General features: G+C 44.5%; 13 protein-coding genes across 32 annotated transcripts; 7 read left to right on the top strand and 6 right to left on the bottom strand.

Moving 5' to 3' along the window:
- Positions 1-1,061: 1,061 nt before the first annotated feature.
- LOC127785725 (uncharacterized) lies at positions 1,062-8,906 on the bottom strand. Its single transcript, XM_052313125.1, has 2 exons — positions 8,758-8,906; positions 1,062-3,575 (listed from the first exon to the last, which is right to left on the bottom strand). The coding sequence occupies exons 1-2, from the start codon at positions 8,760-8,762 to the stop codon at positions 1,565-1,567; spliced, it is 2,016 nt and encodes a 671-aa protein (XP_052169085.1). The 5' UTR covers positions 8,763-8,906; the 3' UTR covers positions 1,062-1,564.
- Positions 8,907-15,389: 6,483 nt separating this feature from the next.
- LOC127752759 (ribosomal RNA small subunit methyltransferase) lies at positions 15,390-20,744 on the bottom strand. Its single transcript, XM_052278169.1, has 2 exons — positions 20,313-20,744; positions 15,390-16,308 (listed from the first exon to the last, which is right to left on the bottom strand). Exons 1-2 carry the CDS (start codon positions 20,640-20,642, stop codon positions 15,553-15,555), a joined length of 1,086 nt encoding a protein of 361 aa, XP_052134129.1. The 5' UTR covers positions 20,643-20,744; the 3' UTR covers positions 15,390-15,552.
- Positions 20,745-27,652: 6,908 nt separating this feature from the next.
- Positions 27,653-29,108, top strand: LOC127785585 (uncharacterized). Its single transcript, XM_052312983.1, has one exon. The coding sequence runs from the start codon at positions 27,653-27,655 to the stop codon at positions 28,994-28,996; it is 1,344 nt and encodes a 447-aa protein (XP_052168943.1). The 3' UTR covers positions 28,997-29,108.
- Positions 29,109-30,889: 1,781 nt separating this feature from the next.
- LOC127753285 (uncharacterized) lies at positions 30,890-33,726 on the top strand. Its single transcript, XM_052278764.1, has 2 exons — positions 30,890-32,188; positions 33,424-33,726. The coding sequence occupies exon 1, from the start codon at positions 30,890-30,892 to the stop codon at positions 32,150-32,152; it is 1,263 nt and encodes a 420-aa protein (XP_052134724.1). The 3' UTR covers positions 32,153-32,188; positions 33,424-33,726.
- An 828-nt stretch (positions 33,727-34,554) lies between these two features.
- LOC127753413 (uncharacterized) lies at positions 34,555-37,161 on the top strand. Its single transcript, XM_052278902.1, has 2 exons — positions 34,555-35,915; positions 36,905-37,161. Exon 1 carries the CDS (start codon positions 34,614-34,616, stop codon positions 35,883-35,885), a length of 1,272 nt encoding a protein of 423 aa, XP_052134862.1. The 5' UTR covers positions 34,555-34,613; the 3' UTR covers positions 35,886-35,915; positions 36,905-37,161.
- Positions 37,162-41,767: 4,606 nt separating this feature from the next.
- Positions 41,768-46,623, top strand: LOC127752721 (putative disease resistance RPP13-like protein 3). 6 transcript variants are annotated; one of them, XM_052278121.1, is made up of 3 exons: positions 41,768-41,911; positions 42,391-45,229; positions 45,399-46,623. In XM_052278121.1, exon 2 carries the CDS (start codon positions 42,541-42,543, stop codon positions 45,223-45,225), a length of 2,685 nt encoding a protein of 894 aa, XP_052134081.1. In that variant the 5' UTR covers positions 41,768-41,911; positions 42,391-42,540; the 3' UTR covers positions 45,226-45,229; positions 45,399-46,623. The 6 variants fall into 6 exon arrangements, with proteins under 6 accessions (XP_052134081.1, XP_052134077.1, XP_052134078.1 ...); XM_052278117.1 differs by having other exon boundaries at positions 42,386-45,229; XM_052278118.1 differs by having other exon boundaries at positions 42,008-45,229.
- Positions 46,624-63,828: 17,205 nt separating this feature from the next.
- Positions 63,829-66,327, bottom strand: LOC127752718 (uncharacterized). The gene has a single exon (XM_052278114.1). It carries the CDS (start codon positions 66,325-66,327, stop codon positions 63,829-63,831), a length of 2,499 nt encoding a protein of 832 aa, XP_052134074.1.
- Positions 66,328-68,563: 2,236 nt separating this feature from the next.
- Positions 68,564-69,450, bottom strand: LOC127752717 (uncharacterized). Its single transcript, XM_052278112.1, has 2 exons — positions 68,885-69,450; positions 68,564-68,771 (listed from the first exon to the last, which is right to left on the bottom strand). Exons 1-2 carry the CDS (start codon positions 69,448-69,450, stop codon positions 68,564-68,566), a joined length of 774 nt encoding a protein of 257 aa, XP_052134072.1.
- A 4,864-nt stretch (positions 69,451-74,314) lies between these two features.
- Positions 74,315-75,196, top strand: LOC127752716 (uncharacterized). Its single transcript, XM_052278111.1, has 2 exons — positions 74,315-74,880; positions 74,989-75,196. Exons 1-2 carry the CDS (start codon positions 74,315-74,317, stop codon positions 75,194-75,196), a joined length of 774 nt encoding a protein of 257 aa, XP_052134071.1.
- Positions 75,197-82,336: 7,140 nt separating this feature from the next.
- Positions 82,337-101,267, top strand: LOC127786275 (uncharacterized). 15 transcript variants are annotated; one of them, XR_008019940.1, is made up of 9 exons: positions 82,662-83,753; positions 83,862-83,932; positions 96,060-96,225; positions 96,630-96,728; positions 96,893-97,007; positions 97,083-97,243; positions 97,582-97,678; positions 100,428-100,552; positions 100,991-101,267. XR_008019940.1 is itself a non-coding variant. In XM_052313614.1 (4 exons), exon 4 carries the CDS (start codon positions 92,405-92,407, stop codon positions 93,668-93,670), a length of 1,266 nt encoding a protein of 421 aa, XP_052169574.1. In that variant the 5' UTR covers positions 82,337-82,483; positions 83,562-83,753; positions 83,862-83,932; positions 84,091-92,404; the 3' UTR covers positions 93,671-96,053. The 15 variants fall into 15 exon arrangements, 8 of the variants coding, with proteins under 8 accessions (XP_052169574.1, XP_052169576.1, XP_052169573.1 ...); XR_008019942.1 differs by having other exon boundaries at positions 82,662-83,711; positions 97,582-100,552; XR_008019944.1 differs by having other exon boundaries at positions 82,662-83,735; positions 97,582-100,552.
- A 21-nt stretch (positions 101,268-101,288) lies between these two features.
- Positions 101,289-102,249, bottom strand: LOC127786276 (probable mediator of RNA polymerase II transcription subunit 26c). Its single transcript, XM_052313618.1, has one exon. The coding sequence runs from the start codon at positions 102,247-102,249 to the stop codon at positions 101,446-101,448; it is 804 nt and encodes a 267-aa protein (XP_052169578.1). The 3' UTR covers positions 101,289-101,445.
- Positions 102,250-102,619: 370 nt separating this feature from the next.
- On the top strand, positions 102,620-103,399 carry LOC127786278 (uncharacterized). Its single transcript, XM_052313619.1, has one exon. It carries the CDS (start codon positions 102,620-102,622, stop codon positions 103,397-103,399), a length of 780 nt encoding a protein of 259 aa, XP_052169579.1.
- Positions 103,400-105,487: 2,088 nt separating this feature from the next.
- On the bottom strand, positions 105,488-116,255 carry LOC127786274 (alanine--tRNA ligase). The gene is made up of 22 exons (XM_052313609.1): positions 115,725-116,255; positions 114,645-114,785; positions 114,329-114,475; positions 114,025-114,177; positions 113,759-113,894; positions 111,930-112,026; positions 111,414-111,534; positions 110,879-110,947; positions 110,070-110,120; positions 109,889-109,984; positions 109,181-109,279; positions 108,877-108,999; positions 108,179-108,322; positions 108,015-108,086; positions 107,860-107,935; positions 107,638-107,780; positions 107,427-107,535; positions 107,172-107,359; positions 106,854-106,943; positions 106,550-106,732; positions 105,876-106,049; positions 105,488-105,770 (listed from the first exon to the last, which is right to left on the bottom strand). The coding sequence occupies exons 1-22, from the start codon at positions 116,238-116,240 to the stop codon at positions 105,699-105,701; spliced, it is 3,000 nt and encodes a 999-aa protein (XP_052169569.1). The 5' UTR covers positions 116,241-116,255; the 3' UTR covers positions 105,488-105,698.
- Positions 116,256-142,149: the final 25,894 nt, after the last annotated feature.

The following is a 142,149-nucleotide window of genomic DNA, read 5'->3' as shown; positions in this document are numbered from 1 at the left end:
AATGGGATTAGCTAGGATGAAAGATTAGTGCCAATTGATGGATCTTCCGATTAGATATACCAGTGCTACTGCGTAGTAGCATCTTCCTTCCCTCCTGCTCACGCCTTAACAACCTCCGATCCTTTTGTCCGGCTCACGCCATACTACAAAGCTAATCAAAAAGGTCATTCTGGATCAGAGAACTCTATTACTGCCACCAAAGTACGCCATAAGTACACTCAAGCTTGATTCTCTGGAAAATCAGTTCCTTCTGACAGACTGTCACCAGGTACTGTGCTTATACTCTTGGGCTGCAGGACCGTGATCGATCAATATCTTGTCAACGAATGCCAAGTACACTCTCCATCTCAAAATAAACCAACATCATAATCCCAAAATAAACCAACATCGTACAACATGTGACACATCCTAGTATGGTGAATCTGGACACTCTTCAGATTCACCATACTAGGATATGTCACATCCGATATGACCGTATGAGAGGTTGGTTTTTTTTGAGACGGAGAGAAGGTATGCAACATTCATCCTGATAAGGGCATGTTCAACGGTTGAGCCTGATTTGAGCTCTTAATTAGTACGCATTATCAAACAGCTATCCACAAATATGTCAACAACTCAAGACACACACTTATCTACTCCCTAATTAACTTTTTTTTACTACTATGCAGGACTATATGGCCATCATCTTTTCGCTTATATTTATACTTATCGACTAAAATTTAAATTTTCAACCTTAAATTTGGAGCTGATTTTAAGGTTTTTTCATCGAAGTTTATTTTTCAGCCTTTGCTTTTAAATCACTAAGGACACGTATATAAAAGTTTTATTCACAAATTACTTTTCGTTTGTAAATATGTCGTTTCGCTTATTCCACGAATAAGCCAAACGATGGCTCTGTATATATTTTCTCTCGCATTTCGCGCCAAGAGTCAATGTTTTGGCATACGATCGACTCTTGTCTCTTCCCTCCCTCTATTTGGAGAAGTAGAGGGATTAGTTAAATATAAAAAGGCGAAGAACAGTGAGCCATGCTCCATTCAGTCATATTTCTTTGTTAATCTACAGAATCAGGAAAATCGAATACAGTTTGCAGGTATGAGGTTTGCATATCTATTTCAACATCCTCCAAACTCTAAATAGATCAACCATGAGAAGTTAAACATAGCACTACACACACACACACACAGAGAGAGAGACTCCTAGATGATACAGGATACAAATTAATTTCCATAACTCGAAAAATTATCTATAGATATAACTAAAATTTTGCAGTGAAAATTTTCTACTGCCAGAGTAATCATTCGTACCTTCTAAGACGTATCAGACAGGAGGAAAGCAGCTTTAGCATAAGGAACACAAGATTTGAACTTACAACAAACAACAAATCAACAGAACCAAGTAAATACTTTAGATAATAGAAAATCAGGCATTTTCTGAAACTTAGGTTTATGCAAAGATACATACGACTGGAACAAACAGCCCAAGCTAACATAAATACATAGTGACACACATACAAGGGGGTTTTCTCGAAACAAAGCTACAGGCGCAATCATTAGTTTCTTTCTCAGAATTTCCCTGGTTTCATGTCAGACCTGAGAAAAGGAATGCCAAGAACAACCAGTAGGATCCTGACATGCGTGACGAATTCACCACCAGTGCTCAAATGCTTGGCATGGAACTGAGCCCCGCAATTGGGTCCAAGATAGCACAGCATCTCGATCCACAGCATGGAGATTAGCTCCCAACGCAGAGCTCTGTTGCTTATTTTGAGAAGGTGCTCAGAGATTGCCCGGCCACGACCGAAGCATGGTTCGGTCACCTGGCCGGTTGCCTGTCGTGCATACTTCAGGAGCCCCCTCTCATCACTGATACCCCGGTGTCCTTCAAGGATGCGCTTCACCTGGCGGCGTGCCTTGCCAAGCTCAAAGTGTCCATTGCTGCCACTCATCACATCCCATTTTGCAACGAGGTACATGACATACCTTGACAGCTCCATGCTCGGGGCCCTGCATGGGGAATAGTCATTCTCGTCGGCGAACCAGCACATCTCCGTCGCGATGTGCCAAACAATGACTGTCATTGGAAAATACAAGTCAGTGTCGGTTATGCCATCAGTTAGTATTCCTTGAGCTATGTCAGCTTGGATTCTCCCCTCCTGCAGCCACCACTGCAACCACATGCCACGGTACTTGCTGAAATCCCAGTCCCAGTAATCACTTACACTCCGGGTGCTTGCTACCTCGAACAGTTTGTCCAATACCAATTTCTTCAGTTCAGGAGAGACTGTATTACTCATATTGATGTCAGACACAATGCCTGTCCTCCTCATCACCCAACCGCATATTATGCCACCACGTTCTTCTTGGATGCATGCATCAATCAAGTTATACTGCGCTATCTTCTCTGACCACAGTGGTTTGCTCCCTGCATGAACACACTTGGCAAGACTGAAAGAACAGCCAAACAAGCCACCTCTCCGGTGTAACTGCAGCCAATATGACGAGATAAGCATGAAGATGGAGGATATGTCCAGTGTGATTGCACCGACTAGCAGAACGTAGGACACCATGACATCTTCTCTGCTGTAGTTGAATGGCCCCTTGAGATTGGCACCCACAAACAAGCCTAGGGCTGCCAAAGTTGAGAAAAATGTAATGAGCCGCTCGATTCCGCTGCTGACAAGGCCAAGGCGGAACTGAAGTGCCCCATACTTGGTGTATAAGTAATCATAGATAAGTAAGAGCTGGATCTCCACCAGTTTATAAGCCATCTGCACTTGTGTTTCAGGATTTGAACTACGGAGCTTCTTAATGGCACTATCAATTATAGTGTCTGTATTAGACCATACCAGGAAAGGGGTCATGTCTGTCAGAAAATCAAGGCATAACCGGAAGCCCTTGCCAGCAGCCATCACCAGACCCTCATAGCCATCGTCATCTGTTCTTCTTCCTCCATTGTGACCTTCAATGTCCTGCACATTCTTCCCAGGGAAAATACTATGCAACTCATCAAAATAGGATTTAGCGTCTAAGATAACATCGTCTTGTACCCCCAGCACATGATCTGCCATGGAATCGCTCCCTGGCGACATTGAGCTGCTGGCAGTCATAAGTGCCCATGTTCTCTCCGCATACTTGATTGTTCCAGAAATGAACATAAGCACCAAGGGCCCCAAAAGTTGCTTGTCCGGACGCCATGACTTTGCTACGATATAGATTGCCAGGGCCACCTGGGAGACGAGGCCAAGGAGGTGACGCTTCCACAGCATAGCATCCTCAATGGAGAAGGCCGAAATTGTCTCTTGGCTACCAAGATGCAGCAGCAGGAGCGGTGTCCAGAAGAGCACAAGCTGATGGCGTGGATCATCAACGTGGAGCGTCAGGCGACCCAGCGTGAATGTTGCAACGTAGTCGGCTAACAAGTATGCCAGCCAAAGCAGCAAGCTTAATAACCGGGAGGTGTTACCCTTGCGAATGCTAGAGAAGAAGTGAAGGAACACTTGCAAGCTAAAGCTCGCAAGCACAAGGCACTGGATCTCCCACTCATTCCAGAACTGCTGGGCATTCGCCACTAAACTGGATCAAAGGACCAAAAATCCCATGTTAGTTGCCAATCAAACTACTCCCTCCTTTCCTAAATGTTTGACGTCGTTAACTTTTTTAAACATGTTTGATCGTTTGTCTAAAAATTTTTGTGAAATGTATAAAACTATATGTATAAATAAAAATATATTTAACAATAAATCTAATGATAGGAAAAAAATTAATAATTACTTAAATTTTTTAAATAAGACGAACGGTCAAATATTTTTTAAAAAGTCAACTGTGTCAAACATTTTGGCATGGAGGGAGTAGTTATCAAGCCATGCAACTACCTGGAGAATAATTCCAAAAACGTTTTATGAAAAATTTGAATGCATTTTTACAGTTTGAACTTCAGATCAGTTTTTAGATGTTCCTGTTGAGTTTCCCCCCTCCCCCCCCCCCCCCCCCCAAAAAAAAAAAAATCCCTGCTGAGATTGAACCATAAAATCCCTCTTAGAGATTACTGAGTTTCCTCACACAAATTGTTTCAACAAACACACCAAAACATAAGCTTTTAACACCCACATATTCGTGTGTGATATTTATGCGATACAATGCCTTCTACACAAGAGTCCATACAAGTCTATTGATAGCAGGGGTAACGGGTTAACACTTATTAACACTATCGGTATCGTAAAAAATTTCGGCGGTCACCCGAAATTTCAAAATTCTACAGAAGTTTCGAACAAAATTTTCAAACGCATTTTGGAATCGGAAGAAATTTCTGCAGCAGTCCTGCGACTTCATTGAGCAGCAAAGGGGGAAGGTACCTGGAGTCCTACAGCCGGATCGGGAAGAGCCGCAGCCGCGAGAGGGGTTGGCGAGTCGCGAGCGCCGCCGCGGCGAGCCGAGATTGGTGGGGGAGAGCCGCGGCCATACGCCGGGAGGAGTGGGCTGGCGCTGCCGCCATGCAGTGCAGGGAAGCTCGGGCGAACCATCGAGGGGATTTTTTTTTTTTTTTAGAACTCCTTTCGAGGGGATTGACCGATTGAAATGGGATGTTAGGAAGAACAGAGTTTTTCTCCTTTTTTTATTAAGACCAATTTGACCGACATTTTCACCTGGATGTGACTAACTACCCAGGCCCACTGATATATGCAAAGATAAAAATTCTATGATTAACTTTATATTCTAATTATCCCTCGATGGCTCGAAGGCTATTTAAAATATATGATTGGAACAAATGTAGAAATTTGGCAAATCATATGAGAGGAACAAATGTAGAATTTTGACATAAATGTGAAAAAAATTTAGGGTTAGGAATTTGAGGAGAAATAAAGGCTTGTATGAGTTTTTTTTAATCAGGTTGAACGTCATATTTGGTTCCCTCCAAAACTCATATGGATTAAGGTATTCCATTGGAGTTTATTGTATTCCACCTTTATTAAAAAAACCATTTAAAAAAGAAATCTGGTAGGACTAAAATCTAAAAATTCTGACCCCAAAGTATGAAACAGGTGATGATTTTGTAGGTGGTTTTGGTCACTTGGACTACAGTGAGAATAATAACACGACAATGAATTTGGCTTGTCCTTTGGTCGGAGGAATTGTGTCCTATTATAGGGAAAAAAAAATATAGTCATTTAAAACAAAAGATTGATTCTTACAAATTCCATTGTCTATAGGATTTTTGGAAAAGAATAAACATGAGGTTACTACGTTTTTCCTTGTATATCATCCATATGATAATTTATAACTTACCTAATTTTTAAGTTCTTAATAGAAATCTATTAACTTATTAAAGGAATAGAAAAATGAGCCTCCACGTTCGCTCTCACGGCTTAGAAATTCCCACATTAATCGAAGAAAAAGAAAAACATAGTCCATATAGAAATACAATTTAAAAATAGTGAAAATTCGGAAGTAAAAAAATAAGGAATATTGGAAGAGGAGACTAGAGTCCATATAGAAATACAATTTAGAAATAGTTGAAATTCGGAATTAAAAATAAGCAATATTGGAAGAGGAGACTGGAGTCCATATAGAAATACAATTTATAAATAACTAAAATTCGGAATTAAAAAATAAAGAATATTAAAAGAGGATCATAGAGTCCATATAGAAATACAATTAATAAATAATAGAAATTCAGAATTAAAAATAAAGAATATTAGAAGTAGAGTATAGAGTCCATATAAAAATACAATTAAGAAATAATAGAAATTTGGATTAAAAATAAGGAATATTAAAAGTAGAGTATAGTGTCCATATAGGAATTTAAAACTAACTAAAATTTAAATTAAACATAATAAAATTAAAAGTAGAGTTTAGAGTCCGTATAAAAATATAATTTATAAATAACTAAAATTCGGAATTTAAACAAAACATGAGAAGAACAGTCTAAAGTCAATATAGGAATACAATTTAGAATATAGGAATACAATTTAAAAGTAACTGAAATTTGAAATTAAAACTTAAAAATATTAAAAGATGAGTTTAGAGTCCACATAGAAATACAATTAGAAGTAATACAAATTTCAAAATTAGAAATAAATAATATTAGAAGAAGAGACTAGAGTCTATATGGAAATACAATTTACAGATAACAAAAATTTAGAATTAAAAATATATTGAAAGATGAGTCTAAAGTCCATATAAGAATATAATTTACAAATAACTAAAAGTTGATATTAAAATTAATTAATAACTAACACGAATATAAAATACAATATGAATATTACACATTAGTAGATTCGTAAAATTAGTACAAAATTTAAAATTATATTATCATTTTAATATATTTGAATAATACATTAAGGAAACATATATGCTATTGTATGAGAGAAAATATAATGATGCTAGCCGCACAATCTGCGTGGGCCACCGTGCTAGTTTAATGAACATGATATTCCACTCATACGTTTTTTATTTGTTTCAGTATTTTCACATTTTCTAAAAAGAACAAGTAAGATGCTCTCAGAACCAAAGCACATCAATGTCAACATGTAATTCCGGGTTCATTGATTAGAGAGAAACAAAGATGCTAGATTGGTTTCAGTAAAATACATCAACGCGTTGCTCCCGCAAGCAATACCACTCTATGTGTTATTTGAACCAATTTCTGCAAATTAGGAGGTAGAATACTTGATTATGATTAAGGGGATTAAGTAGAACAATCTGATATTGGTGGTGTTTAAATCTCCTGAAAATGAAGATGAAGATAAAGATAAAAGATTAAGTGTTTCACGTAAAACGAGGTGGTAATAACGGGTGATTAATTGATTTTTAATTATTACAAACTTGAAAAATGGATTAATCTTATAATTTAGAACAATTTTCATATAGAAAGTTTCCGCACGAAACGCACCGTTCAGCAGTTCGAAAAGCGTGCCACTTCTATCCAAAAATTTATCCAGTTTTGGTTGGAGAAAAGAACAAGGCTGGTCCACTAATTTTGAGGTATGGAGCAAACCCAGATTAGAAAACATATTTTTTTTTCAAGGAACATCTCATTTTAGCTGGTCCCTAATAAAACAATAAAACACATGTTAAAGAGTTAAAGTAGTAGAGATTTTCCTATCCAAAATTAATCTCGATATGTAATATGACTATATGAGGGGGAGCTATAAATCAGACGTCCAATCTTTTTCAAAATATCATATGGTAAAATGTTTTAGCTGACCGCAAGTGTAACATTAAGTTATATATAGTGAAACAAAACAATCAACCTCTGAGACATTCAAAAATTTTGTGAAACACGGTAATTCACATGTTGAAACATATTGCTTTCACGTATAAAAAATTAAGTTATCACTGTTTGAAACATATGTTTTCTTTATCAGAATATAATCATGTGATATCTTGTCGTAAAGATTTAATTATTAGGAATTTAATGGTATAATCGAATCATTGATCGGATAAGTAGTTTAGGAAAAAATTTATTTTAAAGATCACTAAATACATGTATGCATCCATGGAATACAGAGAGAGCCACTAGAATGGCATGAGAGAGTAGATGCATGAACATCTGATACTTTGTCGGTTACTAGTGAAACATTAAGTCGTGCTGAAACAAAAAATTCAGTTATTAAAATATTTTTTAAAACACACATTAAAACATATCGCTACCATGTCTAAAACGTTGCATTTTAACGGTTTGAAACATATGTTTTTTCTTTCTTCGGAATATAATAACTTGATATCTTGTTGCAAAGATTTAATTATAATAAATACAATGATGTGATCAGAGCATAGATTGAAAAATTAGTTTAGAAGAAAAATATTTTGAAAATTATTATATGCATACATGGATGGGTATCCACATGCATAGGTGGAGTGGATAGGAAGCTACAAAGGCTGTTAATTCGGAGTTTTGGCCCGTGCGTGGACGGCAGATGCAAAGTATTTTCTGTAATATGAGTCAATTAGGAATGGTGAGATAACTAATTCTTCTTGACCAAGAGCTGTTCGATGAAATTAATTAGCTAATAATTTGCTGGGTCAATATATTCTTCTTCATCCAAAAGGAAATAATTTTAGGCATATGACAGATTATGACCGTGAGAGCTAGCAATTGCAATTTATGTAAGAAAACATATTTTCCATATCCCATTTTGTATGGATATAATATATCAGTAATATGGATAAATCATATATGTGGCAGGCATCTAGTACACTACGAAAGCTGTAAAAGATCTGTTTGAAGAGCTTTTAGCCGCTAGTGGCCTGCAAATTCTGCTAGAATCTCAAACTCTCTCAAACAGATCCATCTATTGTCCACAAAAAGATAGCGATGGTCACAGCAATGCATCACCTACTTCCATTGTAAATTTTACGCGCTACTCTTTGAACTTCTTAATATTAAAAAAGATCAAAACTAAATGAATAGCAATAAAAAATAGATTTAAATACATTTTCGTTTATCCGTAGCAAAGCACAGCCATTTAGCTACTATGCTAAGAATATGTAGTCATATAATCAAGAAAATAAACTAAAAGACAAAAGCTAAGAAATATAACTTTTTCTGTTTCTCAAATTTTGGCTAATAGTCATCTGCTTCTCCAAATCTTGCTTCATAAATAGAACTAAAACCACATTAAAAATAAGAAATAATGCTACAAGACCAAACCAAACCCAACCAAAGCAACATTAAGGCAGGGTGCTAGATACAACCTACCAACGAAAGCTACATTGCAGGGTGCTACATACAAGCTGCAGAAGGATGGTTACTTACCCCATGGCTGATGGCTCAATGGCCGCAAACTGCAGAATCTTTCCGTTTCTCTGGTAGGGGAGAGAGGTTAGAGGAGGAGCTCCATGGCCGCCAGCCGGGGGATCTGGGATCGCTGTGTGTAAGGGCAAGTCGTCGTGCAAGTCGCGATGCCTGTCTTCATGTGCATTTAATTAACCTCAAACCCCACGGGCCAGGGGGAAAATACAAAGACGTCAAGGCCTCTCATCAGTCATCAGTCGCGATTAATATGTTTTCAAGGACAAAAGTATTTTTGCAGGTAGCCAAAAGCAATTTTGTAAGCGGGGGAGAGGACCGCCAGCAAACCAACGACTGTAAAAATTATCCATTTTTGCAAGCGGGGCAATGGGCCGCCTGCGAAAATCCAATAAAAAAACAAAAAAAATCGCCTTGCCGCCGCCGCCCTCTCGCGGCCTCCCTCCGGCCGGATCTGGGAGGGGAGTGGAGGGGAGGGGAGCTGCCCACGTCGTTGCCGCCGCCGACGCCCTCCCCTGTCCACCCTCCGACCGGATCTGGGAGGGGAGACCGGGGAGCCGTCGTCGGAGGGGAGCCGTCCATGTTGCCGCCGCCGCTGCTGCCCTCCCCCGGCCTCCCTCCAGCCGGATCTGGGAGGGGAGGCCGGGGAACCACGTCACCGCCACGCCGCCGACCTCCCCCGGCCTCCCTCCGGCCGGATCTGGGAGGGGATGCCGGGGAGCCGCCGCCGCCGCACCGGGTCGCCGCCGCGTCCGCGCGCCGCCGCCGCCGCACCGGGTCGCCGCCGCCGCCGCTATCGCCGGTGGAGGGAGGGAGGGGAGGGGAGGGGGAGCTGAGAAGCCAGTGGAGGGAGAGAGAGAGTGAGTTGAGAAGATAAGTGCGGGGAAATGAGTGGTGGGGAGGGGTTGGAGGAGTAGATAAGTATTAAAGTTTTTTTATTTTTTTGGGTAGGTACGATTTTTGCAGGCGGACCACATAAGGTGCGCCTGCGAAAATAGATTTTCGCAGGCGCCGCTTAGGTGGTCCGCCTACGAAAATCGCCGCTTAAGTGGTCCGAGCGAACTTCACCCCGATTTATATTTTTGTAGGCGGTCATTTAACTCCAAGGGTCATGTCCGCCTGCGAAAAAAAGACCCCACATCGGGAAAAATGCTTTTTCTAGTAGTGCGTGACTATTTTATCGATCATGGATATCCTCCTTCACTCTCTCCCTATTCTAAGTATAGGGTAAAAGATACAATAGAGCATATTGTAATTTAGCTCAACTTAGTGTGTGTTGGAATGAAGGATGAGAGGTCCTTTTATAGCTTGAGAATGACGGTTGAGGCCATTAATTCTAGTACAACCGCCATTGGAACGTCGGTTACAACCATCATTGGCTTGGGCCTAGGCCAGCGGAGCCAGGCCGAGGTCGGTCAACCCCCGGTAGGCCTCCCCAGGCAGGCCTCCCTGGCCCAGTCCTTCCATTTGGACCTCATTTAATGGATCCTCAGCCCAGTGGCATGATGGTTGGGCCCATTTTCTGGTATTTCGATGAGTTTGTGGGCCTAAGACTGTTGACGACCAAATTTGGTAAGATGTGAACCAGGTTCGACATTGGGATCGAGGCGGATTCGATAAAAAGATCGATTCAAAGAACAGAGTATGCATCGCCTGCGAAGGCATCGGCTGGAGTATGCATCAGCTGAGATGGATCGGACAAAAGACAGCCGATACAGCCGATGGAGGTGATGCAGCCGATTCCGATGAAGATGGTTTCAAAGTTGTTTCCAGAATCGTTCAAAGTGCTTCATGAGGATTTCCACGATGGAGATAAAGCTCTCGGATAAGGCAACTGTATCTATTAATTAGGATATTTCATGTAATTTCCTTATAGATATGTTTGGGCAAAAGTCTGCCGCAAAGACTTATGGTATCTTAGAGTTTGTTAGAGATAAGTGTCGTGTCCGGCAAGGACATATTTTGTATCTCGGGTATAAATATGACCCGAACCCATGTAATCAATTAACAATCGTTCAATACAATCTCAACACATCGCCACCCTTTTACTTTCGTTTATTTCGACGAGTTCTTGCTTTCGGGTTGAGCTGCATCGATTCGATCTTCAACTAGAGGTAAAACTTGTTATGGCGGCTTGCGTTCTCGGGGTTAATGCTTCCATCTTTATGATACTTTCACCCTGTTTACGTAATTCGTCAAGTTATAATATACATGTTGCAATTTCTGTTAGTTATACTATATATAACTTGTTATCGGCTGGTTCTTATTGTTAGGAAGCAATCGGTAGAGTTATATTTTGTTATTAATCTAGATTGCATCGTGTATCTACCATCTCTTGTAGGTTTTCATCATCCTGCCTAGATCTCATACTTATCTTTATGCTTAATGCTGCATCGGTTAGGTTCGATCTATTAAGTAATATTTATAATTGTGATATCTGGCTTGTTTTATGATCATCGAGAGAGATAGTATCGGCGTCTCAGCCGATCTTACCTAATTTAGCTTTATGTTTTATATGCTTAATTGATATGCTAAGTCTGCCCTTTATATTAAGATCTTATCGCAACAAAGTATATTAGGCTTCTGTTTGATATATTCTATCTGTTTTAATATCTTAACATAGAGTGGTATCGGAGTACTAGCCGATACATGCTAGATCTATCTGATCGGCTATGCTATAAGTGTTTATAATCTTTATGTTAATGTATATTCAATCTAAGTGATTTATATTGTCTCGGCATGGCGACCGATCTATTCCAATGTGACATCCCGGACTAGGGCTTAATAGGATTAATAGAATACTCATATCAACAAGTTGCAACTTCTTTTCCAGAAGCCAATCTCTAAAGAACTCCGAGGTTAAGCGTGCTTGGCCTGGAGGAGTCCTCACGAGTGAGGACAAAGTGTGCAGAAAAGACTTGTGTTGGTCCGTAAGGGCAGTCTATGACCTATGAAAGCTGCCAGATGTAAGCAGGCTCGGCCTGTGAGAGGTGGGACGTTACACCCAATCACTTGGTTTAAATATACGTCTCATCGGCGGCTGGCCGATTGGCTATCATTTATGGATTTAACCACAGTTTCTTTTGTCTTTCTTTCTTGTTGATTGCAGGATCAAATTAACTGGCATGCTCATAAACCTAAAAGCAAGATTTTGGACCTGCACTGAAGTTAAGCAGATCTTCCAGGCCAGTGTGTGTTTTTCACATCAACAAAGACTCAATAGGTGAAATTCTCCTCTTTTATGTGTATTTCATATCAACTTTGGTAGTTTGCCACCTGCATACAAATATACACCAACACTCGTGAAAATTGTTAGAATTAAACCCTACCACTATGTTGTGGATGTTTTATATTTTCATATTTCTGCAGATATTGGTGACATAAAATTGGTATAGCCACCAACAGCCGTGTCCTGAACATCAAGGCCGTTGTGCCCATCAACCTGGACATCAACTCTGGGAACTACACCAATTGGCGCAGGCTTCTCCTCGTCACCCTCAGCAAGTACGCCCTCGCCGACCATGTCCTCACCAACATCTACTGGCCGGATCGCTCTGGCTGAATGCGCATGGATTGTGTTGTCCTCTCCTAGTTGTACAGCACGATCTCCACCGACTTGCTGGAGTTCGTCATGATGCACACAACCACGGCTCGACTCATATGGCGTAGCCTCGAACATCAGTTCATCAGCAACCGCGAAACTGGCGCCCTCAACCTCAATGTCGAGTTCTACAACTTCTATCAAAGCGATTTATCCATTACTGACTATTGTCGTCGTCTCAAGTTGTTGATGAGAAAACACGGCGGCCTGGGAGTTCTGCTTAGTTCTAGTGCAGGTCCAAATCTTGCTCTTGGGTTCAGGGCGTGACAGTTGGTTTGATCCTGCAACCAACAAGAATAAACAATAAAATCACGTTAGAATATGATAACCGATCGGCTGGAGGGCCAATAACATATCGCAATGACCTAGCCGATGCAATCTGGTCGAATTGGTTGTGTATAGGATAAATAAAGTAAGCAAGCCTAAAACATGTTACATCGGTTGTAGATGCAATCAATCATGTAATCCATAATTCAATCTTGCTCTAAAATATAAACAAACAGTATAGGTCGAACCTAATCAAGACAGTATGGATTGCTCATAACTTAGATCAGATGAATTAAAGATTACATGTGTTTATATCATAACCAATGATACAATATTTAGGTTAAGAAAGCTAACATATCGGCTATTGCTCCGATACAACCTTATGCAAGAATATTGATCTAAGTAAATATACCATACAAGCACCGATCCCCAAATATGATGATTTGGCCAAGATTAAATACAACATTGATATATTTAAATAAGGTGATATACTTATATAAGGGGCGGATATAACATGAAAAGCAGGATTAAAGATATTAAACAAAGCAAAATAGTTATATCATGTAAGATCGGTTGAAACCCCAATTATATCACTATTGGCAATCAAGAAGCAGGTTAGTTTTAATAACTTTAAACACGACTTAGAGGATCAAACTCAATTAATGCAACACTCAGTATGGAAAGAAACATAAAGTCTAAACAATAAAACTTTTGACTGATTTTCAGGGTGGTGGATACCTTGGCTAATCTAAACTGACAAAATGATTTAGTCAATACCGGCAAAACCCTAGAAAAGGCCTAGCCGATAGGAGTAAATCGAGTCATCAAATTAAATTAACTAAGATATATGATAACTAGCAATGGCAAACGTTAGATTAAGACGTATAAAACAACATATTAAATCGCCGATGCAAACCTCTATGACAAGCCATACCTCTCGCCGGAAGATCGAAGCCAATGCCCCAACTCAAAGCAAGAACTCATCGAAAAAGTTGAAAACGAAATAGGTGGCGATACGCTGAGAGTTATTGAATTGTTGTGGTTTTTCTTACAAGATCCCATCATATATTTATGCCCATGGTACAAAACTTGTCTATATAGGATATGACTCAAATTTTACAAAATAAACACACCAGCCTATTGTGGACTCTAACATAGATTTCTAAAATATAAAAAGGAAAAATTGACTCTTATCTTAATTAATAAATACAATTGTCTTCTTCGGACTCTATATTGAATCCTTAATCCAACCTCGACATGAACTCAAAACCTGTCTGTATTGGCTAACCGAATCTGAATCCGACTCCGTATCGGCCGATACAGACTCCAGCCGATGCGCTGTGCCATTTTGGAAACCGCTTTATCCTCTTCAAATCCGCTTCGGATTTATATGCCTTACAATTTTTGTGCTTCCTATATATGAAAGAAAACTGATTCGCCCATGTGAGCAGGTGTGTGCAGCTTGGGACGACCTAACGGAAATGACACAGGGCATGCACGGCGCCACCCCGAAATAACAATGGATTTAATTTTTAGATTGTAATGGCATGTACAAAGCTAGAGTCTAATATGAGCTCTCTATATTAATTAATGTCACTAGAGACTATCCTCCTATAATAGTAGAGACAATAAGATTTTTAAAACATTAATACATTAAATATTTTTTTATTATACTTCTTTCCTTTTCTATACCCTCATGCAACAAACTTTCCGTTAATAAATGCTAAGAGTTGAATCTGAGCCGTTGTCATGCGTAGCAACGATGTTTCTCATTCCTTCCCTCTCTTTCTTCCACGTCACCAAATTTACTTGCATAACAACGAAACGTCACCAAATTTACTTGCATAACAACGAAGAGAGCCGTTATTAGACACCATTGTATATACCCTAATGTAGTCAGTAGGTGGTTGATGACAGTACAAGCGGTAGTAATCTGTATGCCTATTCCATCTTGGAACGGGGCAGTTTCTTGTACTCATAGGAATTGAGCTGATTCTTGCAAAGGTCACATTTTTTTTTCACGAGCTCGAACCAATAATTTCCTCCAAATTTTGTAGGAATTTAACTGACAAATGATATAAATTCTGCAGGTAAATTTCTTGAAAATTCCTTCATTCCAAACAGTTTCAGATTCCCATGTTCAAAATGGTACTTAAACTTCTATATATAAGTGAGATTTTTTTTAGATAAAAATAACACACACAAAATGTACAATGCTACAAGCAAGTCTAGTAAAGCACCGGAAGCGAGTCTAGTAGCTGGTGCGTGCGCTGCATCTCTTCGTCTCCGTTGTTCTCCTGTTCCATTCAACCTCGTCTGCAACAAACCTCTGCTACAAGGAAGAGAGGGTCCTCTAACTTATTTATTTCTAACTTTGAGTCACTAATATGTGAGCCCGCTGGGTAAAAGACTAAGTTTAAAGAGAAATAAGCTAAAGAGGTCTTTCTTCAAAAGAAATAAGTTAGAGGGACTACTTGCAGCTGGGACGCCTCCAATGCAAAAGGTTCTCAAGGAGAGCCAAACATCCAACTTGGAAGCAAGCAGTAGAAATGATAACAGTAGTTAAAAATACTAACCGCAAAGAATGGCAATTTCTTTGTTTGTGGATCAACAGAAATAAAATCGTGGAAAATCATACTACACAGTTTGCAGATTTGGGGTTTGCAATGTGTGGCCAAAGCAAACAATCATTCAGTTTTAACATCCACAACATTTCAAAATCAACCATGAAAAGCTAAACAAAACATTACAGAGATAGAGGTAGGCAACATTGAATTAAATTACTTTCCATACTAGAAATAAAAAATATATATAGTTAGAACAAAATTCTTCCGGTGAAAATTTTCCACTGCCACGCAGTGCCTTCACACCTTTCAAGACGTACAAAGAAAGAAAGAAACTACTCTTTTCTAGCTAGACCATTACGGGTTTCTTCAGGAAAAATGTATACCAGCTTTGTTGAAGAGCGACAGGAGGTACAAGAAGTCAACCTGGCTGAGCTTCGATGATCTCTTCTCTGCAAAATCTCCTTGCTGTAATATCCCCATAATCTTTTCTTTGAAACATGCACGGCTCTCTGCTACCATATCGGCATCATCCATTTCCATCTCATCATCATCATCATTCTCGTAGCCGCTTTCCATGTTCATGTCATCGACCATACTTGATAGCAATGCAACATCATCTGGTGACATCTTCTCCTCACCTTTTTCTGCATCTGAGGTGAGCTGTAGAGACTGCATTGTCTTGTAGTTCTTCTCTAACAATTCAAGGACACGCTTCTGCTTAAAGATGGCACCCAATGTCTTGTTCTTCCGGTTGAAACAAAGCCTCACAAGTCCATCCCACTCTTTGAAGCTGACAGGAGGTAGGGGCTTTCTGGGCTCGATACGAACAACCGATGAATCAACCTTGGGTGGAGGCCTGAAGTTGTTCCGTCCAACCTTCAGGAGATGTGACACACGTGACAAGAGCTGCACATTCACAGAGAGACGGCAGTAGAGACTATCTCCAGGCTGTGCTACAAGTCTCATGGCAAATTCACGTTGAAACATAATCACCGCACACCTAAAGATTGGGCGGTGTGACAGAAGCTTGAATGTGAGGGGAGATGAAATTTGATATGGGATGTTTGCCACACAGATATCAAAGTATGGAAGATCACATTTAAGGACATCTCCTTGGATAACCTACAGAATGATTGGCCAGGAAATGACATCTTGTTAGGAAATTATTTTTTGTATCAGTGAAATTGCAAAGAATAGGGGAAACAAAAATGTAGTGACAAATACAGTTAAATGGACTGGATACGCCCCACTCTTGTTTTCTTGCTACATTTGCCTTCCAAAACTGTTAAGCCTAACTGATTATAGTCATTGCTGCAATCAAATACTGTCATTAATGTATAGCCACCATAGCCTCAAGTGTCAACAAAGTCCGGTCTTCATATCACACCAACACTCCCTCATTTATGATACAAACTACTTACACTGGAAGATAAATACCGCAATGTACTAAGGCACATGCAAACTCCATTGCACTGGAAGAGAAAGAGCATTGTGCTCCATATATCATGTAAAATAAAATGACCCCACCGTAATACGGCATTCGGCAAATTCCATCCCACCCCTTCTGTGATTGTTCTTTGTCCATTCATGTTGGATGAAGTGCGTATACGCATATCACTGTTGAAAATTTTTATTTGTGGTGATGATAACATGATTTTTTTTATTGGAAAATAGCATCAGTCATTAAACAGTGGTATGTGATACAAAGGCTAACGTGCTGAGTTTCTGACAGGTCAAAGATGTCACCAGTATCAGGCTAAGAAACCCACGCCCATGGGCAGCGGGAAAGGGGTAAACCTCGCAGTACTGTAGCATCAGTTAAGAGTTAGGGACAAGATTTTACATTTAGTCTTACTCAGGGATTAAGTCATACAATCTATACAAGGATGCGAGTGTATCTATTTTTCATTAGGCTGAGTTTCTGACAGGTCAAAGATGTCATCAGTATCGGGCTAAGAAGCCAACGCCCATGGGCAACTAAATACCTGGTGGGAAAGGGGTGAACAGTGCCCTCGTATTACTGTAGCATCAGTTAGAGTCAGGGACAAAGATTACATTTAGTCTTACTTAGGGATCAAGTCGTACAATCTATAAAAGGATGGGAGTTTATCTATTTTCGTTAGGCAGTGAATCAGAATTAATTTAATCCCTCCCTAAATGTTCTTCACCCCCAACCTAAGTGCCTTCTTGGTCGCAAGCTGCCGTGGCCGCCCAACTATCCTCCGGCAATGTTTACCCATCATGGATTTGGACCATGACAGGAGATGCATCGACAGAAACATTGTGCATGTTAGCCTCACATTTGATTTCCAAGGTTCAAGCTTTATCATCTTACTATGGATAATTATTTATTAAAACATCCAAAACTAAACCATCCTAAAAAAGTAAGATCACTACTTTGATGATTATTACTAGCTAAATGATCATGACTTAAGTCTTAACTACAGATATCATGCGACATGCATATTTTGATATTGTCCAAAACAAAATGGTTGTTACTTTTCCATCAAACTTGTCGTTCATTTTTTTCAGTTACAAGGAGCATTTGATAGTGTTTGCAGACTCTACTAACAAAATCAGCTCATACACTTACATATATACATGGCAATATGGTCATCTTGAACCTTTTGGTATGAAATTGGAATTATTCTATAGTGAAATAAGAGAAGATCATGTGAAAGGGACCGTTTCTATATTGAAGAATAGAAGGGACATTCATAAAAATGCACTGTAGAACATGTGAGTTGGCAGATTCACAACCACCACCACCACTACTCTCTTTTAAAGGAGTAAATGTATCAATGTTTGCTGATTATTCTTAGGTATTTTGTTTAGTTCTATTACCTTTCCTCTTAACAAGAAATGGTATGTCTACACAGGGAATGTAGCCGGGAGGATGGCTGGGAGGCATCCGCTGCTAAGGATGGCATTTAGACTTTGTGGAGAAGAACATTGGGAGGGATTAGATTAATTCTTCTTCATTTCTTAATCTAAATGACAATACAGTACATCCTTATATAGACGGAGGGAAGGACCCAGTTTAATCCTATACAACTATCCAACAGACTAGAACTGATAACCGGCTGAGCTATGGTACTGTGTACGAGGTGAGGATAGCGTTCTCTCGACCGGTCCTGGGTTACCCTTGGGCTGACCTGTTGGCCCAATGCCATGACAGAATACAGATTGAAAAAGGGCACTACCATTGTTGGTCTGTCCAAACAATACCATTATATAAACAGTAAAAGAACCAAACACTTGCTTAGTTCTTTAAATGTATTGTACAAACACAACAACAGTACTGCCACTTTGCAGTGTTGGAGCGTAGACAGTTCCATCGTCTAGTTGTACAGTTCTACAGTAGATGCTTGACCAAGGTTTCTTTGTTTTCTATTCATGTTATTCCTTTACTCCTTTAAAAGAAAGTAGTGGTGGTGCTGATTGTGAATTTCCCATCCCACCGCCTAATGACTGACATTTTTATGATCCCCTTCCCCCAACCACACGAAAAAACAACACCCAAAAAAAAATATGAAAAGAAATCCCTTTTACACCCTCAAAACTAACCCTACTGCCAGCACATTCAGTTTATTCTTAACCAAATTCTTTGCCAATCTAGAGATCTTCAAGATTCCCACTGCAATCAATTCAACCAGATACACACCACAAGAGCCTACATTTTTTCTGTCAAAATTTCCTAGGCTATGGGAACTTTGGCCCCAAGTTGTACATGAGGGGGAGCTGCTAACAATGTCTATGGGTGCCTGCTTTTTGAGACCACTGTATACTCAGTCTTGGCACATTATATTTCCTAGAATCTTGAAAAGTATCCATATAAACAGAACTTCAATGAAGCATGCAAAATACAGGCAGCCCCACAACACATGGGACACACCTACTCTTCCAGCACTTACCAATTCAGATCATTGAAAAGGCATCCTCTCACACTGAAGCAAATACCATGCAGCATTTTAACAATCCAAATCATAAAACTCTAACCCGTTACCAAAAACAAGAACCAAATACTGTAAGGTACAATGCGTAAAGAAACTCAGCAGAGGAAACTTCACTAATAGATCTACACTCTAAGCACAAACATTACACCACTCTGAATTCCCCAGCATCCTCAGAAATTCAATCTTTTTCAATCTGAATAATACTAACGCGTGAATTGTGCATTGGGCCACGTACTTTTACCCATGTTGCAGCTTGGACTAGGGCTCAATCTTTTCAATTTGGACAGGTAACTAAACAAAAGTTTCGAATTGGACTAGTTTTTTTCTCCATCTCTCCTCTCCCTTTCTTCCATGTTGAGATGAAGATGCTTCTGTTCAACACCATGAAATCTCTCTAGGTTGCTTGAGTTCTATCCTGATCCTCATTTGTATTCAAGCTTGGTCAGCCCCTGTGTCGACCGGCCAGAGGTCGAGTTTGAGCACTGCTCTCACCCTGAGAAAGGATCTGGAAACTGGAAGGATGTAGAAACAAAAAAGCATTATTCTTATACAGGAAGAGTACTATCCTAGGAAGCAACGGTGCTCATCCATGACTCCAGCATTACGAATTGGATGGGAATAAGAGCAAGGTGACATATATACGACAGCTGTGGTTATGAGAAATGCTGCGACTCTAGCATGGATTTGCATCTAGAGAGCCTGCTAGCGAGGAGTAAATTGGACCTTGCTGACCACTCATGCCTTCGGCTCTATGTAGAAGGAATCACCGGTGACTGGTGCCTTTGGCTCTATGGAGAAGAAAGAACGAAGAGGGGCAGATCAACCGGAACAGATCGATGGACATGGTCCAAAGTGAAACCATTTGCATAGGACAAGCAGTCCAATGTGAAAATATTGTTTCCACCCTGGTCCAAGTTGCAACATTGGTAAAAGTAGGTAGCCCAATGTTGTAATTTACTCTAAATTACAGTGCAACCCACCACCGAATCCCCTGAATCCGCTGTCACCGAACCAGACTACAAGCAAATTCAAGATGCCTAAGCATCCGTATTATTATTAACAGGAAGTAGCACTAGTCCTTGCAAAGTTAACATAATCCAATAGTTCCATCAATCACACAAAACTGGAGAGAAAAAATAAAATGAAGAGAGGAGACCATGAGAATTTTACCTTGAGGCGTGAGGCGAGAGGGTCGCCCTGGAAGCGGCGGTTGAGCTCGAGAACCATGCGGGGGTCGAGCTCGACGGCGACGACGGCCTTGACGCCGGCCTGGAGGAGGCGCTTGGTGAGGTTACCCGTGCCGGGCCCGATCTCGAGGACGGTGTCGGTGGGCTTGAGGCCGGCCTTCTCGACGATGGAGTCCACCAGCGCCGGGTTCCGCAGGATGTGCTGCCCCTTGGACTTCTCGAACGGGATCCCTCCCTGCAGCCGCGCGCCCCCGCCGCCGCCGCCGCCTGCTCCTCCGCCGTGCCGCTTCTTCTGGATCTTCCCGCCCGCCATGGTGATGGGCTCGCGCGTCCCAACGCCGCCGCCGCCGCCGCCGCCGCCGGAGGAGGAATTGGGAGAGGGAGAAGTGGCGGCTAGGGTTTGGGGAAGAATGGAAGGGAGGGGTCTTAGGCTCTTAGCTTTCGCCTTCCTTCTGGGGGCTGGGGCTAACGAGATTACGCCACGTGTAGATGCACGGATCTTGAAGCAACTCTCGTGTCCGCCCAGGCCCAGCATTTAGCACTCAATTTTTTTTCTATTTATTAGACTTTTTTATTATTTTAATTTTATTAATTGAACATTAAAAAGTATTTTCGAAAATTGAACCCTTTTAACCTAAAAGGTTCCATTTTCGGAAATACTTTTTCAATTCTATTAAAAAAATTAAAAAATAAAAAAGTCTAAAAAAAATTCTCCGCACTACGCACTCCGGCCAGTTTCCCCGCGCCTTATTATTTTTACATAGTAATAGATTATTTATTTAATTATAGTGATAAATTAAATATTTTAAGAAATAAACTTACTAAATACTCTCTTCAAATTTTAATATATGACATTCTTGATTTATATAAGTTTAACCATATATCGGTTTCAAAATAATAATTTATTTTGTTAATTTAAGCATGACTTAATTTGCATCTTGACAGAGAGAATTGAATAATATTAAGAAACTTAGGAAACGTATATATATTCTTTAAAACGTGAAACAAATAAATTGTTTCGATAATCCGATCAATAAAGTGAAAATAACAGGGAGCGCAGTGGAGACGCTGAGAAAATGGACATTTAGCCACGTTCAAAACAGGGTTTCTGCCATTCTGAAAACGTGTTTCGCTAAAGGCAAAATTTGCTATAGGACACTCAAAAAACGTGTAATTAGCTGAGAGACACCGCAAAAAGAGACACGGCTGATGGACACTACAAAAAATTGTTTAATTGGCTATAGGACACCGAAGACAATATTTTATAATATCCGGGTGAGAAATTTTTCGAAATGGCAAGATTACCCCTGGCTCCATCTTCCTCCACCTGAAATCACACTAAAAAAATTAGCAGGGAGCAGCCGCCGGCGATGTTGTCCACGGCAAGGGAGCGGGTAGCGGCGACCGTGCACCAGGAGCAGCCGACGGCGCGGAGGCGGACGCGGTCGAGGAGGGAGCGCGAGGTGCACGACTGCGGCGGCGATGGTGGCGCGGAGCGCGAGCAGGATGTGGCCGTGCGTGAGGAGGCGGTTGAACGGTGGCCGGTACTAGGCTTGCTGCGGCCGCCGGTCGCTGGGTTTCACCAGTACACCTACACATCCATGATCCTGGGTCTCGCAATGCACGGCCGCGGCGAGGACGCCCTTTCTCTATTCGCCGGCATGCAACGAGCCGGCGTGACGCCGAACGAGGTGACCCTCCTCGGCGTCCTCACGGCGTGCTGTCACGCCGGACTCGTCGAGGAGGGGCTCCAGCAACTCGACACCATGAGGAGGAACGAAATCGACAAGGTCCCCGGCTGCAGCCTCATCGAGATCGACGGCGTCGTGCACGAATTCAAAGCAATCCCAGCAAATTCCATCCGATAAAAACACAACAAGATTCATCAAAGTAACAGGTTATCCGATTGATCGATTGATCACTGTAGATAACAAGATTCATAGAACCAAGGATGCAAGATTTCCACTGGAAATTTTCTACTTCTAGTTGTACATGAGATTTCAGAAGGCATTATTTGGCTTTATTGGTTATTGCTGCAAGAAGTTGATGCTCATTTGGGCTTGTGATTGGCAGCGGCCATGTCGACGGCCGGCCTCTCGACATCCTCCATGTCCTCCTCGCGGACGAACACAGCCTGGTCAAGCACTGACGGCGAGCCGCCGGCCGCCGCCGCCGCTCCGCAGTGGTCGTGGTTTTCGATGCCGGAGACAGTCGGCCTCGTCGGCGGGGACGAAGACGCCGGTCTCGTGGTCAGGCACCCACGTGTCCTCCAGGCCACCCTCCACCGTCTCGTCCTCCGGGAGCGCCTCCACGTTCTTGCGGTTCAGCGCCGCCTCCACCTGCGCTCCGGCGACGCTGCCGCCGCCGTGGACGCCCTTCTGCTCCTCCTCCGGCTGAGCCAGCGTTCAACAGCCTCCTCGCGCACGGCCACCTCCTGCTCGCGCTCCGCGCCGCCGTCGCCGCCGCCGTCACCGGCCTCGTGCGCAGCCGCCTCCTGCTCGCGCTCCACACCGCCGACCTCGCGTTCCCTCCCCAACTGCGTCCGCCTCCGCGCCGTTGGCCGCTCCTAGCGCGCGGTCGCCGCTACCCACTCCCTTGCCGTGGACAACATCGCCGGCGGCTGCTCCCTGCTAATTTTTTTTTGTGTGATTTCAGGTGGAGGAAGATGGAGCCAGGGGCAATCTTGTCATTTTGAAAAATTTCTCACCTCTTTTGACTCGGATATTATAAAATATTGTCTTTGGTGTCCTATAGCCAATTACACATTTTTTTGTAGTGTCCATCAGTCGTGTCTCGTTTTTGCGGTGTCTCTTAGCCAATTACACGTTTTTTGAGTGTCCTGTAGCAAATTTTGCCTTCGCTAAAATGCCAATATGAAGCGCGTGCTCACTACCACTTTGCCATTTTGGCCCTTTTGTGTATCTTCGAAATCATTTTCGCTCCTCCACCGGGTGATGAGACAAAATTGCCCTTCATGTCCTCCGTCGCCGTCGTTGAGGAAGAGGAGCTCGTCCTCGCTGGCCAATCTCCATGTCCACCACGAGCAGCTCACCGTCTTCCTCCTAGACAGCGAGGTGGCCGGCGAGTCCTCCGACATCATCCCCTCCCTCGACCTCGCCACCTCCACCGACTACCTCGCCGCGGTCGATGACGGTCTCCGACGAGGTCGCTTCGCCGCGGTCGACGACGGCGGCTAGGGTTTCGAGGCGGCCCCATGGCCTCGCCAACGACGGAGGCAAAGAGGGACGCGGTGGAGAGGCAGCAGCAGCTGCTGGCGGGCCTCGCCGGCGACGGAGGGTTCACCGGTGACGGAGGCGAAGGGGGACGTGGTGGAGAGGCAGCAGCAGCAGCTGGCGATCCTTCCAGTGACGGAGGCGGAGGGGGACATGGTGGAGAGGCAGCAGCAGCAACAGCTGGCGATCCTTGCCGGTGACGGAGGCGACGAGGCCTCCTCGACGACCACGCCTCCGCCTTGTCGGTGCCGTCCGACGGCGGCGGGCAGGGGCAGCCGCCGGTGGTTCCGTTGCTCCGCGCACCCAAATTCTCTTGTCGGTAGCGGCGGTGGGCTCATCCGGCGGCGCTGCTGGCCATCCCGCCCTTGTCGATGGCGACTTCGGAAGGGGAAGGATGGTGGATAGAAGGGCATTTTCATCTCATTACCCACTGAAGAAGCGAAAATGATTTCGAAAATACACAAAAGGGCCAAAATGGCAAAGTGGCGGTTAGCACGCGCTTCATATTGGCATTTTAGCGAAACGTGTTTTCGAGATGGCATTATAGCGAAACCCTGTTTTGAACGTGGCTAAATGTCCATTTTCTCGTAGATGCTTGCCTTCTCAGGGCTTGTTTGGTTGAAGGGACTAAATTTTAGTCCTTATCACATCGGATGTTTGACACTAATTAGAAGTATTAAACGTTGACTAATGACAAAACCCATTTTATAATCCTGGACTAATTCGCAAGACGAATCTATTGAGCCTAATTAATCCATGATTTTCCTATGTGATGCTATACTAAATATATACTCCCTCCATTTTTTAATAGATGACGCCGTTGACTTTTTCTCACATGTTTGACCATTCGTCTTATTCAAAAATTTTATGCAAATGTATATGATATAAATCACACTTAAAGTACTATGAGTGATAAAACAACTCATAACAAAATAAATTATAATTACGTAAATTTTTTGAATAAGACGAATGGTCAAACATGTGAGAAAAAGTCAACGGTGTCATCTATTAAAAAACGGAGGTAGTACTAATTATGGATTAATTAGGCTTAAAAATTGGTTTCGCGAATTAGCTCTCATTTATGCAATTAGTTTTATTATTAGTTTACGTTTAATACTTCTAATTAGTGTCCAAACATCTTATGTAACAAGAACTAAAATTTAGTCTCGGAATCCAAACACCACCTCAGCTTTCATGGCCTCACTTAGCCCTTCGGTGGAGGACGGTGAGTTTTCCGAATTCTCTCATCTGATATAGTGTCTAGTGACAACCGTGTTTCAATGGATTAAGTTATAGCTAAACTTTAAATTTTAAACATAATTTTAAATTAATCTATGCGCTTTTTCATCCTTTTCTATTAAGTTGCAAAAAGCAAAAATATAATAGCTTTATCTAAAATTATTTTTCCTCATTTATTTTTCTTTACAGCTTATCACGTGGAGGCGTGGAGCTAATCAATATGCTTGGGTCATCCTCAACATCTGGCGCGAGGGGCTTACCAATGAACTGAACCTATGTCATCCTATTGTTCGCTGATGGTTATCCAGAATACGAATCTTTTTTTTTTCGGGGGCAGAATACAAATCTTAAAATTTAATTTAGCAGTTTTCTTAATCGTAGATTATTTTGTGGTATTTACACTTTTTAATCAGTAAAGATAAGGGCATGCATATAAAAGGTTTACCTATATTTTTTATTAAGAAAAAAAATGTAAAAATTTAAAACCCTATAAATAAAACGAAGGCAACAGTACTGCTCTCACTCCCTTCGTCTCAACACCATAAACACTAGAGATTAAAAACCCTAGCATTTTCCAGTTTCACCAAAGATCATGAATTGAGAAAATTCTAGTTCTTTACCATAAGGCAAACCGATGTATAATGTACGAAGAAAAAAAGACTTGAAGTGATAGACACATATATATAAGAGGTTTCAAAAAACACCCAACATTTGCTTATGAGAAGACACTATTAGAGAAGTCATCTTTTACACCGATTGGAAATCCCTATGAATCCCGGTTATAACAACCATGGCATCTTTAAATACCGGTTTAAAGTATATACTAAGTCAAAAAATATGTGGAATATAGGATTCGACCTCAAGATCTCTCACCTCAGGCCTCATACGTGTTACCATCCCATCTACTACAGGAGAACATCCGACTTGAATAGAGATGTTTTCTTTTTTAACTAATCCTGGAGACGTCTTTAGTACCGATTGGTAATACCAACTGGAACTAAAAAATGTTTCTAGGGACTTGGACTTTTAGAACCGGTAATAAAGATGTATTTTTAGTACTGATTGGTAACACCAACAAGGACTAAAAATATTTTTAGTGACTTAGACTTTTAGAACTGGTACTAAAGCATCTTTAGTACCGGTCAAGATATTTGTGATTTTGGGTACCACGACGAAACATTTGCTTATGAGAAGACACTGGTAGAAAACTCATCTTTTATACCGGTTGGAAATCACCATTAATCCCAGTTATAATAACCATGATATCTATAGTACCGGTTGAAAGCATACCAAGTCAAAAAAATATGTGGAATGTGGGATTCAAACTCAAGATCTCTCACCTCATCCCTCACACGCATTATCAATTCCACCTTCTACATACGTCTGACTTGAATAGATATACTTTCTTTTTGAAATAGCCCTAGAGGTAACTTTAGTACCGGTTGGTAACACTAACCAGGACTAAAAATATTTTTAAGGACTTGGACTTTTAGAACCGGTACTAAAGATGTATTTTTAGGACTGGTTGGTAACACTAACCGGAACTAAAAAAAATAGCCCTGGAGACAATTTTAGTACCGGTTGGTAACACCAACCAGGACTAAAAATATTTTTAGGGACTTGGACTCTTAGAACCGGTACTAAAGATGTATTGTTAGGACTGGTTGGTAACACCAACCGGAACTAAAAATGTTTCTAGGGACTTGAACTTTTAGAACAGGTACTAAAAGCATATTTAGTACTAGTTCTTAATCTAGCTGAGATATTTGTAATTTTAGGTACCACGATAAAAGATCAGTTGTCCAGTAGCGAGCGACAGTCAGAATCTCTACTAATAGAAAGATAATGCACGCATTAGATCTTAACCGAGAATGCACATACTATGTCAAGAAATAAAATGATCACCAGAGAACCAGAATTAATAGTACTATAGAGTTATAGAAAACATAAGCTTGCCTTAAAGTTCCTTTGATTTAATTATCATATAAAACTTGTATAAGACTGTAGGAAATTATTTTAATCACATTAAACATGCAAAAATGAAAGCATGAAGTCTCTATTCCAAACAGTGTCTGGTCCACTTCCAACTGGATTTCACTAGAATGGAAGTGGACCATACACTATTTGAAACAAAGACTTCATGCAGGTATGCTCTCTAATCATGTACAAATTATCTACAAAATCATACACAACAAATCATCCACGATTTACAGGCCCATCCACAAAATCATCCACAAGTCTTTCACAAAATCATCCCCAAATCTAAAAAAATCTACAACAAAATTTAACAAATCAGTTAAAATAGAATTGAAGGGACTATGTGCTAATAAACTGCTTTGTTTTTTACGTCGGAGGAAAAAGGTTCACAATCAAACATAGCAGGATTTAGGGATTAAGAATCAGATGGATGGCGACGCATCGGCGCCCCGATGATCTGATGGTTGGTATTTATTGAGAACATATGGCATACTCCCTCCGTCCAAAAAAAAAGTCAAACCCTGAGTTTCCGTGTCCAACTTTGACTGTCCGTTTTATATGAAATTTTTTTATAATTCGTATTTTTATTGTTGTTAGATGATAAAACATGATTAATACTTTGTGCGTGACTTGTCTTTTTTATTTTTTTCATAATTTTTTTAATAAGACGGACGATCAAATGTTGGGCACGGAAACAGGTTTGCCTTTTTTTAAGAACGGTGGGAGTAGCCGTCAGACGAAACATCGTCGGAATCGGAGGTCTTTTCCGACTTCCGAGTTGCCAACGGGAGGCGCGCGTTCCGCGGCCATAAATAACGCGGCGCCAAAGCATCACCGCATCCATCCAATCGCGCACCAACCCATCGCAGCCAGGATGCCGCCGCGACGCCGAGGCGCACCACGCGGCGCGGCCGCCGCCCGTCTCGCGCCGTACCAGAAAGGCTGGCTGTCGCGACGGCGACGGCGACGGCGAGGCCGGACGAACAGACGCGCCAGGAACGACGACAGAGACGGCAACGGCACGTTCTCGGCCGTTCCGGACAGCGTGCTCGCCAACGTCTTCACCCGCTTCCCCGACGCCGCCGACCTGGTCCGCTGCGCCGCCACGTGCCGGCGGTGGAGCCGTGTCATAGCCGACGCGGCCGCCCTCCTCTGCCGTTCGCTGCCGGTTTTACCACGCTTGGCCCTCGGCTTCTTCTACCAGGAGGCGGCCGCCGGCAAGCGGAAGCGCTCCGCGGCGGCGGGGCAGACTTGCCGCTTTGTCCCGACGGCTGCCGGCGCTCGTCTCCTCGGCCCATCCTTGAGCCCGTTCGTGGACGGCGGCGAGCTCTTCGAGTACTCCCGCCCGGTCACGTCCCGCAACGGCCGCGTCGTCCTCGAGCTCCGGCGCGAGGGGCACGCCGACGGGCTCAAGCTCTGTGTCTGGAACCCCATGACGGGGGACGTCGCCACGCTCCCGCCTCTCCATGGCGACGACAAGCCGGGAGCGTACGCATGCGCCTTGCTCACCGCCGACGACCTCGACGACCCGCCGCCGTCGTCGCCAACCTTCTTCCGCGTCCTCGTCGTCTACAACCGGCGAACGTTCACCGCGCTCCGCTCCTACTGGTCGGACACCGGCCGCTGGAGCGCGGAGGCGAGGCGGTCAGGTCCCAAGCTGAGCAGCTACACGGTGCACCACCTCAGGCAGAGCGTCGTCCATGGCGGCGTGGCCTACTGGCCCCTGGCGCACACGGCGTTCGCCGTGCGCGCCGACACGCCGGAGCCCGAAGAGATGCCGATGCCGCCGGCCGTTCCAAAGGCGCCGCCGCACGACCATCTGCTCGGCATCAGCCCGGACGGCAAGCTGAGCTTCATCGTCACCTCAAGGTACTTCGACGGCTCGGCCGGAGTGTCGAGCTGCTACCACCTTGCTTTCGGCAGCAATGGCGATTGTACGCGCGAACAGGTGGCCATCTGTACGTGGCGCGTCAGGTTGCATGAGTTGAGAGTGCATCGCTCTGACGCCATGAACCTGAGGTGGTTTTGCGAGAGGAGTGGCTTGCTCTTCTTCACAATCGACGCCAAAGGGAGCAGCACTCCTGGTGCTTATGTGCTCAACGTTGCAACCAAGGAGCTTGAGAAGGTGGCTGATGACATCGACTGCAGTTCATGGAGGAACTTCGTTGGATATGAGATGGATCACGCATCTTACCTAGCTTCCGTAGCTTGCTATTGATCGACTTTGTTCGTATGCGGTCTGTGTAGGCATAGTTTAACTACGGGACCGACTGACCGTGACCGTGTATAACCATTGCTTTTTATGTTTTTTCTTGATAATAGAAAAGATGAACGTGCGTTAATTTGTACATATGTGTTGATAAATAATCACAACCCATTGTTTCGTTTAGGTGACAAAAAGGAAGGGGGTTGAGAGAGAGAGAGAGGGGGAGGGGCTAACATGTGGGTCCGAAATAAAAAAAATAACTAGGTGTGACCTTCACTAGGCTGTGTTCGGATTCAACGGATGGGAACTAATCCCTCCCGCACGGAAAACGGAGCAGTCCATTAGCGCGTGATTAATTGAGTATTAGTTATTTTTTTTCAAAAATGGATTAATTTGATTTTTTAAGCTACTTTCGTATAAAAACTTTTTGCAAAAAACGTACCATTTAGTAGCTTGAAAAGCGTGCGCACGTAAAACGAGGGAGAAGGGTTGGGAACATGGGGTTGCAAACTCAACATGGGTGTTGGGGTATGTGGCTTAAATGTGTAGTGCTTATGTGGCATCTAGGACTAGGGCTACTCTAATGAGCGAACCGCATTGTGAATGTTCTTAGCAATCCCCATGGTCTGCTTGGGGGCTTATGGGGCCTTTTACGGTTCCATTATGCTTTAAGCTTTGGGAGAGAGCTACAAATCGGACGTCTGATGTTAAAAAAAATTGGACGGTCAAATGTTTTAGTTGACCGTTGATCCAATATTAAGTTATAAATGGTGAAACAAAAAAATCAACCTCTGAAACATAGAGAAATTTTGTGAAACACAATAAGAACACACGGTGAAACTTATTGGTATCACGTATGAAACAGTAAGTTTTTATTGTTTGAAACATATGTTTTTATTTTATCAGAATATAATCATGTGATATATTGTTGTAAAGATTTAATTATAACAAATTCAATGGTGTGATCAAATCGTTCATCGGATGAGTAGTTTAGAAGAGAAGATATTTTTAAGATCACTAAATACATACATGCATGCATAGTGTGGGAAGAAAGCCACTAGAATTAGGAGAGAGTAGGGACATAAGCATCCCATATTTTTTCGGTCATTGGTGAAGCATTGAGTTATGCATGGTGAAACAAAAAATTCAGTTATTGAAATATTTTTTTTATGAAACATAATGAAAATATGCGTTGAAACATATTGCTACCGCATCTGAATCATTAAATTTTAACGGATTGAAACATATATTTTTCTTTCATCAGAATATATTAATGTGATATCTTATAGTAAAGATTTAATTATAACAAATATAATAGTTTGATCATATCATAGATTGGATAAGTAGTTCAAGAGAAAAAGTTATCTTGAAGATCATTATAGCATGTATAGATGTGTGAAGTGCACACGGAGATATATATCTGCTTTTTCATGTTATGCCAAACGTCAAATCCGAAGCATTTCCGTAAGATTTGTGCTATGCAGGTGGAAAAACACGCAAACTTGTACTGGTTAGTAGGTATTCGAACATAGATCTCGTTTCAAAGGACTAGATGAGGTGCATGTTACCACTGGGCCACAAATGTTTTTATTAGTTACACGCAATTCATAGGACAATCTAATTTGTAGTTATATTATATTAGTCTTAAAAGTTTTTTTTACCTTAAAACTGATTTTAAACCAAACTCATATAAAAGATTCGAAAATGGCGCCAACTCCACAAGAGAAGTGGCGCGAAACAACCGTCGCTACCCCTTTTCTCCCGCCACGTTCGTACGTGTCACGCCAGTACGCCACACGTCCTCATCCACTCCCCATCCCATCACGTATTCACGTCGCCCGCTTCACCTTTCCCCCGAAGCCATCGCCACCTTCCAAACCGAACCGCGCCGCGAGCAGCGAAGAGATGGGCGGGAAGAGGAAAGCGCGGGCGCCTCCCGCCGCGGACGCCACGGCGGCGGCGGCGGCGGCGGCGGCGGCGGTGCTGGACTACCGCCTCCTCGCCCACATCCTGCTCCGCCTCCCGTCCCCGGCCGCCCTCGCTCGCGCCGCGACCGTCTGCCGCCGCTGGCGCCTTGTCGCGTCGTCGCCGACCTTCCTCCGCCTCTTCCGCCAGCTCCACCACCCGCCCCCTCTCCTCGGCCTCTTCATCTGCAACAACGGGTCCGCCGTCTCGAGGTCGATTGTCGATGGCGAGCTCGTCGGCGAGGTGGTCGATCCAACCTTCCTCCCGAGGCTCACGCCGAGGGGATTCCTCGGCGCCGTTAACCGCTGCATCGACTTCTCCCTCGACTCCCTCCCTGACGACGAACGCTGGGCGCTCGCGGACACCCACGATGGCCTCCTCCTCCTCTGCACCAAGTTCGCCGACCGCATGGACATCCCGGACAACTTCGCCGTCTGCGACCCCGTGTCCGGCCGCTCTGTCCTCCTGCGTGTCGCCCCGGTCACCGACAGCGCGTACCTCGGCGCCGCTCTGCGCACCGACGACAGCGACGGCGGCGGCGTCGTCTGCAGCTTCGAGTTCGAGGTCATCCTCGTGACGTACTACAACATGTGGGAGCCGCGTCTGTACGTCTTCTCGTCGCGCTCCGGCCAGTGGACCGTGCACGCCTACATCCCCATGTTGCCAATGCTCAGCGCCTTCAGCGGCGACATGCACGCCAACGGGAGCGTCTACTGGCTGATCGACGATCACGGCGACGGCGGCGCGCACCTCCTGGCGCTCGACGCCCGCACCAAACAGTTCTCCAACATCAAACTGCTAAGCAGCATGCGGACGCGCTACGACGGGAACATGCGCGTCATCAGGTCCGACGACGGCGAGCTCCGCGTCGTGGCGTTCGCGGCCGCGGCGGCGCGGCTCGAATTCTGGCACCTCGACAAGAGCAGGAGCAGCAGGGGGCGGTGGGTGCTGGAGTCGCGGGTGGAGCTGGCGCACGTCGACGGTGTGATGGAGCTCTGTGTGGACGCCGATGACGACGTCACGAGGATCATGGACGCCGGCGAGGGCTTCGTCTTCCTCAAACACTATGGCTCTGAATGGGTGTTTGCTCTAGACCTCCAGGCCATGGTGTTGTTCAGGCTGCCTCACAGGAGATACTACTTTGGGCCGGCTCTTCCCTACAGGATGGTGCTGAAGCCGCCATTGCCGGCTCTTGCGGGTTGATCAACTAGACAGCAATCATCATTCACCAATGTCAAGGTAGAACATTTCCTGAAATTTAACCTTGCTGAAATTCTGTAGGTACTTGATGTTTTCGTGTTAACGATGTTTACTTACATTGCTTAGTTTTGATGTATTTCGTACTGCGGTAGTAAGATTTACAAATTTCTGATTTGTTTTCCCATAGAGTTTTACCAAAAGTTAAAAGTTTCTGTTAAATACTCCGTAGATACACAAAGTTGAAATGTTACATTTCAATCTCTTTTCTTTCTGTATTTTCTGCATAGTTAATTCACGAGTAGTCATGCACCCACGAACAAAAAATGCCTAATGCATTGTACATCATGTGATACCCAATGACCCAGATACTATATATATGCAGGAAAAGTTAATTCACAACACTTGATTTTGTATTGACGCCACGATTCTCTGCAGGTTTTAAATCTCCCGCTATAGCTGCGCTATCTCCTGCTATAGCTGTTTGAGAAGGGTTTTAGCTATTTACCCTCATGTACAATTTAGCCGTTATAGCGCCATTTAGCCCACTATAGCTGCCACTATAGCTGTTTGATAAGCTAACCGCTAAATGTCTTAGCCCGCTATTTAAAACATTTCTATTTTATCTGTTCAACGGGCTCCTATTGCTTGTTTAGTAACAAAGTATCCTTTTGTAATAATTAAGTGTTGAACGTTTTATGAACACTAGTTAAGTTTTAGATAACTGTTTTTAACATAACTTCAGTCTTCAAGAGCTGTTGGTATCATAATTTTGGTGAACAACTCTTGGCTGTCTGGTACTTTGAACTATCAGCCTTGTAAAACATTTTTCAGTTCCCTGTTAACTCTCAGACTTCATCTTCAGTAGGGATGGTTGAATATTAGATTCTCTGTTCACTAGCCAAGTGGCTGAAACCAAATATTTACTTTCAGTAGGGATGGGATTATGAATGTTAATAATATATGTTGCAGGTTTTGTTCGAAATATAATCAGTGTTTATTATATTCAAGAATCTTTTGTGTGTCCCTTATGTTTGGACAAAGTTGCAGCACTGTTGCTAGTGTCAATTTTGTGGTAGTAATGTAAATATTTGCTCGCTGTATATGGAGCATTGTGATAAATTGAAATGGTATTTTAACATACCCAGTATCCCTGCAATAGCACCTCACCTGCTGGAATAATTTAATTTTTAATTGGTTCTTCAGCAATTTGCTAGACTATTCAAGATTGTATCTGTTTTGTTTTCCGGTGATTTTTATTATCTGTTATTTTGTAGGTTTATTGTCTACTTTTCAGAAGAGAGGAGAACGAGAAGTCTTTGACACTCGACAGCGTGGATGGTGTTGACTAAGAATGTGACTGGGAATGGCTAGAAGCAGTTTTGAAGCACACAAACCGCAGTGTGTTTTTTTGCATTTGTTTCACGTTTAGATCGAAGTGTGGTAGTCCACTGAACTCATGATGAAAGGTGCTAGCAGAAAAAATTGGTTGTTTAAATTTTTATTTTACTCAGGCCCTTTTAAATGCATGAATTCTTTAATTAAATCCAGGACTTGTCCCTGGTCTTAAAATTAATAGGCACGACGAAACATTTAATTAATTACTCTTTCCGTTTTTAATAGATGACGCCGTTGACTTTTGAACACATATTTGGTCATTTATATTATTCAAAGAAATTTGTAAGATATAAATCATGCTTAAAATATTTTGAGTGATAAAACAACTCAAAAGATTATAATTACATATTTTTTTTAATAAGATGAATGGTCAAATGTATAATAAAAAGTCAACAACTTCAAGCTTAGATGTTCACCGCATTTCTTTCTTTTGACTACAAGGGATTTTTATATATATATTTTTGAAACTTTTCTTTAGTTACAAGATAAACAAAAACATCAAGGCATACAAGAATTTTTCTCTAAAATTAGTGGGTGATATAGTATGACTTTGTTGTCTAAAACATCAATAATATTACCAGGAGAGAATATTATCAGCCCTACTTGAAAAAAAATAAATCAATAAAAAAATGTTCCCAAAAAAAGGTTTGTGAAGACAGATTTATTTTTTAATTACAAAATATTTCTTTAAACGATAACATACCATTCACAATCATGGCTCTCAATTAAACTCTACTTAAGTCTTCGGGAAAACTCCAAATAACCTAGTAGTTTTATAGTTGAATATTGTTTGGCTCTGGCACAACATCAAATAAAATCAGAGATTTTCGCAAAGTTTTCAAAGGGTTTATATTTTTAGTTTCTGTATTTTAAATCCAATACATTTTCAAAATGGCACCAACCCCACCCTGTGAAAAGGAGATCGTGCATATCCACGTAACGGGAAATCGTGCATATCCCCCACGATCAATCTCTCCCTCCCATCTCGCCGCCCGAAACCATCGCCAGTTCGCCATCTTCCCAAATCCCAAACCCCAAAACCCAACCGCGCATTGCGTTTGCGTAGAAAATGGCCGGGAACGGGAAGAGGAAAGCGCGGTCGCGTCCCGCCATGGACGCCACGGCGGAGCTCGACGACCGCCTCCTCGCCGTGATCCTTCTCCGCCTCCCCTCCGCGGCCGCCCTCGCGCGCGCCGCCACCGTCTGCCGCCGCTGGCGCCGTGTCGCGTCGTCCCCGGCCTTCCTCCGCCTGTTCCGCCGGCTCCATCACCACGCGCCCCCGCTCCTCGGCTTCTTCGTCTGCAACAACGGCTTCGCCGTCTCGAGGAAGGTCGGTGGCGAGCTCGTCGGCGAGGTGGTCGACCCCGCCTTCATCCCGACCTTCCACCCCGTGCCAAGGGAATTCGAAGGCGCCATCAGCCGCTGCGGCCACTTCTCCCTCGCCTCCCTCCCCGACGTCGACCGGTGGGCGCTCGCCGACACCCGCGACGGCCTCCTCCTCCTCTGCTCCACCTTCAGCGACCGCATGAGCATCCCGCGCAACTTCGTCGTCGCCAACCCCGTGTCCGGCCGCTCCGTCCTCGTGCGCGACGCCCGCTTCTACCGGCTCGACGCGGAGAGCGCGTACCTCGGCGCCGCGCTGCGCATCGACGACGACAACGACGGCGGCGCCGGCGGCGTCCTCTGCTTCGAGATCATCGTCGTCACCTACTTCATGCCTGGGCCGCGCCTCTGCGTCTTCTCGTCGCGCTCCGGCGCGTGGACCGTGCACCCCTACTCCGACGCCGGCACCGCCATCATGCCCATGCTCGGCGCCTTCAGCGACGAAATGCACGCCAACGGGAGCGTCTACTGGCTGATCGACGACGACGACGACGACGACGACAACCCGTACCTCCTGGCGCTCGACGCCCGCACCAAGCAGTTCTCCAACATCAAACTGCCGCGCGCCATGCGAACGCGCTACCGCGGGAACATGTGCGTCATGAGATCCGACGACGGCGAGCTCCGCGTCGTGGCGTTCGCGGCGGCGGCGCTCGACTTCTGGCATCTTGACAAGAGCAGGAGCAGCAGAGGCCGGTGGGTGCAGGAGTCGCGGCTGGATCTGGCGCGCGCCCACGGCGCGCCGCTGTTCTTCGCGGACGCTGACGGCTACCCGACGAGGATCATGGACGCCGGCGAGGGCTTCGTCTTCTTCAAGCACTACGGCTCTGGATGGGTGTTCGCGCTCAGCCTCGAGACCATGGTGTTCATCGATCTGCCGCACAGGAGGTTCTACTCTGGGCCGGCACTTCCCTACAGGATGGCGCTGCATCCGCCATTGCCGGCTCTTGCTGATTGATCAACAAGACAGTAATTGTCAATGTCCAAGGTAGAACATGTTCTCCCATTTAATATTGCTGTAATTCTCGATCTAGTTGCTTTAATTCGATGTTTTTGTGTTAGCGATTTTTGTTTCTAGTGCTGAGCTTTGCTACTTCCCGTATTGTGGTAGCAAGATATACAAATTCAGATTAGTAGTCTAATAGAATTCTACACAAAGTTAAATCGTTCTTTAAAAAGATGCACAAAGTTAAAATGTTGCTTTGCAATCTTTTTTCTTACTGTATTTACTACGCACATTTTATTAGTTCAAGGGTGATGCACCCATGAACACAAATTGCATAGTGCACTGTAAATTATGCGACACTACAATACCTCATATATTCAGGGAAAGTCAATTTACAACAGTTGATTTTGCAGTTACTAGCACTACGGTGATGCCACCATGATCAGTTCTCTTTTCCCTGTACATTGGGCTACATTTTTCTTGTTTAGTACATTGCCGTGTATCCTTTGTACTGAACAAAGTGTTTGAACGCTCTCTGATCACTAATTTAAGTCCATTTAACTTGTTTTTTTTTATTTTCAAATGATTATTATTTAATACAATTTTATAAAATTCTTGGTATCAGAATGGAGAACAGTTGTTGTATGACTGTTAGTTTGAACTCTCAGACATCAGATTTCATCTAGGGATAGGAAATGGGAGATGGATTTTTTTGGTAGTTGCATACTTGCATAACTGGTTTCTCTATTTGGACGAACATACAAAGCGGTTATTGTTCAATTTTGTGGTAGTAATGGAGCAATTGTTCGCTCTGTACGGAGCACTCTAACATAGTGACATGGCCTTTTAACTTACCCATTATCCCTGCAATAGCATCTCACTTGTTGGAATGATTTAGTTTGAACTGGTTCTTCAGCAATTTGCTGCACTGTTGAAGATTCGATATAGATCTGTTTGTGTTTCTGAAATAATTATGTTATCAGTCCATCTGCAAGGTGATATTAAATGTCTGTTATTGCCTTACTGGTTAGGTTTATGGTCTATTTTGAAGAAAGGAGAACAAGAAGCTTTTGACACTTGACAGCGTGGATGGTGGTGGTTAATCATGTGGGCAGGAATGGTTACAGGCGGTCTTGAAGGTCTTGAAGCACACAAATTTTAGTTGGATCAGTATAGCAGTGTGTTAATTGCATTTGTTCCATGCTCTTATCGAAGTATATGTAGCTAGCGTACTGAACTGATGTTGATGCATGGTTCTAGCAGAACAATTTGTCTGTTTAGTTTTTGTTTTACTCAGGACCTTTTGAATGCATTACTTCGTTAATGAATTGGAGGGCTTGTCCAATTCATAATTAGTTAATTACAAACTAATCAGCTATACTTAAGTATTGATTAGTTCTTCTCTTTTGCTACTCAATGCAGGTTGATAAATATTAAATAAAGTTACTAGAAGCCTTGTGATATTGTGAATCGCCAACCACCTTGATCTCGAGAAGCTCCACCTTGACCTAGGTCAAGGTGATTGGTGATTCACAGCACCACAAGTCTCCATGGGACCTTCTCTACGTCCTACAAGAATTAGAGATCAATTATGACCTATAAACCTCGGTCCCAAGCAAGAAAACACGAGAAGCATCGTAGTTAGATTCAGAGTCAGCCTCAGCAGGTCTGACCATCAAGCTCCCGGTCAGATTGACCACATGCTACCAGCTAGATTAGTCTTAAGCTACCAGTCGGCACTCAAGCACTTGGGAGTACCCCATTATGCGGGATCTTGTCCATGGCTGCTTCACCTATGGTGGATTTTGAGAGATCTATATATTGGACACTTGGTGACAATGGAGATGGTTGTGGCTACGGTTTTACCTGGTGCAGAGAGGGTTTGAGGGCGGAAGGGGAGGAATGTGCAACAGTGCTGCAAACAGAACTCAAATAAATCTTGTAAATGGATTTTATAAGCCACAAATGATGGTTCGTGTTTGGGAAAGAACATAGAAATTTTCAACAAAATTTGTGATGTCTGGTTTTCTCTTTGTGATGTCTGTTTTTTTTACCTCAATCCAAATAAAATAATTTATAACATTGTCATAGTCAAAGTTTCAAAAGTTCAAAAAAAATAAAAGGACATATTTGTGACTAGAGGGAGTTCTATTTGTTCAATAAAAATATTAGTCTTGTTTGTGCTCTAGCAAACAAAAATCACCTATGTGTTTGATGAAAACAGCAATAAATTCACAAGTTGAAGGTAGATAGTATCTACATCTATCTATACATCGTACAAGAAAACCAGGAATATCATGTGAATTTTCATTATTCTTCATACCACGAGTGGTTCAGAATTTCAGAACCAAACTGCCCAAGTATTTCTTCGAAGACAAATTTCTTCACGTAGCCACATTTCCTGCGATGCTAAAGAAGGACGAAATAACAAAATTAAACTTTAATAATGTCTTTGCACCGGGTTCACATCCTCTACTATAATGGCACTACCATTACAGGCACTGACGTGTGAAACAATAGGAAGTTGGGACCCGTATACTAATTACTATAATGGTAGTGACATTATGGTAGATGATCCTCACCCCCACCGAACATCGGTGTTTGGGTCATTGAATGACAAATGGTCTATCCAATGATTATTCATTGCAGAGCACCATCTGTCATGACATATATATATAAGCTTTGTTGGGGATTATACCATTCATACTTTAGAAGAACGCCAACAACATTTTGGCCAGGTGTAAACATAACCCATGGTTCTGAATTGGCATTATTGGTGCATAGAAAATCTATCCATTGTAGCCAAGTTAGAAGCCCAGAATTCAATCCAATAGGCGCTGAATTGGTAACTTTCTAGCGCCGGTGAACAATGACCCTACTGATGCTGTACTACATTTTTCATAGGTAATGCTACAACAATACCATGCTAGAGAGGCAATACTGGGATAATCGTTGAGAGAACTAGTAAATTTATTTTGCGCCTGACACGCAAGAAAATACAAATAGACTTTGTAGAAAGTGATGATAAATAGGCCCTTCTTACAGCTTTGCAAGACAAAATAATACACCTACCTGTTTAACTAGGGACTTCATCACAGTATTCGAGAATCATAGATCGTCTTCGCCAACATGTTGCTGATTCCGTCAAAACTAATGTATAACTATTATCACGAAAATCTGCTAGTGCAAAAGTTATTTTTTTTCGAGAAAGAGAGGGATTCCTCTCCCATTTCATTAACAAAATGATATCAGATTCTTACAAGAGCTTCTAACAGTTCTCAACGCGACCTACTGAAAGCATGCAAAAGTTAAATTAGTTGAGTACAAAGGATCGTAATTTTGAAATTGTAAAAAGTTTCTGAGTTGTAATAAATGTTTCCATAACAAGTTAAGAATGTCAAGGTAATATTTGGTAAAGCATTGGATCAGCGAAACGAAATAGATCAAATGCACCAACGAACAAAACAATAGTGTTCTTTTCCGAAACACCCATTGGGGCATAGGGCCTTACTTAGGGTCCTCATACGAACCTGGCAGGCTGCTGGCTTAGTAGATCAATGCATGATACCAGATTGCCGGGGCATACGTAGTATAAGGCAACGAAAACAAGAGATATTTGATATAGACGAAAAGTTTTCTAGCACAAACGAACTCATGCTATTCTCATCCTTTCAAAATGAATCAGATATTTACGTCATACTGAAAACAAATTGCAACAGCAACAGTAATTTTAAGGCAAAACTGAGAGATGATTAAGTAGGGAGCCAATGACAGAAAGATAAATTTTCTAAGTCACAATTTTCTAAGGTTCAAATTCAAACTCTCAGCTTTTATGAACCCAGTGAAAAAAAATGATGGGGCCTTGCCAAATCATCAGTCCATACTTAACCCAAGTTGTCGGTAGTGCTCGGTAGATCCTAGTCGGTGGGTTGGATTAGCTAAATTGTTTCCCATTATAATCGGTGTGGTGCATCCTAGAGATATACTTATAAATTGGAGTAGGTTATTACTCATTCTTAAGGGTCTGTACCAATATAAAAGTTTATATCCCCATCTATTTACTATAATTTCGCGTATACCTTAGTAGCAATGATCCCCATACCTTGCTAGAATAATTGTCTGTACCTTTGTGTTTCTTTCTGCTCCTATGTATTCGATAGGAGTTTGGAATTTTATACTCAATTCTTATCATATGTACTGAAAGGAAAACTGCTAGTGTTCTACAATATATTACTTTGACATGCATGTAGTTTGCAATATATTAGTTTGATATGAATGTATTTTGCAATATAGCACTCTGACATGGATGATGGTGTATATACCAACATGCACAAATCACTACGCCAGATCCTCACACCTCTGACGGGATACCTGTGACGGGCAAACGATTTGGTCACTAGTGACCATCACCTTTGACGGGTCATACGGGATGCCGTCATCGGTGAGGCATCCCGCCGCGGCCCGTCACAGGTATCCCCTCACCTGTGACGGGCCGAAAGGAAAACCCGTCATAGGTGAGTCAGTGACGAGTTTTTCTTCCAACCCATTACTGGTATCCCCTCACCTGTGATGGGTCGAGGCATTATAAGCCTATAAGCCATCACAGGTGAGGGGATACCAGTGATGGGCAACTCAATTGAAGCCCGTCAAAGGTATGACCAATACCTTTGACGGGCTTTTTTTTATCTAACCCGTTTGAGGTGTGTTGGGTCTATAAATACCCCCCAAACTGCCAACTACTTTTTATCCCGACCATTTTACTGTTCACAAATCGGTTGGGAGGGCAAGCGGGGCGAATTTTTTCTAAAATTCAAGGTAAAAAACACATTATTCTCCATTCATTCTCAATATATCGATCATCATATATTTTTCTTCGTATATTGTTGATTTCAGATGGATCGTAGATGGATGTACTATGTTCATCGTTCGTCTACCGAGTATAGAGAGGGGGTCACTGAATTTGTCATATTTGCGGATAATGACAGAAAAAGTAGGATGAGCATGCACATGTTGTGTCCATGTAGGGACTGTAAGAATGAACAGATGATCCTTGATAGCGATGAAGTGCATTCTCATTTGATAAGGAATGGATTCATGAAGAAATATACCTGCTGGACCAAGCATGGAGAGCAAGAGGCGTCTGATGTCACAGCTGAAGAAGTGTTGGATCAGGATGTAGAGAACACCGCCGCAGCTCGAGAAAAACCCGTCACAGGTAACCTCACCTGTGACGGACTCGCAAACTTTTAGGCCCGTCACAGGTGGGTCACCTGTGACGGATACTATATACCGGAGATCATCACCTCTGAGAGGATGTGTTTTTTTATTGATCGTCACCTGTGATGAGACACCTGTGACAGGTCCTAACTGGCCCTAGGCTAGCTGAGACCAACACCTCTGACGGCCTACTATTAACTTGCCCGTCAGAGGTGGATGCCACCACTGACGGCCGGCCACCCGTCAAAGGTGACTGGACTCACCAGTGACCACTGATCACTGACCAAGCCCAAAGCCGTCAAAGGTGAGGGTTTGGGCCCATCACAGGTGACCTTGGCCAGTGTAGTGAATGCAGCATGGCAATGCTGAGTTTACCGGGGTAGCGTTTACAAAAAAAAAAAGAAAAAGAAAATCCGCTTGTATTACTATACACCCGGAAAGATTGCAGAGGTTTTCTAGGGCACCAAGGAAATAAAAAGTGTAAAGTAAGTTAAATTTATAGGTTAGACTTCCGTCGACACGATCAATAAAAAAACACATCCTCTTTGGATCTCTTACATGAAAATTGCAACAAATATAAAGGACAAATTTGTAATTTTGGAACATATGAGTGGTAGCGTCCAGAAGGAAAAGGAATATGTTTGCAGCCCCACCACTACTGCTTATCTGTCTCCATGTTCGGCACTCTTTATGCTTGAAAGTCGACGACTGTAGCCCAGCTCCAGAACGAAGTCAATTTGGGGCTTTTCAGTTCCTCTCTGCAAATCGGTCCGATGTCTCTTCTCCCAGCCGCAATCCCCTCTCGCTCAACCATGGATATGGTAATTTCTGCTCTCTATTTTAAAGATTCAGTTTCTTCACTCTACCAATGATGTGCAGTTTCGATGTTTAAGTTTCAGCAACTATTTTCTTGGTAGGATTATGCTCTAATATTTCTTGAATCTAGAGGGCAATAATGGTTGTTAACGACCTGGTCTGAACGAGAAAAGAAGTAATCCAGCAAGATTTGACTATTGATGAAGGGTGTATAGTATAATTTCGTCTATAATACTGAAGGGGATATTTTCTGTGTTCCTTTTCTGCTTGACCATATCTGTATTCCGTAAGCTTTTTTTCTTACTTTGTACCACCACTCTTCGCCACGCTGTTTGTCTCCTTCATGATTTTCCATGCCCACGTTCGAAGAAAAAAAAATTCTGCTGGAAAGTTATTTATCTCCATTGAGCAGAGCAGCAACTTCTTTCTAAAATTCTCTCCATAGATTTAACTGAGATTGTTATTTGACTTTGCCCTAGGGAAGATATCTATTGCCCTCTCATTAATGGATGTCAATAACATAAGGGGATCTCATCAAGTACTATTAAACAATAAGGACAGAACAGGATGATATTTACTGGCTATGCAACTTTCTCCATCTAAATTCATGGTGGATTCATTCAGCTAACTAAGCATGACAGCATCAGTAGTTTCCTCAGTTTTGCAGAGACTTGGTGACCTTGTCATCCAAGAAGCTACCTTTTTAAGTGATGTTCCTCGACAAGTATCATCGATGAAAGCAGAACTGAGCCAGATGCAATGCTTCTTAAATGTTGTGGATGCCAAATGTTTGGAAGGAAACAGCATGATGAAAAATCTGGCCAGTAATATTCAAGACGTGGCATACCGGGTGGAAGAGGTTATTGACAATGCTCATTTCATTTTTAGGAGGAGAAATACTTCTGTATCAAAATATACTCACATCTTTGGTGATTCCATTGATCTCCGTGAGGTTGGCAAAAACATACAAGTTATAAGAAAGGAAATTAGTGAGATTTTTGAACGGTACAACAGATACAACGCAGTTAATTCTAGCACTTCAACGGAAGCACAGCCCATTTTTAGGGAGGATGAGGATTTCTATGCACAAAGGCTTGTGCTGCCGGGTTTGGATCAAGGAATGGATATAGTTGGATTCGATCATGAAATTGCACAAATTAAGAGTTACTTGCTTGACCAAAATAACATGAATCTAACTGTTATATCGATTGTTGGTCAGGCAGGGGCTGGGAAGTCCACACTTGCAAAACTAGCTTATAGTTCAGTCATAACTGAAGGTTATTTTCACAAATATGGTTGGGTATCCATTTCTCCAAAATATTCTGCCCTTGAAGTATTAAGAGATCTCGTGCGACAGATAAGGGGCACTGGGAAGATAAGCGAGCGAAAGAGTATGCATTTAAATTTCTATGGTGAGACAGAGGTTTCAAAACTTCTTTTTGATTTTCTGAAGGAAGAGCGCTACCTTATTGTTTTGGATGACATCTGGACAACAGATACCTGGGACAAGATCAAATCAGTATTTCCTGACAAAGGAAATGGAAGTAGAATAATTCTGACTACCCGTGATATGGAAGTTGGACAACATCCTAAAACTAAACTGCAAATTCATACCCCTGACCTATTAGACGAAGACAAGAGCTGGGAACTTTTCCAGAAGAAGGCATTTCCACATGATGTGCAATTCACAGAACTTGAGGTGGTGGGGAAAAAACTCTCCAAGAAATGCAATGGCTTGCCACTTGCTCTAGTGGTTTTAGGATGCTTCCTTTCACGAAACCACAATATTCATACATGGGAGAAAATGGTTGCTAGTGTAGACTGGGAAATCATGAAAAAGGAGGGCGATGTTGGACGTATATTAGCTCTAAGTTATCACAATATGTCAAATAACCTTAAAGCTTGCTTCCTTTATACTGCATCCTTTCCCGAGGACTACCCTATCACAGTTCATGTTCTTAAAAAGATGTGGATTGCTGAGGGATTTGTCCCAAATATAAGAGGATATACACAAGAAGAAGTTGCCTACAGATATGTAGAAGAGCTGGCACAGAGATGTATGATCCAAATTGAAGAAAGAAGTAAAAACATTGGGTGGATAAAGAAAATAAAAGTTCATGATGTGTTGCGTGAGTGGGGAATTGGACAAGCCAGGAAGGAAGGTTTCTTGAAAGTTTGCTCAAGCGGCACAGATGTGGAGACTTATTATGCAGATGAACAGAGGTGTTACCGTGTAGCATTTCATGGTTACTTCGATAATGAAGTGGGAAAATCAGTTCTGAATCTCCGTTCTGTGCTGGCCTTCAACCCTGATGGCAAACGTCTGTTTTCTTTCAATGGGTTGCATTTGTTGAGGGTGCTTCATTTTTGCAGCTCCTTAAAGACATGTACCTTGCCTGAAGAAATAAACAAATTGGTACATCTGAGATACCTGGGTTTGGAAGGTAGTACTGTTTTCATGTTCCCTTCTTATATGAAAGGTCTTAGAAACTTGCAAATTCTTGAAGCAAGTACAGCTACTGTCAAGGCACTTCCAAGTTCCCTCTGGAGCATCGCAGCACTAAAGCATGTTCATGTCTACCAAGTACTGCATTGGAAAGCCCAGGAGATTAGAACGAAACGAAGCTTGCAGACTCTTTATGTATTTTCCATAATGCAGTGTGATGCTCTGACGTGGAAAAGAACAATCAGGTCTCTGCAAAAAATGAGCCAACATGTTTCCTGGTGCTTAGGGATAGCCTCTACTAAACGCGTGAAGGAAAAAGAGACCCAAGAACATGAAGAATACAATTTAGATATAAGGGTAGATGCCTTAGAATCCAAAGTTGATGGTTTAGAATTGTCTGGATGTTTTAAAGAGCATCACGTTCTGAATGATGTGCTTCCACATCATAATCTATTCCCAAACTTTCTATTGCAGCTCAAGATATCTTGTCCCAATATACTAAATGATGATCCAATGCCAATTCTGGAGAGACTTCCACGTCTTGAAGTGCTTGAAATTGTTAACTCATCATACACAGGAAAGAGCATAACGTGTTCTTCTGAGGGATTCCTTGCATTACGCAGTTTGGTACTTATGGATCTTGGTTTGGAGGAGTGGAATTTGCAGCAGGGATCAATGGCATTTCTTGCCGTTTTGACTCTCAAGTGTACCATGCTAAGGAGCATCTCAAATGTACTTCACCAGCTGGATGATTTGGTAGAGCTTCGCTTGATTTGCATGCCTCAGCTCTCTGTTGATGATCATGAGGCAGCTAGGGGGAGGGGATGCCGTGTCATGATCTCAGTTGACGAGGAACAAAATTCTGATAACTGAATTTGTAAGTGACCCCATGCTTGAACTAACTTCATTGTCATGCCTCTCTAGTTTTCAACTTACAAGAAAGCTTATATTCTTTCCCCATTTTGGATAAATTACAATTTTGTTATTCCTGAGGATGCATAGTAACTGACAACATATCTGATCTATCTTCTTATATGTTAAACCAGAGGGTTTCCCAGCAAAATAATCTACGACGTCATCTGAAACACAAAGACTTCCCGATCTTTCATTCTGGCCATATAGGCTGTTTGATCATTCATATACGCAAAATATATTCAGTGGCCTTCATAGAACTTCCATCACTTGCATTTGCAACCAGGTCTATCTCTTTCTCTCCTGATGTACTATCTCCCACTCCTTCCTTTCCACACTTGGGATGCCGCCTCCTGTTCCCCACAAAGCATCATACCATTCCCACCCCTTTTGGTGAGGTCCAAGATATCGAGGCAGAACTGCAGCAGAATTTCCATCCACAATCACCTTCTAACCAGACAGGACGAGTTTTATTTCTTCCTCAAGTAAGCAGAGGAATTCCATTTTCTGTAAGTTTGTGATAGGTTGTTTTTTTCTTGACCAGAGACCAAAGAGGCTAGCTTTTTGTAGAAAGCAGTATAGTGTACATAATAGGATGTGTTTAACTCAATTGTATATAGTGTTTTAGTTCTGTATCGAAAGAGTTCTTATGCATAGAAGATGCCCCTTAAAAAATACATGCAAGATATGCCATCCTGACCCACATATTATTGACTCATGTGGGTCCTACATATCATTGAGATACCGATGACATATCTCAAACTTTGTAAAATTATAATGGCATGGTTCCAAATTACCCATACTAGGGAAAATTGGAACTATGTTATATCGGGGTGGGGCTTTCTATCAAAAAAGCAATTTCTCAACAGTCAGGTTTGTGTGATCCAAATTATGGGTATTTTTAAAGTTTCTAAATGTAAAAGGAGCAGTTTATGGATTATGGTTAGCAATATTATGGATTATGCTTCTGCCATTTGTTAAGAATATTGAAGACGCTGTGTATATAGCCAAATATATTTATATATTACAAAGCAGTGTGTCACCTAGTTTAGTTTGTGCTTCTACTGTTCAATGTCTGCTGCTCAACTGGCTTGAATGGACGCCTAGTTGGCCAGGGTTCAGAATTTCATAATGAAATTTATGAAATCAGGTCTTCCGATCTCCCTTAGGATATCTTTTCCCCCCAAAATAGAAAAAGTTGTTTAAATTCAGTCAATGTTAGTTCAATTTTAATTGTATTTTTTAAAAATTCCAGATATTTCTGTTCTATTTGTACCCCAAAATGTTTTTATTTCCGCAACTTGGGATGAATTTTGCAGAAAGAATTAAATAAGCCATATTTCGTTCAGATTTCAATTTTTTTTTGCCCGTTTTATAAATTATTTTAGAAAGTTTCATCTATATGGTCGCAAAGTATTGCTAACCATTACTTAGTAGTAATATGTCCGTACTAACGCTACGGCGATATTTAGTAATGTGAATTAAACAATCATATGCTAAAAGATACATATTTTAGCAAAATAAGTTCAAATGTCTCAAAACCTGAAAAACCAAACAATGGTATATATATTGTTGTAATATATTTGGTCTAAAAATAATTTCATATTCCTGTAAATTATCGTACATGTCGTAGTAACATGGTAAATTTGAATTTACCAAACCTAGGGGACTGTGATGCCAGGATCTACAGGAACTCTAGCATAATGTTCATATCAAGCAGAACATGGTGAAATTCTTCAACTACTTGCATACACAAAATGCTCAAATCTGTTGATTACTTCAGGTGATGGAATGTAATCACGGAAACCACAAATCTAACTGTAGATGCATGATTTACCCACAAGTAAATAATTGATTGTTTAAAGAATCTCAAGAACGTGTGTTAGCTTGCTATTCCTCTATAGCACATGAAATTTACTATGATGGTGGGAACAAAAATCATGAAATTTATTTGTCGCAGCTCTAATTTCCTAATGAACGTGTACATCCATCAGGTATTTTAGTTGATGCAGACACACATGGAACATATATTACTCCCATAGATATGCACCTACATAGTGAAAGTAGTAGAAAGAACTATCCATGTGACAATCATTAAAACCTTGAGAACAATCTAATCCTAACTGATAATATTTCTGATCATGCAATGCAGTTTGAAAATCATTATCTAGGCAGACTTTAGTATTATGGGTAGCAGCAGCACAGGTATATCAAGATAGTGACTAAATTAGTACAAAATCCCCATCTCTAAAGGACACAAAAGACAACAATAACCTGAAAAATATCTTCAAGATATTTTCTTTGGCTTCATTAGAATTGAATCCTAAAAACCCACACAGCTCCTTGTTCAAATGGTATTCACATAGACACTGCTTAGAATTGATCATCTGACACAAATTACTTGTGCCTGAATAAAGGAAGTCAGCAAGATTCACTGAGCATAATGCCATAGTAACATGAAATGCAAATTGCAGTACATGTACAATCCAATCATCAGACTTGCAGGATACACCAACTCTGACTCTATATTCTTCTTTCTGTTTCTGCTCTCTAATTAGTGATAGTGAAAGCCTCTGTTTTGAATATTATACAATTGCTAAATCTAGCAAAGTAATCCTGCAAATCAAACGGCACAAAAGTTAATCAAAACAAAACGTCATTCCTCCATCAGAATTAATAAAAATCCAACAGGGAGATTGATCAATTTGTCATAGTAATTAAAAAAAAAAGCTAGCTAGCAATAGAACAGAGCTATTCACATATTCTTGGCCCGTCGTCTGCATCGGCACGCCGGCACCCCGTCTCCACTTTCTCCTCTCCACAGTGCCTTTCCTCCAACCCTAGGATTACATGCAGATTAGGAAAAAAATGGGACTGCATCCTGATCTAGTAGCAAGGAACCGGATCAACAGCGTGTGATGGCGTCTCTCCCGCAACCTCCTCCATCGTGCTGGCCTCCGATCGAGAAAGCGTGGTGCCCCAGCGGTTGTGCTCATCTCCGGTGACCGCATCGCTCACTCCGGACGACGAGCAGCAGCGATGAGGGCGCGACCTCGAGCGGCGGGGAGAGAGGGGAGGTTAGGGTTTAGCGTTCTACGAGAAGCTGGGGTCAGCGGTGACGTCAATCGTGGCGGGGCGGCGTGATGGTGAAGATAGCTGGCGGCGCGTGACAGCGTGAGAGGGAGAGTAGAGAGATTAGGGCTGGGGAGGAGCGATCATGGTTTGGGCGCGGTTGGGGTGGGAAGGGGGCACTCGTTTGTGGGGAGGGTGAATCTGGAGCATTGGATTTCACAGGGATAATCTAGACCATTGAGCGATGAATGAAAGAATGAAAGAATGAGTGAAAGTATTTGTTGAACTATAGGGTAGATTGCCAAGTTGCCATTATCAAGTCATGGAAGGATTTCAATTAGAAGGATAATTCAGTCATATTTTTTGTATGCATATACAGAGTCACATACGCATACATATACAGATTTAGCTAGCATGGCACACATTCAAACACCACATATATGTAAATTCATATGCTATGACCCATCACCAAATTGTTCAATCAATCAAATTCCAATTAAAAATAAAGCTGTTAAATATGACCACACACTAATAATTGAAAATGATAGTCTAACAGTTTCTTGAACCACTATAAACATTGGGTTAACGATTAGGATGGCTAATCTCTAATTGTTCTTAAACTACTATGGAATCAATGATCTCAAAAACTATGAACTATTGCATTATTACATTACATATTGTGATAATTCAAAAAAATGCAAGGAAAAAAACGCCCTGATAAGATTTTGCGATTTTGCTTGTTGTTTGCCATGGCCAACTAGTTGATCTCGTCATATCACCTTGTTGGAGCGTAGGGCAAGGGCATTGAGATAGAACTTCTTGAGCCATGCACTATCAATATTATTTCGCCTTGCCTTGCCAGATCTATGACCCAAGAGCTTGGAGTGGCTAGATTCAGCAGGCACTAAGCTTGGAGTGGCCAAATTCAGTAGGCACTGAGCTTGGAGTGACCAGATCTAAAAGGCTTCATCTTCCTGTCGCCATCATAGTGGCCCATCCAAAGATGTTACCATGCATCGGCATACTGTGTTGGATTCGATAACCTAAGCTCGAAGCACTTGATCTGCTTGGCATTTTAAAGTGCGCCAACCATGTCGAAGCAACCAGAGGATGCCGGTGGACTCTGCGTCTCACAGTGCCTAACTGGCTTGGACTTACTCACAACAACAAAGGAGGGAGCGAAGGGGATGGCAATGGATGAGTGGCCGCTGTGAGCCTAGATCTGGCAGGTGGAAAAGGGGGGGGGGGGGGGGGGCGCAGATGAGAGGCAAATAGGGCAAGAGATGGCATAGCTAGCTAGGACCTCATGTGAGAAGAAAAAAGTCACATAGGAAGCCCGTGGGGTGGGAGAATAGAGGCAGAGTGGTTGATCCTGCCTAATCTATAAATTGTTCTCTCTTCTTTTTTCTTTGAGAAACATAGTACAAACGCAGGCACTCATAACACACGTATACTCACCTCTATGAACGTACACATGCACATCCTACCCTTATGAGCACCTCTAGAAAACTTGGTCGGCATACCTTGAGATTGACGAAGTCACCAATATGGACGCCTCGCTGCCGACGGCTACATCGCCTACCACTGAAAGAATAATTAACCATAAATGCGAGTAGGCGTGTCTAGACTTGAACCAGGGTAGGTTAGTTCTACCACAAGGAACCTAAACTACAAATAAGAAATAATGTTTTTTTATCAGGAAGTATTAAACATCGGATTCACATTTTTAACCGTTCTCAAATATGACCATTCGAGTTTGATCTCTAATGGTTCAATGATAATATTAAGAACGTTAAAGATTAGCATATGTTGCTTTGTGCTTAGCCACCATGGAAGGAGAGTAATATTGACGTAGTGAATAAAATTTATTTGTATGTACTAAATCTCGTTATATGAATTAATGTGTAAAATTTGAAAATATACCTTGTTTTTGAAGTTTCTGCGATTATATACATTTTTTTGAAAGAATGGTGAAAATATATGGGTACCGCGATATGAAGACGCACGACTGGTTGTTTCGTGCTGCGTGGAGGCACGGGAATGGTTGTTACGAACTCTAGGTTCCTGACGAATCGCACAGGGATTTGAGGGATCTGAATCAACGAGATTTTAGAGTTGCAAGAGGAAGAAACAGAGCAAGCAGAGGAGGAAGAGGAGATAGGTAGTTGGTTTGATAGCTTCTTGTTTCAGCTGTCGTAGGTTCTCCCATGTCGCCAGAGTAGCAGGAAGACCAGTCCATATTGCACCACTCATAATGTACAACTGCCTTGCCATGCTTGATCAACTGTCAGCGAAGGATGGCTTCGGGCTGCACAACTATAGAATCATCAGAGCAGTTAAGGGGAAGATCTGCGCTTTCTGGTGTGTTAGGCTTCAGAGCTTTTTTCAACAGGGATGCATGCATGACTAGGTGGATCAAACTCCCTTCTGGCAGTTCTAGATGATATGCCACTGCTCCAACATGAGCTAACGCCTTATAGGGACCAAAGAAGCGAAAGCTCAACTTCTGACAGGATCGTCGAGCCATTGTCATCTGAACATAGGGTTGGAGTTTAAGATACATCATGTCACCCACTTCAATTTCCGCTCAGATCAATGTTTACCAGCTTGTGCCTTCATTTGTTGCTGAGCTCTAAGAAGTTGTTGGTGGAGTATCTCATTGAGGTGTGCTCTATTCTGTAACCAAATCTGAACATCTGGCACAGTACCTCATATCAACCAAGCCAAACTGATTTGGTTGCCTGGCAAACAGTGCCTCATATGGGGATTTGCCAAGAGCACAGTGGAAAGATGTATTGTACCAATGCTGGGCTTGTGCCAACCAATCAGCCCATTTGTGAGGACAAGCATGAACTGTACACCTCAAATATGCTTCTAGACATTGATTCAGCATCTCAGTTTACCCATCAGTTTGTGGATGATATGAGGAGCTCATATTCAACTTAACATCTGCCAAACGAAACAACTCTTGCCAAAGTGCACTGGTGAAGACCCTGTCCTTGTCAGATATGATAACTTGAGGCATCCCAAAGACATCATAGATATTATGAATGAAAGCCTTTGCTACTAACAAGGCTATGAAGGGGTGAGTCAGGGGAATGAACTTAGCAAATTTGGTAAATTTATCTACCACCGCTAGCATTGTATCATAGCCATCTGACTTGGGCAATCCCTCCACAAAGTCCATACTGATTGTATGCCAAGCATGCAGAGGCACTAGGAGAGGTTGGAGCAGCCTAGGAGTTTTGCAATGTTCTGCTTTGGCCTGCTAACAAACAGGGCATGTCTGAACAAAAGTAATGACATCCTATTTCTGACCTGGCCAAGCAAAAAGATTCTTAACTCTTGTAAGTTGCATGTATACCAGAGTGACCTCCAACACCACCGCTATGTAAAGACAGTAGAACAACTTGTTTAGCTTCTTGATGGTTTCCAAGCCAAAATTTCCCTTTAAACCTGATTACTCCATCAACAAGAGTAAAATTGTACAATCCTGCAGGCTGAAGGGTAAGTTTCTGCCGTAACTGTTGAGTGTTAGCATCATCATGATAACTTTCTATCACCACTTCCAACCACCTGGGCTGGCTTACTAAGATGGCCTGAAGCACTTCTTTTTTGCGATAGGGATGGCCTGAAGTACTTCAGTCTCTTCTTTTCTAGATAAAGCATCTGCTACACTATTGTCTTCCCTTTCTTATACCTGATTTCGTACTGCAATCCCATCAATTTATAATGAATGCTTTATGCTGCATGTTGGTGGTCAATCTCTACTCATCTAGGTGAATGAGACTTTTGTGGTCTGTATAGATAACAAATGGGGCATGTTGCAAATATTGTTTCCATTTCTCAACAGCCAGTAACACAGCCATACATTCCTTCTGATAAGTTGACATGGCTTGTGATCTTGGGCTAAGAGCCTTGCACATGAAAGCTACAGGATGTCCCCCTTGCATCAGGACTGTCTCAATTCCTTCTCCACTTGCATCAGTTTCCACAATGAATTCCTTAGAGAAATCAAGCATAGACAGGATAGGAGCTTGCACTAATCTTTGCTTGATCAGATCAAAAGCTTGTTGTTCTATGCCTGACCACTTGAAGGCCACATCCTTCTTAAGTAGATGTATCAGTGTCTTTGCTAACACTCCATAGTGTTGTATGAATTTTCTGTAATAGCCGGCAAGTTCCAGAAATCCTCTCAGTTGTTTCAGGGTCTTTAGCACTGACCACTCCTGTACTGCTTTAATTTTTGCTGGATCTGTGGCAACACTGTCCACTCCAATAATGTGTCCCTGGTACTCCAAATGTTGCAAGGCAAAATAATACTTAATGATTTTAATCAAAAGCTGATGTTGCTGCAACCTAGACAACACTGCCTTACAAACTTCTTAATCATATCAACAAAAAATGTGTTCATCAGCCGTTGAAAGGTGGCTGAGTCATTAGTTAGCCCAAATGGCATAACCTTGAATTCATACAGCCCTTGGTGAGTTCTGAATGCAGTTTTATACTCATCATTCTCTATCAGTCGAATTTGATGATACCCAGACCTCAAATCCAACTTTGTAAACCACTTTGATCCTGACAGCTCATCCAACAACTCATTCACAACTGGCATTGGATACTTGTTCTTGACATTGATGTTGTTGAGAGCTCTGTAATTAACACAAAACCTTCAATTCCATCTTTTTCCTTCACTAGCAACATAGTAGAGGCAAAGGGGCTGAAACTTGGTTGTATAATTCCCTATTGCAGCATTGTTTTCACCTGTTTTTCTATCTCATCCTTTTGAGCAGGTGCATACCTGTAAGGTTTGGTAGTGACAGGTCTTGCATTAGGAACCAGTGGTATCCCATGATCAAAATCTCTATGTGGAGGTAATTCTTTTGGCTCTTGGAAGATTGACTGAAATTCCTGTATCAGCTCCTAAACTAGGAGTGGCACTTTTTCACAATCATCTGAACTTTCAGAAATTGCACACAACTGCACTAGCTGAGAGATTGATCCTGCTTTGGCTAAACCAGTTAATTGCTTCCCTGATATCAACTTGCACTGGCTCCAAGGCTAGCCTTGAGTGTATAAAGGACGTGCCAGCTAATTTAATCCTGCAATCAGCAAGCAAGACAAAATAGTCAGCCGATCGGCTGATAGGTTGATAGCGTATCATTGGTGGTCTCAGCCGATGTAGTTAGACTAAATCGGCTATGGACTAGATATATCAAAGAATATTAAACCCTAAATACGCCTTATTGGCTGTAATAGTGTCTATCAAGATTGATAAAGAAGCTTAATTGTTTCCAGGTTAGTTTCTAGGGTTCAATAAAAGACTAGAGATGATGCATCACAAAGTAGATAAAGAAACCTAGAGTCTAAACAATCAAGTAACAATCACTTTTCAGGATGGTAGATGCCTTAACCAATCTAATGTAGTAGGAAGATTTAGCTGATACTGGCAAGAACCCTAAAACGAGAACTAGCTGATAGAGGTAAATCTAGATACTAAGACTAGATTAGCTAAGACATATGATAGCAGATGACCATGATAAAAGGATTAAAATATCTAAAGCGACATAATAGCCCCGATAGCACAAGCCATCGAGACATGTTACCTCTTGCGAAGTGAACTCGTCAGAAAGTAAAAACGAAAAGGGTGGCAATGCGCCGAAATTGTATTGGATTGTCTCTCATATTACAATGCTAGGGGGTTCATATTTATACCCCGAGTACAGACTTAGTCTATTATAGGCACGACTCAAACCTTTCTAAAGATGAAATACAAACAAGACCATCTACGACGGTCTCTTACAAAATCTCTAACAAACCGACATAACTAACCTAATTAATAATTAATAGATACAATTGCCTTGCATAAGCTCTATCTCTGATTGGCAATGACGGTTATCTTGATCTAGGCCCATGTCGAGCCCAAGTTATACTGTATCGGCTGCCTGCCATATCGGCCAAGTCAAGCTTCTGTCCGGTTATCAACCGATACAATATTTAACCGATGCGCAGTCCAACTCCAGATTCAACTCGATTCAACACCAAATTCGTTTCGATCTTCTTCCTTCTTCTCCGAATCTGACGCAAAATTCCATTGTTAACAACCAGGTACTGAAACCTCATTCTTTTCCTTTTCCAATCAATCCACATTGGGCTGAATCTCTCTAACCAGTCCATTCCCAGAATCGTGTCATAGCTTCCCAAACTCAGCACCTTCAGGTCACTTGAGAAACTCTGCCCTTGACACCACCATTCAGCATTTGGAACCATCCTTGTACAAGACAACTACCTCCTATCAGCTATTGTCACTTTAGTGGAAGCAATATCCTAGATAGCCAATTTCAACTCCTCAACCAGATGCTCAGCTAGGAAACTGCTAGAACTCCCTGAGTCAACTAGAATGAGTAACTCCTGATTCTATATGAGCCCTTGTAGTCTAATAGTTCTTTCACCCATTGCACCAGTGGGAGCACATTCAGATAAGACCAACTCTTCTTCACTGCTTTCATCTTCTTCCACCATTGTAGACTCTTCTTCTTGATTTTAAAATACTTCCAAAAGTTCCTCCAGCACCTGAAGTTGCACAGATTTTGGACACTTGTGCCTTGGGCCAAATTTCTCTCCACATTTAAAGCATTCACCTCTGGCTCTTCTAGCTGCCTTGAGTGAGTCAAACCTCTCTTCCCACTTGGGCTTTTCTTCAATCTTCTTATTCTCTTCAGGGCTTGCTCCCAGTATACCCTTGCCTTGAAACGGAGCCTTGTTGAAACTTTTGTATCCTTCTCTGAATGATTGCTTTGAGAATGCCTTCAAGAAGCCCAGTTCTCCAAGAAGCTCTTCCTGCGTTTTAGCCAGAGAAAACGCAGCATCAATTGAACGAGGCTTGTGCAGCTTGATAGTTGCTTTAATTTCAGTCTTAAGCCCTCCCACAAACTTAGTTAAAAAAAATGTTTCATCATACCCTTTGTTGTAAACCAACACTTTATGCATGAGCTCTTCAAACTTACTATGATACTCCTCCACACCTCCCATTTGGTTATGATTTTCTAATTCCTCTAGATGTTGCTGGTACCTATCCTTCCCAAACTTGCTATGGATTGCCACAGAGAGTTCAGACCAGTTCTCTACACAATGCAATTCCTCATATGTCTGCAACCATAGGGCTGCATTACCAATGAAATGCAGGGTGGCAAACGAGGACCAAGTTTCATAGGGCACTTGATACATGCTAAAGTATTTCTCACTATTAGTTTTCCACAGTTTTGGGTTATCTCCATCAAATTTTGCAAAATCGGTAATTTTGGGTAACCTAGAACCACCAAAACAGCTGCTATTCAGAGATCCACCCACTCCCCGCTCAAAACACTCTCCCAACTCAAAAGTAATAGTTGTAGCATGGAGTGAAGGCTTACCCTTGACCAGGGTTGGCTCCTGGACCGAATTGGCCCCCGGATGCAACACCCTGGTAACACTCTTCCACGCGGTGCCCTCCGGACGATGGCGTTGCCATGGTAGACGACGTCGGCTGCTTGTTTTCGAGGTTCATCACCCGCGCTGCGATCCCATCCACCATGCTCTGTAGATCCTTGATCCCCACATCCATAGTTGGGATCTACCTCTCGAGCCCTTACATAGTACCCAACAAATTGTTGATGTTGGTGGTGAGCTCGGTGACGCGCTCACCCAGCGACTCGATCTCTCCCTCCGCCACCAACATCCTCTCTGTCAACGTGGGTTGAGATTTCTTCTTCGCCAGGATGTGCACAAACCGTGCTCTGATACCAAATTGTTACGAACTCTGGGTTCCTGGCGAACCGCATAAGGATTTGGGGGATTTGAGTCAGTGATATTTCATAGTTGCAAGAGGAAGAAACAGGGCAGGCAGAGGGGGAAGAGGAGATAGGTAGTTGGTTTGATATTTCTTACTCAATGATCCCCTTTCTAGCCTGGAGGGGTATCTTATACATCTCAGGTTTGGGCTGGCTAGACCAAGACCACACAATCAAGCCCAACAATACAATGATAGCTAAATACAATAGTATTAAGGACTGAGAAGTCTAACACTGGTGGCCGGATAAACCCCGCGCTAGGGGTGTGCAGGATCGCGTCGATCTCACAGCCGGCATCGTGTGACCAGCAGCAGCTCACGCTGGACAGTTGCATGACGTATGCATGCATGGCAGCATGTATTTGGCCAGTGGCGCACAACCTCTCTATGGGAGCATGCAGTGCCGCGCAACTGGCCTGCAGGATCGATGGGTACTATGGGATAGTGTCAGTCATCGGTCCCGCGTTTTGATGTTGCGCTAAATAGTCGGTCCACCGTTTCCATCGCGCGGGACGCGCATATTTTTACAATTCTTCTAAAAACATGTATATAGTCACAAAAACTTCAAAAACAAGGTATATTTTCAATTTTTTTTCTAGGGTAAGCCCTTTATAATTCTAAATTGGTATGAGAGTCTGACTAGTTTAACATAGTTGGCCCAATGGACATTAAAGTATGAAGGCATGATGAACCATGGGTGCCTATAGGGCCATGCATTCGAGGGATCGTCGGTGTACGGTGAAGGTGTGAAGAATGACTGAGGGATGTCATATGTGAAGGGGGAGATTGCTGAATAGTTTCACGTTGGTTGTGGAATGGGAAAGGCTCTTTATGATCATACATAATGTTAATGTAATGAATAGAGTTCAGTGGTATGTGGTTTCAGAAAATACTCGGGTGGCTATGCGTAAGGAAATAATTAACTGTGGAACTTATCACACATCCTGTTTCAGAAGCAGCTCATGTTGTGTGTATTCAAATAATGTACATATGCCTTGATCAGTGAATGTATCCTTGCTGCTTCTTTTTTCTCTTAATCAAAATCTGGCATGTCTACTGCAACTGGTTATTTGGCCACGGCCTGAGCATGTAAATACATGAACAAATATAGTCCAAGAAAGAGCTTATGTATGACAGGTGTTTTACTATATTTTGGACCATAACATGAACATGTTCATGCCTGAAGTTTTTTGCCATAACCTGGGTATAATGTATGTTTGCATGACCAGTACTATTCATGAACCTATATATGGATTTAATGGCATTTTCCCTTCTACCTTCAAATCTCAGTTATCTATCTCTAATAAGAAGGTAGCATACGAAAATTTTAATGTGGCACTATGATTTTTTCCATATTTCTATTGTAGAATAATCTATCCATGATAAGGGCAATCAAATTAAGTAATTTCCACAGAGCACATAAGAACAACATTTCCAGCAAAGCCTATTTAGTTACTCCCTCCGGGTTGATAATACTTTTCATTTTGGACAAGAGCACGGTCTCCAAAAAAACAAGTTTGACCATTATTTTCCATTATAATATGTATAAAAGTACAAATATATGATTTTTAAAGTACATTTTAAGACTAATCTATGCATGTAATCACCATATTTGAAAGACAAATATTTTAAAAATGTTTCATAATAAAAGATTCTAAAGTTTGATCTCACCCTTGTATGAAATGACAAGGATTATCAGCCCGAAGGGAGTATTAATTTTCTCATGTCATGCGTGATTCTTTTTTTTATTACAAGTTGTCCAGCGGTGGAGGCGGCGAGGAGGGGAGCCATCGCAGCCAATGGCTGAGGCGGCGAGGAGCTGAGCCGGCGGCGGATTTCTGCTGCTGGTGGTGAACAAATTAGAGAGAGAGAGAGGAGTGGGAGGGAAATGAGTGGTGGGGAGAGGATAAGGATGGTGGAGGAGAGGATAAGGATGAAACTTAGATATTTTTTGGTGGCATGATTTTTTAGGCGGACCACATAAGGTTCTGCCTGAAAAAATCATATTTTTTTCAGGCAGACCTCTTAAGTGGTCAGTCTGGAAAAATTGATCTTCGTAGGCGAACGGTGAGCTCTACCCCGGTTTACATTTTCCGAGGCGGCCATTTAGCTCCGAGAATCATATCCACCTGGAAAAAAAAATCCCCCAACATCTGCGAAAATGTTTTTTCTAATAGTGCTAGCTGAACTATAGGATTGAAGACTCACTGCCTGAAGTAGTCGAAGATCTCCTCGTGGTGGATAGGCGCCAGTGGCGGAGCTGGACAGAAAATCAAAGGGGGGCCAGCCGGCTTTTGACAGATCAAAAAATTGGCAATTTCTCTTTTTTTTCATGCATTAGCAATACATAAAAGCGAATAGTTTGCAAAAATGGGCAATATACTTACATGTTCATTTAAACTTCACGGCACGAGTCTTCACTGTATTGAAATCGTCCATAATCGAATATGTCGTCACCTTCGTTGCAATATCTCTCTCAATATAAAGTACCAAACAATCTCTTAAAAATCCATCTTCCATTGGTTTGATATGGATTAGGGAAATAGGGCCTGCTTACACTGGTTTGATTTGGAGGAGGAACAGGAACATGAGAGGAGTCGGCCATGTTGTCGGTGTTGATGTTGTCCTCCATCAAGTCCGCGGCCGCCGCCCGCCGGCCGCCAGCCGATGATGCCAGCATGCAGCACCGGTAGTCGGCAGATGGCAATGCCGCGGTGCCGCCAGTGCGGCGGAGTCGCGGATGGACTTCTGCGATGCGAAGCTGAAACGTCGCCGAGCAGCTGCGGCTCCTGCGGTTGCGTCTCCAATTGTTTGTGTACATACACGGGATAAAGATGGGCCAGCCAGACTGAATTGGGGCATACGGTGGCCTGCTGGACCTGGGCACCATATATGGGGGTAATAAAAAAATTTCTTTTCACTGGGAAGGGCCATGGCCCCTGCCCCCCCCTCAGTTCCGTCAGGCGCCCCTCTGGAACCTCCAGCATGGCCACCAGGAGGCAGTTGTAGCCGCCGTGGTATATGTACAGCACGTCGCGGACGGTTAACATCTGGCCGGCCATGATCAGCGTCGCCTTCCAGAAGCTCCAAGAGCTAGATATATTTTTTTGAACGGCCGGTCAGAATTGACTGGCGTTATATTGATAGATGGAGAAAAAGTACAAATAGCCAAAGGGCTAAGAAAGAGAAAAACTGTACATGACGACATGCAAACAAGCTTGCATGTAGCCTTCCTAGCTCCTCATGGCAACATTCTCTCAATGTGTTTAGCGCCGGCCATACTCCACCAACCTAATTCCTCTTGGATGCGACTAATCATCTGGTGTATTGTCGCCTCCTTTGCTCTGAAGATTCTTGCATTTCGTTCCTTCCAGATTTCCCAAGCAATGAGCAAGAAGAGTGTTCTGAGTCCTTTCTGTTTTGTTGCTTTCGGGTCGCTTGTTCCTTGTGTCCACCAATCTAAGAGGTTTCTACTTGTGTTCCATTTCGGGATGATGTGCCCTTGGTGCAGCCATGTGAGAATCCAAAACCAGATTTGCTTTGAGACTAGACATTCAAACAGAAGATGGTCGATTGTTTCGAGGTTTCGAAAGCATAGCTGGCAGAAATAATTATTTGGCCATCCCCTGATCTGTAACCGGTCAGCTGTCCACACCCGGTTTTGAAGAACCAACCAACTGAAGATTTTTGCACTTTGCCGGAGCCCATGCCTCCCAAGACAACTTTGTTGATGGCGAGAGTAGCATTCCATTGAATTGGAATTGGTACGCGGATTTTGCACTGTATTCCCCATTAGTTGTCCATTGCCAAACAATCGAGTCTTGTACCCCCTCTGTTAGTTGTGGGGTGTTACGGGCTAAAATTTCCCAAACATGGAAGAATTCATCAAGAAGGGGAATGGTGAGGTTGTGGCGGATGTCGTTAATCCATCTTCCTTGTTGCAGGGCGTCCTGGACGGTGCGGGTTTTCCTCTTCGAATGCCTATAAAGATTCGGTGCTTGACTTTTTAGGCTTTGGCCACCAATCCAATTTGATTCCCAAAAGCTCGCGTTTTGTCCGTCACCAATTTGGACTCTCGTTGATGCCGCGAAAAGATCCTTATCCAATTCATCACAGGGTGTTTCAGTCCCTATCCAAGGCTTCTCTGGCGTCCTCCATTCGAACCATAACCATCTCAGTCGAAGAGCTCTGGCAAACTTTTCTAAGTTCGGAACCCCGAAACCACCGTACTGGACAGGTGAGCAAACTTTAAGCCAATTGACCTTGCATTTTTCACCATGCATATTCTCGTTACCTGCCCACAGGAACCGCCTTCTTGCTTTGTCAATTTCTTGAAGAGATTGTTTCGGTGGTTTCAGCACCGTGAGGGTGTAAGTTGGGATGGCACTTAGAACTGAGTTCACCATAATTCGGCGCCCCCCCACGTACAACAATGATGGCTTCCATCCCGAGAGCCGACCTTTGATCTTATCCTGGAGAGGCTGGAAATGCACTTTACGTAGGCGGCCAGGAGTGAGTGGTAGCCCTAGGTAAGTCAGTGGGAAGCTGGCTCTTGCCCCCGAAAAACTACGCAAGACGTCGTCCAGATATACTTCCTGGCATCGAATTGGTGCCACCAGACTTTTTCCAAGATTGACGTGCAGCCCTGTTGCCTTGCCAAAAGTCCCTAAGCATGGTAATAAGAACATCCACCTCGCTTTGTACAGGGTTGAGAAAAACAGCTGCATCATCTGCATAAAGCGAAGTCCTCAATCTAGCATGGCGACTTCCGATGTTGGTTAGTTGCCCACCTTCGGTCGCTAGATGTAGAAGCCTTTATAGGGGGTCGATAGCCAGGATAAAGAGATAGGGGGATAGGGGGTCCCCTTGCCTCAAGCCACGTCTGTGTGCAATGCATTCCCCCTGGTCTCCATTTAGGACTACCTTGGAAGTGGCGGTGGAAAAGAGCAAACAGATCCAATTTCTCCACCGGGGGCCAAAACCCATGTTTTGCATCAGTTCAAGTAAATATTCCCAGGAGACCGAATCAAAAGCTCTAGCAATGTCTAGCTTGAAAAAAAGTGTTGGCTTTTTGCTGGCATTTAGGTTCCTGAGCACGTTCCGAACATACAGGAAGTTGTCTTGAATGCATCTTTTTTTGATGAAGGCGCTCTGTGCAACCGAGATCAGGCCATCCATCTGCCTGGCAAGCCTTATTGCTAGAACTTTGGATATCAGCTTGGCGACGGAGTGAATGAGGCTGATTGGCCTAAAATCGGTCACCAAGGTAGGGGTGTTCCTCTTTGGAAGCAAGGTAATTGCTGCTCTGTTGAGTGCTCCAAAGTTTCCTCCTGACAGGTTATACAAACACTGGAAAACATCCATGATATCCTGTTTAATTAGCTGCTAGCATTTCTTGTAGAAGGTACCATTAAAGCCATCTGGACCTGGGGCCTTTTCTGCTGGCATTTGCTTTAAAGCGGCCCAAACTTCCTCCTCTGTAAAAGGTTCATCTAGTTCATCAGGGTTAACCTGTGGTAGATCCACCGTGTTCCAATTTAAGGTGCAATTTCGCGCCTCCTTGTTGCCTAGGATTGAGTTGAAATGGTTGAAAAGCGCCTCACTTTTTTCCTCATGTTCTGTCAGGATAGCACTTGTTGTATGGAGTTGGTGAATGTGGTTTTTCCTTCTCCTCGAGTTTGCGTGAATGTGGAAAAACTTTGTGTTGGCATCCCCTTCTTTCAGCCATGTCAATCGCGATCTCTGCCTTTTCTTCGACTTTGCCACTGCTGCCAGCCCCAAAATTCTTAGCTTGAGGTCTTTCCTGAGCTGGTGTTCATCAGCAGTAAGGATCCTATCTTCCTGGGCCAAATCCAATCGGAGAATCACCTCCTGAGCCACGTGAAATTGCATTTTGATCTCTCCAAACAGACTTCTACTCCACTTCCTGAGAGCTTTAGCGGTGGCTGTCAATTTGTGGCTGAGTTTTGTAAATGGATGTCCACCAAAAGTGTGAGATGACCAGGCTTGTTGCACTACCTCCATGAATCCCGGCACCCGGACCCAGAAATTTTCAAAGCGGAAGACTACCCTTTTGGGTGGGCTTACAGTGGAAGCAAGAAGCAAAGGGCAATGGTCTGAACAAGATGAGGAGAGGGCTTGCAGTGTGTGGTTGGAGAACAGGATGTCACCATCAATATTACAAAAAACTTTGTCAATTCTTTCCAGAGTAGGCGCTTCCCGCTCATTGCTCCATGTGAATTTCCTATTTTGGAGCTTGAACTCCTTGAGACAACATCTATTTAGAGTGCTCCTAAATTGCTCCATCCTTCTCCTATCTAAATTCAGATTATTTTTATCACTTGCTTCACAAATCAAGTTAAAGTCTCCCAAAACAACCCAGGGCAGCAATGGCTGCGGCACTAACGATTCCAGTTCTGCAAGGAAGTCTGATTTATGTTCATCCTCCGAAGGCCCATATACGGAGGTGAGAATAAAAGGGACATTTCCTCCTATCACTTGGGCCCTAATTGAAACGGAAAAGGTATGAATTTGTGTCTTGTCGACCTGCACCTTTGTGTCATCCCAGAAAATTGCTACACCACCTCTTACACCATCAGTAGGGAGAAATTCAAAACACCTCAGTCGGGAACCACCTATTTCCCGCCCTAAAAACTGGTCTATGTTAGCTAATTTAGTTTCCTGGATGCAAAGTATGCTCGCACCCGCATTATTCACAACCTCACAGATAGCCTCTCTCCTTGCCGGGTTGTTCAACCCTCTGACATTCCAATTCAGAATTTTGAGGCCTTCAATCATTCTTGAACCATAAGTAACTCCTAGAGATGTGCACTAGTGCGATCAACATACTCCAATGGCAATACATTGCTCCAACAGCCCACTTACATAGTACACAAATGGAGAAGTAGTTCATTTCCAACTGACCAAAACAACTACTCCTATGATTGGCCAACCACCAGGTAACACAGATCAACAGAGCACTAAAACCTAGCTTAAGGCTAGGTGCCATTGGCAACGCTAATAGTCTAAATGACAGCAACCGAACAGATAGTAACAGCGCTAATCGCTGACGAAGGGTCTGAAGGACCACTACACAAGTTAAAGAACAGAGATACATGATTCATCAACGACACTACGACAGCACTCATCACAAGCCAGAGCTCAGACCCATTCCGGCGTGGCACCATCAGCCTCCTCTGTCACATCCGGCGGCAGAGGCTTGCCGCTGTCCAACCCAGTAAGCGCGCGAATCCCTTGCACCACGACCGTCGGCAAGGGATCCTGGAAGCGCTTGATGTACTCAGCCACTGCCTCATCACCTACCAGTTCTCCCGGCTTAAGGACCCTCATCTCTTTCATAATGCGAACCTGAGCTCGCATCGAGACTGGAACCGGAGATGGCCGTGCCTCGAGACGCTTGCTATGACGACTGGGAAGCAGAACTTTCTTGCGTGGCCTCCCGCGACAACGCACCGGCGGTGTTGCCACAAGCAGCGGCGGCAGAGGAGCAAAAAACAGCTCAACTCCTCCTTGCATGGGCTGGGTCGCCGTGCCTTCCATTTGCTCCCCCACCAGCTCGAGAAGCCCAAGCCCAGGAGAAGCTATCAAGCCAGGGGACGCAGCTGACCCATCCGGCCCAAGAGGCGCCACCGGCCCAGGAGAAACTAGTCCAAGAGGCGCCACCGGCCCAAGAGGAGCCGTTGACCCAATAGAACTGACGCCCCAGCTTCTAGGGTAGATGCGTTCGCTGACTTCTCCGCGTGGAACGCCGCCGCCACTGCCAGCTCGAGAAACATCGGGTCCTCCCCCTCCCGTGTCGCCCCCACCACCTGGCCGTGGACAGAGCAGCAGAGGGCGGGATCGACGAGAAGAGGAGCACGGGCAGCAGAAGAGTGCGCTGGTGGTGTTGGCGCTGCGCCGCTGGGTGGCCTGCCTGAGGCAGGAGAGGCAAGCCTGCTGCTCGTCTTGTCGTTGTCGTTTCCTCCGCCACCTCGGGAAGCGCGCCCGCGAAGACAGCGACTCTCCGAGACCGCGCGGCGCCCCTTGCTTGGCGAGCGCGACCGGCAAGAGCGCCGGCGGTGAGAAGGCGGCCTGGATGGGCGCCTGGCTGGGGAGCGACCCACCCGATGGCCGGCGAAGTGGCGATTGCCGCCACAGGGGGTGCGGCTGCGGTACCGGCCGTCGTTTCCGCCTTGGGGCTCCCTTGAGCGGCCACGACAGAAGAGAACATCAGTCCAAGAACGGCCTGCCGGAGCGCATCCGTTGCCGCCGCCAAAGTTGTCGTCGTCGTCTTCTTCCCTCTCCAGGCGAGGCACCAGCGGGCCACGACAGCCGCCCTGCTGACCTCGCTGCGACAGCCGGTTACGCAAGTCAATGCCCCACTGTTCCGGCCGCCCGCGCAACTCGTGAAGTCTCCGTACAGGCAGTGGCGGCAGTGGCGGCTGCGGAGGCTGCAGCGGCGGCGGCGAAACACCGTCCTCATAGCCCAAATGCCAGTCAAAGCGGTGCACGCGCCGCCTTGGTGGATCATCGGAGTCTGTGGAGCCGCCGGAGTTTGAGGACCTCGCCGGCAACGGCCTCCAGTCCTCCACCATGTCAAGATGAATGAGCAGATGGCGGACGCGACCCAGAGGTGCCGAGGCGACCTCCTGGCCGGGCGTGGGCATGCCACCCGTCTCCAGCACCTGCCCTGCCCCGGCCGGGAAAAGAGTGAAGACCGACACCCGAGGAAGGAGATCGGGGTTCTGCATCCACACCCAGTAGGCGAAGGCAGCAGTGTCGACTCTGTTCTTGGTGTCCTCTTCGATACGGTCGACGATGCAGACATCTTCGAGCACCTTCTGCACCGCCTGCTTGGTCCAGGCCGGTAGAGGGAGGTCCTCAATACAGATCCGAGCGTGGTACCACCAATTCTGGAGTTCAGCTCCCCGATCAGCGCTCCAGGACATGATGGTGAACTCCATGCCATTCACACGAACAGAGCCCGCCTCCACCGCCTCGTCACGATGCTCTGCGTAGTCGAAGTACGCGAAGAAGTCCTCAGGACGGTGCCGCATCACCCTCAAGTGGAAGATGGGAGTTCCCACTTGCTGCTGCAACGCCTGCGCCATCTCCTTGGCGCTGACGTCGTAGTTGGGCAGCCGGGCCTTGATGACGGTCCCATGGTTGTACAACCGCATAGCTTCGTGCTCCATTGCAGCGTCAGCGACAACCACCGCATAACCACGAGCAGGACGGTTCTCCGGCAACCCAGGTATGTAATCCATTTTGGGGCCAAGCCTTTCGCGCACTGGTGCTTTGCGGCCAGTCAGTGGAGGGAAGGCAAGGGGATTGGGGATTTCTTGCTTGGAGGGTGGCGCTAGATGAGTGGAGTAGATACGGGAAAATATTGAGGGTTTGTTCTTGTATTTTGAAGGGCAACCAGAAGATATGTGGCCACTGCGCTTGCAAATGTAGCATCTGGGAGGGTCTCTGCAGTCTGCAATTTTGTGGTCTTGAGCGAGGCAACGCAAGCAACGGCCTGAAGTTGCTGGATTGAAGGGGCGCCTGGCCGGAATTACTCCGGTGGTTGGGCGCCTGGACGCCGTGGCCGGAAGAGGTGCCCTGCCCTGGCGCCACCAAAATCTCGGTTTCACCTCTTGCCAGATTGATGAAGGAGCTCCAGGTTCGCCTTTACTCAATCGATTAAACACGCTTAACTTTCTCGTCTCCGGAACAACAATAGCTGATTTTAGTCTTGCTTGCTTCCTTGGGCTTTCCCCCACAGGAAACAGACACCGAGCAGAAGCAGGAGTAATGGCGGAGGAGACGGCTTTTCTTCCACCTTCTCCGCTGCCTTCCTTCCTTGAGGTTGAAGCAGTAAATGGGGCACTAACTACGCTCTGCCGGGGTGCAGCTAGAGGCGAAGCCTCATGGGCAGCGGACGCCTGGCCGGCCATCTGGCGCGTGGGCGACGGCGGCGACTCGACGACCTCGTCATCGTCGCTAAAATCCCAGTCGACCTTCTCCTGGCTACCCGAAGAGGAGGAGCCAGAGGAACACTGAGCGGATGCGGCTGCTGGACTGGACGCCCCTGCCGGAGCGGCCGGAGGCGGGCTGTTGAGGTCGCCATGGCCGGAGTGGCCGGTGGCGGGCGGGGAGAGCTCCCCTGGCTCTAGCTCCATAGCTAGCTTCTTGTGCTGTGTGGTAGGCTGCTAAGTAGCTATAGTTCAGGATGAAGGAGTGCTGAATGGGGCTAGCTGAGGCCTGTATTTGTCGCCGGCGAGCGGTTGCAAGGAGTAGTAGTACGTTGAGCAAACAGACGTGTTCTCACTACCCGCCTCGCATGGAACCCTCTGGCCTAGCCAAAATAAGGAGGAACAGGTTTGATCGATGGTTTGAAATGGTTGCCATGCGTCGGCCTCTAGTGTGTGATTCTTGCTCCTCTGGCCTGATCCCGTTTCTTTCCGCTTTTTGCCTTTCTCTTTAAGATGAGTTTCCTCTTTATTAGTTGTGCCCAAACAAGCAGCGATGTAGAAATGAATCAGTGAGATATTATCATATGTATATTTTGGTGGTTATTATTATATTTCATTCAATATCGTTGCTAAATATATCTTTATTCTATCTTTGCCTGTGATCAGTTAATTCATTTGTATATTTGGCTAGCTACTATTGATTTAATAATTACTACTTGCCTTTATCAAGTCATGGCAGGACTTAAATTTAGAAGGTTAATTCGTTCATATTTTTTCCATGCATAGATACACAGTCACATACATATCTATATATAGATCTAGCTAGCAGGGCAGCCGTTAAAACTGCATTACATGTATGTAAATACATATGAAAATTAAAAAATAAAGCTATTAAATGCTCCACACACTACTAGACTAGAGAAAACCACATTACTAACAGATGAAAATAATGATATTAACAATTTCTAACATTTGGTTTTGATTCGGATGACTAATCCTAATTGTTCTTGAACAACTACTGAATCTAACGGTGAAAACAGATCAGATAATATCCGCTTCGAATCCATTCGAAACGACGTTATGGTATGAGTCTTTAGAAATCCGACGGATATGGATACGCATAATGCATGAAAGCGCCTGTATGTATATGTACTGGAAAGACAATAATTTTAATGAATGGGGACAACGGGTCAACACATTCAGTCGTCAAGGTAACTCGTTATCACCATCTATACTTTTCATTCTTATGGCAGTTGTTTTTTTTAAAAAAAATGATTCAATAACCTTATGAGAATAGAAGACGTACTTTCCCACCCACTACGAATAGAAGGAGCTCCACCCACTCTACAATATGCCGATAACACACTGATAGAGATGCAAAGCAAGACATGATTAATTCTACAACAGATACTTGAGTCTTTCACCAGCTTCTCGGGATTAAAAGTAAATTGCCACAAGAGTACAGTAGTTCCAATTTATATGACCTAGGAAGAGGCTAGCTGCCTTGGTATATCTCAAGTTCTACAATGTCTTCTCAGCTCTTTACCCTGCAACTACCTGGGATTACCACCATCAACAACCAAGATAACACACATGATGTTGATGCCAATCATTTCAAGGATTGATCGATTAGAGATTAGTTGGGTTGGATACCGAGTCTATTTTCAGAAGGAGATATATTGATAATGGTAACTAAACTCAGCACTCTCAGCCATTCTGACATACTTTATGACTTGCTGCAAATGGCCAAAAAGTCTATAGAGGCAATCAACAACCTTAGACGATCCTTTCTATGGAATGGCGAAATCAAGATTTAGGGAGGACATTGAATTGTAGCTTACCATACTGCCATTTCACAAGATCAACAGGGAGGTCTGGGTATTTCAGATTTAGAACCAACAGCGCACTGCTCTCCTCCTGAAATTTGCCAATAAAGTTCTAACAGGAGTTCAAGAGCCAGCCTATGTGCGGCTTAGAACCCAATACCTAAACAACTGTATTGCTCTTGCAGCAAAACAAATGGATACGCTACGCCAGTCTAGAGACATATCATTTACTTCCTCCGTCCCATAAAAAACAAACTAGTACGGGATATGACACATATCTACGAATCTGGATCACATATTTAGCAATATGTATCTTGAGATGGATTTCCTAATGTAGCATAAAACACATACGTGAACAAAGTATGCTTGTGTATGACAAAAGAGATGGGTCAGAATGTTCCCCTATGTATGCAAAAATCCATGCATTGATAAAAGTATGCTAATACATGGTGTATGTCAGACTTGACTGAGATGTAATTTAGTGAAGGATTAGCCTTGTGTAAAATGCAAGATTGGCCAAATATTGAGGTTGGCACCATGGAAGCTACTAGCTAGCTTATTCATGCCCTTGATTGATGGATGGACGGCAATGACCGATGATGGACAGGATCGATGTTTTAATTCTGGTTCTCGGTGGCAGCCGGCCTTGGAACGTACTTGCGGAGCCAGATCTGGCGGTGACGGATGGTGACCTTGACAAGGCGCTCGCCATTGAGCACCAGCTGCACAAACGCTTCGCTCCGGAAGATGATCCGCCCGTACATCGGCTGTGAGCCTCCTGCAGTCTTCTCCATCAGGACACGCACCACACAGTCGCCCCACTTCCTGCACGTATTTATACATTATTGTTGCCAAGGTTAATGCATACATGCATGAATGGTGCTTGCTTAATTAGCTATGGGAGCTAGCTGAGCTATAGGGATTAATTGAAAACTCACTGCCTGAAGTAGTCGAAGATCTCCTCACGGTCAATGGGCGCCCCCCTGGAAAAGGTGATGAACATGGAGCGGCAGTCCTCCGGCACGGCCACGGGGAGGCAGCTGTAGGTCGCCATCAGCTCCGGTGGGTTGCCGACCAGGCCGGTCTGGTAGCGGCGTAGCATCTTGTTGAGGTGGTCATCGAAGATGAGCGAGCCGACGCCGTCGAGGATGTCGGCGACGCCGCGCACCACCAGGTCCTGGTGGAACGCGAAGAAGCGCGGGTCCACGTCGCCGTCATGGCAGAGCGCGGAGATGAGCGGGATGGCCGGCACCACGGGCTCCGGCCTGCGGAGGCAGTCCAGCACCGAGTTGGCCTCCGCGGCGACGAGGCTGACGGCGGTGGGGCTCAGCCCGGGCAGGTGCTGGATGGCCGGGACGTTGCACTGGTCCAGCCACACCAGCAGCGCCACCGCGTTGCGCGCCTGCTCCGGGTTGCTGCCGATGCCGACGAAGCGGTCGTAGGCGGTGCGGGCGTCGGTGTACATGTACAGCACGTCGCGGACGGTGAACATCTGCCCGGCCATGATCGACGTCGTCTTCTCAGCTAGCTTAGCTTCTTGCGCTGTGTGGTAGGCTTCTAGGTAGCAATAGCTCAGGAGGGTGGAGTGCCGAATGTGGGCTAGCTGAGGCCTGTATTTGTAGCCGGTGGTCGGCTGGTCGCCGGCGAGCCGTTACAAGGAGTTGAGAGCAAACGGACGCGTTCTCACTACCTGCCTCAAATGGCAACCTCTGACCTAGCCAAAATTAGGAGGGAAACAAAGCAGGTATGATGGTTTGAAATGGTTGCCGCGTCAGCCTCTCCTCTGGCCTGATGCTCATTTCTTTCCTCTTTTTTCCTTTCTGAGTTTCCTCTTGATTTCCTAGTTGTGCTCAAACTAGCAGCGATGAATAATGGATCAATGAGATAGTGCTATGAGATATGTATATTTTGGCTGTTAATTATATTTCTTTCATTATTGCTAAATTTATCTTTACCCCATTTTTGTCTATCTGGTTCCTACATATGTTAGGCTACAATCGATAATAATTACTACTTGCCTTTATCAAGTCATTACTACAATTTTTAGAAGGGTAATTCGGTCATATTCTTTGCATGCATATACACAGTCACATACACATACATATATAGATTTACCTATCACGTTCAAACACTACATATATGTAAATTCATATGCTATTATAAAAATAAAAATCAAATTCCAATTAAAAATAAACATGTTAAATTTTGCCACGCATAATAGAGAAAACCACATTACTAATATTTGAAAATGATAGCCTCTAACAGTTTCTAGAACCATTATAAATATTTGGTTAACGATTGGGATGGATAATCTCTAATTGTTTTTGAACTACTACTGAATCAATTTTCTCTATTCACAGACTATGAATTATTATATTATATATTGGGATAATTAAAAAAATACAAAGAAAATACGCACCGGTAAGATTTGCTTATTGTTGTTTGTCATGCCTAGCTAGTTGATCTCGTCATATCACCATGTTAGAGCGGCGGCCAAGGGCGTTGAGCAAGGAATTGATATTGTTGTCCTGCCATACCTTGCTAGATCTAGGACCCTGGAGCTTGTAGTGGCTAGATCCAGCAGGCACCGCCGAGCATGGAGTGGTCAAATCTGAAAGGTTTTGTTTTCCAGTTTACACTAGAGCGAGAAGGAGAGGACGAGGCCTCAATCCAATCTCTGATGTCACCATCATAGTGGCCCATCCAAAGATGTACCATGCATCACCGTACCATGGAGGGGGTGCCGTCTGTCTCTCAATGCCTAACTGGTTTGGACTCATTTAAGATACCAAAGGAGGGAGCAAAGGGGATGGTGATGGATGAGCGTCCAGTGTGAGCCTAGATCTAGAAAGGGGAAAAGGGGCGGGGGTAAATAGTGGAAGATATGGTGGATCTAGCTAGGACCTCAACTGAGAAAGAGAAAAGTCGCCTCGAAAGCCTGCGGGGGTGGGAGAATAGAGGTGGAGTGTGGTAATATAGGAGTGGCTGGAGCTGGAGCACGTTGATCTTGCCTAATATTAAAAAGGTACTTGATTGAGAGCCGTTACAGATAATAACTAATGATTCTTGATCAAGAACTATATAACATTGGATTCACATTTCTAACGGTTCTCAATTATAACCATTCTAGTTTGATCTATAACAGTTTAACACAAAGAACCGTTAAAGATTAGCATATATTTGCTTAGTTCTCACTCACCATGTATGTACTAAGGTCGGTCATCATCTGGAAGGGAGAGTAATATTGATTTAGTGAATATGTACTAAATCTCGTTATAAGAATTAATACTAATGTGTAGGATCTGCTCTTTACGATTCTACAATTGGTATAAGAGCCTAGCTATAGTTCAACATCTTTGACATGATAGACACTTGAGTGTGAAATCCTGATGGACTATTGGTGTCTGCGGCCTGCAAGGCCATACACCCGAGGTACCATTGGAGTACGGTGAAGGGGTGGTGAACGGTTGAGGAACCAATATGTGAAGATGGAGATTGCTGAATAGTTCCACATTGATTGTAGAAGGGGAGGGACCTACTTTAGAGTTGGAAAAGCCCTCTACGATCATACATGATGTTGTGTAATGATCAGAGTTCAGTTGTACGTTGTTTCGGAAAATGTTCAGGAGGCTATGCGTAAGGAAATAACCGTGGAACTTGTCAGATCCTGTTTCAGAAGCAGCTCATATTTTGTGTATCCACATAATGTACACAAGCCTTGATCGGTGAATGTATGCTTGCTTCTTTTTTTAATCAAAATCTGGCATATCTACTGCAACTGGTTATTTGGCCACGGCCTGAGCATGTAAATACGTAGTCTAAGAGCCAGAGCTTGTGTATGCCAATGTGATTGACTATTTTTTGGTCCATAACAAGAGTATGTTCATGCCTGAACTTTTTTGCCATAACCTGGGTATAATGTATGTTTGCATGACCAGATGACAAATTTGAGAACAACCAGAACTATTCATGAACCTAAGGATTTTATGGCATTTTCCCCTTCTACCTTCAAATCTCAATTATATTTCTCTAATGAAAAGGTAGCATATGGAGATTATAATGGTGCACTATGATTTTTCCATATTTCTATAGCAAAATAATCTATTCATGACAATGACAATCGAACTAAGTAATTTCCACATATAGCACACAAGAACGCCATTTCCAGTAGAGCCTACTCCCTCCTTCCCAAATTGATCATCTTATAATAAAATCCAAAATTTCTCAAATTGATCATCATATAACCTGCGCATGGACACGGATTTTATCGGAATACAATTAATGAAGCATGTGAGAATGTATGCATGCTAGACATGGCGTTTTAATCAATGCATGCATTGTGGGAGAATGTATGCATGGTGTTTTGATTGATGCGATTTAAATTATTCTTGGTCCTGGTGCATAAACATATATGATGATCACTTTGAGATGGACGGAGTATTTACTTAGGGACAATTGTGCATTTGACACTGTTCCAAAGGCAAACTACTAACTTGACCCTGTTTTTTTAACTTTGTGTATTTAACAAACCTTATGAAGAACCATATCATATTTGTCATGGCTTCATATCAAGAACAACATATTAGGTAAGATCGACGTGCTCCCACTCCAACCACTCCACCTATATGGCTATATTACCACACTTCGCCTCTATCCTCCCATAGTCCTGTTCCTTGGGCTCCCGAGGCACATCTATCTTCCACTCCTAGCTTTGCCATCTTTTGCATTATTTGCCCCTCATCCGCCACTACTTGTCTAGTTGCCAGACCCAAGTTCACGCAGGCCTCCAATCCATTGCCATCCAGGCTGCTACCTCCTTTGGTGATGTCAACGAATCCAAGCTAGTCATGCACTATCGCCTCTTCTCCCCTTGTTCACCAAGAGACACAGAGTACACCATTACCCTTTCCTTGATTCGATGCAGTTGGCGAGCTTAAAATGCCATGTCGATCTAGAGCTTCTAGCTTGGGCTACCAGATCAAACATGGTACGTACGATGATGGTGACATCTTTGGAGGGCCACTATGATGGCAACAACAGAGCATGGCTTGAGGCCTCCTCTCCTCATTGCTCTCGTGTGATCAAGAAGGCAATGGCTCTGGCCGCTCCAAGCTCGGTACATGCTAGATCTACCCGTTCCAAGCTCGAAGCTATAGGATCCTAAATCTGGAAAGGTATGGTGATATGGTAATGTTAGATGCACTCCAAGCTCTACGATTCTAGATCTAGAAAGGTATGGTGAGATGACTATGACACTGCATGGGTCAAGATGTCCTTGCTCGGTGCTCTGGTGTCTCCCCTCTGGCATGGTGATGTCAAGATCAACCAGCTGGGCACGACTAACAATGACAAGCAAATCTTACCGGTTGTAACTTTTGCATTCCTTTTAATTATCCCAATATGAAATGTAATACTTTATAGCTCGTGAACAGTTAGATATCATTGGTTCAATAGTAGTTCAAGAACAATTAGAGATTATTCACGCCAACCCAAGCATAATCAAATGTCTATATAGCGGTTCAACAAATTGTTAGAGATTGCCATTTTCAACTGTTAGTAATGTGGCTTTCTAGAGCAATGTGTGGAGCATTTAACAGATTTATTTTAAATTGGAATTTGATTTGTTTATTTGGTAATGGGTCATAGCATATATGGATTTACAGATGTAATGGAGTTTGAACGTTTGTTGTGCTAACTGGATCTATATATGTATGTGTACGTGGCAATGTGTATATGCATGAAAAATATGATCGAATTGCCCTTCAAAATTGATGTCCTGCCATGACTTGATAAAGGCAAGTAATAATGATTAAGTCGATTGTAGCCAAAGATACATATGAACTGAAGACAAAGATAGGACGATATATAAAGGTATACTTAGCAACAATGCATGATCAAGGTATAATTAACCGCCAAAATATACATACGATAGCACTATCCCGTTGATCCATTCATAGCTGCTATTTTGAGCGCAACTAGGAAATAAAAGAGGAAGCTCATATAAAAAGGACATGAAAAAAAGAGGAAACAAAAAATGGGCATCAGGCCAGAGAAGCACAAATCGTAAAGCAGAGGAGACCGACGCGGCAACCGTTTCAAACCATCGTACCTGTTTCGTTTCCTCCTTATTTTGGCTAAGCTAGGCCAAAGGTTGCCATGCGAGGCAGGTAGTGAGAACACGTCCGTTTGCTCAACTCCTCCTTGCAACCACTCGCCGGCGATCACCGGCTACAAATACAGGCCTCAGCTAGCCCCATTCAGCTCTCCATCATCCTGAGCTATTGCTACCTAGCAGCCTTCCACACACAGCACAAGAATCTAAGCTATCTAGTTCTCGGAGCTTCCGGAAGGCGACGACGACGCTGATCATGGCCAGACAGATGTTCACCGTCCGCGACGTGCTGTACATGTACAGCGACGCCCGCACCGCCTACGACCGCTTCGTCGGCATCGGCAGCAACCCGGAGCAGGCGCGCAACGCGGTGGCGCTGCTAGTGTGGCTGGACCAGTGCAACGTCCGAGCCATCCAGCACCTGCCCGGGCTGAGCCCCACCGCCGTCAGCCTCGTCGCCGCGGAGGCCAACTCGGTGTTGGACTGCCTCCGCGGGCCGGAGCCCGTGGTGCCGGCCATCCCGCTCATCTCCGCGCTCTGCAAGGACGGCGATGTGGACCCGCGCTTCTTCACATTCCACCAGGACCTGGTGGTGCGTGGCGTCGCCGACATCCTAGACGGTGTCGGCTCACTCATCTTCAACAACCACCTCAACAAGATGCTCCGCCGCTACCAGACCGGCCTAGTCGGCAACCCGCCGGAGCTGATGGCGGCCTATAGCTGCCTCTCCGTTGCCGTGCCGGAGGACTGCCGCTCCATGTTCATCACCTTCTCCAGGGGAGCGCCAATCGACCGTGAAGAGATCTTCGACTACTTCAGGCAGTGAGTCTGCAATCCTCCCCATAGCGCAGCTAGGTCCCATAGCAAAGAATGCAGCATGCAGGATGGATTGATGCATTGGCATTGACAACGACTAATATATACGTGCAGGAAGTGGGGCGACTGCGTGGTGCGTGTCCTGATGGAGAAGACAGCGGGAGGCTCACAGCCAATGTACGGGCGAATCATCTTCCGGAGCGAGGCATTTGTGCAGCTGGTGCTCAACGGAGAGCGTCTCGTCAAGATCTCCATCCGCCATCGCCAGATCTGGCTCCGCAAGTATGTCCCAAGGCCAGCTGCCACCCAGAACCAGAATTAACCCATCCATCCATCATTGATCACTTACCAATCAAGGCTAGCTAGCAGGTTTAGTTTCCAAGGATATGTTTCCTTTCAATGTTCCCTGTGCCAACCTCAACACTTCACCCATCTTCTATTGTACACAAGGTCCAACAAGAGTTTTGCACCAAATTACATCTGTAGTTAGTCTAACATATTCCATGTATTTGCATTATTTTATCAATGGAAGGATTTGTCCATACACAGAGAATAACTCGATCAGTTTCTTTTATCTCACAAGCATACTTCGTTCTTGTATATGCAAACTAGCTAAGGATTCATACCAACCCAGTCCAGCATCAGCGAACCAAACATGTGGAGATTGATCTACACTTTGTACATGATCATGTTGCTGTCGGCTCTGTTTGTGTATTCATGTCCCGACGATGTCACAGTATACGGATATCTTCACCAAGGGTTTGTCTAGTACCATCTTCTCAGAGTTCCGTTCTAGTCTCAATGTTCGGACACCCGCCGGGCCTTCTATCCGGTGCAGTCCCACCGAGCCAAGGGTCTTACAACAATCGCACCAAACTACCATCTCCAATCCGCCACTGGAACTTCTCTTTAATAGAATGACGGGTGAGAGGGTTAGTATCTTTTGTATTTTGGCATGCTTCATCTCTTGCTATCTAGCCAATATCTTTCCCGATTCTGTTTCTACATAAATAAGTTGGTTGAGTGGTTAGGAAAGGATGTGCTTATATATGTACTCTGCACACTGAGATCAATATATTGCATTGAGTCTATCTTGCTCTCAAGTCTCCTTTTCTTCCCTGCGAAGGATCCCACAGACCCCTAGTTCTCTCTCCCACCCTAGCCACCAAGCACAAGCTGCATTATGGGTCAACGGCAACATCAAGCTATTTCTTGTGTAGAGAAAGCCCTAGGTGAACTCCTCGTACCACAAGTTTCAAGCATTCAATTTTTAATTTCGTTTAAACGGTTTTCCAATATAGGGTTTCGAATTTAACAATTCAGTTGAAAGCAATTGATAAATAGGTGGTGGGGTTTTGAGGAAATGTAAATTTAAATGCTTCAAGCTTGATAAATAGGTACTATCAAAATTAATTTTGGTAGGGCAAAATTTGGCTCCAAACCAAACATGCCCTAAAAATACCTATCTATCTATTATATACTACAAGTCCATTAAACATCTTATAAACGCTCCTAAGCCGCCACGTGGCTCTTCTACAAGCACTCCTAGGCCGCCGTGTGGCATTCTACAATCCTACTATTGATTTTCATTTAAATTGGTAGACCCATTATTTTATACCGTCGGATTAGATCTATTTAAAAAGTTTATGCTTTCTATATCCAAGATAATCCGTTTACTGGAAATATTTACGTACCTACATGCAAATAGTTACTTTCGTTACGTTGCATGAAAATACGATAAAAAAATAATGACAAAAAAAATAATATACTGTTCACCCGTGAAAAAACAAAGGATAGGTACCAATGTACGCAAGATTAAAGCCTAAAGCAAAATATATGTACAATGTTATAACCATCAAAGCCTTTTTAAATAGGATCTTCTATACTATAAAAATAAAATTATTACTCTACAAATATGATCATTTGGTGCTTCTACAAGCGCTCTTAGAGCACCACGTGATACTACGTAATTTCACCATCGATTTCTACATAAATTAATGAACCTATTATTTTACAGCATTACATTAGCCCGCTTCCTTTTAATCTCTTGTGTATATAAGAGAAACTGTTTACCGGATATTTGATTAAAAAACAAAGAAATATATGTACATACCATTTTAAAAAGCCATAAAGTTCAAAAAAATACATATGTACGTTGGTACAGCCATCGGAAAATAATATAGACAGTCGTCAAAATAGGATTTTCTATGCTATAAAAAAAAATTTATTACTCCAAATATGCAAGTTAAACTAGATCAATATAAATATCAAATCAAAGGTATTTATACACTCATTTTAAATTATTTTTAAATCATAAGCTCAAACTATAATCCGTTGTATTCAAATGTTGATGACTTATCATAGTTATATTATGATGCTAAATACATTACAACACATGGAGCTGACGTATCATAATTAATATTATAATAATTTTCAAATAATTTAGGCGACTTATAATAATTAATTTCGTCATATCTTTGAAATAATTTCACATCATATTTTATGGTGTCAAATACCATTTGACAAATATATAACACTAACTGAAATCTACATGTGTGAAAACAAAACAACATTATGTTTTATCAGTTATATATGATTTAATTTTAATCTATGGAGACTAATATTCTCAAATGTTTTTTTAGACTTTTCAGAACTATTTCATTGGTATTTTTAGGCATTGATCTTCCTATATGGCCCCTTAATCCAAACATTTTTCTCTTTGCCAAATTGGTTCGGTAACAAACCAACAAATAACATGTGCATTAAACTACTCATGATATATTTTTTTATAGTCAAGGAATTCTAATATGGCATAATTGATATTTGATAGTTGATGAATGTATGCTATAAGTGCGCTCCAACAAATTAGTTATTGTAAATATTTTGGAAAATAAGTACATTTTAAAATTAGTAAAGGTGCCTCATGCAATTATCAACAAGAGGTGATGAAAACAAACCAGACGCTAAAATATAGATCTTTATCAAAATATAAATGTGATTTAATGATATGATACTCTAAACATGGTTACGGTCATATATCTATTTAGCGATACATCTTTAATAGAGAATCTATTTTATACCACTGAGTTTGTTCGATTTCAACGATTTGCCAACAACATTGTCACATTCTTTAATATACTGGCAACTTTATCCATTATTCTACAATATGCCATTGGGTTGAGCCTTCTTTTCTAAAATACCCAAAATACCCTTATGGACATACAAAGTTAACAATTGATTTTTCTCATTAGAAGTTTCAAAAAAAATATGAAAATTTTATGTGGCCTTCTTACACAACATGGAAATTTGTATAGAAGTTTCAAGTTTGTTACATTTCTATTTTTTTATAAAAAATATAACTTATCTGTTATATGCTACATAAAATACTTGTATATTGTTGTTTTTAATATAAATCATCTTTCATACTACATAAGATATTTTTGTGCTATTATCTCTTTTATTAGCAAACTCTCTCTCATATTCCACATAAAAATATTTTCTTCAAAAAACTAAATATATCAGAAAAAACTTGAAACTTGTATACAAACTTCCATATTGTGTAAGGAGGCCACATAGAAATTTTCATATTTTTTTAATATTCAGATGAGATAAATCAATTGTTAATCTTGTATGTCTCTAAGGGTATTTTGGGTATTTTTGAAAAGATTGTCCAGTCTAATGGCGTATCATAGAACAATTGATAAAGTCGCCGGTATATTATAAAAAAATACAATGTTGATGGTAAATCGTTGAACTCGAACAAACTCAGTGGTGTAGAATAGATTCTCTCCTTTTTTTAATGATTAACCTCACTCAACAAAAGAGAATATTGTATCTATACCATAAAACGGGTAGTACACTACAACAAAACAACCCAAAGGAGACATCTTATTTGTAAGATAGAGACGTTTTATTTCGTCTCGCACAGATAACTAAGACGCTTTTATAAAGCGTCGTAGGATCGTCTCTGTTTGCACCGTCTCAGAATTATGGAGACGCTTTTTAAAGCGTACCTATATTATTTAAGACGTTGCTAGGGACGTGTAAATTGCATCTCTACAAAATATAGAGACGCTTTTATATAGGCACGCACATCTTAATATATTTGATATTAATGCTTTCATCTGGGCTCGAACACAGCACCTGCAGGTTGCAAAGTTCATGCACTAACCAAGTCAATAACGTGACAATCTTGAAGGTAAATAGATAGTTTTTTTTATATTGCAACTCTGCAAACATGCGTCCTGTAGCGGTACTCTTCTTTTTTAATCTAAGACTGAATATTAAATATTTATTTTTTTCCAAATAATTATAATATTATTATAATGGTATTTGATGATGACGATTAGGAGCAGTGTGTTTATTTTCTTCTTTTTCTATATAAATAATTATATATTATCTAATAACGATGACACGGATATAATAAAAACGTCTCAAAACTCATTTCTACACATGAGACGTTCCAAAAACGTCTCAATATTCGTCTCTAAACGATTTAATTTTGTGCTAACATGTAAAGCGTCTTAAACTATGTCCTCAACTAATAAAGCGTCTCAAACATCGTCCCTATTTCAATTTCACTTATAAAAAAGAGACGACTTATAGAATGACTTAAGTGAAACGTCTTAAAACAATGGTTTTGTTGTAGTGGTACTGATTAATACTACAAACAAATTATGTCTACACAAAATGAAAAAAACAACTATGTTTTTATGGGAAGAATTATTTTCATTACATCCATCTTTTCTTGCTTTCTCTAAAGGGAATTGAGAAGCTTTTACAAGTATAGTAGGGGCATATATATGGTTTAGTTGAGGTAGCCCTTTTGGAAACCACCGTTGACAATAGTGCTCAAATTTCTACTTACTGATGCAATCATCTGTAAAGATGCTGATAGTGAATTAGGCGTTAAAATTGCACTAAACGCTGTCCTTGAAAGGCACATGTATGTTGATACGGAACCCATGTTTAAAGGCAATAGAGAAATAAAGACATGGTATTTCCACCTCTTAAGAGGGGACATTCATGACTAATTTTTAACGGTGATCTCCCATTAACCAATAGAAGCAGCATATTAAGAATATTTATTTATAGATTTAGAAATAAGCGTTGTCCAAAAATGTTGATTAATAATTAAACTAATGATAAATTTGGTTAGTGTCATGTATGTGATATCCTTATGTTCATATTTGAAAACAATTCAGCTTATGTTAATTTGGGACTCAATTCAGCAATACAGGTCTTTAATTGTCATTCAATTAATAGAAATACAGTGGTTGAAACCGATTATAAATTGGATGTACAATTAAAAGTTGTGGTACAAGAATCAAATCATCAATACCACATAAAATCCTCGTATGCATGCCATTAAATCTTTAATATTTTTTAATATTTTTAAAGTTATTAATAGTTCAATTTATAAAAGTTTAACCTCACATTGTTCAAAACGTCAAAAATTATGGAACTGGAGGGAGTAAACTTTATCGTTGAACATTATAGAGCAAATTTAATTATGTACCCTCTCCGTTTTATAATGCAAGACTTTATAGCTTTGCTTATATTCATATAGATATTAATGAATCTAGACATATAACATTTATATGAATGTGAGCAATGCTAGAAAGACTAACTTTATAAAACGGAGGAATGATGTTTTTGAAAGAGTCATATGATGATATATATACTCTATGTTTGTAAGAATTATAATTATTTAAAATTTATTATCACTAATATTAATTGTTATCTCACCTGTATACGCAGGGAGAAAAGAATGAAAAAGAGGGAAGAAAAGTATTTATGGTTTTTATGGTTTTATCGGCTTTATCCTCTTTTAATTTCCAATCGTATTTTACGTTTACGTTTGTAAAAGTAGAGTAGTACATACGGTAAAAGTAGAGTAGTACATACATACCTTCCTCTGCATAGATATGCATCGGATCCATATTAGAAGGAATGATTCTTTTTTTTACGAGTAGTACGTACATACGTACCATCCATATGTATGCATCGGATCCTTATTAGTTGGAAATATTTTAATAGATTTAATCTAATGATCTAAAATATTGGGTATACCAATTTAAATAAAAATCAATGGACAGATTTCTTAGAATTTCTTTGATTTCTCTAATTTATTAGAGTGCTAAGTGGCGGCTTAGAAACGTTTACAGGAAGTTTAATGGATTTTTAGTATATAATAGGTTTTTTTAATATTTTTATAACCATTTGAATGATACGCAAGTTCCATATATCAAAACATGTGCAGGTGCATCATGACCACACTGTAATTCTCATAGGATTTTGTTGAATTTTTTTTCATATTTTTCATAATCTGAGTGTCATCGGAGTACATAGGCCCTCTTTATTTAGGCTTAGATTTATTGGCCTAGACTTTTAAGTCAACTTATTGGCTTATATGATTTATAAGCCGGTGGATTTAATGTCCTAAGTTTAGTAGTTGAGCCATACATCTACCTTACATAAGCCAAAAAAGCTTCTCCAACCTAGCTTTTGGCTTAATAGTGTTAGAGTGGCTTATGACTTCAAAAAAGCCAAACGAAAAAGCTGCTTATTTGTTTAGGCTTAGACTTTTCGACTTATAAATTGGCTTATAAGCCTAAACAAGAGGGCCATAAAGTGGTGCAGGTTGGGCTGGCGAGGAGGTGTGCCACGTAAGGATTTTTCTACAGTATAACTACAGTGCGCGGGGTGGTATTTTTGCAAAAAAGCCCTCCGTTTTGTTCGTAATTCGTCCGGCGTCCCTCGCTAACCGTTCCTCTGAGCTGGCATTTTACGTTTAGCCCCTTCTGAAATCCGGATATTCTATGAGAAGGAGAGGAAAACCGCGAATTAGGCCTGCGCTCTAAAATGTGTAAGCTGAGGGGTTTTTTCCCAAAACAGCACCCACTACCCAAAACCCTAGCCGCCTCCGCCCGCATCCCCTCTTCCCTCGTCTCGCCCTCTCCCTCTCTCGCCGCCGCCGCCGCCTCCGCCTCCGCCTCCGCTTTCCCCTCGCGCCACCACCTCCGCTTCGCGCCGTCGCCATCGTCGTCCTCATCGCCTCGCGCCTCCGCCGCCGCCGCCTTCGCCTCTGCCACCTCCGCCTTCGCCTCCGTCTTCCCCTAGCGCCACCGCCTCCACCTCCGCCGCCGTCGACGTCGCCGTCGCCGTCTTTGAGCGCCTCCACCTCCTTCTCCCCCCTCGCATCGCCGTCGTCGCGGAGTGAGGACTTCGAGGCGGACGCAGAGAAAGCGACGAGGAGAACGCTCCTCTCCTCTTCCACTCTCGTCTCTCCTTTGCCTGCGAGGAGCTGTGCCTCGCCGCCATCGTCATCGTCGTCAACCTGCCGCCGTCATCGTCAACTGGCCGGCCTAGCCGCTCGCCGCCATCGCAGTGGCCAAATCTGATGGCACGAACTCAAGGCCGCCTGATCTGATGGCGGTGAGCTCGTGGCTGTCGATGGTTAGGCGGTTGGTGGAGCAACCATTGTCCTCCCACCGGCCGGAATCACCCTTTCCGCCGCCATCCGCACCTTGTCGCTGTGTTGGACACTTGGACGAGGGGCTCCGCCTCTTCACACGCCGTCAGCCGCTGCGTACATTAACTCCTTCAAGTAATCATATTGTTGTTATTCGTGGATGGGGTGGGCTCTTTCTCACTGTTATATTGTCTAATATCATCTTTCTCTTTTTTCATTTTTTGTCCATTGTGAGTTCAGACAAAAAAAATTCAAACAAGGCCTTAATTTTTATGATAAATTTTCATTAGATTAATTAGGACTTTCAAAAGGATATAAATCAACCTATAGTATTGGAATTGCGTAAGGCTTTCTTTACAGTCGTGTGATTTGTCACGTTTGTTGCTTGCTGTGGTCATACAAAGATATCCGTCTTGTGTTCTGGTAGATGTATTGACATCAATATTGTTATGTTATCAATTCAGCTTCTCAGAGCCCCTTAAATGGAAGCAAGGATGTAATTTTTTTTTTAGGAACCGACGGCAGGAGATTCTCCTGCCGAAATTTATAGAAAAAGAGAATTGGCCCAATTAATAAGGGAAACCGGGCCTAAAAACCAAACAAGCACGGTTAATTAAACGGGAAACCGGCAAAAACCAATACAAAAAAGAAAAGAAAAACAAGGATGTAAATGGAAAAGGTTTCAGGCCCAATGGGAGTGAATCATCGAATAGACAGCCAAAGGACAAAGGATTCTCATGAAAAACAAGGATTTCAGCTTACCAGAGGTGCTTGAATGCACCGCGGAGTGTATTTTCACATTTTGTTGGAGAAATAATTGAGGCAATGGCTGGAACATATATATACCCCTACAGTAATCATGGGAAAGCTATTATCTGACAACGGGAGTCAAGAGTTCGGTGATTTTAAGCTCGTTATACATAGAATGCTGTCTATCTTTATGAAAAAAGAATACTGGTATGTCCATATTGATTTTATCCCATATGCAATTTACTTGCTGCTATAGCAGACCAGCAATGCTTTAGGCTTTTCCATGCTGCTGTAATGTAAAATCATTAGGAAATTCCCGAAGTACACATCGCTTACAATGATTGACAGACTTAGTGTTGTTTTAAATTGAACGCTTGTTTGCTACTACAATTGTTGGGGTAAATGAACTTCTATATTTTGTTTGATAGAAAAGAGTTTCTGGCTCTCCTAATACCCTTTTTAGGGGTGCATCTCGGTGCTGCCACCATTATCCTCACGCGTCGCCGGTTGTCTGTCTCTATCCTCGCGCGAGCGGATCCATTGCTGCCGTGGATCAGGAAGCCATGGCCTCGTTGATGGTGGGCATCGGCAACGGCACCACCTCCACACCCATGTTTGTGCTTCAACTACTGCTGTGGTGTGCATATTTCCATCGGTTGTGACCTGTTTACTAATCTAGCTTTTTGGTCTTTCCTCATCTCTCTTGACTGCAATCCTCGTTTTTCTGATTTTTTTTTTTTGTTTTTGTGTGTGTACTGGACAGAAGGAGCGAGAGTGTCACGATGGTGCAGAGCATATCCCAGATTGGCCGTATGGCGAGCAAATGGATAGATGGTATTGCCCTGTCTAATAATTAATAATTAGTACATCTTTGTTCACCGCAAAATGCAAATTTTAGTCTTTCTTGAAAGTGCATTAATCCCCCTAGTGGGTTTTGGTGATTCATGACAAATGTGGTTAAGGGATTAATGAGTTCATTGAGTAACTTTCAGGTGCATTAGTCCAAAGGTGTGGAAGATGGATACTTGGAGACCCCCAAAAGTACAAAATCAAAGCGGACCGGAACTCGAGAAGTGTATAGGATAGTTTATCTTTTGAAATCGAGTTTTTAGGAAAAACCGTACTATTAAGAGGGGTTCCAGGTGATGCTCTGAGATATGTCAAGTGCTCTTAGTGTGAACTAAGTGTCAAGTTTCCCTAGGAGTCTTTTTTGCATATACTCTATCTGTCCAAAAGTGCAAGTCCGGAACTTCCTGTCTTCCAGGTCCGGAAGTTCTAGTCTTGTGAAAAAGATTTTCCTAAGTGTAGTCCGGAAGTTCCTATCTTCCAGGTCCGGAACTTCCTGTCTAGTTTCTAGTTCAAAATTGTGAGTAACGGCTAGATGTCGTCACCTAGCCGTTATACATATACAGCTCGTTTCCAGCTCGTTCCTTGGCCATTCCACTTTCACTTTTCAAACCTAGAGCTGCTGCTAGCCTCTCCCAAGTGTTTCTTGCCTTCTCCACTCAATCTAGAGCCTAATTCTTGTGAGAAAGAGAGATTGAGAGGTAGAGAAGAAGATTTGGGGAGGTGTGAAGACTAGGAACTTGTGTGAGCACTTGGAATATCTCGTGGGCTGTCATCTCGGTGCTTATTACTCTTGGAGATGATCTCCTAGACGGTTAGGTGTCGCCCACGAGAATCCGTTGCATATTGTGGATGTCCCGGGTAAGTTTGTGAATGATTTCCTCTCCTCCGAAAGGGAACGAGGTAAGTTAGTGAAGTTCTTGTGCTGAGATTCTAGAGGCTTTCCAAGTAGAGCAACCCACACTTGTGGTGGATTTCTAGAAGTAGGTTGAGTTGGATCTTGGTGGTCACTCAATTCTAGAAACTTGCCTAGGGGTGTTTGGGGTTGAAGGCTGTGGATTTCCTCTGGGGTTTTTCCACAAGTGAGGCAAGGGGTTAATCGAGACCCAACTCTTTGGATCTCCTCAACGAAGAGTAGGATCGCAAGATCCGAACTTCGGGAAAAAAATCGCTCTTGTCTCTTTCTGTGATGTTTCTGTGGATGATTCTGTGATATATCCTCTTCTTAGAATACCTGTGCACCATCTTGTGAAGATTAGCTTAGTCTCCTGTTTTTAAATTTGAATTTCATCTCTGTTCTGTTACCCGGAAGTTCATATCTTAGAACACCGGAAGTTCCAGGCCTGGGAGGCCGGAAGTTCCGGAGTTCCTTACCAGGAAGTTCCGGGTCTATTTGAATTTTATCGCTGCGATTTGTTTTTAAGTTTTCAGGGACAGCCTATTCACCCCCCCTCCTCTAGGCTTCATCTGCGCGTTCAATTGGTATCAGAGCAAGGTGCTCTTGATTCAAGCTTCACCGCTTTGAGTGATCCACGATGTCGGACTTAGGTGAAAAGAACGGGGAAAATGGAAATGAAGATGGAGCGAGCAGCAAGGGAACTCCATCACCCAAGGGTGCTACTATACCTTTTGATTACAGCAAACTTACCATTCCCCCTCACAACTTTGTCTCCATGCCTTATGGGCGTGCTCCTCAATTTGATGGGACACATTACGCCGCTTGGAAGCACAAGATGAAGTTGCATCTAATCTCTTTGCATCCAAGTATTTGGAAAGTTGTTTGTACAGGTGTTGATGTACCCCATGATGACATGGAGCTCACTTCGGAGCAAGAGCAACTCATCTACCGCAATGCTCAAGCTTCCAATGCAATTCTCTTCGCCTTGAGTCCGGAGGAGTTCAACAAGGTTGATGGGCTTGAGGAGGCCAAGGAGATATGGGATACTTTGCAATTGGCTCATGAGGGATCACCCGCCGTTCGTGAGGCCAATATTGAATTATTGGAAGGAAGGCTTGGAAGATTTGTGATGGATGACAAGGAGACACCACAAGAGATATATGATAGGATGATGATCCTTGTCAACAAGATTAAAGGACTTGGGAGTGAGGACATGACAAATCACTTTGTGGTCAAGAGACTTCTCCGTGCATTTGGTCCAAGAAATCCCACTCTTGTATCAATGATACGGGAAAGGAAAGACTTCAAGAGACTCACCCCAAGTGACATTCTTGAAAGAATTGTGTCTCATGAGATGCAAGAAGAGGAAGCTCGTGAAGTGAGGCAAATGGTGAAGAATGCCGCCATGATAAAAAATCAAGAAGTTGCTTTGAAGGCAAAACAAGAAGAAGAGTCAAGTTGTGAAGAAAGTGAAGATGAAGAGATGGCTTTTATTGTCATGAGATTCAAGTACTTTCTTCGCAAGAGTGGCTATGGCAAAGGGAGGAAGGATGATGACAAGGGAAAGAGGCAATAAAAGAGAGCTTGCTTCAATTGTGGCGAATATGGCCACTTCATTGCCGATTGTCCCAAGTCAAATGAAGCTAAGGCTAAGGGAGGCAAGAAGAAGCCGGAGCGTGCTCATGTGGCGGAGGCACACATGGCGGAGGTGTGGTAGTCCGGAGATGAAGAAGATCTCGAGGTCAAGCCCAAGCCCAAGCCAAAAGACAAGGTTGAAGGAGAAGGTGGTGTTGCTACCGTCGCCTTCAAGTCATCCTCTTCAAGCAAGGAGCGTCTCTTCAACAACTTGAGTAATGACGACGACGACTCCTACCACTACTCTTGTTTCATGGCCCAGCCGCAAGGTGATGACTCAAAAGCCCTCTCACACCTCTCTTGATGTTGATTCTAGTGATGAGGAAAGTGATAATGAATTAGATGATGTGCTTAAGAGCTTTAGCAAACCCGCTATGCAACATTTGGCTAAGTTAATGAGAGCTTTGGATAGTAAAGAACAATCTCTCGAAAGGCAAGAAGAATTACTTATTGTTGAGAAGAAAAGAAACCTTGCCTTAGAGGAGAGCCTAGCTAAAGAATGTGCTAAAAATTAAAAACTAGCTAATGAGCTTAATTTGGCTAATGGTTCTCTAGCTAGCCTTAGGGATGTCAATGAAACTCTTCAAGAGAAATTTGCTAGTTTAGACAAAAGTCATAAAGATCTTGAAGTTCAATTTGACACTCTTTGGAATAGCACTTCTCAACCAAATGTGGTTTCTAATTCTTCCAACCCATCTACTAGCAATGGTTGTGCTAGGTGTTACAATATTGATTTGAACTTTTATGCTACTAATGTTGATGCTATGCATGAAAGGTTGGGCACATTGGTGAAATATGGATGCATGAAGACATACCATTCAAAAGATGCCCTTTACAAGATCATCACCGCTCATCCTAACAAGGATGGACACGGGCTCAGGTTTTCTGGTGGAAGTCCTGTGTCTAAGCGTGTGATGGTAAATGGGAAAGAATGCTTGATGTTTGTGAGAGAAGGAAAAGCTCCACAAGCAAGTGAGGTGACTTGTCCCCTCACTGGTCAGACACCCGGAAGTTCCGGGCAAAATGACCGGAAGTTCCTGCCCTGTAAGACAGGAAGTTCCGGACATTTTGTCAGGAAGTTCCGGGCTTCTAATAGGCCAAAGGGGCTGACCGGAAGTTCCGGGTATAATGCCAGGAAGTTCCGGCCAGAGGGTCTTTACTATGATTCATATGTAATTTTCAAAAATTCAGAGGGCAAAGTGGTTGCTTATTTTAATGGGAATTACAATGATGAGTACCGCACTTGTGTGTGGGTGCCAAAGGTTTTGGTGACTAACATCAAGGGACCCAAACTTAGACATGTTTGGGTTCCTAAATCCCAAGCTTGATTTCTATTGTAGGCATACTCCTCCGGTGGCTCAAGTTGGGTTGTGGACTGTGGCTACACCAATCATATGACGGGAAAGAGGAGTATGTTTACAAGTCTTGATGAGGAGGGTGGAAGTCGTGAAGATATTGTCTTTGGAGATGATGGTAAAGGAAAGGTAATGGGTCTCGGTAAGATTGCCATTTCCAAGAATCAATCTCTATCTAATGTCCTCCTTGTCAATTCATTAAGCTACAATTTATTATCCGTGTCTCAATTGTGTAAGTTAGGATTTAATTGCTTGTTTACTGATGTGGATGTGACCGTTTTTAGGTGATATGACTCTTACATAGCATTCAAGGGTGTGTTAAAGGGTGATCTCTATCTCGTTGATTTCAACGTGGATAGAGTGAATCCGGAGACATGCTTGATTGCTAAATCCTCTATGGGTTGGCTATGGCACCGTAGGCTAGCCCACGTTGGAATGAGGAATTTGGCATCTCTTCTAAAAGGGGAACACATTCTTGGTCTATCTAATGTTTCTTTTGAGAAAGATCGTGTGTGTAGTGCTTGCCAAGCCGGGAAGCAAGTTGGGAGTCCACATCCTATAAAAAACATCATGACTACAACAAGACCACTCGAGCTTCTTCATATGGATTTATTTGGGCCCGTGGCCTACATAAGCATTGGAGGTAACAAGTATGGTTTCGTCATTGTTGATGATTTTTCACGCTTCACTTGGGTATACTTTCTCCATGACAAAAGCGAAGCTCAAGATGTCTTCAAGCGCTTCGCAAAGCAAGCCCAAAACCTCTATGATCTCACTATCAAGAGGGTGCGAAGCGACAATGGAGGAGAATTCAAGAACACTCAAGTGGAGGAATTTCTTGATGAAGAAGGAATCAAGCACGAGTTCTCCGCCCCCTATGGTCCTCCCCAAAACGGCATTGTTGAGAGGAAGAACCGAACCCTCATTGAAACCGCAAGGGCAATGCTTGATGAGTACAAGACTTCGGATGTCTTTTGGGCGGAGGCCGTGAGTACCGCATGTCATGCTATCAACCGCTTGTACCTCCACAAAATCCTAAAGAAAACTTCATATGAGCTCTTGAGTGGTAAGAAGCCTAATGTTTCATATTTTCGTGTCTTTGGGAGCAAATATTTTATTTTAAGTAAGAGGTCTCGCTCATCGAAGTTCTCATCTAAGGTGGATGAGGGATTCTTACTTGGCTATGAATCAAATGCACATGCCTATTGTGTCTTCAACAAAACCTCCGGTATTGTTGAAGTCACTAGGGATGTGACATTTGATGAATCTAATGGCTCCCAAGGAGAGCAAGTTGTTGTACATGTTGTAGGTGATGTGGATCCAAGTCAAGCTATAGGCACTAAGGCTATTGGAGACATACGACTAGTCGAAACGCAGGATGACTAAGAAGATAGGGATCAACCTCCGTCATCGACATCCAATAGCCCTACAAGTGCTGTGTCTGCTGAGCCGGAAGTTCCGGGTCCTATTGACCAGAACATCCGGACATCTCCAGGCCTGGAAGTTCCGGGTTCTACAGTCTGGAACCTCCGGACCAGTGGCAGTGAAGATGTGCCAACGGCACAAGTGGATGGGATCGATGCTGCGGGCACTTTAGAGCATACTAATCAGGCTCAAGTCCCCCCAGTGCACCATCCAAGGATACATCACACTGTCCAAAGAGATCATCCCGTCGACAACATACTTGGTGACATAAGAAAAGGGGTAACTACTCGCTCTCGTGTCGCAAGTTTTTGTCAACACTTCTCGTTTGTCTCTTCTTTGGAACCAACCAGGGTGGAAGATGTGCTTGTTTATCCGGATTGGGTGATGGCCATGCAAGAGGAGTTAAATAACTTCACTCGCAACCAAGTATGGACTTTGGTGGAGAGACCCAAGCAAAATGTCATCGGCACCAAGTGGATCTTTCGCAACAAGCAAGATGAATATGGGGTGGTTGTAAGGAACAAAGCCCGGTTAGTTGTGCAAGGGTTCACCCAAGTCGAGGGTCTCGATTTTGGTGAAACCTTCGCACCTGTCGCTCGCCTTGAGTCAATTAGAATTCTTTTAGCCTATGCTGCTCACCATGATTTCAGGTTATTCCAAATGGATGTCAAGAGTGCCTTTCTCAATGGACCTATCTCAGAGTTGGTCTATGTGGAGCAACCACCGGGGTTCGAGGATCTAAAGTTGCCAAACCATGTGTACAAGCTCCACAAGGCGCTCTACGGGCTCAAGCAAGCCCCTAGAGCTTGGTATGAATGTCTCCGAGATTTTCTTTTGAAGAATGGTTTTGAAATTGGAAAGGTGGATACTACTCTCTTCACTAAAAAATTTAAGAGTGATTTATTCATATGCCAAATTTATGTTGATGACATAATATTTGGTTCTACTAATGCCTCTTTTTGTGAAGAATTTAGTAGTATCATGACTAAAAGGTTCGAGATGTCTTTGATGGGCGAGTTGACCTTCTTCCTCGAGCTACAAGTGAAGCAAGCACAAGAGGGCACCTTCATCTCTCAAACCAAGTACGTGAAAGACATACTCAAGAAGTTTGGGATGGAGGATGCCAAACCTATCAAGACGCCCATGCCTACTAATGGCCACCTAGACCTCGACGATAATGGTAAATGTATGGACCAAAAGGTATATCGCTCCATGATAGGATCTTTGCTTTACTTATGTGCATCTCGTCCCGGCATCATGCTTAGTGTTTGTATGTGTGCCCGTTTCAAGCGGAGCCTAAAGAGTGCCATTTGATTGCCGTCAAGAGAATTCTAAGATATTTAGTTCATACTCCTAATCTTGGCTTGTGGTATCCTAAGGGTTGTGACTTTGAGCTTTTGGGCTATTCCGATTCGGACTATGCCGGGTGTAAGGTTGATAGAAAAAGCACAACCGGGACTTGCCAATTTCTTGGGCGGTCCCTTGTTTCTTGGTCCTCCAAGAAGCAAAATTCTATTGCATTATCCACCGCCGAAGCCGAATATGTCGCCGTCGGGTCTTGTTGTGCCCAACTCCTTTGGATGAAACAAACTCTAAAAGACTTTGGCTACAACTTCACCAAGATCCCACTCCTATGTGACAATGAGAGTGCCATCAAAATAGCCAACAATCTCGTCCAACACTCAAGAACCAAGCACATAGATATTCGCCACCACTTTTTGAGAGATCATGAGACTAAAGGAGACATATGCCTTACCCATGTGAGAACCGAAACCCAATTAGTCGACATTTTCACCAAGCCTTTATATGAGAAAAGATTTTGCGAGCTTAGGAGTGAGCTCAATATCTTAGACTCTCGTAACATTAGGTGATGGGTGGTTGGCTAATTCATAGCCAAATATGTATCACTAAAATGTAAATTTAAAAAAATATATAAAAAAATTGAGCTTTTGTGTCTTGAGATCACTTCTTGTGTAGAAGATGGTCTTGATACCAGGAATAAAGCTCAAACATTCTCTCTCTTATCCAAAAACCCTTTTGTGAAAATTTGCAAAAATTTTTGTGTGTTTTTATTGTGAAAATTTGGTTTTTATCCTCTTCTTATGATGTATATTGACCATTGTTATGTAATGTTGATTGTTGGCTGGTCATATGCATCATAAGTCTCTATATGTCCATAGGTTTCTATTTCTAAATCGTTGAATTCTCATCTATTCCTTTGAACTTGGGCCTGACTACCTTCTGTTCTGTCAGGCCAGAAGTTCCGGTCATCCCAGTCCGGAACTTCCGGGGGTAGGGGGTATAAATACCCAGGGAGAGCCCAAGCCTGCCATCTCTCTCCTCACTTCTTCTCCTCCCCGATTCCCAAACCCTAGCTGCCGCTACAGTACTCATCTTGGCGATTTTCACTTTCAACCGTGGAAATTTGATTCCTCTCCGTGGAATCAACCACATTGGTGGCTAGGAGGATCATCCCGCAATCGATTTGCGACTTCCTCTCTCAAGGTAGCACTTTTGATCTTCTCTTTTGGTTCATCATGTTTTTGCCCCGATCTCTAAATATGTGAACCTAGGGAGAAAACATTTTGGATAGAATTCTTCCTGCTACCTTGTAGTTTGCCGAACTATAGGATTTTGTCACACGCACTGGCCTAATTGAACCCTCTGTTCTTCAGTTTTGCAGGCCGGAAGTTCCGGTGTTCTTGGCCCGGAACTTCCGGTCTCTGTCCAGACAGCCAGTAACCTTGATTCCTCTACTGTTTCTTTTAACCATTGCACTCCAACCTTGTTGACTCTTGTTGCAGTGGTCAGTATGCCTCGTGAGAAGAGACAAAAGCTTTCATAAGATGTTCCTGCTGACTCGAGCCCCCTGGTTCGTGGTCCTAGGGGGAGATTGGGCAAAGAAAAAGTTGTTACAGTGGGAGTCAGATTCCGATCCATTCCAGGAGGGCTGGTAGAATTGTCATTCATGATGCTCCCCGCTCTCCCTCTCCAGCTGCATCAGAGTCAGATGATGGTGGCAATGAGGACGAGCCTGGTTCTGAAAGCAATCCTTTGAGGCTGTACAAGACAAGGGCTGTTGATCCTGATCCTAGATGGCCAAGAGTGAACTATCTGAAGAATCTGCTCAAGTGTGGAAAGGACAGAATGGTGAGTCCTGATACTCTGCCTGCTGACTCTCAGGATGACAGATTCAGGACCTTGGTGCAGGTTGATTGGTATAACTCTGTGATTATGGGAAGATCTCATCCAGTGGTAGAAATGAAGTGGCTAGACTGGCAGTACATGTCCTCAAAGAACAACATAGTCTTCAATGAGGTACGCAAGGTGTGTGAGCGCAAGCACGTGGCAGATTTGTTAGCCTTGCATTATTCCTGGAATGAGGAAGTGATTGGACAGTTCTACTCCACTGCTTTCTTTGGCACCACCAAGAAGGGACTTGATTTTGTGAAATGGACCATTCAGGGGCAGCAATATAGGGTCTCTATGGCACAGTTTGCTGTAGCTTTGGGGTTAGATGATGATGACCTGAGTCGTCCACATATCTTTGTCGAGGATGCTTTGTCATCGACCAGCACTACTTTCTTGTATGAGAAGGATGCTCCCAAGGATTGTTTGGGGACTACTCGTGGGTTGCGTCCTTACTATAGAGTGCTTTACTCCATCTTCAGGTGGTCTTTGCTCCCCAAAGTGGGAGATGCTACAGCCCTTCCAGGTAGGCATGCGCTCCTCCTCAATCGCATGCGCTACAACAAGCCAGATTTCAGCATTATGAAGCTTATCTGGAGTAAGATCTATGAGACAGTGTGTGAGCCAAGGATGGGCTGCATCTATGCTCCTTATATCATGAAGATGATTAAGGCCAAGACTGGGATTTGTTATTTCAAGGACAAACAACACAAGCCTTTTCGACCTCATGCTCCCTCTACTTCAGCTACTCCTACCAGGGCAACTCGTGCTTCTACCTCAGCTGCTCCTTCTTCCTCTGCTGCACCACAGCGTTCTGAGTCTTCTTCTCCCATAAAGAAGGCTCTCAGGGCTATCTTTTGTATGTGTGCCAAGACAGCTAAGAAGGTAAAGAAGATAGAGAGGCGTCAGAAGGAAGATTGGATTGCAGCAGGCAAGGATGTCTCTGACATTTCTGATGATGAGGAGTTTGTTGATCCTTTTGCTGCTTATGAGACTGCTCGAGACATTGCTAGTAGTGAGGGTCCCTCTGGCACTTCTCGTTTCTTCAATGAGGAGTCCTCCCACTCTGAGGAGAGCAGTGATGATGAGGAGTCCGATGCACCTACTGAGAATGTACCTACAGATCCAGATGAGGCAGTGGACGCCGCCGGGCAAGACATCGACTCTCCTCACTCCGGCGACACCGAGATTATTCCCTCTGATGGCGATGATGATGAGGCTTGATCCTCTTCTTCCCTTGTGATTTTGTCTCTTTTGGTGCCTTGATGCCAAAGGGGGAGAAAATTGCAATCGAAGGGGGTCAAAATATTGTTTTTGCTGCTTGCTGCCTGCTCTGTCTGTTTATCCGGAAGTTCCGGATCCTCTTATCCGGAAGTTCCGAACCTAGCAGCTCCCTCGCTATTTATTCCTGTCAACTTGTCCGGAAGTTCCGGTTTTTTATCCGGAAGTTCCGGACCTGGCAGTCCTTTGGCCTCTTCTATTAAGAACTTATGGACATGTAATAATTCTCTATTTGTGTGGATGTAATGTCTGTTAGATGCTCTTAACTGCTCTTTATATATATTGCACTTCATTTATGCTATGAGTGTCTTATTTGATGATTGTGATGTGATGTTGATTTTATCCTTTTGAATGCTCACCATGTCGTATCTTTTGCATATCATATCTATTCTTACTGCTTATTTGCATCCCACGAATGAGTAGAGATGAAGGAAACTCTCCTCGGTTGCTCCCTTATAAATATGCATATGAGCTTCACTCATATCTTCCATATGCATACACTAAGGGGGAGTTTCATTCACCTCTAACTATTCAAAACAAAATTTATTTCAATCTTTTGTAAGCTTTGACCATGTTGTCATCAATCACAAAAAGGGGGAGATTGAAAGTGCATTAATCCCCCTAGTGGGTTTTGGTGATTCATGACAAATGTGGTTAAGGGACTAATGAGTTCATTGAGTAACTTTCAGGTGCATTAGTCTAAAGGTGTGGAAGATGGATGCTTGGAGACCCCCCAAAAGTACAAAATCAAAGCGGACCGGAACTCGAGAAGTGCATAGGATAGTTTATCTTTTGAAATCGAGTTTTTAGGAAAAACCGTACTATTAAGAGGGGTTCCAGGTGATGCTCTGAGATATGTCAAGTGCTCTTAGTGTGAACCAAGTGTCAAGTTTCCCTAGGAGTCTTTTTTGCATATACTCCATCTGTCCAAAAGTGCAAGTCCGGAACTTCCTGTCTTCCAGGTCCGGAAGTTCCGGTCTTGTGAAAAAGATTTTCCTAAGTGTAGTCCGGAAGTTCCTGTCTTCCAGGTCCGAAACTTCCTGTCTAGTTTCCAGTTCAAAATTGTGAGTAACGGCTAGATGTCGTCACCTAGCCGTTATACATATACAGCTCATTTCCAGCTCGTTCCTTGGCCATTCCACTTTCACTTTTCAAACCTAGAGCTGCTGCTAGCCTCTCCCAAGTGTTTCTTGCCTTCTCCACTCAATCTAGAGCCTAATTCTTGTGAGAAAGAGAGATTGAGAGGTAGAGAAGAAGATTTGGGGAGGTGTGAAGACTAGGAACTTGTGTGAGCACTTGGAATATCTCGTGGGCTGTCATCTCGGTGCTTATTCCTCTTGGAGATGATCTCCTAGACGGTTTGGTGTCGCCCGCGAGAATCCGTTGCATATTGTGGATGTCCCGGGTAAGTTTGTGAATGATTTCCTCTCCTCCGAAAGGGAACGAGGTAAGTTAGTGAAGTTCTTGTGCTGAGATTCTAGAGACTTTCCAAGTAGAGCAACCCACACTTGTGGTGGATTTCTAGAAGTAGGTTGAGTTGGATTTTGGTGGTCACTCAATTCTAGAAACTTGCCTAGGGGTGTTTGGGGTTAAAGGCTGTGGATTTCCTCTGGGGTTTTTGCACAAGTGAGGGAAGGGGTTAATCGAGACCCAGCTCTTTGGAGCTCCTCAATGGAGAGTAGGATCGCAAGATCCGAACTTCGGGAAAAAATCGCTCTTGTCTCTTTCTGTGATGTTTCTGTGGATGATTCTGTGATATATCCTCTTCTTAGAATACCTGTGCACCATCTTGTGATGATTGGCTTAGTCTCCTGTTTTTAAATTGAATTTCATCTCTGTTCTGTTACCCGGAAGTTCATGTCTTAGAACACCGGAAGTTCCGGGCCTAGGAGGCCGGAAGTTCCGGAGTTCCTTACCAGGAAGTTCCGGGTCTGTTTGAATTTTACCGCTGCGATTTGTTTTTAAGTTTTCACGGACAGCCTATTCACTCCCCCCCCCTCCCCCCTCTAGGCTTCATCAGCGCGTTCATTTCTGTTTTAATAATTAACTTTTTTTTGCGTATGTCTTTCTTGAATTATGGGGTGGTTCTTATTTTTTTGGTATATGTAAACAGAACCTGAACATTAGATTTAATGAGAGATTCAACCAAGAAGCTGAAATTTTTTACAACTGATGTGCATTGCTAAACCAGTTTTCTGTTGCATAAAGAGTCCTGAAACTTCTTGTTGCAAACTGAAGTGATGTTCTAACAATTTTCCATTGGAGCTTTCACTGGTTTCTTCAGAACTGAATTCTTGTTTTCTCATCAGCTTCTCTTGCAACTTTCTGCAAGGTTTCTTTCATGTAGGGAAAGGAAATGTGATTTTAGTTACCTGACTGCTGCCGCAATCTGCGAAGCATCTACAAGCGACGCCATCGGTTCAGGCAGCTGGCACGGCAATGCCGGTTCCCCTTGCCTCCATATCCAACTCCTCTTGTTCCATTTACACCTCCCGATGGTATGGATTACAACTTGGCACTGCAAGAACACAGCTACTTTTTTGAGTTTTTTTTCCCTGATGTTGGTTGGTCACCTAGAAATGTTGGCCTAAGTGTTATTTGATATTTCTCACGACCATTCAAAAAATTGAATCTTTCCCAAGATGTACATGCCATAGTGTTCGCCATAGTGTTATTGTTCCTGGTTCAGAGGTTGCAGTTTATTCTGCTCATAGAAATCCTGAAAGTTTAGAGAACTCCCTGTTGAGAAAATGGAAGTTTTTTTACTGCTGAGTTTTGTTGTCTTAAAAGAAATTAATGCATGGTAGATTCTTTTGTTGTCTGAAAATGAAAATGTTAGCTGCTGAAATGTGACATTCAGTCAGTCTCCGAACTCTGAAGAGCCATAATTGTGCAATTTCAGGGGCCCAAAGCCAGCTCGTCTGCTTTGGGTGCCGTCCAGCCAGAGCAACGTCGGTTTGCTGCGCGGTTTGCAGTACCGTGACCGCTGTGCCTGCTCCCGGTATGCACTTCATTCACTCAGGTTTACATCTCAAGCTTTTTTTTTGCAAGTAATATAGCATCTGAAAATTGAGTTTCTTTGCATCTAAATTTTAGAGTAGTTTAGAAGTTTATATTGTATCCTCCCTGTTTTATTTACAAAAATGAGTAGTTTTTGGTTTCTAGAGCAGAAATCTAGCTGCAATGTTCACAAAAATGTAAAGACAAATTAAAGGGGAATACAAACGGCTTCAGGGCTCCGCAACGGCGTGCACGTCGCGTTGATGGTGCCTGCGCTCAGGTCCCTAATCTGCGGACCTTAGCTATGTGATCCATTTTTTTTGTTGCTGTCATAAGTGTTTCGCTTGTTCTGTAGGCCGCTCGCGAAGACACACTAGAGTTGTTGTTCGCATCTTCGCCGCTGTAGGTGACCGCTGCGGCCATGAAGGAATGTGTGCTTGATGAGTACTCCACCAAGCACAGGATCTCTATCAATAGGTTTCTCCAGCTGAAGATATTTGTCAAGGTGCATGATCGGTAAGTCCTCATCCATCTCCACTAGACGTTGGGAGCTTCAAGTGTGAGCAGACTTGCCACTTTCCTGTATTAGATCAGCAGTCGATGAATATGATAATTTCAACTAACAAAGTTCGATTACCGGTGTTTATTTATGTCTTTGGCACAATGGGGGACCTCCTGATCTATCATCATAAATGCCAACTCACTGAAATTTTCGCATGGCTACTTAGTGACAGTCAATTTGATTCTAATGCAATATGTCGCCCAAATAATCTTCTAAAGTTTATTTTGATCACTAATTGGCAGATGATTTACTGTATCATAATAACATCTAATGGTTATTTCCACTCTCTCAGGGCTTAAAGGTCACTGCATACGTGAAGTGCTTGAGCAGTAGGAATCTGCATCTACCATGGATGTTGTTGCTACACAAACAAAACAATATAATTGCTGGTATTATTTTCAAATTTTGGTCCTTTTGACTCTATATTAAATTCTTTATCCATTACTGTTTCTCGATAGTTTGCTGTGAATGATTGCCTGCACATTCAAATGATATGTGGGATTAGTTTCCAGTCAGAAGTGCAAAACTTAGCTAGATCTCTCCTGATGCACAAATCTCGCTTTTTGTCCGGATGAATTCTACACATTTCAGACCAGAAAAATCTTGGTACAAGTCTTGATACAAGCCATTTAGTTATCAGCATATTCACTGCGTGGTAGCTATACTCTAAAAAATATTCCAAGAAAATGTGGTTATGCTACTGTTTAATAATTTGCTGAAGGAAATAGCAACATTGCAAAGAGATGCAAATGGTGCTACTTGATGCTGAAACCTGAGTACCAGTCATTTTAATTGTAGCTGTTTGGAGCAAAGTTTTGGCTAGATGTAGTGCATAAATTAAATTTATTTTTGCCGCTTGAAACTTTTATATACACAGGCAACTATTTTTTTTCTTTTCATTTCCAAAGGCTTCCTTCCGTATTAACCTTGTTTTTTTTATCAAACTACTAGGTAAGTTGAACGAGTGTAAGGATTTTCTTTACCCTTTGTATAGTTTTATCTATGTTCTAGAAACCTACTTGAAGCCGCTCTAACAGCATGGTCTTGAACTTTTTTTAAACCTCTCATTTAGTTTTTATTTTTGGCTATAAAATTGCACATTTCCTTTTGTTGTATAGATTGCCATTCTTGACAGTGTGAACATGGGTGGTGACAGAGGTGTTTCCATGCATACAACATTTTGCATTGCCACTAGGAACAGTGTCAAAAAAATTCGCATTTCACAGGACTGCTATTGCATGATTTATCTTGGATTAGAAAATACTTTCTGGATTATCTCTCGATGTGTTTTGTAATAATTGTTCATCGAGCAGGACTGCACTCAGTTCAGTTTGTTATGTTACTGGTGTTACATAACACCTTGCAAATCTAAACTTGGGATGGAGAGTTTTGGCATGTTTCAAATTATACTACCAAGTTGGACAATTTGGTTGGTTCGTGGGCATGTTTATTGTCCTTCGAACTCTAATTTTGAAGCTTAATCTATATGAGAAGTGCCAATGTCAGCTTGACTATATTTGTGGTTTGGACGCAGTTTTCAGTACTATATAGCTTATTGAGTTTAATAACATTTGCAGAGTTCTCTTCTTCACCCCTGTGGTTACCTGGAACATAGTTCTTAAACGTTGTGTTGTTCCTGGCAGTGTTTGGGCCAACATTATGTAGGCACCATATATTAATTTTACAATTTTCCCTACTACTTGAGCTTAGTTTGGGAGTTGGGACTCCAATATTCTAGGCATTTTTATGTTGATGTAATGGCGTGGAATTTGTCGGTGTTCCATGTATATTTAATTTAGTTGCTTAAAAGTCGGTGGTTTCGATCCGTCCACATCAAGCCTCCGCACATGTTCATTACTAATTCGTCTGCCTTTAAAAGCAAATTGGTAATTAGGGAGTAATTTCTGAATGTTCTAGGCTTAAAAGTGGTTCTGGTAATCTTGAATATTTGCTCTGGATGGCATTCCCTCTATTTTTGGTTCTGACTTGAACTGTGACCGTGCATCTCTGTGGTGATCATGGATTGAATTAGGAACAATGGTTTAATTGGGTTATTCTAGGGAGAAGTGATATCCGTTGGTTGTCATGGCTGCCTGAAAGGGAATTACATCATTTGATTTTAAGATTTAATAGCTTAAGTAGCATTTGGGCTCACTAAAGTGCTTCCTTTTTCTTATCTTTCAGACTTCCACTATGAATTATTTAACACGCATAAAAGAACTTCCCTTGCATGATTTTTTTATTATGAAATCAATATTTATATTGACAAACCTGCTTAGCTTCAGTTGGACAATGATAAGCTGCGGTAAGGCTCTTTCTCATTGAAGGAGGACATTGGTGGATTCTGCACTGCTGTTCTATTACTTAACTTCAGTAGATAATATATTTGCCCATTTGCTTGACATCACATTTTTTATTTTCTCTGTTCCATATGGTGTTCTATTTCTCATTTTAGCTGAACATTTGTCTAATTTATCTGTACCATGATCATTTTCTGAAGATATTCTCCGCAGAGAGATCATCTAAAGCATGGTTAAAAAACAGTAAGTAGCGAAAAAATCATGGTACAGGAGTCAATGGTACGCAGTAGCGAAAACATGGTTAGGAGTTGCATATTATACTGTTTTGCTATTCCAAAACGTTTTTGAACTGTAGCAGGATGTTTGTTCCTATTTAAACGAGAGCTTTTAGCCATTTATTACCTTTTGTAGCTTCCCTGCTGGTTACATTCTAATAAAACAAAAATAGTCCTTATTGAAATATGCACTCTGTAAACAGTAAGGGGTTCTTATACTGTTTTCTTTAATTCCACATACAATAAAAAGAGTGAGATCAGATGGCAGCATTCTTTGTGAAAAAAATACATCCATATCTGGATGTAGTGGTTGCCTTCATGTTAAAAGTGGGTCACAATTTCCAGTATTGGAATCTAATTCAGTACATGGCAATGAAATTTCATTGAGCTGTGAAAGTGAGGTATCAAAATTAAGGTTGGTTTCTATTCGTTCAGGGTTGACCTTTATCCTTCTCATACAAGTATTTTACTAGGAAATCATGAAAAAGCATGGTGTCTTAAATAGTGGACTACTACCATTTTTGTTTTTGAAACCTTAATTCCTCTCTCAAAATTTGCTACAGGTACACCCATGGTACCTCAGATACATCATGTTCCAGCCGTTGAAAGAAAGTTGCATTCATTCTGGTGATTCAAACTTTCTGGATCTTGAATGGCTTTCAACTTGAGACAACTCAAGCGATGAAAGGTGTTTACTTTTGCATTGCTATTGCATTTTTTTTTAGCGTTTTCGACTGACAGAATATCATCTTCGCAGTGACAGTCAATTTAATTTACACACATTTTCTTTTGCCTTAGTGTAGGAAAATGTTAAGGATAATTATTAGTTGATTATCCTGTAAATTTCTTACCCTTCATGTTTAATTTCATATCAATCTAAATTCTAGAGTTCTTTTGCTCTCACTGCATTTTCATGTAATAAATACAAATGTAGTCTCGTGTTGTATCACTTGATATAACTATCTGTATTGAGAGGTAAAATGAAAATTATGTTGCCACACTTCCTAAATCCAATTAATAAGTGTCTTCTGAGCTTCCAGTATGTTCACTGATACTGATTTGAAGATATCCTCTGAAACATTTTTTTAAAAAAACTCACTAATACCGATGGATTGTGCTTGGACAGGTCCATTGCAATTAATACTCCGGATGTGAACCTTTCAGCGGAGAATGTTATTGCCACAATATGTCTTCTTTTGACTGGTAGATTTGTATGATCAAATATAGTTGTATCATCACCATGGACATTACTCTGATCATTATGTAAAACTTTGATTTTATTTTTTATATGCATTGGTGCTTCATCTTTAGATTGTAAAGTGTAAGAGTTTTGTTCTCAGCAGAATCTGTAAAACAATGTATGGAAAATTACTCATCAACGGCATTCACTGCAAATGTATTCATAGGTTTTTTTTTCTTACATAATCATTGATTCAGCCTGAAAACAAATGATTAGTCTACACTAATCAAGCAATCTATATGCAGGCGGCGCGCCATTGGCGTGCCCCAGCATCTAGTACAAATAACGAGCAGATGTTCCTTGAGAGTACATGTCCCAGAGTTTGCAATAGTTCCCCCTGCTCATACAGCTCTACACATCCGCAGTGGAGCCACCGTGGCGACACCCGGCATGATGCGCCGCCGCTCGACGACGGCGACGGGACGCCGATTCACCTTCTTCGGCGTGTCGATCACCTGGATCACCCTCTGCTTCTTGGCGGACGCGGCCTCCTTGTAGCCGTCCTGGAGCTTGCGCCTCGCCGCCGCAAGCTTCGCGTCGTCCGCGCGTGCCGGCGCCGCCTCGTGCTTGTTCGATGCTGTCTTCCTCGGCGACGGCGCTGGCGCCGGCTTGTGAGCGGCCGCCATGTCCGTCTTCTTGGCGTGATCAGACGCGGAGGCGGTCTTGGTCGGTGCCGGCGCCGGCGGCTTGGAGCTGCTCCTGGTCAAGTGCTCGTCGACGATAGCCTTCCAGTTCTTGTAGAGCGCGGCGGCGAGGCCGCGCACCTTCTCGGACGAGTGCTTCCTCCTCAGGCCGCTGATGGTCTTGCCGATCCTGCTCGCCTCCAGTGTCTCGAACGTCATCGGCGTCGACCGCAGCGCGCGGAGCAACTCGACCACGGTCTCCTCCGACGAGTCGGAGCTCGGCCTGCCGCCGTCTTCCCCGCCGACGAGCTTGCCCTTGATCCTCTCGACCTCCTCGGCCATGGAAGATTTCTTGGCGCGTCGGAGCTCCTGCTCGTCGCAGAGCCGAAACACGTCCTCGAACGGAATGTCGCGGCCCGCGAGCTCCATGGTGGCGAAGGCGATGGCCTCGTCGAGCTGTTCGGCTCCCATCGAGCGAACCATCTCCCTCACCGCCGCCGCCATTGCCTCTCCGCCGGCCATGGCAAAGCACGCGAGATCGCTCAGATTGGAGCAATGCAGCTTTTGGTGGAATTGGGAATGGTTGGCGCCAAATTTATAGGGAGGAAGAATTGTCTCTTCTTCTCCGATTCGAATTCATGGCGAGCACCGGACTAGGACTCCGACTCCGATTCGGCGATTCGGATTACGCTGGAAACACGCACGCAGTCGCGTCCATGAGTTCGAAATCGAATCGGAGAAGGAGTACAAGTATTTCCTCCCAATAAATTTGGCGCCAATTCCTTCTCCGCGCTCATCCAAGAAACAGAGACACGAGTGGAAGCAGAGCTTTTGCTTGGAATCGATCTTTCTTTCGATCTCGCTTCTCGCATCGCGTTCGTTGCTGCCATCCATGGCGGGCGACGGCGAGGCGATCCCGGAGGCGTGGAAGGAGCTTGTTCGCTCCCTGGGAACCGAGCAGCTCGTCGGCGCCATCTACGTCGCCCTCGACGACTTCAACGCGCGGGAGCGCGACACGATCCCGCCCGAGCTATGGCGGCGGCTCGGCGACCGCAGCGCCGCCTACAGGAACCCTTTCGTGAGCGATGGAGGATCGAGCTCCGGCTCCGGCTCCGGCGAGGTTGAGAGGATCAAGGTCAAGCTCGTGGCCGTGGGCGGGGAAGACGGCAGCGGCGGCGGCGGCGGCACGAGCGCCGACTCGTCGGAGGATGCCGTGGTCGACTTGCTACGCGACCTGCAGGCCGTGCCGATGACGTTCGAGACGCTGGAGGCGAGCAAGATCGGCAAGACCATCAGCGGCCTGAGGAAGCACTCGTCGTCGGAGAAGGTGCGCCGCCTCGCCGCCGCGCTCTACAAGAGCTGGAAGGCTATCGTCGACGAGCACTTGAGCAGGAGCAGCAGCAAGCCGCCGACGCCGACAAAGACCGCCTCCGCACCCGCCGCGGCTGATCACGCCAAGAAGGCAAACACGGCAGCGGCTGGCCACGTCAAGACGCCAGCGGCGGCGCCGAAGACGGCGGCGTGCAGCAAGCGCAAGGAGGCGCCCGCGCCGCCGGAGATGGACGAGGCGAAGCTGGAGGCGGCGAGGAAGAAGCTGAGGGAGCGTTACACAGAGGAAGAGACGGCGAAGAAGCAGAGGAAGATACAGATCATCAACAACGCGCCGGGGTAGGCGAAGCAGCGCCCCGCCGTCGTCGAGCAGCGGCGTCGCGTGGTCCGGGACACGGTGGTCGCCGTGGCGAGCCGTGCTCCTGTGCGTTCCTCTCTCCGGATGTAGGTGGTGGTGTAGTTTTAGAATGAACATATTATTACTCGGGCACTCAGCTCTCTGTACTGTACATGGTTAATTTATTTCATCAGTTATGTGGAATTTTTCAGAGCAATGTTGGTGGAAATAAAACTGTTCAGTTGTACTCCCTCCATACTCATAAAGGAAGTCGTTTAGGACAATGTTTAAGTTAAACCTTGGGAATATAAATCATGAATAACTCTCAAGTTGTTGAATTTGAAAATATAAAAGTTATATGAATAGATTTGTCTTGAAAAATACTTTCATAAAAATATACATATATCATTTTTCAATAAATATTTTTATAGAAAAAAAGTTAAAGTTGTGTTTTGGAGACCGTGTCGCTGTCCTAAACGACTTCTTTTACGAGTACGGAGAGAGTATGTAACAAGTCAGGTTATATGAATTAATAGCAATGCTGATGTAATGAATAAAGTTCAGTTAATGGTCAGGTGGCTACACTACACAACACCATGCATGCGAGAAATAAGTATGGAAAGCTTTATCGCATCCTGTTTCAGAAGCAACTCATGTGTGTATTCAGAAGTTCAGAGAATGTAGTCTTGCGATTTTGATAAAACATAAGCATGTCTATAACTGGTTATTTGGCTACAAGAAGAGTAATTTTACGGTCCTTGAGAGATCTCGGGAGGTACCAACATTTTTAGTTTAAGTTATAACACCTCCTTATACCAGAGATACTAAAGTTACACTAAAAAATATGTACCTCCGATACCTCCTCAATAACCATAAAATCACTCAACTAAGAATGTGTAAATACATGGAACTGATAGTCAGAGCCAGAGCTCGAGTGTGTCTACCATTTCTTTTTGGCCATATCATGAGCATGTTCAGGCCTGAACTATTTTGCCATAACCTTGGTATATAATGTATGTCTGCAAGACAGGATGACACATTTGGCAACCTCGTACCAGGGTTCAAAATTTCGGATCGAAATTTCGGAAATTTTGGCCACCCCCGATACAAATGAGCAAACCGAAACATTAAACCCTGCACGGTACTATTCATGAACCTATGGATTTTATGGTATTTTCCCTTAATTTCTACCTTGGAAAGGTTGAGTCTCGGTTATATTTACTCTGATGATAAATTTAGTTTTGTTTCTCCAAATACTTACAGCCCCATCGTTTGGCCTAAACAGCCAAAGAATAAGCCAAAATTTGAATTTTTGAACTTGATTTTGAAGTTGATTTTGGAATGCTTTTAACGTAATTTTTGTTAATGTTGGCTTTTAAGTCGCTACGAACAAATCTACAAAAGTTTTACTTATAAATTAATTTTAATTTTCCAATAAGCCAAATAAGCCATTTTGGGTAAAATGGCAACCGATGGGAGCCTTAGAAGCTGGCCTCTCAAAGGCTCTGGGGCGACCTATGTGGTGGTGTAATTATTGAAAGAGGTCTGGAACACAGAGTAATAATAATGTAATGAACAAAATTCAGCTGTATGTATGAATCAGGTGGTGTGAACTGATAGCAGTGCCCATGTAATGAACAAAGTTTATTAAAGTTCAGTTGTGTGTGGTTTCCGAAAATGCTCATGGTGGTGGCAATAACGAGCTCATGCGTGTGTTCAGAAATTCAGTGATCGTATGAACGAGCTCATGCCTTGAGAGAATTAATGTACGTATGTTCTGCAAAAAAAAAAAAAAAAAAAAAAAAAAAAAAAATCTGGGCACAACTGGTTATTAGGCCACAAGCCCACAACCTGGGCATGTATTGGCTCAAATGCTGGGCATGGAAGCACATCATTAGCCAACGCTGTGTATGCCATGTCGATGTGTATGGCTATCTTTGTGGACGGCAGGTGCCGAGTAAGACGGCACGCAACAGTAAGCACAATGAAGAATGACACACACGACACCAATATAACATAACATATGGAACATCTCCGAATTAAGCCACTATGCACAGATAATTAACATAAAGTTACGAGCACACGCATTCGGTATAATAGCAAGTTAAATTTGCCATTTTGATAAACCAATACGATTAAATGTAGCCCGTACAGAAGCGTATCGGTATTTGGTAACATCAATCAACCTTTTTTGCTTTCACGTTTCGACATGATATAAAACTTCTGTAAGGAGCGAAATTGTTACAAAGAAGCATCAATAGGAAAAAGAAAAAAAAAGAACAGATGGAAACTAGGTATCCAAAAGTTAGACCAGCTTCATTGAAGCTATCTGGGTAGCAACCTCCATAGCTTCCTTTAGTTGAGAGGCCTCAGTTCCCTGCATTGCATAAATTTACATATTTTATTGTGTGATATAATCACAAATATTTCACCTCGGGTACTTATGTGGAAAATTCAAGATTTGAAGGGTACGATTGCTCACCTGGCCCTGGGCAATTCCATTCTTGCCACCACCTCCCTTTCCTTTGAGGGGCGCAATAGATGGTGTCAACCAATCCAACACCTTCAAGCTGTTAGCAGCGCTGGGAGGCACACCAGCATAAATGACTGCCTTATTCGTGGCTTCATCCGTGCTGAATAGCATGATTGGCAAATCCTGTACAAGACAAACCCAAAAGTTCAACAGCACATCCTACACTTGACAATGGAAATAAATAATCTTAGAAATTCACTCTGTCAGAGTGTTTGGCACCTTAGCTAACTAGTTATGGACAGCACCTACATCATTGATTTGTTCAGCGCACCTATGAGGCATTCACAACTATAACATTGACATGAGCACCAATTTGTGGTCGACATTTTAGCAAAGTAGTAGTGGATTTTGGCTGGGGAGACATGAAAAAAGGAAACAGTATCTTGCATACAGAGTAGAAAAGAAAATTCTCCTATAAAACAAGGCAAGACGAAGAAAAAGGCATTGAATTCAAGGCTGTCTCTGCTACGCATTGTTAAATAATATAGCATGTGGGGCACATTGTAGGACCATTATTATAATAGGAAGTAGGAAGTTTGCATATAGTTGTCTAATAGATGGCATATCAATTCATTTGGATAAGCATGTTCTTGCAACAGTCAGATGAAAACATAAGTCCTGACCTTCTGGTCCTTGACTTTGATAACTGCTTCCCGAATAGCACTTGTGTCAAGACCCACATCTACATGAGCAACGCAGAAGCGCTTTCCTTCAGAAAGAGCAGTTTGGGCGGCATCTATTGCAAACTTCACGGCCTTCTGGATGTTCTCCTCGCCCATTTTCTTCTTGGCCTTCCTAAGTTCATCCTACAACATCCAACAGCTGCAATAAGCTCCAAAATCAACCAATAATGGAATACCAAATAGCCGAATACCACATATTGTTCTGTTCTTTCAAGGTAACAGCTCATAAAGAACATGTACAGACCTCCAACTTCGACACCCGGCCTTTAAGATCAGCTTTTCTTGCAGCTGGAATTAAAGCTGTATCAAGCTTGCTCTTGATGGAAGCAATCGTCTGGTAGAAACATCACTTTTAGATGGTGATCCAATATAAAATAGATCAGCAGAAACAACTCCAGTGCAATCAATTTTAACTACCCTTTATCCATATAAAGAGTAGAAGAATAATATTTCTATTGGAGAAGACTTACATCAGAGAATATTTAATGAATATCTAGTGCATTAAGCACCAACAATGCAATTGACAATTGAAAGATACAAACAAGACAAAGGCATATAATACCTTTTCCAATATAGCTCCCTCCAATTTTGATGCTTCATTGATTTCAGAATCAATAGATGATGCATCCTTTATAGCATCAGAGGCATGTTTAGCAGTAACAGCTGTGATCCTCCTAACACCTTTAGCAATACCCTCCTCGGACAACAGGGCAAATGCTTCTGCCTCGCTAGTGTTTTTAATGTGTGTACCTGATACAGTCAAGTTTAGTAAACATAACCATGGGAGGTAATACGTTCCAGACAGAAGAAAGTATACCGCCACACAGCTCCGTTGAAATGGATAGCCATTCTTTGCTTTCAGGATTGGCAAGCAGATCTTCCACTTTGCGACCAACTGATACAACTCTTACCGGATCAGGATAGATCTACAAATTTCAACATGTGAAATAAATTACAGGAAATAATCAACAGGCAAACTTTGTGTTTCATCATGTTATTTCATGTTTTAGCCGACTAACAAAACTTACTTCACCAAACACAGCTCGTAGACCATTTATGCGCTTCGCATCTGCTAATTTTATTTCACGTGCAAATACTTCCAGTTTGTCTTTTATCTGTTGATTCACTATAGACTCAATTTTCCGCAAATCTTCTGGCTGAACAGGTTTCCCTGTTACAAACAAACAGTTTTGAGTTGCATGGCTGAGGGAATACATGTGAAGAAGGATAAGATAAGAACCACATAATACCATGGGAGAAATCAAACCGTAGCTTCTCTGGGAGAACAATTGAACCTTTCTGGTCAACATGATCACCAAGTATTTCCTGCATTTAAATGGTGGAATCATCATGAGGGTGGAAGATAAAAGTGCAATTTTTTTCGATAAGCTTAAATTCAACATACCCGTAGAGCAAAGTTCAGCATATGGGTACATGTATGGTTTGGAGCAATGAGAGCACGGCGAGCATAATCAACCTACCAATGGCAACATGAACATCCATATCTGATTAAGCGAATATCAGAGATCAACTAATTTGATGTAGAGATTGTATTACTAAAAGTGTTACCTTGCATGTCACTTTATCACCAACAGACAATGCCTTGGAACCTTTTGTAAATGAGCCCATATGCAGCACATACCCAGCAAATACTTGAACATTAGTTACATTGAAAGATCCGAAAGACCCTTCAATTTTCCCAGTGTCATATATCTGATGCAAGAAAAATCTTGTCATGTTTATAATGTACGGAACAGTGACTAGCATACACCGTGTTGTTTATTATTACTAATGTTCAATTAGAAATTTATTTGGGAAAATATATTGTATATTTGCATGTGCTCTTAACACCACCAAATCACAATAGCTGAAAAATCATTGGAAGATGTACTAGGATGAAATATCAGGCATAAGCAAAAGAATATTGCAGGATTGGGACAGGGTGTACAAGTTGCTGTTAAGTACTACCTCCGTCTTAGAACTTATGGGATTTTGCCCATATAATCCCTCATATTCTCAGACAGAGGTAGTACAAGTGAAGGACTACAGCTGATTGTTAGGACGACATACAGTTAGACTGCTTCAGATTGAAGGGACAAAGTAGAACAAACAAGTGGGGATTAACTACAAGAGGACTACTGCAGCTAATTGGCATGACATACAAATGAAGAAACACTGAAGATTACAACGATAAAGTAAAATAAATAACCCAGGAACCATATTACAACCACATGAGCATTATATAGTCCACGGTAAGAATGTTGTACCTGACCACCCTGTTCAGCGTAGAAGCTTGTACTTTCCAGGACAAGGCCAAAGTCCTCATCGCCAGATGCGGCACTTACATATTCTGAACCAGTGTAGATAGCCTTCACCACACTGTCATTGTCCTGGAAAAATGTTTTTAAGTTTGATAATAATCAGTATCCAAATGTGTTCTATGAGCAACGTAAGAACAGCTAGAGAGTGGCCAAGTAAAATTACTACATTGAATATTATAAGCAACTGCACCTAATAGAAGTGTAATATAGCTAAACCAGAACAAAAAGGAATCTGGCAAGCCAAACTTACCTTATAACCATACTTCGGGCTATCATCTGTACTAGCAAGCCCTTGGTTGCGCAGCTGTGCTGTAGCATTGGCATCCAAGACAATGGAATTTTCCCCAGCCTGCAAAAAGAAATATACATTATAAAAAGGAAAAAAAATAGGTAGCAACTAAATTATATCTTACAAAATTAAACAGAACCACTGTTATCGAGTCGCCCGACTAGTCGTAGATAAAGTCAGTCAATCTAGTCGACTAGAGAACCATGACTCAACCAAATAGAAAGTCGTGCGATTAGTCATGGTTAGTGATAAAATCGGTCATAGATTAGTCGTAGCAAATCACCAATTCACCATGCTAATTGGCTTATTGTGTATTTGTGTTTAGTACTTTAGTTTTATTTCATCTTGACTTATTTTGCTGCTTTGCTACTCCATAGTCCATAGTTTATACTGTATACATTGCTTAGAACAGTAGTATATATTGCATCCCCTGTAGCATGACCAAGTCGTGGACTAGTTGTGGACAAGTCGTCGACTAGTCGTGGACTAGTCGACCAAGTCGACGAGTCGGTCCAGGGGTACCTTGACTCGACTTTACAACTTGACAACCATGAGCAGAACGCTGGCCCAATATAATGAAATACCAGCAGCATATCACACTATCAGAGATATCAAACGGAGAAAACGATTCAGGATTAACTTCTACACTTAGTAAGAATAAAAGACAACCTTGAAGCGTGCATTCCTAGCCTTCTGCCTCGCTTCTTCCATTGCAGCATCAAAACCCTCCCGATCCACACTCAAGCCATAGTCAACTCCCATGACCTATGGAATATGAAATAATAAGAAACAGCATAAATAGAACATTGAAGCTTTATAGATCTTTCAGGTCAGAAAAAGGACAGCTAACCTCAGTCAGGTCAACTGGATAGCCATAGGTGTCCCACAGGACAAATGCATCCTGAAATAAACAATGTTTGCAACGTATGAAAGAAAATATCATAAATAAGCTTGAAAAGTTCCAACAGAGAAAGGCAAAGTACGGAAATCCATACAGAACTGCATGTTTATTCTTAAAATAAGGTCAAGAGGAAAAGCACAATTTCTGGAAATTGTGCAAAAACATATCAAGTTTGTTATGTGGCAGTTAGATTTGTGAACTTCAGCTAGTTTATTTGACACCATGGAACTGGAAGCAATTCCTCCAAAAATCTTAGGAAAGTATATCATTTCTGTATTGTACAACAAACACAAACTGGGCAGATAAATGGATAATGCATTCCTTACATTCTTATTTTCATTATCATATTTGAGTAGAGCTCTGTTTGGCATTGTGGTGGATTATGATAATCCTCATTTGGTGCAACTGCTTTCATACATTTTCTTTAATATTATTTTAATCTAAGCTGCAAACGTTAATATTATTGCATTTTCAAAATATGTAGCAGCGAGAGACATGACTGCTGGATAACATGATGTGCTAACCTTAATTTGATTTGCAAAACAAACTATAACAATTACAAATTCGAATTTCCACAGCAACTTCAAAAATAAGCACAACACAGTGACCACAAACTGAGCATAGGAAGAAAAAGTCTGGAATCGCTATTTTAAGGGGGGCCATGGTTTACAATACTTCCCCAATATTAGGAAAGCTAGTTAGGGATATTCTAATAGTGAAATATGAAATATCATGCAATTCAGAGAAAAAGAACTTGCCTGTCCACTAAGTACTGTTCCTCCACTCTCTTTAACAGCATCTGCCGCTTTCTTAAATTTTTCAAAACCCTGAAATTTTTTTTACCAAGAGCACAAGTAACATCAGTTGTAACAGTAATGCACCCTGTAGGAACTACCCTTCAATATGACAATGATAACTGGAGACATGGCTGCACAATGGAATTTGAATGGTGCAAACCAAAGCAAATTGAACTGCTGGCACAAAAAGGTCGAACAAATGCTTGTTGAAGTTGATTGTATCCAACCTATTGCCCATGACAGCAATAATTATCCTAGATAAGGTTATGATCCATGTGTTCCTTTGGAACAAGATTAATCCTGATCACTAAGCAGGTCACATTATTCTATATTTAAATCTTCCAGCTTTTGCACGAGCAAAAACCATACTTAACACAAGAACATTACCTGGCCCTAAGGCTATGAAATAAAATATGAGTAACAACGAAATCAGACCCAACTGCATTTATAGTGGTAAGGGGTTATTTGGTCGCCAGCCACACTTTGCCGCCATTACCTTTGCTAGAGTGTTCTCAAAGCTTTCCTCTTCATCTTTAATTATATCTTTGATCTTCTTTTCATTGTCCTTCAGCTCAGGAAATACATCTCCCATCAGTTGGACAAATACATGTACAAGACTGTCCAAGTCAGAAAATTTTAATGTAAGTGATAAATCACATACGTTCATGTAAATATGTTTCTAAAAGTTAAACAGGGTTATTGACCCACTACCTTTCATTATGTATAAGACTAGTATGACCACAAACAAGCAAGTGGTTTGAGTTGTGAATTAAGACCTAAGACCCAGCCCATAAGGAAGTCTGAAACGATTATCTCAATGACTTAATACCAACTAGCTAATTTTAGCAAAAATCATATGATGGAAACACCAATCTTGCCTTATCAACACAACAGATTTATTATGACTCCTATATCATGTTACTAGCACTCCATATATTAAAAAAAAGGCTATGCAAGCATATTGTTCAGCATAAAGGCATGGTGCATAATGCAGATAAATCATTGTTCTTACGAGCTAAAAAATCCTTGCTTTGCTTTCAACTTTTGATGACCAAAGTGAACAGCGCGCCTAAGAATACGCCTCAGAACATATTCTCTGCCCTCATTTCCTGAAGAAGTAATCATATTAGAAACAAATAAATATAATTGTGCGACAAAGTGATGGTTGACACTAACAAATACATAGAAAAATATAGAAGTTATGGGTTTGGCAGTTTGGAACTGATGTTCCTTTTAGTACTTCACCATCCTTAGCACAAAGGTTGACCTAGATGGTGTATTGATAACAGGTAGTAGAAATTTTGGCATGTGTTTTGGTTGGATGGATTTGGTGGGTTGGGTTGGGGCCATCCCATTTTTATAGGTAAGGTTGAAGGACTCTCTGGGTTGGGTTGGGTCCGAAAGGGAATATTCTGCATATATCCAGGTTGGTTGATCCATGCAAAAACTGGCGGATTTCGTCGACCCACCTCCGCTGGTGTGCCTCATATGAGCCGCACGCGCGGTAACCATATCCTTTACCCCTGGATTCACCGTTCCCCTCTCCCATTTTTCCCCATCCAGATCAAGAGAGAGAGAGGCAACGGTGGCGTGCGCTCGCAGTGGCAGCGGCGACAGCGTGCGCAGGAGCCAGGTCGCCCATAGCCTCCTCCCTCCTTGCATCTCTCTCGCCGGCTGCTCATCCTCATCAAAGCCGGTGACAGCGGAAGGAAGCAAAGCCAGCGGCTGCAACCTACGGCAGCGCCCGAGGCCTCCTCCCTCCTCACATCCTCTGTCTCCTCGGCTGAGTTGCAGATTGATCCAAAACGATAAGATTTTTTGAGTGGCTCTGCAGTGATATTGCAGGCGGCGATGTTACAGCAATCCAACAGCTCAAAAGTTCAAGCCCCATGATTCCATTGTTTGATTTGTTTATGTAGATTTGTGATTTCCTCCCAGAGCAAGAGCAGCAAGGAGCAGGACTCGTTTTCCTCAAAAATTTGTGTGCTTTGTATGTTTTGATGAGTTAATCATGACAAATTTGGTTCATGGTTTACTTCTGTCGATAGTCTTTATAAATAGTTTCATATATGCATGGCTTTTAAAAAAAATGCACTATATTTTTCCTATATGTTTAACATGTATTTGATCTGTATACAAGAGAGGTAACCTCGTGAACTTTACATGAGGTATCTCTATCAACTATCTCTTCTCCATCCCTCTAACCAAACAAGTAATAGGACCATTCCATCCCCTTCTATCCCTCAAACCAAACAAAAAACAGGGCTAAACTCCATCCTTTCAAACAGAAAATAGGACCACCCTATCCCAAAAATCTGGGATGGACCTAACCCATCCCACCTCATCCCTAAACCAAACACATATGCTTGAAGAATATCATAGTTTAGAATGCAAGGGAGCAAGATGTTTATTCCTCAACAAGCCATTTGCGTGCATATGTTTGGTTTGGGGACGAGGTGGGATGGGTTGGACTCTTCCCTATTTTTGGGATGGGATGGTCCCATCTATCTGTTTGGCATGAGGGATGGGATGGTCCTACTTTTTAAGGGATGGCCCACATGTCAGCGAGAAAAAAGTGGGTTGGATTGGTCCGCAGTTTTTGAGGGACCATCTATCTGTTTGGCACGAGGGATGGAATGGTCCTACTATTTAAGGGATGGCCCACGCCCACATGTCAGTGAGAGAAAAAAGTGGGTTGGATTGGATCTTAGGGGAATATTCCCTATCAGGGTCCATCCCATCCCACCTGTCCCCAAACCAAACATCCTGAAAAATGGGTTCAACACAACCCGACCTATCCCGACCCTTGAATCAAACACATGCTAAACAGTACACACTTACCAGGTTGAGAACCATCAGCAATAGCAAACGAAAGGGTTCTTATGTGATCTGCAACTACTCTGTAAGCCATATCAACTTTGTCAACATCTTCAGGACCTACTTTACCCGAGTATGATTGAATTCCATTGCCAGCCAACTGCAATTATATATACGGATATCAAACCATTAACATATATCATGTACCTAAGAATAATTAATAAGTAAATCAAATATAATTTAGATGAGAAGAGCATGAAAGCAACTGCAAGTGTGCATAGTCAACCTACTTGGTGGATGGCATCAAATATTGGCATGAATACATCTGTGTCATAATTGCTCATTTTATTCTGAAGGATAGAAGTTAAGCGTTCAAATCCCATTCCTGTGTCAACATGTTTTGCTGGTAAAGGTCTCAGAGTACCATCTGCTTCCCTATTGAACTAAGATAAAATAGAATAAAGTATGTGTCAGTATATGAAAATAAAAAAGAGAAGATTTAAGACATCATGTACAAATATAACAGAATAATTGCTGACAATGTAAAGCTTTCCCATCCACAAAAAGGGCAATAATAAAAAGTAGCATGCTAACCTGAATGAACACAAGATTCCATATCTCAATACAAGTGGGGTCATCATTGTTCACTAGGGAAGCAGCATCACGGTTGCCAACACGATCAAAATGAATTTCAGTACATGGCCCACAAGGACCAGTATCACCCATCTCCCAGAAATTATCCTGTTAAAGTTAAAAAGGTTTGCTAATAAGCAAATAATGAAGTGGCATTAAGATGATGGCAATGATCAATCGAAAGACAATATGGCCCAACAGAAATTAACACATATGTAAGTGTATAGGTTGTTATGATCTACACTGCCAAGAGCTTTCACCAATTACAAGAACTAACCTTGCAACCGAAAGGTAGAACTTTTTCTTTGGGTAGGTATTTCAACCATATGTTCTTCGACTCCGTATCAGGAGCAAGTCCAGATTTCTCATCACCACCAAAGTAAGTCGCATAAATTCTATCAGTAGGCAATTTGTACACCTGCATTTAGCAACCAGTAAGAAGGCCGCTTATATTTATTTACATAGATATATGATTACTTTCAGAGTGTTCTTAGTCCAAAGCCTTATATCATTAAAAATGATACGACATGCAGTACTCAGACCAGTACAAGACTCCCAACAAATGGATTTTTACTGACTAGGTAGTACCTTAGACTACTACACAATTTTATATGCACGGTCAACAACCAAACAGCATAACCAAACCTTATCACTCAATGTACCTTCCTCAATCCTTTGAATTTGCATTTTCAAGTTCAAATCGTAGGTCATTAGACCATTGCGTAATCATGAAGTAACAACACTACAAGAAGATTTACGAATCCAAAACATCAGTAGACAGGTAAGCTTTACAGGGCACAGGCAGATTCCATCAGACTTGCAAAATCAGGCATATACATTCCACAAATTTACAAAGTAACAGTTCTGTTTTTCAGATTGAAGCTTCCCAGGAGAAGCTGACCTCAAGAAACTTGATCTATGAAACACAACAAGAACCGGTGCTACTGCCCAAATTGAAGTTATACGTGCAAATGCATCAAAGTTTATGTAATGATGCCATCAAACAATCCAAACTTTCATCACAGGACATGCCAAATTGGTACACTTCCTAAATTCCAATCACTCACAAATAATACAATCTTTCATTTCACAACAAACACAGACAACAGAACTGCTTAATTAATTTCTGTCATGCCATCCCAAAAACCCAGGGCAACACCGCTAAACCCCAGGTCAGCGCATACGCCCCCCCAATTCTCCTCACTGGAGAACCTCTAAATCTGCTGCTCGATACAGTTACATGCCAACCCAACCAAACTCATGATTCCAAATAGAATCGAATCAGATTCGCACAGCCCATTAGCATCCGCACGAGAACAAACAGGGGATCTATGAGAGAGAGAGTAGGATCCGATACCTGGGTGAGGAGCTCCCAGGCAAATCCGATGGCCTCCTCCTTGAAGTAGTCCCCGAAGGACCAGTTCCCGAGCATCTCGAAGAAGGTGTGGTGGTAGGTGTCCTTCCCGACGTCGTCGAGGTCGTTGTGCTTCCCCCCGGCGCGGATGCACTTCTGGGTGTTGCAGGCGCGGCGGAGGCGGCCCAGCGGCGCGTCCGGGGCGGCGGTGCCGAGGAAGACCGGCTTGAACTGGTTCATCCCGGCGTTGGCGAACAGCAGCGTGGGGTCGTCGACGGGGACGACGGGGCTGGACGGCCACCGCGTGTGGGACTTGGACTCGAAGAAGGAGATGAAGGTCTCCCGCACTCGGCTCGCCGGCCACTCCGTCGAGGCCGCCATCGCCGGTGGCGCGGGGGCGGATGCGGCGGCGGAGGAGGAGGAGGTGAGGTAGATGGCGGCGGGCAAAACCCTAGTCGCGGGCGGGTGGGAGGAGGAGGAGAGCCGGAGGAGGCAGCACGCGCGGCGTACCACGAGCATGTGACTTAGGGCGGATTGAGCACGGGGGAGGATAATTTAACGCTGATTTTGGAGAAGAACCTTTTTTTTTTCTTTTTGTGCCTACGATATTTTTCTTTTTCTTGTCTAAAAATAATGGCAACTTGACTGCCACGAAACCGAAACTTTGGAAACTGATACCCAAGTTTCTAGCAGGCTGACCAACTGAAATTTTCAAACAAAACTAGTCAGGGCTCCTTTGAATCACAGCAACAAAAACACAGGAGAAGGGTAAAAATATAGAATTCTAATAGAAATATAATAAGTGTAAAACAGATAATTAAAAAAACATAACAATAACCGTTTGATTAGGCCACAGAAAAAACACAGGAATTTAAAGAGAGATAAAGACTCAAAGATTTTTTACATGACGTTCTACCTCATGTTAATTTTCCTAAAAAAAACTACATGGTAAGATGTAGAGAAAATTCCCTATATACCCCTGAAAATTTACTCAATCCCTTTAATACCCCTAAATTTGACATCATCCCTTATATACCCCTGAGTTTTCATTTTGATCTCCTCTATACCCATCTCCGTTAGTTGACCATTAGTTGACCGTTAAATATTTTAAAATGGCTATATTACCCATCCTATACATATGTGGTACCTACCCAATAAATTTTCATATGAAAAAATTAACTTATACAAAATACAAGCAATATAATCATTTAATGCCCAACTTAAAAAATAAAACTTTTTATTTTTTATTTTTTAAAAATTATGATTAAATCCATACATTAGTTTCACCAGAAAATTAAGAGCAAAAACTAAATGTTATTTATGTTTAAATTTTTGGGAAGATATACGAAATTCATCAAATTTGATCTAAAATTTATTTAAAAATTTTAAATTTGTTTTCTAATTTGTGATAAACTAATTACATCCCCTTTGTTTTTTCACAACGAATCTTTTTCACTGAATATTTGTTGAAAAGTAATTTTCAAATTTTATGCAGAACTTTTTTTACAATAAATCTTTTTTATTTTAATGAAATAATGTTTTATTTTTAAAAATTCATAAAAAATATTTAGTAATTTATTCCTTATTGGTTTTCACAACTCAAATGATTTACACATAAAACATCTTTAGCTTTTAACAATATACCAAGGACAATAAAGTAATTTCTACAATAACTAACGGTCAAACTAATGGTCAACTAACGGAATGGATATGTGAGGGATCCAAATAAAAACTCAGGGGTATATAAGAGATCAAACAAATTTCAGGGGCGTAGAAGGGATTGGGTGAAATTACATGGGCATGTAGGGAATTGGCTTATTCCATAGCAATTTCAATTCCATAGGATTCCATATAATTAATTCCTTTGATTTAAAGGGCTATATAGAAAAATTCCTATAGAAATAAAAACCTGTAAATTTCCTATAAACTTTCAGCACAGTGAAATCCCTACAAAAACTAGGTGGTTCACCGTGCTTTGCTACGGAAATTACTAAGTAACTTTTAAAATTTTTTAATAGTCGAGCTAAAAGTAAAAATTATATTAGTTATTAACAACAAATAAAAATGGTTTGTTAAACTATGTTCAGAGATAAATACATTTAGTAGACTTTGTATGAGATTGTAGATGAAATATAATATCTTGCACTTTGATTGTATGGATGAATATATGCTAAGCATTATAAAAATGATGGATATATATGTGTTAAAAATGTTGTGAAAAATAATGTGAAGGAAGATGATTGGATGTTGATTGGTAGAATTCAATGAATTATAGTTGCTTGCATAAAATTTTTTTGTAATTATTGCTAGTGGGATGATGAGGTGACATGTTTGCATGTTGAGCTTTAGAATTAGTGGATTATAATTTTATATAGTAAGATAGGATAAGATACCAAGCCATTGGTAGTAGTGATACATCGTGTCGTTTGTTTCCATCACGTTGCTACTTCCTATTGCTATCTTTCACCATTAATCCCCCTCCCCAAACTGTATTGTTTCATGTTTGTTGCTTCGTGTTAAAAAAAGTAAAAAAAAAAAGAGAGAGAGGTTGTAAAAAAAGAGTTGTGAAGAAATCAAAAATATATATATAAAAAAAAGACGAAGAAGGACAAGAATATTTTGACACAATAAAGTTGTATGTTTTGGGTGGCGTTATGGTAATCGTCCTTATATCTTTTGATGCTTTGGATAGCAGCGTTCACACCATTGTTTGCGTGGTTTACGTCTCTTTGTACGAGTACCACAGCCCTTATTTGATCAGCCCACCTAGCTCCACATAAACCGAAGTTGGTCTTTCGATTCGCATCCTTTCAATCACATAATCACATTCGGTTACTGCCACACTTTGCACGCTCTCACAGTTCTTGAGATCGCATAAGAACATTGGTGAGTAAAAGGTAAGATTATGTGATTAACCAATTTACCTATTCCACTATATTTTTTTAGCTAACATGGTAGGTTCTCAATCGAGTGTCCATGGTGAAAATCATGACGAACCCGATGCCCTTGTCACAGGGGCAGAGGTGCAGTAAATGGGGAATAATTGCATGCAACCTTGGCAGGTATAAAGCTAGGCACCCTCTTACTGCTCGTGATAAACCCTAAGCTCCACTCGATACACTCACGGCTATGATTGGCCCGATCATTCGGTGAGTTGATAATAACTATGATTTGGAAGAAACATTAACGACCCGACTACAACCGTACGAAACGTTGTTGTGTCGCGCCTTAGAGATCGGTACACCTCTCCGTGGGCAATTGATCTTGCCGGTGTAGATCAACCTTATTCCTGCAAGCAAATCGAAGAAACAAGCAATAAAAAGATAAAAGCAATCTGAATTGCAAATAGGAATTGAATACAAATGATAAGTTGGGGTTACGTAACAAGCAAATCGGCGATCTAACCGATCACGAGATTACACGGCAAAGTAGCGAAGCTAAACTTTAATCTAAACAAAACCAAAGAAACCCTGAAAAAGTACCTAGCTATTTAACGAGGTGGGAGGACGACCAAGGGGTCCCTAGGGTCTTGCTCCACTTGGTTAAGGCGCACCTCACATGGGCCCCATTTGGGTCGGGGTCCCAAATGAAGTTAGAAGCCTATAGGCCCATTATAGGTGACGTAGTACCTTGTTTCTATGATTGCGGTCAATTCAGATGGAATTTGGAGATGAGGCTGGATCCCTTGGAAAGAGAACTCTGAGATCTTTCCATCAAGTACTATGATTGCAGTCAATTCAGATGGAATTTGGAGAAGAGGCTAGATCCTTTAGAAAGAGAACTCTGATCTTTCCATCAAGTACTCACAGACCGAAAACAGATCTCGTATGCGAATTTTGCGGGCGTTTGAAGTCAGCAATACAATAGGTGGCCGAATCGGATTCTAACACTTGGAGGATTTGATCATGATGGCTTCTTGTTGATCCATGATGTGAGCAACGGTTGTATTCATAATAGTTATGGTCACATCATCTTCCCGTTCTTCATGGAAAACCGTCCTCAGTTTTTCCATATTGTGTTCATCGTGTAGTGCATGATCGCCCAGAGAAGTGTCTACAAGAAAACAAATGCAACAAACTATCGTTATGTAATTAGAAATAGGTAGAGTGAGGAGAAGCTCTGGAGGGAGGCTCCCAGAGCTTCTACTATAAAGTAAGCATTCGAGAGGCGAGATCCTTTCTTTTTGTTATTTAATTACTTGGTCTAAGTGAGATATATTTCCATCTTTGTGGGTTCATTGTTTAGTATTCATACTAAATCCTCTAGTACTAGGACTTTAGATAAAGAAGGAAGTTCCTACGCAAGTATTAGAGTAGTAACTAAAAACTTAGGCGTAGTGTCTAGGTTAGAGATTACATTTGTTTGTTGTATATCCCACGGATTTGTCAGAGGTAGGCGGTAGGTGGTGCTAGCCCTGAATCTTGTCCTAGTAATCCTCCACGTTCGGATACATTATAGAGCTATAGCCGGAACCACGCTGGCAGACCAGCAGGGGTCGGTGCTTGAAGCAACATGTAGGAAATTACCTTTACTTAGCTTAGATAATTTAAACACATGGAAAGTCCTCTCTAGACTAGCCTGCCTACCAATAGTTGTTGTTCTTGGATTGTTTTAGCCTTTGGTAGATTACACACGTTCCCTGAGTTCGATATCCTTTTGGGGTCACCCGAAGGTGAAGTGCTATAGCGGTATTCCGTGCGCTTGCAGATTTATCTGTGGTCATAAGAAATACCAAAAGTTGGATGTATCGATGCCTTGGCAAACACTTTCCATATAATTGCAAACAAATATGTGGGGCTCTAGGTAGGCTTAAATATGTAGCAAAGGAATAGCAAATGCTCAAATCAAATAATGCAACGTTGAATAATCGTTCAAAATCAGTATCGTGCTGGTCCTAGGCTAGAATATACTAGAGACATGAGACTAGACACAAATGGTACCACAAGATATCACTAGAAACAATTCAAGCACAATTCAAAGATAACAGATGTTTTTTTTTCCCTTTTCTTCCTCCTCCTCCTCCTCCTTCTTCTTCTTCTTCTTCTTCTTCTTCTTCTTCTTCTTCTTCTTCTTCTTCTTCTGCTCTTTTCTTTTTTTTTTTGGTGCGGCTTTGTTTTTCTATTTTTAAGCACATTTCTGCCTTTTCTCTTTTTCACTTTTCTTTAACACAAATCGACTCAAGGACCTCAATGCAAGATTATAGGGACTCAAATGTAATTATGAAAATTATAGGGACTCAAATGCAAAAGCGCAAACCCTAAAACTAAAGTTATATTAAAAAAAGGAATTTTGAAGTTATGCCGTTTCTATTTTTGCAAACGAATCTCAAAACCGACGTAACAAAAAATTTCATAAGGTGTTTGACCAGACACAGCTTAGGAAGAATTGGACTTAGGGTGTGTTAGTTCACGCCAAAATTGAAAGTTTGATTGAAATTGGAACGATGTGACGGAAAAGTTGAAAGTTTGTGTGTGTAGGAAAGTTTTGATGTAATGGAAAAGTTGGAAGTTTAAAGAAAAAGTTGGGAACTAAACCAGGCCTTATGGAGAGGAGTTGGTAGGTTCGGCCTACAGATGAAGTAGAGAGTCGGACTCTCCCCTCACAAAAGTAAACCACATCAAATCCTTTCCTTCTTTTCCTTTTCTTTCCTTGCCGAAACAAATTCGTGGAAACTGAATCCAATCTAATTTACGATCCTGTTTGGTAGGGCTCCAAACTCCAACTCTATTAAGAGCTAGCTCCTGTTGGAGTTGAAGACTTGTTGAAAAGTATTTGGCTACCTTTCAGCTCTAGATCTAAAAAAAAGAAAAAAATTGAAAGAAAGAAAACCCAGTTGCCGGCCGTTCGCCGTCCCAGGCACATCACCGGCTGCCGGCTGCGCCGGGGCGCAAGATCGGTTCACTCGGTATCGAGATCGCAAGCCGTCGTTGCCACCGACGACGACCTAGAGGGACCCCAAGCCGTTGCCGCCACAGCACAAGGCGCTGGAGTGGCCGCAGCTTGTCATCGGGGGGGGGGGGCAAACAACCGGCCACCCCCCACACCTAGAGCCCATTGCTGGGTTGAAGAAGACCGCCGCCCCATCATCCTTCTCCGCATCCGCCGTCGGCCCGCCAGCTGTTTGCCGTCCCTAGGCCCGCCGCGCGTCATCCCCAGGTGTGCCACCCACTGCTGGCCGCGTGTCGTCTCCGTGCGCGCCGCCGCCGTCCCCCGCAGCCCGGTTGGGATCGGGAGGAAGATGGGGGAGGAGAGAGAACGGGAGGAAAGGAGTGAAGGGGTAGTTGAGTGGCATTTTTGTATAAATATACTAAAAAATAAAGGGTAGTGGGTCTTTTGGGGTGGAGTGGAGTTGTGGAGCAGCAAGAGCAAGAACCCAGCTCCACCCCCGTAGTTCATTTTCTAGGAGTAGCTCTGCTAGCTCCACTCCAAAAATCGGAGGATCTGGACCGTTTGGCACAGCTTTGGCTACAGGTAAGTTGGAGTTGGGAGCTAGAGCTGTGCCGAATGGGGCCTACAAAACTCGCCCCCTCCTTCTTTCTCGCACACAGGTGCACGGCAAAGTATGGGCAGGTCAGCAAACCCTAGATGCAACTGAACAACTCTAAAACCGACCAATAGAAATTTCTGAAAACTACAAAAATAGAACCCTGGCAGCGAGACGATTCCGTTTTCATAGGTCTCGACAACAACAAAGACATAGTAGCGAGAGTGACGACGGTGGTAGACGTGAAACACTAAGACCAGCAACACGATGCAACGATGCAATGCAAAACTCAACAAAGAAAAAGCTAAAAAGACTAATACAATGACACAAAATTGGCTAGGCATGTTTGATTTTTTTTGTATGGTTATTTTTTGATTATAGGTAGATAAAAACTCATCGAGCAACGATAGCTCTGATAACACTTGATAAACCTTGAGCTTCACTCGATACGCTCACAACTATGATTGGCCCGATCTTTCGGTGAGTTGATGATAACTATGATTTGGAATAAACGTTGACGACCCGACTACAACCCTACAAGACGTTGTTGTGTTGCGCCTTAGCAATCGATACACCTCTCTGTGGGTTGTTGATCTTGCCGGTGTAGATCAACCTTATTCCTGCAAGCAAATCAAAGAAACAAGCAATAAAAAGATAAAAGCAATCTGAATTGCAAATAGGAATTGAAAACAAATGATAAGTTGGGGTTCTGTAACGAGTAAACGGGCGATCTAATCGATCACAGGATTACACGGCAAAGTAGCAAAACTAAACTTTAATCTAAACAAAACATAAGAAACCATGAAGGGGTACCTAGCTATTTAAGGAGGTGGGAGAACGACCAAGGGGTCCCTAGGGTCCTGCTCCACCTAGTTGGGGTGCACCCTGCATGGGCCCCATTTGGGCTGGGGTCCCAGATGAAGTAGTCTATAGGCTCATTGTAGGTGACACAACATCTTGTTTATGTGATTGTGGCCAATTCAAATGGAAATTGGAGATGAGGCTGCATCCGTTGGAAAGAGGACTCCGAGATCTTCCATCAAGTACTCACAGGCCGAAAACGGAGCTCGAATGCAAATTTGGCGGCCTTTTCAAGTCAGCAATGTAGTAGGTGGGCAAATCGGATTCCAACGCTTGAAGGACTTGATCGTGATGGCTTCTTGTTGATCCATGATGTGAGCAACGGTTGTATCAATTGTAGTTATGGTCACATCGGCTCGCAGCTAGTACCCTCGTGGTGCACAGTTTACACCGGTGCCATTTGCTTCAAACCTATTGTCGTGAAGATTGGGCCACCCTTTGCGAGTGAGTTCGCATCACAAGCTGACGATAGTCCACAACCTATTCCTTATATTTTTGCAGTGCACATGAATACAATTACCACCATCAAGCTTAGCTTTGTACCGACTAAAGTGAACACAAACACTAAACACCGCTTCATGATCGATCTTTTCGAATATGAACAACAAAAATAAGAGAAACAAAAATCCATTGGGAGAATTGCAAATATACCACTACTTTTACCCCCTAACTCGAAATAGCCATTAAAAAAACAAAAATTGCAAATTTACCACTGCAATAATAGATTCTGTTTACCATTACCGTTTGATGTGTGCAGTTAAGAGTAAAAAATAGTTCATAAAACTAATGTGAAAAATCAAGGGAATAATAAGACCTGTTTGTCCTTGACCAAGGATCGATTCCCTCCCTGCCTCTCTTTAGACCCTAGCAACACTCATTTGTTCTCTTTCCTCTTCGTCTCCTCTCTTCCCTAAGGAAGCCTAGTGTAACACCCTGAAAATTCGACCGACAAAATCAAAACTCTAAAAATACGGATTTTCAAAAACTTTTTAAATTAATTGCATCATGCCGATCTTATTCATCTATTTTATCTGGATTTGATCTCGAAGATTATTAATCGTGAGTAAAGAATAGTTAATTAGGAATAAACCTTAAAAACAAATTGGTAAAATAAATATAAATTAAAATAAAGATTAGGTGTGGATAGAAATAAATAAAATATTATCGCGACCATATTTGGATCAATTAAATTTAAATACGATGGGATAAGAATTAACCCTAATTAAAACTCAAATAAATTATATAAAAATAAAATATGACTAATATTAATCTAGGGTGGATTCATTAGTTAAAATAACACAAATATTGATTAAACTTCCTATATACAAAAATTAGGAATTATGGAATCAAATTTAAATAGAAAATGGGCTAAAATCGGGAAAATAGGAAACTATACTGTTCATTAGCCTCTAGGTGCTCGACATGGTTCCCCTAGCCCCGCCCCTTCCCCTGCCGCACGCGCCGCCCGCCCGCGCGCCACTCGCCCGCGCCCCGCTCGCCCGCCGCGCCGCCGTCGCCATCGTCACCGCCGCGTCGCCGTCGGCCTCGAGCTCCGTGCCGCTGCCTCGCGCCCCGAGCCGCCGCACGCTGTCGCCATCGTCGCCTGCCGCCGCGCGCCGTCGCCATCGTCGCCTGCCGCTACGCCGCCGTCGCCATCGCCGCCTATCGCCGTCGCCATCCCATCGCCGCTACCGCGCCGTCGCCATCGCGTCCCGCCTCGCGCCGCGCGTGCATCCCATCGCCGCCTCGCGCCACGCGCCACCACTGCCGCGCCGTCCCGTCGCCTCACGCCGCGCGCCCGCCGCCTCGCGCCCCGCGCCGCTGCCACATGCCGCGCCACCTTGCGCCCCGAGCCGCGCCGCGCCGTCGCCATCTCCGCCCGCGCGCCGCGCGCCGTCACATCGCCGCCGTCGCCTCACCATCCACCGCCCTTCCCTTCTCTTCCCTCTTCCCCTTATCCTCTCTTTCCCCTATAAAAGCCCACCATTCTCTCCTCTCCCCACTCCATCCCCTCCTCCTCTCCCTTGTCCCACCCCTTCTCCACGCGTCGCCGTCGTCGTGCCGCCGCCTTCAAGCCGCCGCGCCGCCGCCACAAAGCCGCCGCGCTGTGCCGCGCCGTGCGCCATCGTCGCCGCCGCCGTCGTCGCCGCCGCCACCGTCGGTGAGCCGCTGCCTCCCCCCCTGTTTGTCGCCGTGCCGCCGGGTAGAGAGAGAGTCGAGAGAGATGGAGGAAGGGAGAAGCCGAGGGAGAGGAAGAAGAAGGAAGGAGGAGAGAAACCGGGAGGGAGAGAGAGAGAAGGAAAAAGAAAAGAAAAGAGAGAGAGAGAGGAAAAGAGAGGCCGGCAGAGAAAAGGAAAAGAGAGGAAGAGAGAAAAGAAAGAAAAAGAGAAAGAGAGAAAAGAAAGAAAAAGAAAAGAAAAGAAAAGAGAAAAGGGAGAAAAAGGAAAAGGAAAAATAAATAGAAAATTTGGAAGAAAATTAGGGAGGTTAATAGTTTAGAAAATTTAAAATAATTAGAATTTAATTATAGAACAATCATGGTCGTAGAATTGCAAAATTTAATTATTCTTGGTAATTTCTAAAAGAAATCAATTCGTAGTAGTGATTTAGATATAATTAACAATTAGATGAATCTTTATGGACTATTATAGATCATTTTTTTTTTAAATAATCTCTATAAGTAATCGATTCGCGGTAGAAATTCGGATTTAATCGCTAGGAATTTTAGACGTATATTATATTTAATTGTTTAGTCATAGACTAAATTAAAACGTATAATATTATAAGATAATTTTAGGGTTCCGTCCGACATTTAGCTCACGATAGAAATTTCTAACCTATTATATGGATATAATGCTCGGGTAGATTAAATTAAAAACTTACGATAACAAAATATTTATACCCACAAAATAGTTTAGGATATTAAAAATCGAAATTGGGTTTGCCCTAGTTTGCGAATAGTAAAATATAAAAGAATCAACTTTCGCATTCGATTTCCATTTGGATTTATTTGGATTTTTGTTTGAATTCTAACCGAATTCAAATCGTTTCTTCGCACGTAATTTTAGAGCCCGAGGGAGTTGCGGATCCAAGCGAGGACCAAGACCCGCAAGACTTTGAGCAAGGCAAGTCATCACTATTCCTTGAACATGTTGATCCCAATTGCGAAATTGTTTGGTTTACAAATAAAATTGTATGCAATGATGAACATCCTACTTGTGATTATGCCATGCCTTGATTGTTGTTTGCCCCCTTATTCCTTCGTAACCATGTTTACATATGAGTCCCTAGTCAATTATGACAATTGCTTAGAAATGCTATTCTAGAATCATGCATACTCATATTTATCAAATGCTATATGCTTGGGCAATTACCTTTGGGAAGGTAATTGAGATGCGGCATGTGGAGACATGAGCGCCACATTGCCATGATGTTGATGACATGATTTGTGAAAGGAGAAATAAAATTAAACAATTGTTTTCGACTGGGGCGGACGGAGGATTTGGGTGGTATCTGGAAAAGGCTAGTACCGTCCCCGGTCAATTAAGGACCAAGCCATGAAGTTAAGCATGAAACGACCCCCGTACAACCGTACTTCTCATATGGGTATAGATCTAGCGGATTAGATAGCCGAGCAGAGGCAGTATCCCTGCATAGATGGTTCACCCCTGAGTGAGGCAGGTGCGCTACGGTGGGACAGCCGTTGAGGTAGGGCCGAGAGGCGTGCCCTACATCGGTGTCGCCATTGGTAGGACTACCATGAGTATGTGAGAGAGAGAACTTAACTTGAACCATAATTTAATATGTGTGTGAGACTTCTCTTTCCCGGGAGCTAGAAACATGGACGCCTAGAGTGCATGAGGATTTAAGTTCATGGAGCGGTACTGCCAATGCGAGGTTATCGAAAAGCTTTGCCATGACGCGTCTCATGTGTTGGGACGAGGCTCATGTGTTGGGCAGTCGCGGAGTGCGGGTAAAGTGTACATCCACTGCAGTGTGAGTAAACCAAATCTATCCGAATAGCCGTGCTCGCGGTTATTGAGCACCGGGACATGTATTACACTTGGCTAGACTCTAAATTCTTAACTTGTGTGGGATGGGATATTGCATGATGATTTTTATGCTGATGGAGCCACTTCCTGAGAGGCGGGAATGTGGACGTCCTCAGAAAACCATAACGACTCGATGGCGGGAAGCTATCCTTGGGATCACAATGGATGGTGGACAGAACCGTCATTGTTTAATATGAACACTGGTACTAAAATTTGATTAGTCTGTGCTAGGTCTTAGGCTTGTGAAAAGAATTACAAAACTGGCTTTGCGCAAAGAAACCATAGCTATCCTTTGAATACCCCTTTCATATGCATTGTTGCTGTGGTGGCTTGCTGAGTACGGTTGGTACTCACCCTTGCAAATATAAAATTAATCAGAAGCGGGAGATGAAGCTTCGGAGGATCCCTATGCCTACTACGAGGAGGGAGATGAAGACGATGGCGCTCAGTAGGTCTTAGTACGGTCGTTGCCTGTGGCAATGGCATGCCGCTGTCTGAATTCCGCTGCCTTATCTATTTCTGCTTTTGGATGTATTCCGGACCGCTCGGTCTGATGATTTAAGACAATGCCTGCGGGCTTATGATGTAATAATTAGCACTAGACTCTCGTGTATGTGCTTTTGGTATTTCAGCTATGAACTCGTGTGTACCAGACTACTTGATCCAGGGAAATGGTACTGTTTACACGAATGATTCCTATTATAAAAACAGGGGTCTACACCTAGATACCAAATCCCCTTACCTGTTCTTTCAAGTTGAGAGAAAATCATGTGAAAATCGGTCACAGTAAGGTATGAGATGGCAATGGAAAAGTTGTAGGAGATGTATTTTGGCCGGTAGCAAGTCGAGCAGGCGGCGGCGGCTTGGACGACGGACTACGGAGGCGCGCGCTACGGCGGTCGAGTCAGTGACTTGGGCAACAGCAGGCAGCTGCGGCTTGAATGGAGGCAGGCGCTAAGGTGGTCGATTCTGGAGGCAGCTACAGCCAAAAAGACGACGGCGGAGGCGGGCGCTACGGTGATCAGTTCTGGAGGCTGTTGCGGTTGAGGAGAAGCAGCCGGCCGTCATCGTGGTGACAACAGCTGTCGGAGATATGGGCCCGGGGGTATGCAAAGTGAGGGGAAGTTACCTTTCCATCCAACCACGTGGCTCTACAGTCTGGCCCTTCCTCCATGCCTCGCGAGTCGTAGGAGCAGCCAGGGGGCCTCGGGGTGCCACGTCACACCCCTCGGGCCCTCGTGCTGCCTCGCCCCGAGGCCCTCGCCCAACCGCCACGTGGCGGGGGAGCGAGCGGGGAGGAGACCCAAGCCAAGCCGCTATCATTGCGCGCGGCACCCAAACTGCCCCTCACCGCATTTAATGCGGTAAGGGTAGACGTGCGGTGCCGCCCAACTGACGCATGTCAATCGAGTCTGACTAGTCTGTGACCGGCCTATCACTGGTCACATTCGACTGGACAGGCGGCCGTGCCCCCACGTCGCCTCTGCATCCGCGCGGAGTGGAGGTAGGTATGTCCCGTCCCATCAGGGTGCTGTTCGAAGTTCTCTCCACGTGAGAAGGACTGCCGCAAGTCTTCGGCCATTTAAGAGCGAACGACAGGGCTGTCCCCCGTGTCAGGTGGGGGGCGGCGTTGGGTCCCACTAAAGGCCGGACCGCGGCTTAGCTTCCGGGCGAAGGCACGGATCACGGTCCGGTCAAGGTGGAGTGGGTCCCCCTCCCGTAGAAGTGTAGGTAGGGGCTGTGCATGTGGGATCCTCTTGAACTATAAAAGGAGGACCTTGCCCACCGAGAAAGGGGATGCCACTCAGTAGGCCTGAACTCTAGGAGAAGAAGAGCAAGAGTGCTCTCCGGAGTTTGGGAACCCTTGTAACACTCAACCATATTCCCATACACAGGAGTAGGGTATTACGCTCGATAGCGGCCCGAACCTATATAATCTTGTCGCCCATATGCGATTTAGCAGCATTCAGGGCAGATACGCAATCTCCCCAAGCGAGCCTTTTCCTCCGGCCAACTCACAAAAGGGGGATCTCACAATCTCCCGCTAGAGAGGATCACTCCTCGACAGCTGGCGCGCCAGGTAGGGGGAATTCGCGTGTTTTAAGGAGAAGTCGTTTCCTTCCGCCCCAAGTTTCCCTCCGCACCCGACGATTATGGTCGAGGTCTTGGAGGAAGAGGCGGTGGTGCACACCCCCACTCCGTCCAGGAGTGAGGATGCTAGCGGGAGCCGCGGCCCCCGTCACCGTCGCCGCAATTCTCAGACTCCGCTCGCCGCGACCCCTCGCGGAGGGAGGATTCCACCCGGTCGAGTGGTTCGGCCCTCTCCCCATCCCCGGGCGGGGGGAAGCCGCCTCACCTACGGCGACAGCGGCTCGCCCCGAGGTGCGCTTCAGGCGGCGGGTGCCCTTCTACGGCATCCCCTCGTGAACTCAGCGCCGGAGACCCCCGTCCAGCGATGGTTGGATGACGTGGCCAACCTGGTCACAACTGCCCAGCGGCAGTTGGCCGCAGCCGGCCGGCCCACCGCTACTGGTACGTCGCGTACCCCTCCCCCCCACCCTCTCCTCATCAGCAAGGAGGAGGGCCCGTCGGTCGGCCATGGCCTCGAGGCGATCCACGGCCCCAACGTCGTCGGGGGCCTCAGGAAGTTGGAGGCATCACGATGGCCTCTACGGGGAGCAGAACGCTCGAATCAACATCGAACGACGCCGGGACGAGCGCCGCGCTGCCTGCATGGGAGAAGGCGCCTCCTCGTCTACTGTGCCGCGTTCCTCCTCGCGAGGCGGCCCGCCCCCCACGTTCACCCCTGGAGGGACTGGTTGTAGGGCCTTCGTTGCGAGTCTCCGGAATGTCCGGTGGCCCCCGAAGTTTCGCCCCAACCTCACGGAGAAGTATGATGGCAGCATAAATCCCTCCGAGTTCCCCCAGATCTATACCACGATCATCGTGGCGGCGGGGGGGGGGGGGACGACCGAGTCATGGCGAATTATTTCCCCATGGCTCTTAAGGGTCAGGCGTGCGGCTGGCTCATGACCCAGCCCCCCGACTCCATCCACTCCTGGGAGGACCTGTGCTAGCAGTTCATTACGAACTTCCAGGGCACGTTCCCCCGCCCAGGAGAAGAGGCGGACCTGCATGCTGTGCAGCGGAAGGACGATGAGTCCCTCCGCTCGTATATACAGCGCTTCTGCCAGGTCCGTAACACTATTCTGTGCATTCCGGCCCACGCGGTCGTTTATGCGTTTCGTAACGGCGTGCGGCACAAACGCATGCTAGAGAAGATCACCTCCAAGGAGCTCAAGACCACCGCCAAGCTCTTAGAGCTGGCGGACAAGGTGGCTCGGAAGGAGGAGGTGTGGGCCTGGAACTCCCCCAGCACCGGTGCGGCGGCTGCGGCTGCCCTCGAGTCCGTTCCCCGCTCTAAGCGGCGAGATAGGAGGGGCAAAAGGAAGCTGGCCCGCTCCGACGACGAGGGCCACGTCCTTGCGGCCGATGGGCCCTCATGGGCCCCGGGCAAGGAAAAAGCCACCGGCGACAAGCCGAGCTCCACTGCTCCCTCCGGTGAGGGTTGGTCGGCAGACAAGTGGTGCTCGGTGCACAACACTTATCGGCACAGCCTCGCCGACTGCCGCTCGGTCAAGAACTTGGCCGAGCGGTTCCGGAAAGCCAATGAGGAGAAGCGGAAGAGCCGACGGGAGGGCAAAGCCCCCGCGACCCCCGCCAATGACCGGCGAGGGGAGGCCAAGAAGAAGGCCCACGCCAATGACGGCGATGATAGCGAGGATCTGAAATTCCAGATACCTCAGGGAACCGTCGCCACTCTCGACGGGGGGCTTGCGCTCACACCTCCCGCTGCGGTTTCAAGGCCATGAGGCGTGAGCTTCTAGCCCCCGTCACAACTCACGAGGCGGCATGGAAGGCACGCTGGTCGGAGGTGAAGCTCACCATCGACCAGAGCGACCATCCGACAGTGCTCGCTCGGGGAGGGAAGTTGGCCCTCGTGGTCTCCCCCACCATACACAACGTCAAGATGAAGCGTGTCCTGGTCGATGGGGGGCCAGGCTGAGCATCATCTCCCCGGCTGCCTTTGACGTGCTCAAGGCCCCGAGGGTGAAGCTCCAGCCGTCATTGCCGATCATCGGCGTGACCCCGGGACACACGTGGCCTCTGGGTCACGTTGAGCTCCCGGTGACCTTTGGCAACTCCACCAACTTCCGCACTGAGCGGATCGACTTCGACGTGGCGGACCTCAATTTGCCCTACAACGCGGTCCTGGGTAGGCCCACGTTGGTGAAGTTCATGGCCGCCACCCACTACGCCTCCCTCCAGATGAAGATGCCGGGCCCCAGCGGCCCCATCACCGTCTTTGGCGACGTCAAGGTCGCCCTGGCTTGCGCGGAGCAGCGCGCCGATAACTTGGCGGCAGCCACCGAGCCACCGAGCCACCGACCCAGAGTGGCTGGCAAACCCGGTGGTCGTCCCGAAGGCCAACGGCAAGCTCCAGATGTGCATCGACTACACAGACCTCAACAAGGCATGCCCTAAGGATCCCTTCCCTTTACCACGCATAGATCAGATAGTCGACTCTACTGCGGGGTGCGACCTTTTGTCTTTTTTAGATGCCTACTCCGGGTATCACCAGATCCGCATGGCTAGGGGCACTTTTTGTTATACAACTATGCCTTTTGGTCTCAAGAACGCAGGTCCTACTTTTCAGCGCATGACTCGCATTACTTTGAGTAATCAAATAGGGCGCAATGTAGAGGCGTATGTCGATGACCTGGTGGTAAAGACGCACCACCTAGACACATTGTTGCAAGATTTGGCCGAGACTTTCGACAGTCTTAGGTCCACGCGCATGAAACTGAACCCCGAAAAATGCGTGTTCGGTGTGCCGGCGGGCAAACTCCTCGGTTTTCTAGTCTCCTCCCGAGGCATAGAAGCTAATCCCGAGAAAATACGCGTGATAGAGAGGATGCGCCCCCCAGCAAACTTAGGGATGTGCAGTGCGTCACGGGATGCATGGCCGCCCTAAGCCGATTCATATCGACGATGGGAGAGAGGGCGCTGCCCCTATTCAAACTCCTCAAACGCCCCGGCCCGTTTGTGTGGACGGAGGAAGCGGAGCAAGCTCTCAATCAGCTGAAAGTTTACCTCACCTCCTCCCCATCCTGGTAGCCCCGGGGCCAGAGGAACCGTTGCTACTCTACTTGGCCGCGACCCCCCACGCGGTGAGTGCCGCCCTTGTAGTTGAGCGCGACGAGGGCGACCCGCATTGCGAGCTCGGCTATGAGGAGGGACCAGGGGCCCCCTTGACTGGTGATGGCCCCTTGGCCCCCGATGGCCCGGTGCCTGAAGCCCCCAACCCCCGGGAGGGCCCCGAGGCCCCCGTGGGAGGAAGAGAGGCTCTGGCAGGTGGCCTCGAGGCCTATAATCCCGATATGGCCCAAGATCCCCCCGAGGCCCCTGACAACGGGAGCCCCCGGACAACAAGGACCGGCAGCGCTGAAAGGTGCGGCGGCCCATCTACTTTGTTAGCGAGGCACTCCGAGACGCGAAGACCCGATACCCACAGGCCCAGAAGATGCTTTACGCAGTCTTAATGGCCTCAAGGAAATTGCGCCACTACTTCCAAGCGCATCGGATTTCCGTTGTGACGTCTTACCCTCTCGGCCAAATCTTGCACAACCGAGAGGGGACCGGTCGGGTCGTAAAGTGGGCCATCGAGCTCGCTGAGTTCGACCTGCACTTCGAACCACGGCACGCGATCAAAAGCTAGGTTCTAGCTGACTTCTTCGCGGAGTGGACCCGGTGGACTACCCTGTTTCGTCCAATGTTACCTCCCCCCGGAGATGGAGGAGACCCAAACGCCGACATTCGCGCCGGGCACTAGGTTATGCACTTCGACGGCTCCCTCAACCTTCAAGGTGCGGGGGCCGGAGTCACGCTGACTTCGCCAAGCGGGGACGTCCTAAAGTACATCGTTCGGCTCAATTTCCGAGCCACGAACAATATGGCGGAATACGAAGGACTCCTACGGGATTGAGGGCGGCGGCCGGAATGGGCATCCGCCGCCTCCTAGTCCTAGGCGATTCCCAGCTGGTCGTAAATCAAGTCTCCAAGGAGTACCAGTGCACCGACCCGCAAATGGACGCATACATCCGCGAAGTACGACGCATGGAACGCCACTTCGACGGACTCGAGGTCCGGCACGTGCCTTGGCGCGACAGTGCAGTTGCTGACGAGTTGTCGCGCATCGCGTCGGCACGAGCGCCACTCCCCCCGGGGAATTTCGAGAAAAGGCTCGCGCAGTCGTCGGTGCGGGTGGACCCCCAAGGGACCCCGACGCCACGGCCTTCGGCCCGACCCCTGACGACCCGCGGGCCTCGAGGCTCGAGGGGGTCGACCCTGACCCCCCTCGTCAGGTCGTTTGGATGACTGACATCCGTGCGTATCTCGACAATAATACTCTTCCTGAGGATCGCGCAAAAGCTGAGAAGCTCGCTCGTATCTCTAAGCGGCACGTGCTCGTAGAAGGGACCCTCTACCGGAGTGCCGCCAACGGGATACTCTTGAAGTGTATTTCTCGGGAGCAAGGCATCGAGCTCATCGCCGACGCTCATAGGGTGAGTGTGGGGCCCATTCGGCCTCACGCACATTGGTCGGTAAAGCCTTCCGACAAGGTTTTTACTGGCCGACCGTGTTGCAAGATACCCAAGAATGGGTCCGGCGATGCAAGGTGTGCCAGTTCCATGCCAAGCAAACCCATCAACCGGCCCAAGCCTTGCAGGTCATCCCGCTCTTTTGGCCTTTCGCGGTCTGGGGGCTAGACATCCTAGGACCCTTCAAAGCGGCACGAGGCGGGTATCAGCACTTGTACGTCGCCATCGACAAGTTCACCAAATGGCCCGAGGCTTACCCGGTCATCAAGATCGACAAGCATTCCGCCCTCAAGTTCATCAGGGGCATTACGTCCCGGTTCAGGGTGCCCAACCGTGTCATTACGGATAACGGCACCCAGTTCACCAGTGAGCTGTTCGGCGACTATTGCGACGACATGGGCATCAAGCTGTGCTTCGCCTCACCCGCCCACCCCAAGAGCAACGGCCAAGTCGAGCGAGCCAACGCCGAAATCCTCAAAGGAGTCAAGACCAAGGCGTACAACGTCCTGAAGAAGCACAGGGATTCGTGGCTCGAGGAACTGCTCGCCGTGCTGTGGGCGAATCGGACCACTCCAAGTCGCGCCACCAGGGAAACGCCCTTTTTCCTGGTGTATGGCGCCGAGGCGGTCCTACCTTCCGAGCTTTCCCTGGGTTCGCCTCGCGTCGCGCTGTACAATGAGGCCAACCAGGATGATCTTCGCCGCGACGATCTCGACTATTTAGAAGAGCGGAGAATGCGTGCAGCCCTGCGAGCGGCGCGCTACCAGCAAAGCCTGTGGCGCTACCACCAGCGCCACATCCGGGCCCGATAACTACAGGTCGGCGATCTAGTCCTACGCCGCGTGCAGTCGCGCTTGGGACTGAACAAGCTCTCACCAATGTGGGAAGGGCCATACAAAGTGATCGGCTTCCCCCGGCCGGGCTCCGTTCGGCTAACCACGGAGGACGGCACGGAGTTGCCTAACCCCTGGAATATCAAACACCTCCGCCGTTTCTATCCATAGGGTCGCGCATCTTTCGCTTTCATGGTGCTCGGGCCAACCCCCGCACATCCTTCGGCTTGTGCGGGCTTGGCCGGGGGCTACCACTGTTAAAAATGTTGTATCTTTTCCCTTCCCCAGCAATAAATTTTTCCGCTCAAGCGGAGGCCGTTGCGCGCCCTTTCTTACTCCTTCCTATGGCTTGTCCTGGTTCAAAGGACGATTCGCGCTTACTCCGGACCCTAAGTGGCGTTGGGCGACCTGGAAACCGCCGAAAGGGAGCCTAAACGTGGGCAACGCCCCAGGCTGCGGCGAACCCTGGGGGCTCGGAAGGGCCTTCACACGGCCATCCCCGACCCCCGGTCGTCGTAGCCTTGGTCTGGCCAGACCCGCTGGGCAGCTCCCTCAGGGCGACGGCATTGCCCCTCGCCACCTAGGTGCCACGGACCGAGCGTGAGTGTCCCTTTTTACCAGAATGAGCCTGAAGGGGGGGGGGTATAAAGGGGGTAAGAACGGCAGCTTAATCATAAGAAAGTCAATTGAATACGTTCGCTTTGGTTTTTTCTTCTTTCCTTGCCGCAGACATTCAAAGGCGAAAGCAAGAACGTAAAGGTGCGAAGGGGAAGCTTTATTTACAAACAGGATGGCACGATGGCCTAAAGTTTGAAGCGTACACCGCGAGTACATAACAAAATAAAAGAAGAAAAGCGGGGATAGTCATGGAGTGCCTGGCCCCCGAGTCCGGCGCTGCTGACCACCTCGTCCCAGTCCTTGCCGCCGTCATCGCCCCCACCGTCCTCACACCCGCTCTCCTCGTCTGAAGCAAGCGCGAGGTTGAACCGAGGGGCTGACCCCTCGAAGCTGGAGACGATAGCATCGGCCGCCTCCCGGACTTGCTCCCGAGCCCTCGCCTCGGTCCCTGGGGGAAGTCCTCGAGCATGCATCACGGGAGGAAGTCGGGGTCGCGAGCTTGATGACTTGCGAGGACCAGCTCCACCGCGGCATGCGTCAAAGAAGCCGACGACGACTTCACGGCCTCGCCGACCTCCTCCTCCAGCCTCTCCAAATCCGCCGCCATCCCATCCAGCCAGAGCGCGAGTACCGGCTGTGTGGGCGGGAGCTTCTTGCCCGGCGCACAGAGATGCCTACCCGGCGTCCCGCGCACTCCAGCCGTTCGACGGCATCGGAGAGTTGGCCAGGTCCAATCTCGTTGGTGAGGCGGAGGGCCGCGATCTCCCCGGCTTGGTCCTACACCAAGCGCCCCAGGTCGACGAGAGTGCTTTGAGCCGCGGTGAGCTGGTTCGCCAACTCCGCGCGGCCAGACTGCCCGCCTGCCGCCAGTTCCTTCTCCCGGGCCTCCAGCTCGGAAGCCCTCGCCGCCATCGCCGCGCGCACAGCGCGGGTGCTTTCCAGATGCCGGGCCTCGTGCCTGACAACGGCCTCCTCGCGCTTCGCGAGTTGCTCGCCCAGCCGGCACGCCACCACCTCGCGGCGGTTCACCTCGGCCTCGCGTACGGTAAGCGCGACGTCCCGTTCCCGGCACACCTCCTCTCGAAGCCGCAGCTCCTCCGCACGACAAGCCACCGAAGCCTCTGCGGCAAGGGTGGTCCGGTTGCGTTCGGCTGTGGCATCCTCGCGGAGGCGAAGGAAGGACTCCGCCTCGGCCGCCATTCTCTCGTGGGCGGCCAAAGTGGTCTCGCGCTGGTCTAGCGTGCGCGCCCGCTCCTACAGCACCCGAGTATGCTCTTCCAGCGCCCGAGCATGCTCCTCCAGCTCCCGGGCTCGCTGCGCCTGTTCCCGGCAGCGGTCGTCCTGTTCGCGCTGGTTACGGTCGAGGACCTCGATCCGTCGATGGATCGTGGCCTTGAACTCCTGCGCAGAGCGGGCACGCTCGTCTAAGGCCTTGCGCTCGGCCTCGAGCGCCGCCGACCAAGCCCGCAGCGAGGCGTCGACCTCCGATGCCCGCCGCTCTTGGGTGGCAGCCGTGTCAAGGACTCCGCGGGCGTCTTCGACCCTCTTCGCCAGATCCTCGGCATGGGCCTCGTACTGCAAGCTGATGTCGCCTAGCGCCTCATCCATGACGCTCGAAGCGATGAGCGCCGTCTACCGCTCCTCCTCCGTCTCCCGCATGACCGAGTCCAGCGTCTCTTTGCGCACCTGGATCTCCGCCAGTTGGGCTTGGCGCATTTTGCGCCCCACCTCCACCATGTCGTCCATGGCGTGACACCCCTCATCAACCCGCGCGCGGTCCATCGCGAGCTGCGCCCACTCCGCCTCCAGGGCCGCCCGCTCGTCCGCCAGGGCTTGAACTTGGGCATTGAGCCCCTCCCGGACGGTGGAGTCGGTGGCGGCGAGCACCTGCAGGAGTGGCTCCTTGCTCGCGGGAGTCAGAGAAGGAAAAGTCGCGGTCCGCCCCTGGGATGACAGAGTGCTGTTGGAGCCCCCGCGGGACTGGGGGCTGCTCTCGGCCCCCCTTCCGCGTGGCCAGCCTCGAGGGCGCCCTAGATGCAGAGGGGAACGGTTGCCCCCGTCACCCCCCACCTCGGGCCCTCGGCAGACTCGGCCTCGGCCTTGGGTTCGGGCCCGCCCTCGGCCTCGACCTCCGAGTTGCGCCCTGCCTCAGCCCACGGAGCGCGTTCCACCTCGGCCTCCGGGCCACGACCCACTTCGGCCTCCGCCCCCGAGTGGCGCTCCTCGTACGTCGCGCCCTCAGGATCGGACTGGGGGGGACGCCGCCGCCGCTGCCATCACCCGTAGATGGTTGCACCTCGGCTATGGCAGACTCGGAGCCAGAACCGGCGTGTGGCCCGTGGGCCCTGCCAGGGTACTGCGAAGGCCCCGTGGCACCGAGTCGGCCGGGTCCCGGTCAATCCGGTTGCTCGGATTTTGACCTCTGCAAGGGATCAGTCACCGAGACCCCCTGGGAAGGAATCCCGCTACAGGAGAACTCTGATAACGTTAAGAAAAAACAGAAGAGGAAGGAATAGGAGGCCGAGATGGGTAGAGGGCACCGGGTCGGATGCTGGCGATCGTACCTGCGAGGGGGGTGTTTGAAGGTCCACTTCGGGGGCTCGATGAAGCTCCCCCGACACGGCTCCGTTTGCCCTATCTTCTGGAGCCGCTTCTTCTTCCGTCCGACCTCGGACGCGGCGTGGTGCTTGTGGCCCGTCGGCGGTCTGTCCGCCACTCGCTCGGCGCCCCCTATGCGCGGGGGAGAGAGCGGCTGAGATTCGGACATCTTCCATTTCCCCTTCGGATCGTCGGCAGAATCTCCCCCGGGCCCACGGCTCGGACCAGGTGCCCTGGAGCCGCCGCCCCAGCCGGAGCCGCCGGTCCGGCTGCTGCCCGCGGTCGCGTCGCTGCTACCCGCGCCGACGGCGCCGCCCCGATGAGACTGACCCCTGCCGGCGCCGACGGCTGACATCACAGCCAGGATACTCTCCCGGTCGCGGTCACTGCAGAGAGGGAGGATCCCTTCCGGAATCAGCGTTTGCTCGATGGTGTCCTGGACCAGCACCCGCCGGATCACCGTCTTCGCGTCCTCCTCGCCCCAGTCCCAGCGCTTACCCACGTGGGTGCGCATGGGATCGTTGTGCCCAGTGTATTCCCACGCGCCGCGGGACCGCTCCTGGAGAGGCGCGATGTGACGGCGGAAGTAGTCGCCGAACACCATCACCTCGTTAAGCCCTGGTCTCGTAGGCCCCTGAGGCGATCCCGCACGGCGTCGTACTCCTCGCCCAGTTCCGAAACCGCCAACCACGCGGCGGATCGTTCGAGGGGGGGCGGGGAGCCGAAGTTGCGGATGATCCGGCAGCGTGATGTAGAACCAATCCTTCTTCCAATCTTCCCACTTCTTGCAGAGGTGGCTCTCAATGTACTGCCCCGTCTTTCCCGGCCGGGGCTGGAGGTAGCATCCTCCCATCGCCGCGCCTTGCTGCAGCTGCGGGACGAAGAAGGACTGGAACAGCCGCACCGTCGGCCGCACCCCGATGAACATCTCGCACAAGTGCGCGAAGATGACCAACGTTATCACAACGTTATCACAGCTGCAAGGCATGAATTTCGTAGAAATCCAAAACCTCATGGAAGAACCTGGAAAATGGCGGGACCAACCCCACCATGGCGAAGGACAGCAGGTGCACGGATCGCTCTGGGTACCGCGGCCGCGGCCGCGACTCCCCCACCCTCACGGTGGCGTCCTCCGACATGATCTTGCGGATGAGGCTAAGGTGCCTCTCTGCCGTGATGCGCGACGCCGGTTGCACAGGTCACCAACGTCTTGGGCTATGGTGACCGGCGGGGAACGGCGAAGAGTTTGGTGTACGGAATGGCGTGGAGCGAGAGAAGCGTTAGGGCTTGAGGAGCGAGTGTGCGGGCGAGCAGTCGGCGAGAAGAAGGGGACGAACTCCCCGTCTCCCTATCCTTTTATACCCGCATCGCCCGCGCTCGCCTCCTCGTTTCACGCCCCCGCAGTTGTCTCCTCGATTCCTGCGTCTGCGGTTGCCTCATCGTTTCTTGCGTCCACTCACCACGTCACCCGTTGAATCCGCGGCACACTCGGCGTGGGGCGTGCGATGTTCACGGGCCCGGTTGGGCGGGCCCGCCATCGGTCCCATCACGTGCCTGGCAGGTGAGGGAGTCAAGGCAGCGTGGGTGACGATTCGGGGCGTGGCCTAGCCGACCCCCCGATTTTCGCGCCCTAGGCGCCCCCATCATCAGCGCGGTTAATGGCGGTCAAATCGTCATTTTGGCTAATGCGCCAGCCTAGCCGCTCGCCGGCAACCGTCTGGATTCCCCGTCGGGCCCACAACCTCGGCACGGGAAGTCGTGAGGCGCCACGTCAGAATGCCCTCAGGGGGCCAATGTCCGGCGTGGTGCCGGGGGCTACTGTCGGAGATATGGACCCGGGGGTATGCAAAGTGAGGGGAAGTTACCTTCCTATCCAGCCACGTGGCTCTACAATCTGGCCCTTCCTCCGCGCCTCGCGAGTCGCAGGAGCAGCCAGGGGGCCTCAGGGTGCCACATCACACCCCTCGGGCCCTCGCGCTGCCTCGCCCCGAGGCCCTCGCCCAACCGCCACGTGGCGGGGGGAGCGAGCGGGGAGGAGACCCAAGCCAAGCCGCTATCATTGTGCGTGGCGCCCCAACTGCCCCTCACCGCATTTAATGCGGTGAGGGCAGACGTGCGGTGCCGCCCAACTGACGCACGTCAATCGAGTCTGACCAGTCTGTGACCGGCCTGTCACTGGTCACATTCGACTGGACAGGCGGCCGTGCCCCCATGTTGCCTCTGCATCTGCGCGGAGTGGAGGTAGGTATGTCCCGTCCCATCAGGGCGCTGTTCGAAGTTCTCTCCACGTGAGAAGGACTGTCGCAAGTCTTCGCCCATTTAAGAGCGAATGACAGGGCTGTCCCCCATGTCAGGTGGGGGGCGGCGCTGGGTCCCACTGAAGGGCGGACCGCGGCTTAGCTTCCGGGCAAAGGCACGGATCGCGGTCCGGTCAAGGTGGAGTGGGTCCCCCTCCCGTAGAAGTGTAGGTAGGGGCGGTGCATGTGGGATCCTCTTGAACTATAAAAGGAGGACCTTGCCCACCGAGAAAGGGGACGCCACTCAGTAAGCCTGAACTCTAGGAGAAGAAGAGCAAGAGTGCTCTCGGTGTTTAGGAACCCTTGTAACACTCAACCATAATCCCACACAGGAGTAGAGTATTACGCTCGATAGCGGCCCGAACCTGTATAATCTTGTCGCCCATACGCGATTTAGCAGCATTCAGGGCAGATACGCAATCTCCCCAAGCGAGCCTTTTCCCCCGGCCGAACTCACAAAAGAGGGATCTCACGATCTCCCGCTAGAGAGGATCACTCCTCGACAACAGCTGAGCGGCATGGACTACATCAACAGCAACAACATGAGGATGATTGTTAATCTTGCAATTTCATGGCAGCTATGACAAGGGCATTCTTTTTTCTCTAATTTTCATAAAACCAAATCTTCTAACGGTGTTTGTTCAATCTGTCAATCTGATGGCAGCCAGTCTGGTTTCTAACTGTATTTGATGGCAAATATGCAATTGTATTGTTTTTAATGGCAGATTCACAATACCGATTCAAACCAATGGCAAATATGCAATTGGCCCAAATTCATTGGTTTCCACACTAATTCGTTTTCTGACCTATGTTATTGGTCCTCCCGTGGAACACAAATGGAGATGAGAGTTTTATGGCCTTACCCAGAAGGGATCTCACTTGGAACCATGGATGACCTCACCGCCTGCACAATACCCTCCTCTGGAGCCGCCATCACCATCTCTCCCTCTCCTTTTCTCTCTTCCTTCAAACCCTAGAGCTGGGTTAGCGACGACTATGACGATAGGGCGGTGTCAGGCTAGTGCATCTGGGCGGCGACACATGTTCACGGGGACGGTGTAGCTCGTCTCCTAGTGGTGGTGGGTCCCGGAGTTCACTGACGAGGTGGCAGGGGGACAAGGCGGTGTCGGGCTGGGGTGGCTACAGTAGCGGGGTGGTATCGAGCCATGGTAGCGGTTGGAGGCGGACGGTGGCGCTCGGTGGAGGGGGCGGTGGTGTTGCTGTCCGCAATGCGTCGAACTGATGGATGGATGGATCGATTCAGAGAAATCCCCTCTCTGGATCTGACAGGTGGGGCTATGGACAAAGAAGTCCAAAAACCTATGAAATAAATAAAATGGAATAAAAAAACCATGAATACATTAAAAGTGAAGAAAGTGGTACAAAATAGAAAAAATCCCAGACCTGGTTGCATATAAAATTAGGTGATTCCCTGTGCTTTGCTATAGGAATACTAAGCATTTCTCAATATATTTTTTCAACGATCAAGAGTAAAAAGGGAAAAAAAAATAATGAAACATCAAGGTTTATCAATACTAATCATGAAACAAACAAGTGATACCGTGCTTTAATGTGAAACATATTAATAAGTATATGTTAGATATTATAAAAATGATAGATAATTTGTTAAAATATTATACAAATGATATTAGGGTGATAATTGGATATGCTTGCATGTTAATTTGTAGAATTAATTAAATAAATTGTATATATATATATGTGTGTGTTTAGATTCATTGACATCCATATGTGGACAATGCTAGAAAATCTTACATTGTGAAACGAAGGAAATATGTGTTATGCTTGCATGATGTTTAATATGTAATTATTGCTAGTGGGTGATGATGTGGCATGGTTGCATGTTGAGCTTTAGACTTAATGGGCTATAACTTTGTAGAAAGAATAGATAGGCAAAGAAGACATACGGATTAGGTGGTAAATAAATCAAGTCGTGCATATTAGATGGTAAATTCTTGCTAGCCGAGTCTTCGAAGATACTCATAGGGGTAGTGTTTGCGTGTGT

Source organism: Oryza glaberrima, chromosome 10, assembly GCF_000147395.1.
Source record: "Oryza glaberrima chromosome 10, OglaRS2, whole genome shotgun sequence".
In the NCBI taxonomy this organism is placed as follows: Eukaryota; Viridiplantae; Streptophyta; class Magnoliopsida; order Poales; family Poaceae; genus Oryza; species Oryza glaberrima.
Note: the sequence above shows the minus strand (reverse complement) of the source record. Positions and strands in the feature narration are given on the sequence as shown.

Excerpts from the sequence above, each read along its gene's own strand:
- LOC127752759 (XM_052278169.1), bottom strand. The coding sequence starts at position 20,642 with ATGGCGGGCGGGAAGATCCAGAAGAAGCGGCACGGCGGAGGAGCAGGC. Across the intron at positions 16,309-20,312 it reads CTCTCGCCTCACGCCTCAAG|GTTATCCAAGGAGATGTCCT; the intron begins GTAAAATTCTCA and ends ATCATTCTGTAG.
- LOC127785585 (XM_052312983.1), top strand. The coding sequence starts at position 27,653 with ATGCCGCCGCGACGCCGAGGCGCACCACGCGGCGCGGCCGCCGCCCGT.
- LOC127753285 (XM_052278764.1), top strand. The coding sequence starts at position 30,890 with ATGGGCGGGAAGAGGAAAGCGCGGGCGCCTCCCGCCGCGGACGCCACG.
- LOC127753413 (XM_052278902.1), top strand. The coding sequence starts at position 34,614 with ATGGCCGGGAACGGGAAGAGGAAAGCGCGGTCGCGTCCCGCCATGGAC.
- LOC127752721 (XM_052278121.1), top strand. The coding sequence starts at position 42,541 with ATGACAGCATCAGTAGTTTCCTCAGTTTTGCAGAGACTTGGTGACCTT.
- LOC127752718 (XM_052278114.1), bottom strand. The coding sequence starts at position 66,327 with ATGGAGCTAGAGCCAGGGGAGCTCTCCCCGCCCGCCACCGGCCACTCC.
- LOC127752717 (XM_052278112.1), bottom strand. The coding sequence starts at position 69,450 with ATGGCCGGGCAGATGTTCACCGTCCGCGACGTGCTGTACATGTACACC. Across the intron at positions 68,772-68,884 it reads ATCTTCGACTACTTCAGGCA|GAAGTGGGGCGACTGTGTGG; the intron begins GTGAGTTTTCAA and ends AAATACGTGCAG.
- LOC127752716 (XM_052278111.1), top strand. The coding sequence starts at position 74,315 with ATGGCCAGACAGATGTTCACCGTCCGCGACGTGCTGTACATGTACAGC. Across the intron at positions 74,881-74,988 it reads ATCTTCGACTACTTCAGGCA|GAAGTGGGGCGACTGCGTGG; the intron begins GTGAGTCTGCAA and ends ATATACGTGCAG.
- LOC127786275 (XM_052313614.1), top strand. The coding sequence starts at position 92,405 with ATGGTGAGTCCTGATACTCTGCCTGCTGACTCTCAGGATGACAGATTC.
- LOC127786276 (XM_052313618.1), bottom strand. The coding sequence starts at position 102,249 with ATGGCCGGCGGAGAGGCAATGGCGGCGGCGGTGAGGGAGATGGTTCGC.
- LOC127786278 (XM_052313619.1), top strand. The coding sequence starts at position 102,620 with ATGGCGGGCGACGGCGAGGCGATCCCGGAGGCGTGGAAGGAGCTTGTT.
- LOC127786274 (XM_052313609.1), bottom strand. The coding sequence starts at position 116,240 with ATGCTCGTGGTACGCCGCGCGTGCTGCCTCCTCCGGCTCTCCTCCTCC. Across the intron at positions 108,323-108,876 it reads ACGCTGAACAGGGTGGTCAG|ATATATGACACTGGGAAAAT; the intron begins GTACAACATTCT and ends TTCTTGCATCAG. Across the intron at positions 106,733-106,853 it reads GCCGGGTGTCGAAGTTGGAG|GATGAACTTAGGAAGGCCAA; the intron begins GTCTGTACATGT and ends TGGATGTTGTAG.